Source organism: Sitophilus oryzae, unplaced genomic scaffold (assembly GCF_002938485.1).
Source record: "Sitophilus oryzae breed Bouriz unplaced genomic scaffold, Soryzae_2.0 scaffold_732_pilon_pilon, whole genome shotgun sequence".
NCBI lineage: Eukaryota > Metazoa > Arthropoda > Insecta > Coleoptera > Curculionidae > Sitophilus > Sitophilus oryzae.
In genome coordinates, this window is record NW_022147343.1 from 629,332 (window position 1) to 773,510 (window position 144,179).

Below are 144,179 nucleotides of genomic sequence, written 5' to 3' on the forward strand. Positions count from 1 at the left end.
TACAAAAATTTTAGAACTTCAAGTCGTCGTATTAAAAAATTCAAAATGTGACCAAAGCTTATAATTTTAATAATTTATTTGCTTTACTTTGATTAATCGTGATGTAACATTTTTTTGTAATTTGTAGAGGGATGAACCACCCCAAAAAATACAAAGGAGTGAAGAAGCAGAAATAACTACTATCGAGGAAAATAATATCACTTTACTTACTACAGACCAGGAAAACCTAAATTTATCAGAAAATAATATACCTCGTAATATGCCTGTATATGATGTATAGACTTCTCTTAGATCAAAATAAGTTTTAGTTGAGTCAATAGTATTCGCTATTGGTTTAAGAAAAGTGTCTCTTTAATCAAGAAATGTCCCTTTTCAATCAAGAATTTTTGCATGAATCAAAGAGACTATTGTTCTTGTATTAAGAACTTCTTTGCATATTCATTTTGGGTCAAGAGTGAAATACTTTGGACAGATAGATTCTTCTATTATCTAAAGTAATTTTTTAAAACTTATGAAAAGATAGTTAAAGAAACGTCGTTCTTGGCCCTATTGAAAAGCGCCAATTTTTTGGGTCAAAATCATATTCATTTCGACTGAGAGATCCTTTTTTTCAGTGTAAGTTTGCAGCTTTCATGATTTTCAATTCACAATTCAGCTTTCGTAATTTTTGTTACTTGAAAATAATTGGTCCCCTATAACAAATAGCTGAAAAAGTTTCTCCCCAGTGGTCACTTTCTTGCTAAAAATTCCTAGAAAAGCGATTCCTCGAGCGGTGTGGTCCACTACCTTATTCTCACCCCCCGCCAGGGGGCTCGAGTTAGTGTTTTGACAATGCGGCAATTATGGACGGCGGCCCAGTCGCCCCGGGATCCGCCACCGAAGCGACACATGATTAATATCACCCCTTTTTTATTAAATTATCATCCCCCACATGCTTTTCTCTAACCGGATGAAAATAATCTACCTTCCTCAGAAAAATAAGTTAATATAGAGTCTACCAAAGACATCTAAATGGGTATACATATATAGACAGAACACTCCATTCATAAAATTCAATTTTCTAGAATCATACATGGTTTGACACAATTATGAGAGTTAAAAAGAGATGGGTACATAAATATGACAACACGGTTGAGTTTCGTCTATCTTTCTGTCATTTGGCTCTATATCAGTGGCGTGACGATGGCGTGATATTTTTTTATCAAAAATTGATGAATTTTATCAAAAATTGATTGGGATTGCCTCAGACCAATTTTCCATTATAACTAGTTTTGCCTGAGGTCTAACTGAGGGTAACTCTAATTTCACAATCGCTAAGCAGAAAATATACGTATTTTTGTAATAATCTACTTATAACTAAAAGTATTGTGCAATTGTACCGCCCTCTATATTCTAAATAAACGACGGAGTGGATAAAGTATCGGTAATATGTCGATGTATATTTAAATTTAGGTTTATATGTGCCTTTCTTAGGTCCCATTTTAATTATTTTTTTTTTATAAAAACAAAAACAGCACTGAACTATCTGACTGAACAGAACAATGAAGTGAAAATCTAAGATTTAAGATTATGGTTCAATACAGTTGCAAAAAGGTAGTGGCTCGACGTCCTACCAACGCAAGAATAAGAAAATTTAAACAACGTTGGAATTGGTAAAATAGACGACGTTTGCATAACGTTGGAATAGGTCCTGAAAGTGATGTCGGAAAACTCTTTATTGTCTAACATTGTAACTACGTTGTCCGAATCACCTAAAGATCACTTAAGCAAAAAAGGTTACAAGACAACGTTTATTCGACGTCGCAGAAGCTTTTACTTTGTTGTAGTACTAGTTCAACGTCGGCACAACGTTACAACAACGTTTACATTTATTTTAATACCCAAGGTACGCAGCTAACTATTTTTTGTAACTAATCCAACGTTGTGTTTAGTAAACATGTGGTCGCAAGTCGTGAAAATGCTACTTGGGGAATAGTAGAAGAATACATATATTTGGGACAACTAGTACACAGCTCGAGACCTCTACTACCAGCAATCAACAGAAGAATTCAGTTAGCATGGAGTACTTATAGAAGAAACTCAATCATATTCAAATCTAGAATGGCACTTTATCTAAAGAAGAAAATATTCGACTAATTCGACTATCAGTCATGACCTATGCATGCGAAACCTGATGGACACTTAAAACGGACATTATAAGGAGACTGCAGGTCGCACAACGCTCAATGGAATGAAATATGCTGGGAATAACCAAGAAAGACCGTAAAAGAACAGAGTGGATACGATAAAAGACCCATTTAATAATAGATGTCATCCCCAGAATCAAATCCCTCAAATGGCAATGGGCAGGACACTTGGACGTGAAACAGATGGATCACAAAAATTACAGCATGGCATATACCCACAAGGAATTCAGAAACCTAGAAGAAGACCAAACCTCAGATGGGACCATGATATTAGAAAATTAGCAGGGATAACTTGGGTCTGCATAGCCAACAATAGACAAAAATGGACCCAACTTCAAAGAGATTATTCAAATATGTGAAAGAGGCTACACCATAATAGGAAATGGTTGAATAAGCTGAAAATGATGACGATGATGATGATACTGTCTTTCATCTAACAGGCTTTAACATTATTAGTTATTTTTGACCTAGAACATTCATAAAAAAATTAACATAGAAAAGAAATTATATTCTTGTGGCGTTAAAAAACCATTTTTGTTAATATTTTTCTATGCCTATTATGAATCATTGCCCAACTTATATTCCTGTAAAATGTAGCTCTCTAGGTTTAGTTATTTCTCTGGGATACCTACCGTCGCGTGGATACTTATATTTTTTTGTTATTTTGGAAGAAGGTCCAATGACGTTATTATGTGAGATTAAGACTTAACATTTTTTATAAATTGATTTCAAGCTGTGCACAGTTATTCTTCGTGGCTGAAAGATGTGGAATAATAAATAAAGAGACTCTTGTCACTTTCCGTGTGAGATTAACTTAAGTAGAGAGAAAATTTTATAAAATTCCAAATATGTTTTACAGAAAATTCTACTGGGTCAAGAATTGACAGGCATAGACGAAGTAATTTAACTTAAAGAAATTGAATTCTGTTTTGATTTATTCGTTCATAGATATAGACTGTATTATAGCTAGCGATGGGAACTATCGAATGAATTAGACTATCGAATGGTTAATGAATGAATGATTTCAACTATCGAATGGTTTTATTCGAATAAAATCATTCATTCATTTGTATACTAAAGAATATGTGACAACCTCGCCGTGCGACTAAATGGTTATCGTTGAGCCACGACTATCGAATGCTTTTGATAAATGAAATTTAGTATTCGTTTGATTTTTGTATGCGTCAGTGCATTATTAGTTCTTCCAAATTTTTATAACTTCGTCGTATAAATACTGTGCTATTTTTGCGTTTATTAAAATAGTTAAAATACTAAAATAGTAGTTATTTTTTAATTTTATTTATTGACGATTGTGTGCAAATTTTTCCGAAAATTTGTGTGGTTTTCCGTAGTCCGATCTTTCAATTATTTAATTTTATATGGTATATGGTCTATTTTTTAATGGGAAATTTTGAGAAGTAGCAATTTTTAAGAGAGATGAGATGAACTTACAATTAATTTTAAAAATACATATTTGTATTTTAGATGTTTTAATAATATGAATTAGTTGAACTTAATAATCATATTTAAGTAATGTGGTTGTATAATCATATTTAAGTAAATGGTTATCGAACTCAAACTATGGGGTGAGAAAATTAAAATGAAAGTTTTACACGTGCCAATTTAAAAAAAAAAGTTAACGATGTTTATATTTTGTTTATGCTAATTCTCTTACATGTAGTTTTTTGCGAAGAAAAAATATTTCATTTATTTTTTAAAGTAAATGCCAGTAAAAGTAAATATAATTTTTAAATAGTAATATAAAGCACCTAATATAAATAATTTTGATTTCTAATTTTTTATTTATATTTTCCTTCCATTACACTGCATGCTTAGAAAATTAATAAATGTTTATATTTCATGATTTTAAAATTTGTTGTTAATATAACAAATTAGTTCTGTAATTATTATTATTTAATAAACCACCGTTGCCAAAAAATTTAGAGACTATATTATTTTTAAATAGGATCTAATATAAATAATTTTGACATCTAATTTGTTGTTTATATTTTGCTACTACTTAAAAGAAAATATTTATATTAAATGATTTTAAATTTTGTTGTTAATAGGTATAACAAATTATTATTGTTATTATTATTTATTAAACCAGTCTTTGCTAAAAAACATTAAAAATAATTTTCCTACATCCAAAATAACAAGTATTATTGCAGTGTAACAACAGAATATTAATAAAAAAAATGCAGAATAGATAGTATGTCTTTATATTCCCTAATTAACTAAAGCCAAACAATAATATTCTTTGCTAATATCAACTAATACCAAAATATGGCAACAGCGCCTTTCATAATGTATTTTCTGTGTAAATACTAGCACCTCAATAAAAAAAATAACGTGTCCTTATCTATATCTGACTCCGCAAAAAATCAAAGATGCCGGCTTCTTTCATAGCATTGCCACCGACCGCTGTCGGGTTTTTCGGAAAGAAACCTACGTCGCCGGGCGACAACTAAAATTCAGTTAATATTTTATTATAATCGATCCTGACGAATGAATGAATTTCATAAATGAATGAATTCTATAAATGAATGGTTTTTGCTGCCGAATTACTAGAATACAATATTTCAAGGCAGATTACGGATCTATTCGATAATTTTTATTCGAATAGTTTTCAACGAATGTTTTCTTACTAACTATCGAATTATTCGAATGAATTGCAACTATCGAATGTTTCGATAGTATTCATTCGATAGTTCCCACTACTAATTATAGCCATCGTTTACCATTACGTCATCATTATTTAGGTCCTCTATTCCAGAGGACAGTCCTCTTTTTGATCTCACTGTCCTTGTTTCCCTTACGTATTGAAAAAGTCCTCTTTCTTACATACCAAACTCAAAATCTAAAAAATATTCGTCTATTGTCACAATGCTTTAAAAAATGTTAATCTGTCTTCCACTACTCCCACTCGTTGTATGTACAGAAAAGAAAATAAAGAAATATTTATGTACAAGAAATATTTGTGGAAGCGATAAACATGTTTAACTATTTTATGTTTACATACTGCTGGCTTATGTTCTGAAAAAATATTTTGTTGGAAATGGTTTGTTTTATTTTGTATACAGGGAGGCCATCATATGGGTCCATTGGTCCCAATTCATTAATTTGAGAAATAATAATTTAACAAAATTCTAATATTTTCGTTGTAAGTTAAGTTGTGAGGGGAAGCCCCATGTTGCTGAAAGTATAGTTCAAGTAAAGGAATATTTAAAAATTCCGATACGATAGCTTCCAAGATTTACAAATAGCGGTAGAGAGTTAAGTTTCCCTAACATATAAAGAATTTATTAGGGGCCCTCAAAATAAAACAGGAGACAGATAGCAGGGTATATTTTTAATAACTCTTTAGTTTCTTTTATTATCAATCATGAATCATCATACTAATAAATATGATCTTTTAATATTTTTTTTAAATATTGCAGTAAATAGTGAAAATAAATATAGAGTGATATATATTTCTGAGAAGCTTATGACAAGCCAGATCATATAATTTATAAATATACAGGGTGTTCCGTTTAAAAAAAAAACTTAACTATAGTTCATATCTTCAAAAATATTCTTTTGGTGGAAAAACAGTCTACGCCACTGTATTCTGCGTAAAAAGTTCTACAATAAACAGTTTTCATCTCCTGGATACCTTTAACAATAACAGAGATACAGGAGATGTCCCAAATTGCGAAATTTTCAAAAAGACCCTGTAGCTCAGAAACAGAAAGAGGGCTATGAAAATTTTGTTTACCGCATCTTCTGTTTGACAAAAAAGCGGTACAGGTTTGTGCAAACCGCATCGTCCTATGTTTACTAATAACGGAGATAGCGTATGATTTCAACTAAAATGGGACACCCTGTACATAGAAATAAATCAATTTCGTAACAGATAGGGGGGGACGGTCAAGTTTTGAGTATAAATGTTTTTAAGAAAGTAAGAAAGATCATCAATCGCATACCGTTGCCGCATAACTTTCTGGTAAATTCTAGACATTTTGGCGATGTTTCAAAAAATGTTTCACCTGCCTCTTTTTTACCCTCTCGTCCTATTTTTATTTTGAAAGTTGGCAACTCTGTCATTATTTATCAATTATGAGTTTTAGGGTGTGTCTAAAATTAGTTCATATTGTTTAGAAAATGTTAAGTACGCTATGGTACGTTCCTATATTATCGATCGAGCGAGTTCCGTTTTTTTTCGTCATTTTTTATTTTTTTTTAAACTTTTCTTCAGTAACGATCCCTTTAATTTGAATTCTTTGGACTGTTCCTGAAATTCCTATTTCTAAACATCAGCAACTCGCTATATTATTTATAAACGCTATCAATTTGTATTTTACATAGGAACATTACAACTTTGCATTCTACTTACTTCATATCCGGCGTCCACGGGCTTAGTAATGAGCTCCTGTTCGTTTTGGTTAAATGTTTGAGGCATTTTTGTAATAAAAAAAATAATTTTGTTTTACAGCAACAATCAAATTTTAATTTTGACATTGATCGATGTCCGTCAATAAAATTATGACCCCAAATCAAATGATAATGACAATTACTAAAAAGAAAAATTGCTACCCCACTTTCAATATTTACACTTTTGTCAAAGCCAAGTGAAAAATTAATAGAAACCATTATAATATTTTTAAATATTAATAGGATTAAATTATAATGCTCAACATTCAATTTTTTATTTTCTTTTTGTTTCAGTTTCCGAATGCAGTTTGTTTGTGTTACCTCTACCCTATATGCCTTTGTTTGTGATATAATCTTCCTTTTAGCACTTCATTTATACATATATCTAATAAATAATAATAATATCATTTTACAGTCACAGGTTACCTTCATAGAAGTTAGTTATATGTGGTTATATTAAAATTTACCCACTATACCTTTAATCAGATAAGAATCAGTGGCCTTTATATAGTTTAGAACCAGTCAACATCTTGGTCGCTCTCAAATTGAGCTGGCGATTGCATTGTAGCAGAGGCAGAGCCATCATAAAACGAGAAGAAGAATATGCAGTAATTTACGAAATGTCGTAATGACACTAGTCTCTTCCATCGGGTTGGCAAATAATTGAGAGAGTTAGACTTTGCTCCTTTCATTGGAAATCAGTTTATACTGATGCATGATAATGCTAGGCCCCAAGTTGCGTGGGGTAACGAGTTAGGAGTACGAGTAGTTAACGAGTACCTGGATGAGGTTGGACTACGTAGATTGGATTGACCTCCTTGTAGTCCCGTCCTCAATCCAATCGAACATTTGTGTGATGAACTTAAAAAAGCTGTTCGTCGTCGTCCTATTCCACCACATACTTCACAAGAGCTGTGGCTAGCATTAAATGCTAGCCTTAGTTGTTGTGAAGGGTTTTCTTGATCTTTAGCTTGATATTCATCATGCTATAGATGAAGAAAGAACAAAAATACCCTTATTCATTCGATATGACGAAGACCTCGAGCTGTTATTGCTGCGAGAGGTGGACATACACGCTATTAAAATTATTATAAAATTATTGTTTTTGTAAATAAAAACAGTCTCTCAAATCAATACTAAAAATATGTAGCTCATAAAAGAATAGAGATAATGGGATAATTCAAAAAATGAAATTTTAGGAATACATCTAAGATTACAGGAAAGTATTTTTTATCCAAAATGCCCGTCTCACTTTTTCCACAGAGTGTTTTGAATTTAATGCAAAAAACAACGTTTTGATTTACCCCGGTATAAACCCACCTAACTGAAGAATATAAGTCATTAAAATAATAAAAAATAATGGCAATAGATTTATCTTCACACTGATACCATAATCTTAAAAATCGGATTACAGTATAGTACTATGGTAAGAATGGTAGATACGCTCATATTCAAACAATTTCAAGAAATCAAATCTTTAATACAGAACAGCAAAAAAGAATTAAAAGAAGACATTAAAACGGTGAGAGAGGATTTGTCAATTCAAACGGAAGTTCTAAAGGAGAGTATTACTGTAATACAAAGTAAATTAAACGATATAGAATACAGGGTACAAGCACTAGAAAAATTAGCTAGGAAGAACAATTTGATATTTGGGCTACGGGACCACAGAAACCTAAAGGACTTTGAATTAGCTACTTGGGTAACCGAGCAACTAAGAAATCTGTTAGAAGTAGATATAAATATAAGCGATATAAACAATTTATACTACTTAGGAAACGACTCAACGAAACCGCTACGTATAGAACTCAATTCATATTTAAAAAAGGCATTGATTCTTCGAAGCGCCTATAAGCTGAAGGGAAAGAACATTTTTATTAACCACGATCTTTCCAAGAAAGAGAGAGTGGTGAACAAGGTACTCAAACAAAATTTAAAAGAGGCAAAGGAAAAGGGTTTAAGGGCGTACATTAAAAGGGATACTCTTGTAATTGGCAGCGAAACTTATAATTACGAACAATTGGTGGAGAGAGGAAATAAAGGTAACGAATCTGATTGCGAAGTCTTTACCGATATTCCATCTAGACCATCCCTAAGTGCTCCGGGGACACCCGTCAACGAACAACCTGTACAACCTATAGAGCGTCACAAGCAAGAAACTCACTATCCGGATCCAAAAGCTAAGCCGACCAGTACTATTGAATTTACCATTAATCCGGGAGCATCGACTACGCAAACTCGCAGGGGTTCGGCTGGCCTTATAACCGCATCCCTACCTTCAACTAATAAGGGAAGACCAGCAACAAGAAGTTACTCGAAGCCGGTATAGAAATGAAGATGTCGTCAAGTGTAAAGAGACATTTTTTTTAAACAAAACGTGAGTGAATTATTTATATACATTGATGGCGCTCGTTTGTGCGCGGCTACAATTTCCTTGTAATTTTAGTCTAATTGGAGATATATCGCGACTTGCTTACTCTGCACTTTTGGGACTTTTAAATAATTAAAATATAGTATATTTTTAAATTTAATTTGGTGTTGGGCTAAAAATAAATAGACTATTAATATTTAAATATATAGTAAATACTATATATTTAAATATACGTTTATAAACCAATATCGATTATTTGTTTCTTTATTAAAGGTATTTGGAGTATATTGTAAAACAAAAAAAATATATATTTTATCTTTTAATCTCTTTTGAAAAATTAGGTGTTTCCGATATGGGTCAGATTGCAAGTTAAATATTTAAAAGCTTAACATATAAGATAACAATGAATTCATATATTAGGGACTTTGAAACAAGGTTGATTGAGGCAGATGTGGTGGATGACATTAATATATGTAAATTTGACATTGAATTATCATCATTTAAACTTTTTCATAATAATATTCGTAGCATAGATCACAATTTTGATGAGCTTCTTGTTCTTTTCACGTGGAATAGATTTTGAATTTGATTGTATAGTACTTACTGAAAGTTTTAAAATTTGGAATATTGATTTATATAGGATACCGGGATACAACATTATATATAATGAAGGAAGTCTAAATAAAAATGATGGAGTAGTAGTACTTATAAAATGTTCGTTAAATTATTCCTATAAAATACTAGATATAGGAGACAAGACCGCTGTGTAATAACTTGTTTTTAGCGTGCTTAAGTGTTGGACAATGAAATATATTAATTTGATACATTTAGATATAGTTAAGAATTTAGTATAAAATATTGTAGTTATTGTTGTAGAAATAAAACTCCTCAGACAAGGTTCTACCTTAAGAGGATATTATGTTTATTCACTATTTTGTATTCGTAAGTTATGTATAAGTCTTGTATATACTTTGTAATTGGATCAGTTTGAATAACAACATTATTTATTATTATTATTATTATAGTATAAAAAGTTATGAAATATGAAACTTAGTCAAATTTTTAGGGTGGCGGAATTTTGTGCCGGGGAGTATATGACGTCACATTGAACGATGTCTGAACATTCTATAGATATGTACCTAATTTAAATAAAAAAAAGTATTACCTATTACAAAATTTTAATAACCGTGCAACAATTTATATTCATATATATTTTTCCTGGCGTTAAATACACACCAATTAGGAAAAGAGCACAAAAAAATAAATAGATTCGCAACAAAACTGAAAATCCGCTATTAAAAGTTTGTTGAATATTCAGCGTCGGTACGATTTGTCCCTATCTACGGCAGAATGCAAATTTAAATGGCGATTTGATTAACATATCTATCTAAATAACGCATCTGTGTAAACGCGTATGTTCTAGTAGAGTTTACTGGAAAATTATTTTGCTCACGAAGTATTTAATGTCTACATTGTTTATTATTTTCCTGAACAAATTTGCAACGCAAGAAATTACGACCAATAGGTTCTATAATAATGCTTTGTGCGTTTATTTTACTATTTTTGATCGATGTTTAGATTTATTTGTATTTTGCGCGTTCAAAATATTAAGATCAATTGAATTAAAACTGTTATTTCCTACTTCCATTGTTTTTTTTTATTTACGCAATTATCATGATTCAGATTAGCTACATATTCAGACCTTAAACCTTACAGATCTACTGGGTCCCCTTTTCTTGAGTTATAACTCATCATACAGTCTAAGCAGTGCTTTGACAAAAGCCAATATCTGAGAAGGTTTTACAGAGGTTAAAGCTCTCCATCTCTGACATCGTACCAAAGTTTCTAGCACGAAAGGTTGTTGTCTCGGTGAGGTGAGGTGAGGTGAGGTTTTCTGGTGTTTCTTCATTTTCCCCACGGAATTTGCATTCGCCTTTGTTTCTTAGCTTTAATCTACTGAGGGGTTCATTGAGGAGACAATGTCCTTTTAAAAACCCGTGACAATCCGTGAAGATTCGTCTTACTTAAATCAAGGAAAATCTTTGATTTTCATCGGTCGTAAGTGCTGATAACTTCTACGAGTGTCTTAGACCGTTGGAGAATTTAAGAAGTCTTCCAGGTTCTTGAGTTCTAATAAGTTGGAAAACCAGTGGCCTAGAAAAATTAATTATAGAGAGAATAGTACACGGGAAACATTCTAGAGGGAGCTCTCTAAACCGTTGGGTGAACCAAATGAAGAAAACTGTAGGTCATAGTCTGCACGAGGTCACTACTGCTGCGCAAAGACTGAACAAGATGGACAGACACAGTAAATACGATTGCTTCATGATGTTCCCATACTCTCATAGAGTAATAGGAAAAATAATAAAAAATAAAAATGAGATTGTTCAAATTTTCTTTTTTTCGAAAAATTTTCCTCCATCTAGCCGACCTCTTATCTCTTCTAGTTACCGAAATCCCAATAATGAGGCTCGAATTTCGGATACCCTGTACATGGCATTGGTTTGTCTATCTTTTATATTTAAATGCGATATTTTCTATATTATTATGCTATTGCATTATGTATTAAGTATTAACTAAATTACATGGGAGTAAAAAGAAAAAAAATCCTGAAACTTGCCATCCCCGTATAGTATTACAAGGAAAATTAAAGCTCTCAACATCAAGCAAAACGAGCAAAAACAACAAAAATGTAGCCATGTAAATCGTTCCCTCTCTTCTTTTCTTTCTTTACGGCGCACGCCAAAGAACCAGGACCGTACTGACCACGCGGCTTAAAAAAGTCCAACACTCATCTATATGCATTTCTATAAGAATGTTTTAAAAACAAACTATAACATAAGTAAACATAAAACTGATGCTTACTACCTTACTACCATTATTTTTTTAACATTCTATCGAAGCGTAGCAATAAGTAGCAACTGTATCTCCTGATTGTTATTAGATACATAGTTTTTTGAATTAGACTCTATTACTAGAAAGAGTTCGGCCTTCGCATCGATTACAGGAAGACTAAGGTGATGATCGTAGATCGCGAAAACAATAACTGCCCAGACATTACAAACATAGATCGCTGCGAAGTTGTGCAACAATTTATTTATTTAGGTGCACTTATATCTAATACCGGTAGTTGCGAAATAGAAATACGCCGCAGAATTCAACTGGGCCGTAACGCTATGACGCAGCTCACGAAAGTTTGGTCGAACCGTCACATAACACAATCGACAAAAATCAATCTTGTAAATAGTCTTGTCTTTCCGGTTATGCTTTATGCTTCTGGGACATGGACATTGTTGGCAGCCGACAGACGACGCATTGACGCCTTCGAGATGTGGTGCTGCAGGAGGATGTTGCGAATACCATGGACAGCACATCGCACCATTGTGTCGGTCCTTAATGCAATCCAATTACCACAAAGACTTTCCAGCACTGTCTATAAACGCATCCTTTCCTTCTTTGGTCACGTCAACAGGAGTGGGCATATGGAGAGACTCGTAGTGCAGGGAACACCTGCAGGATCCCGTCGCCGAGGAAGATCGCCAACCAGGTGGGTGGTCATGGTTGAAAAACTTATGAATACCAACCTGGAGGGTGCCGTTCGAAGAACAGAAAACAGAGAAAATTGGAGACGGACGGTGCGTGCGGCCGTCAGGTCCTTAGAGCCAGAACCAAGGCCACTACACGTCGTACGCGACGTACGGACTTAGACGAATTGGTACCTTAGACCATGTCTCAAACGTATCGGTCCTTGAAAAAGCTAGCTACGAAAGCGCTGAAGTTATGATTACTAAATATCGCTTAAGATGGGCTGGTCACGTATGCAGGATGCAAGAAAACCGCCTACCGAAATCTCTCCTTTACGGTGAGCTTGTAAACGGTAAGAGGAAACCAGGTGGACAACTCAAAAGGTACAAGGATATTTTCCATGAAAATTTAAAGTGGATGAGCATGCAGAATTAATGGGAGGAAGCAGCGCCCTTAGAACGCAATGGAGAAGAATTGTAAATTCAGTTAACAGCGATAACCAAAAAGTAAAGAGGCAACAAAGTAATGAAATTTTTGAATATCCGGAGTGTAGAAGAGAGATAACATCACGTATCAGGCTTTTACTCGTGTCAAATACTCGTCAGCAAGAAACCAATTACCAAGCAAGGTAATTGGTAACAGCTTCAGAATTTTGACTGATACTAGTTAGTTTTATTTAGCTCAACAAGGTTTAATATAATGTTTGGTCCTGGTTTGGAGAAATAAAAAAATCTTATTTATGGAATTTGAATATTTTTTAGTTGAGATATAATGGGTTGGGGATAACGGTAAAAATGAGATTTGTTTGAAAGTGATACAACAACAATGATGAATTGTGATATAAAACATATTTTTGGACTGATATTATTTTTAGCTTTACATTTTCCACAACATTTCGGTCATATAATCTAAACTAAGCTTATAGACAAGGCAATAATTGAAGATAATTAATTAATTAAGATAATTGATGGAGCTGGGGCTAGGTTTTATAAGTAATTAACATATTGTAGAAAATTTTATATTTGGGTGGATAAAGATATTATTACTTTTTGATATAAAAAAAGACTTCTTTAAATTTATGCTTTTCCAAATGAGGTCCACTGTGGACAACTAGATCTTCTGATCAATTTATGTTGTGATGCTTGGAGCAAACATTCGACTAACTGAACCAGAACTGTTCTGCCTCCCAACTGGAAACCAACTGAAGAAGATTCCATCAGTAACTTCGAATGGGAATCCTGCAACGGTCTAAGACATTAGAAAATGTTTCTCAGGATTTATAACCGAGAAAAATCAGAAATTTTCCTTGATTTAAGTAGGAACAATCTTCGGATTGTTACGGCGTTTTAACAGGACACCGTATCCTCAATAAACACCTCAGTAGATTGAAGTTAAGACACAACAAAATGAAAAAAAAAAGAAACACACCAGAACATCTCATCACTGAGTGCGCCGAGACGACAACCTTTTTTGCCATAAACTTTGGTACGACTGATATCGGAGATGGAGAATTACTTTTTGTCAAACCGTCTCAGATACTGGCTTTTGTCAAAGTCGTGATACTGTATAAGTTATAACTCAAGAAAGAGAGACTACATCTCTACATCTATATAATCTTTTTCACCTGCCTCTGCCCTGATGCGAATATCTTCACCGTTCTAGCGATTTGTTAAGAGTCCATTACACTAGTCCGAAAAAGTAGCAAAATAAGCGTTCGGCATTTAACGGTTTATGTCAAACTGGCTAGGTATTTTTACACAAGAAGGAAATTAAAAATAAAGGATTATATTACATATATCCGTATTGCTGCAGCACATTTTTAGACAACTTGTTTATTTTTAAGATTTTGATGGTCAAACGTCAACAAAATATTTCTTATGTTTGGACTAAATTTTCTCGAAAATAAAGACATAATTTAAAATTCCCTTACAATACGGAAATAGATTGAAGTTTTGTGATTACAGCCCAACTAGCATTTATAGTGGCAGATACGTAACTGGTACTATCAAAGCCACTACAAAGTGGGCGGTGATCATCGGCGGCTACGTCGTATATCCGTAGCTGCTAAGTAACTGCGACCAAAATGGGGAAAGATTTTGAGTAGCCGGGTAGTGTCTTGGATAGTTTTTGCCACTAAAAGAGTTACTATGATGTGTTACTATAAAGTAGCCTACTGGTGAATGCGACTTATCCGTTACCAAGCTGCCTAGTAGCGGGTTCGTGGCAGCCAAGTGTTAGCCACCGACATGTGGAACTTTCGTTAAACTGTTGAACTTTATTCGCAGCGACCTCTTCATGCAATTTCACATTTCATAAAAATAAATGTCATGATGGAAAATAATTATGGAAGCCATTATTATTTTTTCGTTATTTACCGTTCGATTTTAACGCCTTTTTTTAGGAAAATTCCATAACGCAATCAACTTTACTGAATAAAATAGTGGGTTTATATAACAAAATTTTCGAGCGCCTCTCAAAATATTTCAAATTATTATATTATTTGCAATAGAAACTCATGTCTGTAATTAAAAAATAATAATAATTTGCTTGAAACCGGGATCAAACTTTAAAATAATAGTCCACCGTCAGAAATAACAAAATAACTAAGGAAAAAAGCTTTAATCTAGGTATATTTAGCTTAAAAACGCATAATGTTTGAGCCATTTGGCTGTTCGTCTAAAAATTCATGAAAAAAATATGGCCGTTTAATCCGAAAAATACTTTATAGTTCCATATGCTTCCACAAAGTACCGGGAACAATAACATATTAGTCCAACCCTACCCGTTTGGACCTTTAAAATCTTCGGATTGATAAAGTGACAATTGTAGCTATCCAAAGGCGGCTTTATAGAAACAATAACTTTTTTGGAACTACATGGTCAACGCTTCTTTGGAACCATAAAGTGATTTTTCCAAGAAAGTTCCCTGCGCCACCAAATTGCCACTTAATTGGAGCGTTGCTACACCGATCGCCGAATATAATATATATTTCCTTCGGCCACACATGCATCCGCTTTACCTGAGAGCGACCCGAACAGTACAGCGTAATAGACTCTTAACCACCAGCAAGATGTTACAGAATCAAAGATTTCATTTCAACCTAAATTCATTTTTTAAAGAATCCCCCAATTCATCTGAAGCAGTTCCAGAATTTTGATCCAACTCAATATCTTCCATTTGAACTACCCACTCCGGTCCTGCAAAAAACAAACGAGCACCGAGCGCATCCTCTCCGTCCGCGAGAATACCGGGAATTACCCGCGCCAGCCAGAGCCCGCTCGATATATTTTACAGACAAACGATAGCGAACAAAAGAATAACAAGGCAGCGAGGAGCGAGATCCGCTGCTCTCGGCTGGCGCGACTCCCGCCGCCGCTCTCTAAAAGGAGAGAAAGAATCGAAAAGAGAGCCAATACCAGTCATCTGCATGAAAAAGGGGCAGACAATCGTCGGGGAGGCGGGGCCGCGTGATTTGTGGTCGCCATTTTGTCAAATAGTGGTGTTTTGTTAGAGGGCCTTATCTCATTGGGCGATCTCTCTTCTGCGTGGCTCTCTTCTCTTGGGATGTCGCCGGACAGTGTCTGTAGGGATGAAGCGGTGCTAATAAATACCCCGGTAGTTACTGGACACTTTTGTTTTTGGTACGATTTGTAATGAGTAGGTATCGATGAATTTTTTTTGTATTTTTGTTTTGGTTCCTTATGTTCAAACACTCAGTAGATTAGATTAGACTTCATAAGGGTTGGCTTAATTCCACTGCGATCTTCTCGATTGTAGATAGATTGTAGATATATATATATATATATATATATATATATATATATATATATATATATATATATATATATATATATATATATATATATATATATATATATATATATATATATATATATATTCTTTCTCCAGTGACAAGACTTTCTCCTTTCCAAGAGACTTTGGCACTCTGTCCTTCCAACAGTCCCATTCTATCTGCATGTAGAGTCTCATGGAGGTCAATTCTGGAGTGTGAGATTGTGTATGTGCTCTAAATACATTGAGTGTCTACTCTATAAATAAAAAGCAGATTTAACGGCCAAACAAGGCTCATCCATGACATTCATAAGTCCAGAACCCTTTTGCGTGGATGCAAAAGCAGTCATAAAAATTGCCACAGATCAATGAATAAGTAGCTAGCAAATCTATAGAATGATTTAGATTTTTACCAGGGCGGAGACAGGCGGAAAAGTTCATAGGAGAACATTCTGAAAGATTGTCAAGTCTGTAATGGATCTACTAACATGGTAAGTAAGTAAGCTTAACACTCTTAACAGACATGATGGGACGCAGTCATGTGCAGATTTTATTGTCAATCTGAAGATGGAAGAGATTTGGTGTTAGTACGACAGCCTGGCGAATGTGCCGTTTTTTGTATCACTGAAAAAAAGGATCTCTCAGTCAAAATGAATATGACTTTGACCCAAAAGATTGGCGCTTTTCAATAGGGCCAAGAACGACGTTTCTTTGCCCAAAGCATTAACTATCTTTTCATAAGGTTTAAAAAATTACTTTAGAGAATAAGAGAATCTATCAGTCCAAAGTATTTCACTCTTGACCCAAAATGAATATGCAAAGAAGTTCTTGCTACAAGAACAATAATCTCTTTGATTCATGCAAAAATGCTTGATTGAAAAGGGACATTTCTTGATTAAAGAAACACTTTTCTTAAACCAATAACGAATACTATTGACTCAACTAAAATTTATTTTGATCTAAGAGAAGTCTATACATCATATACAGGCATATTACGAGGTATATTATTTTCTGATAACTTTAGGTTTTCCTGGTCTGTAGTAAGTAAACTGATATTATTTTCCTCGATATGTATTATTTCTTCTTCTTCACTCCTTGGTATTTTTTGGGGTGGTTCATCACTCTAAAAATTACAAAAAAATGTTACATCATGATTAATCAAAGTAAAGCAAATAAATTATTAAAATTATAAGCTTTGGTCACATTTTGAATTTTTTAATACGACGACTTGAAATTCCAAAATTTTTGTAATTATTTGCATAAAAAGATCGATACCTATATTCTTATTCTATCTATAGTCATGCATGCATTATCTAAACAGGTGCATAGGTAAATGTCTCTTACCTTCAAATATAGCAAATAAATGCTCTAATTTCCATTTTATCGAAAACTCCTTTCCATAAGAAAGAATCCATATATCCTAAAAATTGTCCATAAAAATGACAAATGCATATTAATAACGATCACTAATTTGTTATACGATATGCGTTTAAAAAACAAATTGTCCAAAATTCCAAGTAGAAAATTCCAAGCAACAAAACCCGTGCGTACTATGATGTGCGACCTATGATATGCGACGTACGACTGCGACTGATCGAACTGCCGACTGATTGTATATACCGTCCTTCATCATCGTCTTTGCGTCTCGTTATTATTTTTCATCAAAAGAATATTTAGCTATTGGAAAAATGGCCATGTTTCTTGAATGAATTACTTCCTAGCGTATTTTTCTTATTATCTTAAAACAAAGTAACTTGCACTTGGTTGAATGAAAATAGATTCAAGAGAAATTTTCGAATTTTTCAAGAGTTTTTTTGTTTCACCAGTTTTTTTGACTTAAGAGAGTTTTTCTTCAGCCAAAATATTTTCTTTTACGCTAAAATAAATTCTCTTGCCACTAAATTTTTTTTTTCAAGACCGATGACGACTTTAGTTCAAGTCTATCTTTTTTATCAGTGATAGCAATCTAAAGTTCTTATGGCAACGTTAGGCCATTGTCAAAGCGCTATTTGGAAGGTTCAGTCTCTAAGTTGATAGACTTTTTGAAAATAATATAGGACTGGAGAATGTAAGCTAGAGATGAGAAGAAGACCACATCAATTTATAGATCTGCAAGTCACAGTAGAATAGACCAGTTAGCCACATCAAAAAATCTACGAATGAAAAATATGAAATAGTTGCAGTGAAGAGGCCAATAAGTTCCTCGAAAATCTAGTCTGGTCTGCATAGAAGTATAATCTGAGTTTACAAACTTATGTGAATATACTAGTACCACGAAGCTCTATTTGTGAGGTCCTACCAGCAAGCTTGTGATGTATCTTATTCCGAAACTGTAGTTTCACGCCTGGTACTATTTTTTGCTTTCAATTAGCAAGCTCAAAAATACTTTTTCATAAAGTTTTGTTTAATTTTTTTGCTATGCCATTATTAACTAAAAACACACAATTTAGTAATATTCACCAAGGAAATTTAATCATAATTGATGTCTGGATATATTTTAGATTAATATAAACCATATCTAAAGAATACGTCTTTATTAGATACTTGGTTTAAAAATACTGGTACTAAAAAAACTTGATACAAAAAACAACAAATACTAAATATCATTAGATCATTCTTGTATTTTTTTTTTCATCCTTATTACAAAGTTTGATTGTTACTATTCTGAAGCAAATTTGTTTTGCTATTAGGAGTTTAAAATTAGTAGTTCTTGATGGCATAATGTTTTGACTACTCTTATTTTGGTTGCTTGGAAATTGTTTGACTGATATCTTCTGTTTTCTGTCTACTGTTTCCTGACAGTTACCCTATTCGAAGACAGAATCAGTTACCACTTCAGATGTGATGGGATGATGCTATTGTTGTAGAACCAAATGTTTCAACGTCAATAGATTGTTTAAAGAATCTCTCAGCTCATCTGAAACTGACTCCCCATTTCTAGAATGCTTTTTTCTTTTTATTTATCATGGTCAAACATTATTCTATTTTAAACTTTCTGTTTAATTCTTCTGTCGTGCCAGTATTTACAAGACACATATTTTAACGGTCTTTACCAAGAACGTTTAAACATGATAAAATAGATAATTCTGGATAATTCATTATTAGATACTTGGTTCAAAAGTACTGATATCTAAAGCTCTTATACAAAAAAAAAATAATAATGAGTGAATATTCTTACATATTTACATTTACTGTCTTTTTAATCCCTACTCCAAAGTTCGATTGTTCCAAAAGTGCTTGTGGACGATCCAGACATTCAGGAGATGGTAGTTTTTTTGCGTTCCCACGGGATAGAATAATTGGGATCTCGCTTCGGTATAAAGTCATCCCATGTTGGACTTTATAAAGTTAGAGTCTTTGGAAATGTTTGCCCGGTCCTCCGGGTGGCCCCAGATATCTAAATTTCCATAGTTCTGCCAGTGGCGGGTCCTGCGGTAGGTGATTTTAGTTCGTCAGTGCGTGAGAGTTAGTTTAACAGCAAACCCCAAAAACAATATTAATAGAGTTTTATTTTAAAATCATTTAGAAATAAATAAGAAAATATATTTTCAAAATACATATACCTAGATAATCAAATAACTTATTTTCTGGCCAAGATTTTAGCACACAAGATGTACCGTATGATCGAAAAAAAAACGGCGTCCAGTTGGCTTGGAAATGACGATCGATGACATTTCCCATATAATTTTACATATAAAATGACAGCGATCTTCATTTCATGACCATCGCTGACGCCATTTTTATTCGATCATACGGTATAATAAATCATAAATATTTTATAATAAATATAAAAATAGATAAATGGCAATTAATAGATTTAATATTTGATTAGTATTATAGATGGGTGTCAATATCTAATATATCAATATCTAATATACAGGGTGTTCCAGAAATAAGTGCAGATATTTTACAACTTATTTATTTATAACTATACCCGCCAAAAAATGTTTTTTTTTTCAAACGTCAAAAAATATTAGTTTTTGCGACGTGATTGACAATATAAAAAAGTCATTTTAATGCCTAGGCATAAAAGTACGAAAATATATCATTAAACTGACATAAAGTGTCAAATTCAACGAGCGTAACCATAGTTTCTCGATATATAATTACATACCAGGTATGACTTTTAAATCTTTTTATATTATTTGGAACGTTTGAAATTGTTTAAAAAATTATTTGTGGCGTTTAAAAAAAATAGCATGTTCTATTCAGAGTAAAAATGACTATTTGACGGTAGACCACCCACCAAATTATTAAATAAAAATTACTTTTTATTTAATAATTTATAGGGGGTAAGTAAGATTACAGTTGAGGGTTGGAACCTTTGGTGTTACACAGCAAAATAAAACACTAAATCACCACAATACACCAAAACACTTTTACTTTTACAGTGGACGCGCGTTTCGCTAACCATGTTAGCATCATCAGCAGATGATTATAAACTGAGAGTTTAGATTAGTTTATTATTATTTATTTAGATTAATTTTTTAGATTATAAACAGTTTATAATCATCTGCTGATGATGCTAACATGGTTAGCGAAACGCGCGTCCAGTGTAAAAGTAAAAGTGTTTTGGTGTATTGTGGTGATTTAGTGTTTTATTTTGGGGGTAAGTAAATAAAAATGTCTTTATTGTGTTGTTAAATTATCTATAAAAACAAGATGTAAATAAAAAACTTGCAAGACCGAAAGAGTCTGCTCAGTCTTGTTCTTGCAGATCTAACGCTAGTCTTGGTCTTGTTTTTTCTACAAGACCAAGAGCGAGTATGGATCACCACGACACTTATGCCTATTCGAAGAAATGGTTAAAAAACATACAGGTATAAGTCACAAATTCACAGAAATTCAACTATGGAAAAGAATTTTGTATTAGGTATATCATTTTGAAGGGCAAATTTAAATTTCATCGAGACTAAAATATCTACAAGGTAGAAATCACTGGGTAATTTATACCTAAATCAAAATCTACTTGAACTGATAGATGATTCAAAAACATAGTCTAAAAATATAACGAAGTTTAGAGAGAGAGCCAAATATGCACATATGATTACCAACAACCATTCAAAGATAAACAACAAAAGATACAGCAGCTTTAAGTGATTTAACAATAGATCGACGACAACAACCCGAAACCTTCACTTTTTACAACGCCGCATTCTTTTTATCCTCCTGCGCCACTCTCTACCCGCCACTGACTTTCCCGAAATTGAAACGTACTCGTCTCGCCTTAATCCCGCCCATTCCGATTCCTGCAATCCCGCCCCCAGCAGGACTGGCAACCAATCACAGAGAAAGCGTTACCGAACGAGGCCGAGCTCACGCGAAAGCTCGTTGCCACGGGTTACGGCCGAAAGCGGCTCTAGCGATACTTAGTGCTTTCGCGCTGTCCGTTGATGTTGTATCGCAGAGAGGCTTTGCTCTGTTTCTGTTTTTTTTTTTGTTTTTTCACAATGGTGACAGCGGTCACTGGCTTGCTGCGATTCGAAGGACCTTCGGCGTTCTTGTGATTCGGTTGTAGTTAAGAAAACTGTGATTTTTGGTGGGTTTTGTTAGTGAATGTGTCAATATACTGATTTGTAACTTGATTAAGGATGCTTAAAATAAACATGTAAGTACCAGTTTCTGTATAATAATGTTTCCTAGAGAGTTTTCTGTGATCAAGATAGAGTCTGTTTAGTACTGTTTACCAATTTCTATGGTTTCATTGGTTTAGATTTTGATTAGGTGTACTTAGGGCCGGTTGTTCAAAGTTCAAAATTTTAGTGGGTTGTTCAACGACTGCTTATCGGTTGGACTTAGTTCAGTCATCGTTTTCGAGGCTTAAACTAGACTTTTAATCATCTTATACTACAAGAAAAATATACCTAAATAGAATTGCCAAGTTCAGTGTTTTTCATTACTTCATTTCAGTGAATTTGAATGTTTAAGCTATGTTTATACAACCCGGAGTTAACCGTTAAACTAGAGTTAGATATTATGATAGGTCTTTCTATAATTTTTAATATATCAATATAATATTAAACAAAATCTAAAAGGTTGTAGACGTTTCATGAACAAAGATTAAAGTTAGGTAAAAATAAATTACTCTGGAGTTTTACAAGACAAAAATATATAGTTAATTCCAATTGTGTCATTAGTTCTTTGAGAATAATGCGTTGGGATTAAAATTTTGGAGTTTGAGCATAATTTTTTAATGTATGATATGATTTTTATTGTAAAAAATCAACTTTTTTTGTTCTGTGAAAATACGAGATTTTTTAGTTTCTTAAAATATAGTCAGTTTGGTTTTTGTATGAAGAAGTATGGCATTTGGAAAAATAATATTATACAGTATGTCTCCGGATTGTCTTTACAAGAGGAAAAACTTTTTTATTATTGACATTTTGAGAAAAAATATATTTTTCATAAAAAAAATTGCTTGTTACAAATTACACTTTTCCAAATTTCTATATCGTTTTAGAAAAAATTAAGAAAAAAAAAGTCGTAAAAATCAAAACGCGTTTCTATGGTAATATAACTTCGTTTTCATTCTTTGATAGATTGTTATTCATAGAATTTTAATTAACGTAATATTTTTTGTTGTTTTCAAATGTTAAAAAAGCACAAAATTTATTTAGTTCAATGCTACGGAAAGGATGATGATAGTTATAGTAAAATATGATACTTTAACAACAGCAAAGAATATGACGTTAATCAAAATTAATAATAACCATCTATCAAAGCATGAAATCGAATTAATATTACCATAAAAACGCCTTTTGATTTTTAGGTTTGAAAAAAATCAACTACATTTTCATGTTTTGCTTAATTTTCTCTAAAACGGGATTAACCATTTTTGCTCAAGCTAAAATTTTTTATTAAGAATGCATTTTTCTCAAACGGTCAATAATAAAAAAGTTTTTCCTCCTCTACAGAGAATTAGGGGACATACTGTAGAGCTGCAAAATTTTTATTCCAAAAAAATATTCCAATTATTTCTAATATTTGTATTATTTGTAATGCTAAACTCAACATATAACCAATATAAATTGATACCAAATGATAAAATGACATGTTGAAAATGTCACTATCATGATTATGGCGTTATTTATGATATGTTTAAAAACAAAATTTAAACTAGAACATTTAAAAAAAACTCTAAATAATTTAGCAGAAGCTTATTTAGTTTGCCAGTAATAAAATAGATAAGATATATAAGTTAACAGACTGCCATTAAAAAATAACTTAGATAAAGTTTCATTTTTGATTGATATTTTTTAACGGTTTCTCTGAGGAATATGTAAAAAATAGATAGTAAAAATTCATAAAATTCACAATAAATCTTGATAGATTGATAGATAACAAATTTTCATAAACATTGTTCAAAAATTTATTAAACCAATATTAATTATTCTTAAATTATCAATTCTTCAACCTCAGATCACAAATTCTCAAATAAAAGTTTGTTACATTAAAAAAATTACTACATTTTCTCAGTAATCTTATTTGTTACAATTTATATAAAATAAATTACATTATTATACAGATTTGCTTAATAATTTTTAAAAAATAAAATATTTTCAGTTAGGGTTTCTTTCTTGTGCGGCTGTTGATGTCTTTCTACAAATTGTATTATTCATTTTTCAGAAGGTATTTAAATCTTCGGGAACTCTGTATTGATATATAATATGTTTAATAAAACAAAAAATTAATAAAATTACAATGTTAAAATAATAAATAACATGATTAAAAAAGCACGCATTAAGTATACACCTACAATGATTAAACTTGTTAAATGAAAATGATAGTGGTCTGTATTTTTAAATTTAAATTAATTATAGGTATTTTTACCCGTTTCATGTAAAAATACCGAATAGACACATATAAAATGGGTGTTTACACGTCCGAGAATTACATACATTTACATATATTTCGAATCCAATTGATTTATGCGTATAGACTTGTTCTATATGGTTCCAAGAAGTGGTTTTGGTGGTTTCTCACAGTCTGTGCTTCGGTGATATATATTGGTATTTTTATGTAGTTTTTAATTTGAATTTATTTGCTTATTTTTTGTATAAATAATATAAAATAATTTGGGGTTCTTGGAATAATATACGTTGACTTGATTACTTCAAAAATTTGATGGTTTTGATGATTACAAAATGCCTTTTTGAAGAAATAAAGGTGTTAAATATTTTCTGATGGTAAATATTTCTATTTATAATTTATATTTTTTGGAAATTTTGAAGACACTATTATTAATTTCTTATTGAGTTAGATATTTTATTTAAGCATAATACCATATGATTGAAAAAAAAACGGCGTAATAGTTGGTTCGAAAATGAAGATCGCTGTCATTTTATGCGTAAAATGACATGGAGAATGTTATCATGTCGAAGCTAACGTTAAACCATATTTTTTTAACGATATGCTACATTTAAAAAGCCAAATATATTTTTTAATATTTATATATTTGATTCAAAATTTAAATGAAATATTTTGATTTTTTAATGTACACAATTTTATATTTTTAACATTGTACAACTGTCGATTTAACATTGTAATTGTCGAAACTATAAAATTATAATTACAGGCTATCTAATTTTTAACAAAAAAAAACTTAAGTATTCTTTATCATAGTACCATGTAGTTTATTATTATAATACAAATAATATAAGAGAAGTTTATAAGAATAAATGTTAATAATTTTGTAATTACTAAACATTCAAATGCAAGTCATGCTTATAAGTCAACTACTTTATAATTTTATTTGTTTAAATACAGTAAAACAAACAGAATATACATAAGTGTGTTTCAAGGAAAACTACAATAAGACCGAAAAAATATGTAAAATTATATGAACATATCAAAGATCGTTGATTTCCAAGACAACTTGACGCCGTTTTTTTTATGACGGCGGGTACTTCTTAATTTAAAATTTACAGTAAAATTTATTTTTTTGGGAATTTTTACATACTCAAACATAAGAAAATTGCACAAAAACTATATATGTTTTTTAAAAAAAAAATATAGGATTAACATTTTGAAAGATATCATAATAAAAAAATACAATAACTAATTGGATCGTTTTTAGTTGGATCTTATTCAGTTTTGTATAACCCTAAAATTATATCATAACAAAGTTGTTCTTTTTAAAAAAAATTATATTATAATTAAAAATAATATCTTTAAAAAAAGTGTTTTAAACGTCTTTAAAAATTACTTGTTTTAAACATTTGTTTAAAACTGTTTAAATCCCTGATTTAAACATGTTGGGCTTGTAGGTTTTTTTTCCAATAGAAAAGTAATCATCTCGATCTAATAGTAACTCATTACCAATAGACAGAAAATTTACCTACCAAATATCCAGAATTAAATTTACCAAACAGTTATGTCAACGGTATGGGATCGATGGTCTTTCTTACTTTTTTAAAAATATTTATACTCAAAACTTAAAATAAAACAAACCATTTTCAACAAAACTTTTTTTTCTAAACATAAGCCAACAGAAGTAAACATAAATTAGCTAAACATGTTTATCGCTTCCACAAATAGTTCTTGCATAAATATTTCTTCATTTTCTTTTCCGTACAAACTAGTGGAAGTAGTGAAAGACACAGATTAATACTTTTTTAAAGCATTATGGCTACTGACGAATATTTTTTTTAGATTTTGAGTTAGGGGTATGTAAAAAAGAGGACTTTCGTAATACGTGAGAGAAAAGAGGACAGTGAGATTAAAGAGAGGACTGTCCTTTATAGGGGACGGATGGCAACCTTATTTTAAAGGAGTACCTTCTTTAAACATAATCGCAACTTGGAAGTTAAAATGATGTTTAAAACAATACAAACTGTTTTAGACAAAAAAAACACATGTTTTGATAAAAATAAAAATTAGTCAATTGCGAGTCGGACTCGAGCACGAAGGGTTCCGTACCATTCATTATCTATACAACATTAGTCACTATATATTATTATAAACTTTTTTTCGATTTAGCTGAAATTTTGAATGCGATTTGAGTAATTTAAAAAAAAATGAAGAAACACATTACTAAAAATTGTATTAATCAATAATAAATATGTAAAAATTAAAAAAAAAAACGATTAAAAAAAGTCGCCTTGACTAGGATTCGAACCTGCCTTACTACGGCTCCAACGCATAGCAGCGTAAAGTCGTAACGCTTTAACCACGCGGCCACCGAGGACTTGAAAGATTCTATGTAAAATTCTTACTTAAAAGATAATGTTTAGTGAAAGTACTTTTTTATTTATAAACATTTATTTAATTCTGTTTTTAGTATTTATTCTTATAGCGGCAACATAGATACATTATCTGTAAAAATTTCAACTGTCTAGCTATAACGGTTCCTAAGATAGACCTTTGTGACAGACAGACGGACAGCGAAGTCTTAGTAATAGGGTTCCTGTTTTTACCCTTTGGATACGGAACCCTAAAAAAAGAATATATGTTTTTCAACCCTGATAATCAAACTATCGAGTAAAGAACAGTGGATATAGTGTCCTTTAAATCACTGATAACTTTTCAGTGACAACTATGAAGCCTTTTTTTCGATCATACAGTACATGTCGCCACGTGTACCTTGATACGATTTATTACTTTATTTGCACAAATCAAAATTGATTAGAAATAATAAACCCAAACCTCATACAACACAATTTTAGATTTTCAAGTACTTCGATAAGATTAAAATATCACTCGTCATGGATCTGAATAATTGTGTAATTAAAAACAATTTTTCATTTTTGTTTCAGATATCGTCGTCGATAACCCAAAAACCAGTCCAGACAAAATATATTCCATCGTTTGTGCATTTTAGTGACTAAAATAACTTATTCAGACATTGTACGAAGCAAAGCCTTTAAAGAACTGATCGCGTCGAGACTTGGAACGTTTTTTCTTTATCGCGAGTGTATCCAGAACTCTAAAAACATGACTAAAATAGCTTAGATTGGCTTTTAACCTTTTCAAAAATTGAAAAAAACTTTTTACCGCGAGTGTAGTGCGTAGTATCTTAACTTTGACCCCATGATTATGGAGATGACCAACGAGTCCGCCGTTGGCAGGTGGTACGAGAGCCCTAGGACGGGCGCGTCGGCCAGTCCGGCCCAGGGGGGCATCGACGGTAGTTCTGATCTGAACTCAAGCGTGGCGGAGCACATGGGGGCATTCTTTCTGGACCCCTCTGGATCGCAGAGGGCCCGGTACTACCATCAGAGCATGCACGGTCCGTACGGCAGTGTCGCCAGTCACGGTAAGTCGTGTATGGTTGACTTTATTAGTATTAGTGATGGGCGGAAAATGACTACCTGTGATTTTGTCACAGTGAAATGAAAGTAGCATTTTACGGCTGTTAATTATTTCGAAATAAGCCGTGAATGGATAAAAAGAACTTAAGAGTTCTAAATAAAATAATAGTTATTTTTTATACAAGACGATAAAATGGTTTTTTTATTTTTTTCCATAGCGAGTTACGTTTTAAAAAATATTCAGAAATTATTATTTCAAGGAATTTATTACGAGTAGAAAAAATATTGTGCTGGGTTGGCGTTGGTTTCTATGTAATTTGACAAATAAATAAACCTGTCTTGAGTTGCCAGTTTTGAGTCAATATTTTTTAATTTCCTTTCGTGTCGATTGGAATTACAAACAGATATTCAGGCTGAGGCGACAAACGCCATATCCAAACTACTTCCATTTAAATCCCGAATAACTTATGAAAAGGAATACAAAAATTTTCAAAAATGGAAGAAATTAAAAAACGTGCGAGAAGAAATAAAGTTTTTAACCTATCCTCGTTGTTAAAGTATCATTTAATCTACCCTTGCGGTTGAATTACTATTTTATCTACTATTTTTGATAGATACAATGCAATTTTAACAGTTGTTATGGAACAGATATTCTTATGTCCGTTGTTTTGAGAATTTAAAAAATAAAAAAGTCAAAAGAACAAATATTTTATCGAATGTTTCATAGAAAACCTCTAGGAAATTTTAAGACACAAATAAAATATATTTTTGAGTATACAGGGTGCCTCAGTTATTAATGATTTTCAGATAAAAAATAATAAATTTAAATTAATAAACTCATAGCAATCTCCAAGTTAAGTATCCATAATCTGTTGCAGAATTCTAGATAAAATTATGCCGGTGTATTTTAAAAGTGCAAAAAATATGACGCATTAAATAATGACATTTATTTCAAGTTTGACGCATTTAATATTTCTGATTAAGTAGCTCTAGTGACTTAATTACAACCTAGACCTGTTTCTCAAAGTTGATCTAAGCGAGTTTTATTGATCATAAGAAAGTTATTAAATAAAGAAACCATCAGTTGCAAACAAGTATATTTAATTTTCAGAGAATTCTACTTAACAACTATATATTTAGCTATAATAAATTGCTTTATTTAATTATTTACATATAATTTATTTGTAAAAATGATATATTGCTGGTTTCGACTTTAAATGTATAACAAAAACTTGGAAAGTTTATAAAATGCATTATTAATGAAGTAGGTACATGGGTTTACTATGGAATTTCTTTGTATGAAATTTTATGTACATACATACAATGGATTTTTATCATTGTAAAATACATATCCGTAAAGGAACTAATTATTTTCTAGAAAGAAAGTAATTCTATTTAGTTAGAGTTAATAAATTTTACAAGAATGTATCTTTGTAGTAAACGGCCTGACTAAAATTGAATTTATTTAAATCTTAGTTTGATTTATTAGATTTATTTATGAAGTTGATATAGTAAAGAATATGTAATGTAATAGACGTTTTGATTTTTTTGACACTTTAGTTTTGTACTACGAGTTTTTGTTTTATCATAAATAAATAGTGTTGTGATAATTTTAAGCTCAAAAATGTTTACTAGCAGATCTTGCAGTCGAACATTGTTCTTTTTTGAACCTCTCTTAGTGAGAAGTGTACAAGATAGCCTAATAGCCGTAAAAAACTCATAGCAACTTTATTTGAATATTTTGAACGGGAAAGCGGTAGTAATGGTCCTCTATGTCCCTCAGTGCTGTTAAGAAAGTGAGTTTTGTTGATGTGAGTAACAACTATTTATAAATTTATAATTAATTTATTTTTGTTTCCTAAAATATTTTGATTAAAAGAAAATTTGTAAAAGTGGGCAACGCTGTGCCGGTCAAGCTTAATCACGTGACTTAAAGTTTATTTTGGTATGAACCATAGAGAAATATAAAATAAAAGAGTTGCCATTTCCATAGTCAAAAGTAGGCAACACGTTTAACGAGGATCGATTGTAGCGCACCCTTGAGCCCTAACTGAACTAATACAAATATGACAGACGTAATCGGTAAAATAGGTATCTGCATTACCTACCACAAAAAAGGCGGGCAGTTTAAATGTGAATTTAAAAATTTATGTGATTTTAAAAATATTACGAAATCAAACTGCAAAAAAATATAATGAAAATTTATTTTTAAAAACGGAATATTTGAAAAATATAAACTATTGTACACTTTTCAAATGCTTACAGTTAAATGCTAAATTAAATTTGATAATATAAAACATATACATATGCTGAATTAACCTCGAGGGGTAAACCGCTGATGAACTTCTGTACACTAATGCCAAATAATTTAGTACTAATACCAATAATACTACGAAAACGCCAAAAATGCCAACATCTTGTACACCAAAATACACCAGCGGTTTACCCCTCGATTAACCTATAGTATTATAAAACTTATTTAACAACGCCACTAACAAACCATATAAGATCGCAGGGTTTGCAATCTATGCTATTATAACAGATTAAGATTTAAATAAGACATCATCAAAAATTAATTCACCTGTAAGTTGGATTTATAAACTCAGCAGTTGAAGTTTAGTTGAGGTAGCAAATGTTCAACACTGTGAAATCAAGGCGCGAATATATAGTCAGTTCGTTTTACGTTCATCGAGTTCAGAGATGGGCAATGTCTTTACATATCGAACTTGCTTTGCATGATACCCTTTCCTGGATCGTGTTCAAATCACATCATCGACTGAACAAAATATTACATGATGACCGTAAAACACATCGCACAAAACAAAGTTCAAATCATAGAGAAATATAAGTTCCTCGGGAAATAAAACTTCCTCCATCATTTCTGTACGCACAAACACAAAACAAACAAACAAAGTATATGCTACACAAAATAATAACAAAATTCCAAAATTCAAAACATAATTGTAAACAACTGCAAAATACAAATAATTTGCTGTCATGTCACTTGTCAATCTTGTCATGACACGTGACAGCGTGACAGGTAGCAGGTGGCGACGCTTTGGAGCCCTAACTGAACTATGCAACATTATGGCCAAGTTAGACAACCTTTCAAACACTCTTTTATTTTAGTTACTTTATGGTATGAACTGTATATCGAGGAATTTTTCAATTATTTGACCTAAGTTCATAACTAAAAAAAATATACTTAAATCCGATCTTTAAAATATCAATAATTTCGCAGGAATTTATTTATATTATTCATTACTTTAATGAGAAGTTGTATTAACAGATCAAGATCTTGTTTGACTCAAATAATCCTAATCTAGTTTTATATACCTAAGTTTATTTTTAGCCTGCTCATTGTAGTTTTAGAGGAAAAAAATATTATTATTATTTAATTTACCAATACATTTTTTGTCTATCCAACAAAAATAAATAAGGCCATAATCAACATGTATAAAGACAGTGTTTCAATAGATAAAACAGTAAATCAAAGACATCAAAAACCATACAAACTGTTTTGTGGCGTCCGACGGATGAATTTTACCAAGAAGTGAATTCGTAAACCTTTTTATATCAGTTTTAAAATAGCAGAAAAATTGTAAAAATCACTATCATTACTATGAGGCTAACTTTGTTACACAATTTTCAATAAATCTGCATACTTATTCATATATTTTCATATTTATTACAAGACGAATAATTGAAAAATAAAGGTAGAGAATAAAATTGCTTAGTTTTTCTGAGAGGCATGGATCATTTTTGGTTTTGAAATAAAATATTTACCCACGATCAGATAATCTCCTGAAAAATAATATCTATATCTTTGCAGCGGGTTCCTTTACTGGATAGAGCAGTGTATTTCATCATTGAAATAGAAAACTAAAAAGTAAATATAGTTTTGTATGTAAAATATGTTATTGGGTTTAGAATCTAAAGAAAACCAGGTTCTAAACGGTTCTTAAATAATAAAAATAATAAATTTGTCTAACTCACAGAAAAACATTCTCCATTGGTCACAAGCAAAAAACAAAATGAATGTAAGAAATAATAATAATAAACGGCTAAACCTTAGATCCTTTGCACAGATCTTGCACCTCCTTTTTAAATATTGATACTCTGATAGATTCAAGTGTCCAATGCGTAAATAATAAATTATAAATAAGAAACTCTGAATGTGTATTTTGGGGTTATGCCTACAACAGTCTCAACATATATTTTTTATTATCAAGGTTAACATTGATGTTTAGAAAGGAAATAAAGAAATGATTGTAATATACTCGAGAAAATAGAAATTCCTGCTAAAATAAAACACGTGGTACGAGGTCGGCTTACCTAGGAGGGTTGTAGTCTTCTCCTGGGTGGCCACCCTGTATCTGGATCAGGAACAACTTCTCGCACGAGTAAACGGTACCGAATTGGTAGGACCTTTTGAAGATTTAAAATAAAGTTTTTTTTTGCGGCGGCGGCGGTTAGCACGTTGAATCGATCTCTCGATAGATGCGGTTATTGCGGGATCTTTCGATCAAGTGTATTGTGGTCCAAAGGTTAATTGACGCAGGCGTGTTCCAGCCCTTTGGAATAACCTCCCTAGTACCACATATGCGTATACAATAAATAATAGAATAAATTAATATTGAATTTAAAATTAAAAGAGATAAAATTAAATATATTTTGAGAGTTTCCTAAACAATTGATGATGTCAAATATCTAAACGATTTAAGCTTCATTCAAAATTAGTGGAATAAATTAATTGTTTCAATTACATTTTATACTTAAGAATACCCATAGATTGTTCACAATGTCTAAAAAAATACAATTAAAATTAATAGAATATCCTAGCAACAACTTGCGGTAGTTTGTTGTACCCATGGATAAAGCCTAATAATTAGTTTATAAAACAATAAATAATCTTTTCATTTCTATCCAAAATTTCTCTCGATGGATAATAATTAAAATCTAAATTGACATTACTCGCTAAGTTTGAAGTATAATTAGTTGCAAAAGTTAAATATTTGTTAATAAGAGCATTATTAACAGCAAGGCAAAACCTATGCAAAATTGATAGACTGGCATGCGTTTGCATTACAGGAGCCACAAAACCTGCCCAACAGCAGCAATGGAGGTCATTCTAGACCATAACACTGCACATTGTCATCTGTCATCTGTAGATATGCCAATGCGATGATTAGAATGGTCATTGACGTGAACCAGAATTGTCAACTCAGGAGCTTGCAACGCCCTAAAAAGGAAAATGTCACACCTTCCTTCCCTAGTAGATGACATAAGAAGAATGTGCAACTTTGAGGAACACCTCACCGTAATATTGAGCAAAAAGAATTGGAAGAGATAAATGTTTGCTCAGCAAGTAAAAGACCATACCGTAACGTGGTATACCGAAGCAGGAACAGGAATAGGAGTATTTGGACTGAAAACTAAATACTCCAAACCAAGGGGCACCTAAACCAGCATTCTTCAGGCAGAAATCTATGTATCGAAAGATGCCTACAACTTATCTTAGATAGGAACTATCGGAAACAAGTAATAGCTGTCTTATCCGATAGTCAAACAGCATTAAAAACGATCAACTCAGTAACCATTAATTCCAACAAGTCCAACAGCAGCAATGGAGGTCATTCTAAATCTAACACCACTGCACATTGTCATTGGTAGATATGCCAATGCGACAATGATTAGAATGGTCACTAACGGAATTAGTACTGGGAGAATTGTCAGATCAGGGGCTTGGAACACCCTCAAAAAGGAAATACCACTCCTGCAACTACAACTTTGACAAACATGTCAATGTAGTATTGAGCAATAAGAAGGATTGGAAGAGCGAAACGCTTGCCCAGCAGTTAAAAGACCATACCATAACTTGGTATACTGATGCTTCCAAAACCAATACGGGAACAGGGATCGGAGTGTTTGGGCCGAGAGCTAATTACTCCGAACCAATGGGCACTTACCCTAGTATCCTACAGGCAGAAATCTACGCTATCGAGAGATGCGTACAACTTATCTTAGATAGGAACTATCGGAAACAAGAAATAGCCATCTTATCTGATAGTCAAGCAGCGTTAAAGGCGATCAACTCAGTCTCAATCAATTCGAAATTGGTCAAAGAATACATAGAGAAGCTGAATAAATTAGGCAAAGAAAACAAAGTCCTCCTACACTGGGTGCCTGCTCACCAAGGGATAAAAGGCAATGAAAAAGCAAATAATCTAGGTAGAAAAGGAGCGAACACTCCACTAACTGGACCAGAACCGTTCTGCTTTCCAAGTGGTAACCAACTCAAGGAGGAACTCAAGAACTTGGAAGATTCCATCCGCAACCTGGAATGGAAATCTTGCAATGGTCTAGGACACTCGAAGAAGTTTCTGAGGGCTTATGATCAATAAAAATCACAGATCTTCCTAGGTCTGAGTAAGAACAATCTTCGGATTGTCACGGGGTTTTTAACAGGACACTGTCTCCTCAATGAACACCTCAGTAGATTGAAACTAAGAAGAAACGGCGAATGCAGATTCTGTGGGGAAGATGGTGAAACACCAGTACACCTCATCACTGAGTGCGCCGAGACGACAACCATTCGTGCCATGAATTTTGGTACGACTGATATTGGAGATGGAGAACTACCCTCTATAAAACCGTCCCAGATACTGGCTTTTGTCAAAGCCCTGGGACTGTATGATGAGTTATGATTCAAGAAAGGGGGACACAATGGATCTGTAAGGTCGAAGTGATTAACCCCCCTCCCACTCATTCTAAAAAAAAATTTAATTCAAAATTGGTCAAAGAATGCCTAGGGAAGCTGAACAAATTAGGGAAAGAAAATAAAGTCCCCGTATTCTGGGTGTACTATAGAAGTGTAACCGACAAAAATATTATAGAATGGCATTTGAAATGCCTCTGTGACGCTGTTCTATTTTTTGATCGTATAGTATATAAAGCGTTACCCATCTAAGCCGATATTATGTAAGTTACCAACCAAGAAACAAGCTATATCATTAAACTATATTACGTTTAAAACAAGGTATATTGTTCATTACTTCGTCGATGTTCGTCGATTATTTAATAATAGAAAACAAAGACTTGTACAGTCACGGAGATTTTATTTATTTATAGGTTATGGTAATAATTATGTCACCGGATACGGTGTTTTTGCGGTCAAATCGTATATAAATTATAGTAAAGTGCTTTCTTTTCCTTATTTGTTCTAGTTGCAATCGAGCCAGATCAGTTTAGAATTTATTTTGTTTAATAAAATTACATTATAATAAACTATTTGTTAAATTGGATAGTTTGAAATAATGAGCACAATTTAAGAACAAGTAGTTGTTTAGAATTGCTTGATATACAATAACTCTTAACATGGGTACACCAAAAAATACTTTGTACCTATTTCACATGTTATATATTTTTTCCGATATTAATTAGCATCCCAAGTAGCATTTTTAGACACAGAATCGAAACAAAATCTCTGCTGAGAAACATTGAGAAACAGTTTCGTCGTATTTTTGACACATATGTTTCGTAACATAAATCTCTTTTCGTTTCGAAACATTTTACCAAAATATGGTTTCGCTACATAAGCTATAACAATAAAGATCTTAGTGTCACAAATTTTTCGAAACTTTTAAGAAAAACATGTGGCTCACATTTATTATTATTCATTTATTATTTTTTTCTTGTGCCTGAAAAGTCTCCATAATTTATTTGATATTCTGTCAAATATGAGAACGTAACCTTACTTTATTGTTTGGATTTTGTTCTGCAGTTTTTCCATTTAAGCATTCTTCAAGTTTTTATAGTACTATAATTAAAAAAGCAGAAGGAAGGACATATGGTGAGTAAAAATAATACAGATATTTTTCTTATGCGATTTTATAATTATTTATGATAAGCATTACAGAGATTATTACTTTAAGGAATAAATGTAATAAAAGCCATTACCCATACGTGCCCATACCCAACAGGAGACTGAAGAAAAATATTACCAGCAAATGTTTTTTTTCTCTTCTTTCTTGGATGGAGTACATGTTTTTATGTTTTAATTGAGTTATAATAAGTTAATAAAAATGTTTTAATTATTTTGACCAAAAGTTTTGATTGGCGTTGTTGACAGGTGACTAGTTCGAAATTTCTACACAGATAGCGCTAAAACGAAAGATTTTGGAAACAAGGTTTCGATTTATTGTCGATTCATTTTCGAAACAGGAGTTTCTCTCTTTTTTGACACAGATATGATATAATTTAGATGATTTGTGTCCGACTCCATGTCAATTTTATAAAATAACGAATTAAAATTCCGCCATGTTGGCTAGTGATAGCGTTTTTAACTAAAAATATATGTTTTTATCGTCTGTTGAGCTTTTAAACTCATAAGAACGCCCGTTCTATACTTGATTTATATATTTTTATTTTCAGAACCATGATATAGAAACGAAAATAAAAATCTATATTTCAAACAGAAATATTTTGCAGCAACAATTAATGATATATAGAAGGAGCATTAAATAAATGGATGTACATTATTAAATTAAATGATGCATTTGCTTTTGCCAGACTTTTTTTGTGCGAGAAAACCTAAAAACAAAGATCTTAAGACAAAAAAATTATGGCGGAGGTTGACATTGTTGATGATTGTTTTCATTTTGAAATCCACACACAGACATATCCTATTTTAGTTTGGTATTTTGTTTCTTCACATTTAGAAACAGTGGCTGCTGAAAACGGGAACATCTTGGACACGAATTGCAGAAAATGTTTTGGAACATTTCCTCTAAAAGTTTTGATTCCGCATCGAAACATTTCAGGTAACGGCTAGTACCGCCACATTGTAAACACCTGTAGTAAAGCCATATAAAATATATAGGTTTCGAAAATGTTTCCTATTTTTTGTGGCATACCGTTTCCATTCTGTGTCAAGAAACAGACACAATTATTAGAAATATTACCTAAAATGTGTCTAAAAATTCCACTTGGGCAAGTATATGGAGCACAAGTAATTGTTACTTGCAGTGCGACTGCTATTTGCACTGCAAGGTCACTTGCAAGGGGATAATGTTAGATAGGGCTGCCCCCTAAGAAAACAACCAAGATCAAGACAGTGTTAAACAGCACAACAACGAACATGTATGGAAGGATTGATCAAGTGAATAAGGTTGTAGAAGATGATGGTAGTGGTAAAATAAGGGGAATCCCTTATTTGCTCCGATTAGTGTCGAATCGACGCGACGCCTGTTAACACCCGACCCGATCAGCTTCCAAAGATTCCTCGACGTGTCTCGTATCTTTCTCACATCGAAACAAGATACGAACAAGACGCGCACCGTATCGATCGGCAGGGAGATGACTGGGCGGGCAGAGTATCGTATCGAACAACGAGCGCACAGGACGATAAGCCCGAAAATTATAGTGATCCCCGCCGATCGAGCTATACTTATTATAGCCCACTTACCGATATCGGTCCGGCTCGTCGTCGTTCTTTTTTTCCTCTCTTTGCCTTTCTTTTTTCATTAATTCGATAATATCGGTTATTAGGTTTTTTAATGGGAGGTTTCGGGGACCCGCAGAGGTCCAGGGATTAATTTCGGGAAAGGTCGCGTCCTCGCTGACGAACCCGGACGGAGAGCGGAGTTTCATCTCTTTATGCGAAAGAAAGTGTTCGATCTGTCAAAATATAGCTTTAATTTGTCGTTTTTAAAATGGAATTTAGGTGCAGTCATCATCATCAATCGACTATACAGGGTTGTTCACCACATACGACACGGAGTATTGTAGCTAAACGATGAGATTTTTACAAATTGTAAGTCTTGGGTTCGATGAAGGACTATTAGAAGTACAATTTAAAAATAATTTTACAAGATACAGAGTGTCCCAAATAAGTAAAAAATATCAAAGTTTTATTTTTTTAAATGGAACACCCTGTATATTATTCCATTTTTAGTTTCTACGATTAAAATAAAGGTAAATTTGATTAAGGTTTATTATACTTAAATCTTACCGTTTTTGAAATATTTTCAATTTTATGAAATTGCAGTAAAAATTTTAAGGCTTCATTTCTCCAAGGGTACCAAAGTTTTTAATACTAAATATTTACTGAAGTTTATTTATTGATCAGTTATTGTGTCGCAATAATAAAAATAATCCTACCTTATACAGAGTGTCTAAAAATTTATTTTAAATAATTATTACCTTCAAACGGCAATAACTTGTTTAATTTAAATGGAACACCCTGTATATTTTACGAGAATCAGATGCACAATTTAATTGTCTATCAAATTATATTATACCATTTTTTACCTATCTCTTTAAGTTTCCGTAGAAAATGCATTTTCTTGTAATTTAGAATTTATTTATCAATATACCCATGGAATATTGACATTTTAGATTATTTTTAAAGATGTACCAAATTTTTAAAGAATACAGATACTAATATTGTGGATATAATTCGTTTATTTCATTAAAAAATAAAAAAAAACTGTTTAAATATTTGTTAAAGAGGACCAATTAATATGATTCCAATATTCAAACTACATTAACTGACTGCATTGATTAATAATAATTGTTCCAAATACTAAAAAAACTGATTAGACAGTATGATAAAAAGTAACACCTTAAAAATGATATTTCATTTTTTAATAAATGCTTATTTATAACAATAGAGACTTTAATTTTGAAAACTTATTATTATATTGATTTCTGACTCAAATCCACATTTATTTAGAATAATTTATTAACGAATACAATTAAGTATGTAATTAATTAGTATATGGGCGGAAATAATGCTATATTTAATTAATGGTATACTATTTTATAAAGATTTAAATAGTTTTCTTTTGCATACAACATTATTGTTCTTAGCAAAACGATAATATTACTAGAATGTCAATATATGATGTCAATATTCCATGGGTGTCAATAATAAAATGTCAATATTCCATGGGTATATTGATGAATGAGGTCTAAATTATAAGAAAATGCATTTTCTACGAAAACTTGAAGGGATATGTAAAAATGGTATAATATAATTTGATAGACAATTAAATTGTGCATCTGTTTAAATTAAACAAGTTATTGGCGTTTAAAGCTATTAATTATTTAAAATAAATTTTTAGACACTCTGTATAAGGTAGTATTATTTTTATTATTGCAACACAATAACTGATCAATAAATAAACTTCAGTAAATATTTAGTATTAAAAACTTTGATACCCTTGGAGAAATGAAGCCTTAAAATTTTTACTGCAATTTCACAAAATTGAAAATATTTCAAAAACGGTAAGGTTTAAGTGTAATAAACCTGAATCAAATTTACCTTTATTTTAATCGTAGAAACTAAAAATGTAATAATATACAGGGTGTTCAATTTAAAAAAATACAACTTTGATATTTTTTACTTATTTGGGACACTCTGTATCTTGTAAATTATTTTTAAATTGTACCTCTAATAGTCCTTCATCGAACCCAAAACTTGAAATTTGTAAAAATATAATCGTTTAGCTACAATACTCCGTGTCGTATGTGGTGAACAACCCTGTATATCGACAATATTTTAATGAGATAGAAGCTTATGCCTACTCCTAAATATACACTGACTATTACTACTACTGCCATTACTCGCTGACGAGTATTTGACACACATTAGAAGATGGTCATGCAAGTCGTTTTCTTTCATGAGCTTTTCTGTGACTGAAAAGCCCGGTACGTGATGTTATCTGCCTACCGCACTCCGGACATTCAAAAATTTCATTGCTTTGTTCTCTATTACTTTTTGGTTGTCGCTGTTAACTGAGTTTATAATTCTTCTCCATTGAGTTCCATTGTGTGCTGCTTCTTCCCACTCATTCTGCAAGTTAATTTCCTTTAAGTTTTCGTGGAGAATGTCCTTGTACCTTTTGAGTTGTCCGTTTCTCTTACCGTCTACAAGCTCACCGTAAAGCAGAGATTTTGGTATGCAGTTTTCTTGCGTTCTGCATTTTTGAAGTTCAATATATTTTGTTCTAGTGAGTCGATTTTGATCATTTTTTAGCAATGCACTGCTAAACAATTCGATTTTTTTGCCGTTTTTTAAATTAAAAATTTAACACTCTGTTGAATGGTTTAACAAAGTAAAGCATTTTAAAACGACTTTATCATCAAGGTGATCTTTTCTGGATAACTAGTGTTTCGATTTATCTCAATAGCTTTTTTTGTTGGAGATATCCACTTTTAAATAACACAGGAACGATTTACAGAAATTTTAGCATTAAAAGCACGCTATTGCTTTTGGTCTCCATCAACACGCTTATGAAATAATTGAAATAGTAGTTTTTGTAATGTTACTCTCATTGAAAAGGCAAAGCATTTTTGGGTGGCAGTTACTCTAGCAGTGATGGTTTTAAGTCCAGAAGTCGTATCCGCTATTGCTGCTTTATTTGAAAATGGTACAACCTGTGTAATACAAAATTACGGTTAGTTTTTATGTGTTATTATTACTACAATTATATATTAATATCAGACTAAGGCCATCATATTCAAATATATAACGCCACTTTATCAGTGGCGTAACAACAGACTCACGGGCAAACATTTTATCGGGCCCCCTATTACACCTACATATTTCAACACTTCTATACTGAATAATATACTGTGATAATATACACTCATATTTTAGGTTAGAAATAACATTATCAAATTAATTTTTATATAGTATTATTTATTACTGCAACACATAATATGTAACCCAAAATATATAAAATATCAAATAATTAAAAAATAAATGAAAACAAAACAAAAAACAACAACAAAACTAACTAAATTAAAATAACAATGTAAATAGGAACATGGACATGTTAAGAAAGAAGTATTGGGAATTGCCGTCATAACCAGCACAGGTAATCGCGATATTATTTGAAGCAAGAAGCAAGAATAAATTGAATTTAAGTGCTATATTAATTTTTTTATGCCCTTCGTATACAGGATGCCATAATAAGATATTTTTTTATGAATGGAATACCTTATACCTACAGGGTATCCCATTTTCATAGGTTTTCACAATAGTCGGCTACTTTTTGACAAAATGAGAGATGCTCTAATAGGATTTGTCATGACCCTCTTAGTTACTGAGCTACAGGGTGATTTTAAAAAAGTGGCAGTTTCGGGCACCTCTCGTAACTCAGCTGCCTTATCGTCCCCTTAATATAACCATTAGGTAACTAGAGTTTTTGTGATGTTGAGTTAACTAGTTTGGCCAGTATAATTTCCCATGCTCTTTTTGATGCTACAACTAGCTTAGTTCTATTTCTATTCGATGGTACAGAAATCCAGTGACAATACAGCAAATTTCCTTTTTTTGTCAAATTTAATGCTCTAATGAAAAATCACATATTTCCAGTTATTTTTATTTTGCAAAATAAAAAGGAAAACACAGCCACAAAATTGCACAAGAACAAGTGTAAAGTAATAAGTCATTTTCGCGATAGCGTGTGCTAGTTAAGTAGTTAAGAAAACATGTGATAGATAAGAACTTAGTTCGGGATCGCCGGATTCTGCTTGATTCGCGATAGCATGTGATAGATATGGAAATGCGGCCCGGGCCCCCCGAGGGCCCGGGCCCGTGTCCTTCGCATACACAGCGCATCGATAGTTACGCCACTACACTTTATTTAACGAAGAAAACATTCGACCAATATGTACGACCAGACATGACCTATGCATGCGAAACCTGAACAATTAAACATGACATTAAATGCTAGGAATAACCAAAAAAGACCGTAAAAGAATAGAGTGGATACGACAATAGATCCAGGTAATAGATGTCATCCACAGAATCAAATCCCTGAAGTGGCAATGAGCAGGACACCTAGCACGAAGGACGAACAACAGATGGGCTACAAAAATTACAGCATGGTACCTACGAGGAATTAAGAGACCTAGAAGAAGACCGAAGCTGAGATGGGACCATGGTATTAAGAAATTAGCAGGGATAACTTGCAAAGAGAGTATCTAAATATGTGAGGGAGGCTACAACATAACTGGAAATGATTGAATAAGCTGAAAATGATGATGATTAAATTTACTTGCATGCGTTTCAATTGACTCCAATCACTGTTTCAACCGGCCCTGGCATGGGAACGGTTGAAACAATATTGTATACCTCTCAAAATAGTAACCCAGGAACTAAAATGTTATAGCTCTGACGAAGACAGAAATGAGCTCTGAAATAAACAACAACACTAAGAAAAATAAACTAATTCTAAATAATATTTATTCTAAGTACACCTACAACAGAACAGACTGTCCCATTTTAATTTATGATAATTTCGCTGGGACCACCACAAACCCGCGATTTTTTTCGGACATTTTCAATTAAATTTGCATTTCCAACTCTAAATCGTTTCTGTCTGTCCGTTTAGTTGGCGCATATGTCCTTTTTAAGGACGATTTACCGGCCGATCCGTATTTTGGGACGGATCCTACGAAATTCTCCACATTCCCGTCCCGTTTTCGAGTTCCGAGAAAACCGAACAGAACCACTATCGTTTCTTCTTCTTTTTCCTCTTCTTCTTCTTTTTCTACTTCATCGTCCAGTATATCGTCGTTTTTTTTTCGTTTATTTTATTTTTAAGACCGGTAAAAGTTATAAATAATAAAACGGGCGAGTATAAATTCAGTCTTGTTAAAAGTCCCGAGCGCGTCTTCGGTCATAGGCGTGGACAACGCGCGGGCGAATGGGCACAAATCAATTCTAAATTTATTAAAAAAATCGTCCTATTTTTTAAACTTCTACATGGTGTCAATTGTACACAATGTACCTACACAAAAGACGCACTCCCATAACCCTATTAGTAGTAAGTAATTCTCTCTATTAAAGAATGCCTAGAGAAGTCGAACAAGTTAGGCAAAGATGGTAAACTCCTCCTGGAAGACATGCATTGCTTAATGACAAAGTTCTGTCAGGTTCAAACGTCGCCGTATTTCCTACAAAGTTTTGTGAAAAAATGAGTGATAATGACGAGTCTTTGGATATTCAACAAGCTGCTGAAACTGCGCTATCCACGTTAGTGCCCGAGAAGTCGAAAAACTTATTCGAGACCACCTACAACAACTTTGAAACCTGGGTCATAGAGAAACATGTTGAGAATTTCACAGAAAAGGTTTTGCTAGCCTATTTCCTGAAGTTATCCACTACCTTAAAGCCGTCAACTCTGTGGAGTAAATATTCGATGCTCCGCACCATGATTTACCTGAACAGAAACGTAGATATTAGCAAATTCACAAACCTTATTGCATTTTTAAAAAGAAAAGCTTCCGGATATCAGGCAAAGAAATCAAAATTATTTACAAAACTGGAAACAGAACGCTTTAAAGCCGATGACAAAGAATTCCTGTTAGCTAAAGTTGTCTTAATCGTTGGAGTATTTGGAGCATGTAGGAGGGAAGAAATCACGTTTTTAACCGTAGATGCAATTAAAGATTGTCAGTCATTTATTAGTGTGAAGATTCCGAATACAAAAACTCATTCTCCAAGAGTGTTTATACGATTACTGAGGGACGAATAGATGGTATCAATTTTCATTGTTTCTAACGTTAAATTTTTTACTGTTACTCAAAGAATGTCATTTCGAACTCAAATAAATATATCAAAAGCTGTCAATTTCGAAACGCTTTCACAAAAAACATTATTGGACATTGCAAGACTTCTTTTTGAGGGCAGATATTTTTTCATTACATTCCTTGAGTGAAATTTACAAACCTCGGCGCCCCTGATTCAATAAATTTTTCCAAAAAGCTTTCGAAAACCATAATATTCGTCAGCGAGAGCGACAGAAAAAGATGGCAGTGTGTTTTAAACTTTATTTTGACTTTTTTTTTATTATAGGGAACATCGTCGATTTTGAGGAGGTTCTCACCGGCATCGTATTACCCGACAAAATGGTCGGATACCTGTCTTTTTTTAACCTTTGAATATTTATCTCTTCGACAATATCCGTTTTTAAAACCGAGATGTACAGATAACGCGAGTGTGAATGTTAAGTTTTGTTTTCGTTTTGTAGAAAACAAAATAAATATAATATTTTTTTTAATGAAAAAAATACTAGGTATATGTATTTTTCTAATTAAAAAAAGTAATGTAAAACATACTAGTGGACAGAAAAGATATACTAATATTTAGTTAAAATACTCTACTGCTCTAAAATTTTAATGCAAGCTGTGAGAAGACGTGACATGCTCTCACTTAAGTTGTCCAGAAGATGTTGAGGAATAGCTTCCCATATTTCGCGCGCAGCAATTTTCAATGGATGCTTTTGGATCATTTTTCCGAAGTGTATACGAACAGAAGCAGGACAATTGGGATGGCTGTCCTGTACAGCTACCACTAAATTGTGTTTCCCTGATTGGACTTGATGAATCAACGCGCTGAACGCTTCTCAACGCGCTGCGAAAACTGAAAGCTAAAGTCACTGCAGAACCTGCTGTGTTCCCTCTTTCATTGTTAGAGACTGTGCAGCGGTCTTCTCTAAACCACTTACTAAGATTTGTAACTTGGCTCTACGTACTAATACTTTCCCCGATGCGTGGAAGAATGTGAAGATTTGTCCAGTATTCAAGTCCGGTAATGTCAACGTGGTGTGTCAACGGTAATTACAGACCGATTGCCATTTTATCAAACTTTGCCAAGGCTTTTGAAATGTGCATATTTACGAAATTATTTCCCCAGATCCAAAACGAACTTTCCCCCAATCAGCATGGTTTCTTCCCAAAAAGATCTACTGTAACAAATCTTACCTACATTTATGGAATATACCTATAAAGCTATTGAAGAACACCAGCAGGTAGATGCAATTTTTATGGACTTCTCGAAAGCATTCGACAAGTTGAGTCACTCGCGACTGTTTCATAAATTGGAAAATTTTGGTTTTACAGAAGAACTCGTAGCATTCTTTTCGTCATATCTTTCTTGCCGATCGCAATACGTTGAATATAATGGCCACCGTTCTTTCAGATTTACACCAACAAGTGGCGCTCCTCAGGGTAGTAACCTCGCACCTCTATTATTCTCCATTTACATCAATGATATATTCAACGTAATTGACTGTCCATCCTTATTATTCGCCGACGATCTAAAATTGTTCTCTGTTGTGACCGACTCAGAAGATTGTATACGAGTTCAGAATTCATTAAACTCCATCTTTGCCTGGACTGTTCGCAACCATCTACCACTCCACATACAGAGATGTAAGAAAATGTCCATAACACTAAAGCACGGAGAAATCATATACGACTACAAAATAGACAGCATTACAATGGGAAACTGCGATATGGTAAAAGACCTTGGCGTCTATATCGACAAGGGTCTCAGTTTTAACTATCACGTAGAGGAAATCTGTAAAGCGTCACTGAAGGCACTGGGTTTTATATCACGCACAACTAAGAACTTTCACAATATTCCGTGTCTTATTGCTCTCTACAACGCATTTGTGATGTCAAAGCTGGATTATGGTGCATTGGTGTGGTCTCCATTTTATAGTAGCCACGAGCAACGTCTGGAAAACGTCCAACGTCGTTTTTTAAAATTATTGTTTTTTAAAGAGGATGGAATATATCCTCCTCAAGGTTATGATCACGGCCGATTGTTGAAGAGATGGAATTTCCTTTCGTTAAAGGATAATAGACTTCGTTCGTCTATCATATTCCTATATAAGTTGTCTAATTGTCTATTGGATTCTCCTTCTCTTCTCGGTGAACTTTGCTGGCATGTACCGTCCGTAAATACTAGAATGAAAACGACGTTTTATACAAAAACACCAAGTACCGTCCTTGCAAGCAGAGCTCCACTACATCGTGCCTGTTGCAGTTTCAACGACATCAGTAGACAGACAGATTTGGATCTCTTCCACAACTCCCTCCAAAGGTGTAAAGGGCATCTGGACACTCATTTCTTCAAACGTTAATTGTTATCTATTTTTTCATCTATCTTTTGTTTCACATATATACACTTTTTTCTGTATTTTTTTTATATTTTATTAATTATTACTGTATTTCATATTAATATGTCTAAATTGTCTTTTGTATGGGTAAATACCTGTTAGGCAATAAAGTTATTATTATTAATTCATTTAAGGTACGAGAGGATCATTCCATCCATCATTTGGCAATATGGCGTTTTAGCATGTCCCAAGCATGCCCGATCACATTCATATCTGGAGATATCGGTGGCCACCACAGTTCTCCTTTCTAGGAAGAGGGTATCTTCCTCACAAAATTCGCAAACCGCTAAAGTGCGATTGGGAGGAGCATTACCGTCGTAAACAAATTCATCCCCCATTGCCCCTCGAAATAGACGCACAAAAGGCTCTAAAAGTTTCTAAGATATGAGGCACCTGTCATTGTGCCATCAAAAAAAACAAGAGGAGTTCGAGCTCCGTGCATTATACCTGCCCATACCATAATGCTTTCCCCTTGAAACGGGACACGGGGTTGAGCTGCATTCAAGCGTGCTCGTCTTCCAGATGCTCTCCAGACCAAAGTTCGTCGCAAGTCTGACTCTAGGCCTATTCTTGTTTCATCACTAAACATGACGAAATTCCAATTAGGTCCATCTCCTCGGCCCATTGTAGTCGCGTAGTTTTGTGCTGTAAATTAAGCTTCGGAACACGTAGAGGCCTCCTTAAATGTAATCCTTCTTGCTATGATCTTTCTTGAAACATTTACTCCTTCAAGGCGAGCTAACTCATTTTTAATAGTAGTACTAGAAAGCATGGGATTGCGTCGTGAAATTAGGGATATTTGACGGTCTTGCACAGCAGTAGTAACTCTCTTTCTACCTCGTCCAGGCCAGGCTGGTCCCTAAATTTTTTTAATATTCTCTTAACATCGCTTTAGTTAACTCCTACAATTTCAGCTATTGCAATTTGCCGGTAGCCCTGTTGAGACAGTGTTACTATTCTGACTCTATTAAACTGTGAAATAATGTTTCTAGGCATTATAAGGCAAAAACAATGGTCAAATTTCTTCTAAAACCCAAGAGACCACAAATCGAAATGTGCAAAAATTTGTAATAATATTGGGTCTGAACGATAAAATTTGTTTGCCATATCCATTTTAACAAAAAATGTTTATTACAGATTCTCAAAGCTATGTATAAAAAAAGATTGTTTAAATTCCTTTCCGTGTATTTTTAAACGATATATGCAATAATTTTGGCATGCGAAACCTGGACTCTTTAAACGGACATTATAAGAAAACTGCAGGTCGCACAACGCTCAATGGAACGAAAAATGCTGGGAATAACCTAGAAAGACCATAAAAGTATAGAGTGGACAAAAGACCCAGGTAATAGATGTCATCTACAGAATCAAATATCTCAAATGGCATTGGGCAGGACACCTGGCGGGAAGGACGGACAACAGATGGACCACAAAAATTACAGCACGGTACCCACGAGGATTAAGAGACCTAGAGGAAGACCAAACCTGAGATGGGACCATAATATTAGGAAATTAGCAGTGATAACTTGGGCCAGCATAGCCAAGAATAGACAACAATGGGCCCAACTACAGAGTATCTAAACAAAAAATTGGAAATGGTTGAATAAGCTGAGAATGATGATGATGAATGATGAAGTAACAATATAATAGACGTTACTTACTTACATCATCGGATTTATCTCACCAAAAAAAATATGAATCGATCATTAAGTTAATTTTGTCTAAAAGTTCAAGTTTTGCTTGATCCCTCCTCAATTCATTTTTTCTACACTAATGATAGAAGAGAAATATAAAGTAATATGAACCTCAGGAATGGAGTTTGACGTAACAAACTGTCACACATTTAACCGACCGTAAAAACGGCCTGACAAGAGAATCGATGATGGTATCGACGGAACTTAGTCTCGGGCTCCGGCCCCGGTACTTTCTTTCGGAGACCCATCGAAAAGACGTAAAAAAATAACGACCACTAAAATGGTCACGGTAAGAATTCAAATCGGCCCGTTTGTGTTTTAACGCGCTGCCCTCGCATCGATGATTTAGGATCGAGATTAAGCAGATTAATCGGTGACAATAATAAAAACTGCTTATTTTGACGGCGCGGCGGATAAGTAACGTGCGATAAAAATGAAGAAATTCAGGTGGATTTGTCGTCAGGTTGACGATTTACGAACCATATTTGTAAAACTTATATTAAGGGCTGGCAAAGGTTAGTCTTGGGTCGAGATTTCCGTATGTAAGAAGAGTACAATGCGTTTATAATGTACTGAACAAAGAGAGAACAGTAAAAGCGTTGCCAAACGTATGAAATAAACCGAGATACTGTATACTACATACATACTGCCATTACTCGCTGACGAGTATTTGACACGCATCAGAAGATGGTCACGCAATGCGTTTGCTTTAATGAGCTTTTCTGTGACTGAAAAGCCCGATACGTGATGTTATCTATCTACCGCACTCCAGACATTCAAAAATCTCATTGCTTTGTTGCCTCTTTACTTTTTGGTTGTCGCTGATAACTGACTTTACAATTTTTCTCCATTCCATTCTATTGTGAGCTGCCCCTTCCCACTCATTCTGCTTGTTAATACCCTTTAAGTTTTCGTGGAAAATGTCCTTGAACCTTTTCAGTTGTCCACCTGGCCTCCTTTTACCGTCTACAAGCTCACCATAAAGCAGAGATTTTGGTATGCGGTTTTCTTGCATTCTGCATACGTGACCAGCCCATCTTAAGCGGGATTTTGTAACCGTATGACTTCAATACTTTCGCAGTTAGCTTTTTCAAGGACCGATACGATTGAGACATGATGGAACCATTTTATTCTTAAGAGTTGTTTAAGATGTCTCTGTTGCAACTTGTTTAATGCGTTCGGCGGTACGGCACCCAGGTTTCGCTTCCATATAACATGGTGGGAATTATTACTGCTCGGTACACTGCAAGTTTCGTTTTTGTGCTCAAGTCATGATTATAGAAAACCCTGTCTTTTAATTTCCAGAATGCTCTTGAGGCGCTGCTAATCCTGTGTTGAATTTCAGAGTCGATATTGGCCTTTTCCGAAATCAAGCTGCCGAGGTAATTGAATTTCGCCACATATTCCAATAGTTCTTCCCCGATTTGTATAGCATTGTTGTAATGTTCCGGGGGAGTGCACATGATTTTAGTTTTATCGATGTTCAGATTAAGTCCCAAAGCCTCGTGTGCCCATGTATATGTGTTCAACATTTCTTGCAATTGCTGTAACGTATTTGCAACTAGAGCACAGTCATCAGCGTATTTTTATATTGAACAGACCGCCGTCGTATCTGTATCTAATGCCCAATCCTCTCTCCTGTAATTTGCTGTCCACTATAATGGAGAGCGCTGCCACCGAGAGACTGTGCACATTGCTAAGAGACGTGATACTTTATTTGTTAACGAGTCGTTGTAATTTTCCCTATAGCTTGTAAATTTTTAAGTGCAAGTTAGAAACACTTGCACCTTTGGTAAAAATAAGTGGAAATGAGATGGTGTTCGACAGTGGTTGCGCTATTAGAACTCTGAATCTGATTGTAGTTTTTTTCAAAAGCTTTCTTAATATTTCTGCTATATTTTTTTCGCAGACAGTATGTGCAAATCTTTATAAATAAAAAAATAAAACGATTGCTGAAAATTGCAATGCACTAAAATTAAATGGATGGGGTTTTTAAATTTTTTGAATGGAAAAAAACAAGTCTATCAAATTTTTCTTATTTAAATATCTTGTAAAAGATCCGAACTTCAAAATAAAAAAAAGTTTCAATATCTAAAGTAGTTCTTGAGTTATCGCGTGTTATGTGTTATAAAGTTGAGTTTCTAAATTATCGCGATTACCCTGACGTTTTCTCGTAGCGTAGATTTCTGCTTGTAGGCAATTTCTGCTAGGGTAGGTGCCTATTGGTTCGAAGTATGTAGTTCTTGGCCCAAACACTCCGATCCCTGTTCCTGCATTGCTTTTGGAAGCATCAATATAATAAGTTTTTGGTATGGTATTTCCTTTTTGAGGGTGTTCAATGGTAGGTACAGAAAGTATTAGTACTTTGTAGTAAAAGGTGATAATGTAAAAATCATGATGAAGTCAATATAATTTCAGTACAATACTTAATATATATTTTTCTCGTGAACGTTTTTAAGACGTACACAGAACTGGAGGTAGAGAGACACAAGGTTTTGTTTATGTTGAGCTGCCGCTCGTAAAGACTAGTGGTACGAACGCTATGCCGTACCATATTTTATGGTACTGTACGGCGTGTGTTAAGGTATCGTACGGTGTGCCGGATCAGACACGTCGTGTATCTTTGGCAGACTCGAACGAATTCGAGGGGTAGTAAGTCTGGAGAAATCGGAGGCCGCTACAACGCGAAAATGAAATTTGTGAGGTTATTTATTGCATATTTGATGGTTTGTTTCTTGTTTATATATTTCTATATGTTTATACGTATAATATCAAAAGGGTGATTGGTTAATATCACCCAAATAATCAGGTCAGTTATCTTATATTAAGAGTCAATTTCACTAGTCCAAAAAAGTAGCAAAATAAGCGTTCGGCATTTAACGTTTTATGTAAAACTGGCTAGGTATTTTTACACAAATAAAGAAGGAAATTAGAGATAAAAGATTATACTATATTCGTATTGTATCACATTTTTAGACAACTTCTTTATTTTTAATATTTTTGATGGTCAAACATCAACAAAATATTCCGTATGTTTGGACTAAATTTTCTCGAAAATAAAGACATAATTTAAAATTCCGTTACAATACGGAAATAGACTGAAGTTTTGTGATTACAGTGATATATAATTTATATGGTTTTGTAACAAATTGCTCACTACTTTATGGCAAATCCTGAAGCTCGGGAAACCTTAATCAAGCCTTAATCAAAGTGCGTGTGTTTGGAATTTTGGGTGTGGCTTAACACGACAGGATCTGGCTAAGCCTTAGGCAGATTTCTGAAATATAATATTTATTTCCTTCGGCCAACTACTCGTTTTAACCGACCCCTGAGAGCAACCCGAACAATACAGCGTAATAGACTCTTAACGCCATAACTTAATTTGTATTTTTATACAATAGCTCGGGAAACCGTATAAATTAAAGACAATATGTATAAATTAAAGACAATTCGGTAATTATAAAAATGTTAACAATTAAATGATTAAAATAAGCCAATTTGAGATGCACCATGTTGTTGAAGCTTGTACTCGTCCTTATCTCGAACAAAAATCATCGCCACAAAAATCACCAAGGTCCCCAGATGGCAATCTCCGTTCCGTTTACAATTTACCAATATACCGAGCGTTTCTACGTTCTCTCATCTTCCTCTTTCTCTGTTCATGGTGCGTCACTGTGTGTGCGATCGTTGTAACTTAAGGAAAAGCGTTCTGCCATCTGAAAACTTGTAAACGGCCGAAACAAGGATATTAAAACGGAGAACAAGGAATTAAAATTACTCGGTGTGATAGTGAGCGTTTCATTCCGAGCTACCACGTCGTTCGAAACGAACGTTACTGCCTTTTCGATACGTTGTACGCTTGGACACATAATATGGGCTTGTTTACTGCGCAAAAAACATAGATTTTTAGCATTTTATTCTTTGAATCGATTATTTTTTTAGAAATTTGGCTTATTCCAAAACAACACGATAAAATATCTATAGATTTTTAGTGGTTCAATTCTTAAACCAATTTTTGTATTAGATTAAAATGGATTTGCTTCAGAATGGTTACCCTGGCATAACGAAAAGCATAAGCAAAGAGGTGAAATAATGAACACATGTATTACATTGTCGGAAACTCAGGTTTTTCCCGATGCTTCCAAAACCAAAACAGGAACAGGGATAGAAGTATTTGGTTCTAAAACTAAATACTCCAACCAATAGGCACCTATCTCAGCATTCTTCAGACAGAATTCTACGCTATTGAAAGACTCGTACAGCTTATCTTAGATAGGAACTATCGGAAACAAGAAATAACTATCTTATCCGACAGTCAAGCAGCATTAAAAGCGATCAAATCAGTATACAATCTCTCCTCTAAGTCCTCTTACTTTCAGTGCCAGCTCACCAAAGGATAGAATGCAATGAACAAGCAAACGATCTAGCTAGAGAAGGAGCGAATACTCCACTAACTGAACCAGAACCGTTCTGCTTCACAAGTGAAAACCAACTTAAAACAGATCTCAAGAACTTGGATACTCCATCTGTAACCTGCAATGGAATCTTCTAACGGTCTAAGACACCCGAAGAAATTCTTCAGAACCTACTACCGAGAAAAATCGAAGATTTTTCTTGATTTAAAAAGAACAATCTTCGGATTGTCACGGTTTTTTTATCAAGACAATTTCTCATTAACAAACACCTCAGGAGATTGAAGCTAAGAAAGGAATATATTGTATTTCAAACAGTATCTAACATTTTTTTTAATATAATACAACAGAAAAATGATATGTGAGAAAATGCAATATCTGTGAATTTTTTCACTGTGATTTTTTTCACTGTGACACTCTTTCTCTTCTTCTTCTTCTTAGTCGTATTCTCATGTCTGAAAAATTGTGATATCATGGAATCAGATACATCCATTTACTCTAGTTTTCCATGTTTGACGGTCCATTGTTTCAGATAATAGAGTTTGTAATGGTGTAATTGTAAATTTCTTGACTTGGTCTATCCATTTAACAGGTAACTCTTTCCCTGTACTATTAATTTTTCTAGGTTGTCTCCTAAAACTCTCTTTATAGAACAATATAGTAAATATATAAAAACTTCGCTAATTCTATTCTACACAGGGGGTAAAATAAAAAGCAAAAAATCTTTATTCATACTGGGCACATCCTGTTATAAATTACCCACATCCAAACAGAGGCTCTTGTTCAATCCGAATCAATTCTCCCTTTTTTCCTTCCTCTTTTCAATTCGTGACTCCCCTCTCTCTTCCCTTTTGGTATACCAGGAGCAAACAAGCACCAATTAAAACTCCGTACGGAACAAGAACCACTCCCGAACAAACACCGGGACACTTTCCTATACATATTGAACATCTGTTTTCTTTTTCCATCCTTTTTTCTTTTTAGCCCTTTTAGGGCGACGTGTTACGATCAAAAGAACACAAGCGGAGAGGCAGAGTCGACTCGTGAAAATGATGTTATTCAGAAAAAAAAAATATATGGTTTAATAATTTGAGAATGATTTGGGCACAGACTCTGTGCCACAGAGTAGATTTTAATAAGGCAAGAATTATGATGAAAGAACCGATAGCCCCTAAACGAAAAATAAAAGAGGCTTTATAATACAGTCTAATATACAGGGTGGTCCGAACTGTATTCCGAAAACTTCGACATGATATTCTGCAGATAAAAATAATTAAAAAAGTTCGTATAAATGTATGTCCTAAAATGCTTAGTTTCGGAGATACAGGGTGTAGAAATTTCATTTTTATTTCGAATTATTTCGAAATAACGTCAATATTTGGATGAAAATTGGTGTTTGGGAGTTTTTTGACATGAGAAATTTGATTTTGATATCAATATGACTCCTACTTGTAGAGGGAGCCACCTACATGTGTTTTAACTGTTTTGAAGAGTAATAACTTTTCGACTGTACCTGTATAAAACTACTCAATGAAAAAATTGACATTTCCGTGATTTTCTACGTAATAAATATCTCTTGGTAAAAATTACTACAAGCAACCGTTCTCAAGATATTTAGAATAAAATTGTTTTTTAAAAGTACATGCCATTATTAAGAAAAAATAAAATTGTTGAGTAGATAGTTATTTGACTGAAATGATAAATTTGGGAACTTTTTGTTTTTTTTAAATTAATCATAATTTTTTCTTTGAAAAAATGATAATAAACAGTTTCTGGTGATCTTTTGGCAAAAACATATTTCAAATTTATGATTGTAGCCTAATAACTATTTAATAAACATGTTTAATTTATGTCAATGATGAGATGTATTGATAATTTCGATTCCAAATATCTCGAGAACCATTACTCTCAGCGATTTTTACCAAGAGACCTTTTTTACGTAAAAAAACATCGTGAATGTATATTTTTTACTCAGTAGTTTTATAGAGGTACGGACAAAAAGTTATTACTCTTGAAACCAGTTAAAACATACATATGTAGGTGGCGCTCAATCAAAATCAAAATTCTCTTATCAAAAAACTCCCAGACACCAATTTTCATCCAAATATTGACGTTACTTCAGAAATTATTTGGAAAAAATCGAAATAAAAATGAAACTTCTACACCCTGTATCTTAGAAGCAATTCTGGACTTGCAATCAATCGACTGGCTCGTGAAGGATCTGGCCGCTAAGGGTGCCCTAAGATTAAGGGAATCCAATCTGTGGAACCAGACCAACTACGGTCACTCGAGGATATTGCCAGTGATAGGAAAAATCATGGTGAACACGAGTCCACATCTGCTAGACCAGAAAACGGACTATATGCTCACCAAACATGATTTTGGAGAAAAGATAAGGATTCGCATCCCGACAAGAGAAGAATGGGAAAGCAACCGAGTAATGAACACTCAAGAGATAGCAGTCTACACAGATGCTTCCGCAAATTCAGGGGCACAGGTGTAGGCATCTTCTCAGAGGAACTAGACATCCGACGATCTTTGAGGCTATCGGATGGCTGTAATGTTCTACAAGCAGAGGTTTACGCCATAAAGGAAGCGGCTAGATGTATACGAGAGAAAATTGCTGATAGACCAATAGGGGATATAGTGATATACTCTGACAGCTTGGCCGCTTTAAGAAGCTATCACCATGCAATCAGTGAGATCTAAAACTATGATGGAATGCCGAGAAGCACTGTCCTGGCTGCGTCGGGGCGGAGCTACTCTGTGCTGGGTGCCAGATCACAGCAATGTGGTGGGCAATCAGGAAGCAGACAGACTCGCCAAAGACGGGGCCAGGGAGAGGCCGTGGCAGATGACCCACCACTTGTGACGAAGCGGCAAGAGATGTGGCAACACCGTGAGGACTGCGCTACAGCTCGAAGACTATGGCCAGTGGTAGATAGCAAAAAGACAAAACAACTACTAGAGCACAAAAAGGACCTACTACGCATAATTGTAGGTGTCGTCACTGGAAACTGTCCCACGGGGGTAAACCTCGTAAGATGGAAAGTTTCCGACGACGACTACAGCAGAGAATGCTGAGAGGAAGAATAAACCATAGAGCACCCGCTGTGCCACTGTCCAGCACTGGAATACCGACGCTTTAAAACTTTAGGGCAAGGTTTTTTGGAGGGACTAGAGGAAGCAGCAGAAGCCAACATCAGCGACATCGGGAACTTTGCAAAGAGCTGGAAGTGCTTTAACGCAAAGAAAGAATGAGAGGAAGGTTTGGTAAAACAATACAGGGGTATCGCAATGGGCCCAAGGCCTCCGAGTGAGGGATCCAATATGATCCCAAACCCCAGCAACCTAACCTAATCTAACCTAACACCCTGTATCTCCGAAACCAAGCATTCTAGGACATACATTTATAAGAACTTTTTTACTTATTCTTATCTGCAGAATATGCTGCCGAAGTTTCCGGAATACAGTTCGGACCACTCTGTATATAAATGCATTGCTCAGGCATCTGTATGTGTTTGTGTAGATACCAAACTGGGACCTGGAACCGACATTTGGAAAATGTCACAAGGAGGGCGGTGACTACACTAGCGGTAGTCAGACGCCTTCATGGAAAAATCTGGGGCCTTAGACCACAGATGGTGCACTGGCCGTACACTGGAGTGGTGAGGCCTTCAGTAACATATGCATCCTTGGTATAGTGGCCTAAGGTAATGCAACAAACAACAATGCTCAGCCTCAGCAAGGTGCAAAGACTTGCTTGTCTGAGCATAACAGGGGCGATGAAATCAACGCCCACTGCATCAATGGAGGCGTTTCTGGACCTTCCGCCTCTTCACATAGTGATCCAGGCGGAGGCAAGAATGGGACTCTATCGACAACAAAGTGTCTTGTCTCTGGGAAAAAGGACAGAAACAGGACACTCAAAGATGGGAAATCCTATCGGAGGACCTCTACTCCAAATGAGATCGGACCAAATGACCCCTCTTTATCACTACCACAAACCATTCGAGATGAACAAAATGGATGGAGGAATGTGGACAGATATAACATTCCTTCAGGATGGACTAACCTGGTATACAGACGGGTCAAAGACCGCTGAAGGAACAGGAGCTGGAATATTTGGGGAAAGACCAAGGGTAAGTTTATCCTTTTCCTTGGGTAAACACTTAACCGTATTCCAGACAGAAATTTTCGCCATTCTACAATGTGCGAGAGAAAACAATAGAGAGCTTATTCAGATAAGCTCATCAATATATGCTCAAACAGACAGGCGGCACTTGGGGCGCTTATGAGCCCAAAGGTATCGTCGAGACTCGTCTGGGAATGCCTAGGTGAACTGGAAGCTATGGCTCGACGGAACAGAATTAAATTATTCTAGGTGCCGGGCCACAGCGGCATCCAAGGCAACGAAAAAGCCGATGAGCTAGCTAGGCAAGGATCATCGGCATCTTATCTTGGTCCAGAGCCAGTACTGGGAATACCCAAATATATGGCCCGTAGTGCACTAAAACTCTGGATCATGGAAAAGCAGAATGTCCACTGGAGAAACAGACAGGGGCACAGGCACAGCAAGGCTTTTATCCAAGAACCTAGCTCCAAAACCGCAAAAGAACTGTTAATGCTTAGCAGGAATAAATTGCGGATTACAACAAGCCTCTTGACAGGACATATGGCTGTCAAGTGTTACCTGAACAAGCTCAATCTGTATCAAGGTCTTTGCTGCAGACTCTGCGATAAAGATCCTGAAACAGCGGAGCACATAATATGTCACTGCGAGGCTCTGGATCGCAAGCGACACTTTTTATTTGGGAAAGCTAGGCTAGAACCGGAGGAACTATGCTCCCATCCTATCAAGGACCTACATAAGTTAGTGCAGGGCACAGGGATTGGAGAATGGGTGCAGATATAGAAAGGGGACAAACACAATAGGCCTCACAGGTCGCAGTGTTTCCGGCAGAGGACGGCCCCTTACTGTGAAGAAAAAAAAATGTGTTTGTGTATTTTCCCAAATGCATTTTTTTTAAATTTAGAAGTTTTTATTGGAGTACTGACGCCACTGCGAGAAGCGCACACTGAATAAAGCAGAACAAAAACACACCCCTCTCAACCCCGACCGAATTAACCCCGCGCCTCTGCGTCGTTCACCTGGCGTCGTCGTCACCGGCGGCGGCGGCGTCGGCCATATTTAAGGGCGTGTATACAATGGCCGACGGCGTCGCGGGACCCTTATCAAGCGATGGGATCGCGCGATAGGCCGATGGGACGCCGGATTAGAGGGAAAGACGGGCCCTTGGCCCTGCGCTGCGTGCGAGAGTGTGTGTTTCGGGTGCCCGATTCTAACGGATTTCCGCAGATGGTTCGTCCCTGGTAAAAGGAGGGTGGTGTTTGAAAAAGGGGAAGAGGAAGGAATAAAGGGAAAATAAAGGTTTGAGAGGAGAAAAAATAGATGAAGGGCGTGATAAGGCGATTGGAGTTTGTGTAGGTAATGATATTTCAATTAAACATCTGATTATTCCGTGGAAAACCAAAATTTTGATAACATTTTAAATATATTAATTTTCTGTTATGTGTTCCAATTGTATGTACCAACTTATTTCTTTGTAAAATAAAATAAACTACTTTGATATTAAAATGACAGACACATCTATCACTGTCAAGGATTTTGTCGTTGGACAGACTAGACTATATTTGAATTTTTAGCTTTTTTCAAATTAAAAATTGAAGTCCTCATCTGTCTATTATACGAGAGAAAACAAAATGTTATTTTTGTGGCGAAAGTTTGAAACACCCTGTGGAATGTTTTAACAAAGTAAGGGATTTAAAAACCACTTTATGAAAAAATGTCTTTATGAAAAAATGTATAGCTCTGTGGCAGATTCATCTCTTCAAAAAAGTCCTTCAAAAAAATAAACAGTTACTGTTTGATCGAGCTGGAAATAACAATGTAGCAAATTATTTTTGAGTAATTTTGTAAAAAAAGAGCGTCTCTAGATATATACAGGGTGGTCCGAAATGTATTCCGGAAACTTCGGTGACATATTCTGCAGATAAAAATGAGTAAATGAATCGTATAAATATATGTCCTAAAATGCTTAGTTTCGGAGATACAGGGTGTAGAAGTTTCAATTTTATTTCTATTTTTTCCAAATTATTTCTGAAGCAACATCAATATTTGGATGAAAATTGGTGTCTGGAGGTTTTTTGACATGAGAAATTTGATTTTTATGTCAAACTTTATGTCAAAATTTGATTTTTATGTCAAACTTTATGTCAAAACTAGTTAAAAAATATGTAGGCGCTGCCTACATATTTTTTAACTAGTTTGAAGAGTAATAACTTTTCATCCGTACCTATATAAAACTATTAAGTAAAAAAATATACATTTACGGCGTTTTTTACGTAAAAAAGGTCTCTTGGTAAAAATCGCTGAGAGTAATGGTTCTCGAGATATTTGGAATCGAAATTATCAATACATCTCATCATTGACATAAATTAAACATGTTTATTAAATAGTTATTAGACCACAATTAAAGTTATTACTCTCCAAAACAGTTAAAACACACTACAAATAGGAGTCATATTGACATCAAAATCGAATTTCTCGTGTCAAAAAAACCCCAGACACCAATTTACATCCAAATATTGACATTACTTCAGAGATTATTTGGAAAAAATCGAAATAAAAACGAAACTTCTACACCCTGTATCTCCGAAACTAAGCATTTTCGGACATACATTTATACGAACTTTTTTACTTATTTTTATCTGCAGAATATACTGCCGAACTTCCCGGAATACAGTTCGGACCACCCTGTATGTATTTTGAATATTTTTATAAAGTAAATTCTTTGTGATTTCAATGTCCAATGATGTTAGTTTGTAAGGCCTTAATGTGCAAAGGATGTTGTTTTGTTAATTATTGACTCATTCAAACTGTCCTGATGATGGGAATAAATTTCTCGAAAGCTTGACAAATTGAAAAGTAGGTTTATTAACCTATGTGGTGATTATTATTGACTGCATCCTCACTAAAATTTGAGTTTTTTTTTCCTAACTTCACCTAAGTCACGACTAAACTTGCTGTTTTTTTTTTTGTAAAACTAAACGTGTTTTTTGTGTCGGTCAGTGTAATTCAGCATAATTGGATAATCTTTACTGCATCATTGGTATAGAGATCTTTCTACAGATTAATTTATCGACTAGGTATATCAAATCCTCTCGAGTCAGACTTTTGACGTACGCCAATCGTAAGTGACTCGTCACCGGTCGCTTAAGTTATTGTGACCGGGCAGATTCCCGTTTATCCGCTAAATTATCTCTTCGCGACACGCCATATTATATTTCACGTTGCCGATTCCACGAACACGGCGAGAACTAGACGCTTTTCGCGTAAATCACGCGTTTGAGTTATTTAGAACTGCTTCGCTTTGGTTTTAATGCGGTGTGGTTTATTGGCGCTGGTGTATTTGTAAATCGCGACGGTTTACTAAATATTTAGTACCTTATTATCCTTTCGTATTGAATCGCAAAAGAAATGAAATAGGGTTTATTGTTAGCAGGTCGCTTTCAGCTAATATAGTCAGCAGATAGAGGTGTAAGTAAGACTGTATTATTTTTCAATAACAGTTGAAACTGTTGTCTAATTTAAAAATAACAGTTTTCTGATATTTAATAATTTTATTACTAAGTGTGTGCGAAAGTGTTATTTATAAATAACAATTGGAATTGTTATTGGCATTTAAGAGTCTATTACGCTGTACTGTTCGGGTCGCTCTCAGGGGTCGGGTAAAGTAGGTGTGTGGCCGAAAGAAATATATATTATTATATTTCAGAAATATAATTACTGTAATCACAAAACTTCAATCTATTTATTATCGAATTGTAACGGAATTTTAAATTATGTCTTTATTTTCGAGAAAATTTAGTCCAAACATAAGGAATATTCTGTTGATGTTTGACCATCAAAATCTTAAAAATAAAGAAGTTGTCTAAAAATGTGCTACAATACGGATATTGTATAATACTTTATCTTTAATTTCCTTCTTCATTTGTGTGAAAATACCTAGCTTGTTTGACATAAAACGTTAAATACCGAAGGCTTATTTTGCTACTTTTTCGGACTAGTTAAATGGACTCTTAAAGATAACAGCTTAAAACAAGAGTACTCTGTGCTAGTTATGTTCTAGTTATTTATTGTTTTATTAATATATAGTCAAAATACAAGAGGTGTGCGAAACTGTTATTTGTAAATAACAGCTGGAACTGTTACTTTTAGCTAAAAATAACAGCTTAAAATTGGAGGTTTCTTTAATTTATTTTTATATCAGTCAAAACACTAGAGGTGTTCGAAACTGTTATTTATAAATAACAGTTGGAACTGTAACTGTTGTTTAAAAATAACGGCTTAAAATTGCAGATTTCTCTAATTTACTTTGTTTCGATATTTCCTGTCTTGTTTTTGTTAAGACGCTTCTTAGAACAGTTCCAGATTTAAAAACAGTTTTAATATTATTTTGTTTGGTTATTCGCCTGACCTTTTCTGATGTTCTTTTTACAATTCGATATAATTTTGCCGACAGACTTCTCAAAGCGACCATTCTGAAGCAAATCCGTTTTAATATTATTCAGCTTTATTCAGCTCAGCATTAAGAGGTTCTTGGTCACTGTTTATGGTGATTTCTCTGTGATATATACATTTTTAACTATTCCTTTCTTGGTTGCTCGAGTTTATTTCCTCTGAGAAACATTTTTTTCAATAATATTAAAAGATACAAAATGTTAACAATAAAAAACGGTTATAAAGAATGCACATTAGCCATAACAAATAATAACAATAAAAATAATTGCCTAAAGAGAGTTATTACAAACCGGCATGCCGGCGTAATCAGTTTCGCTCAATCTAACCGCACGAATACATCACATAAAACCGTCGTTTTGTACTTGTTTGGTACCGCAAAAATCCCTAATGGTACTGCCATTAGCCATATTAATATTCTTTTATTACGAATAATAATAATAGGCGGTGTAGCGGGCGCGAGTTTTGTTATTTAAATGACCAGGAAGGAAGTGCCGGCGATAAAATCAAGACCTGACGGCCATAGGCACATAACATTGCGAAAGCCAATCGCGGTTGGTTCTACGTAGCTTGGTTAGTTAAATAATCCTTTTTTTTCTGTTTCGACAAAGATTTTTTACAAAGCACATTTTGAACCGACAGATAATTTTTCAAACGAATAAATACTACTACAGACATGTAGATATGTCGCAGGCTTATAGAATAATACGGTTTTTTCAAATGGACTAGGTATATTTTAAAACGCCGGCTTTTGACACAAAAGAAGGAATTTTTACAAAATCCAATCTATTTTCGATCACTTTGCAAAAAGCCTAATCAGAATTGGGCATATTAAACAATGATGATATTTTCTGTACACTTCTGCAAAAAGACTGCCTGTTTTCAGTCATTTTACAAAAGGTCAAATCGAGAATCGAGGCCAGGCAGATTAAAAAATGATCAAAGTTTAGTCAGCTATGAGCTACAAAAACAATAATTATTTATGTCAAAATTTTATTATGTTTAGACGAAAACAACTTGAATAAAATGAATTTAGATCTTTATAATAATCATCCTCAACCATACTCTATTTAACAGAATTATCACTTTTTGTGCCATTTTTACCGTCAATCAGTCACAAATTTTGAAAGAGAAGTTCAAGAAATGTCGTTGGATAAATTTGGGTTAGGTGTGTGATATTAATTTTGTCTCACCCTGTATAATTTTTTGAATCAAGTTTTAATTTGACTTAAAGTACAATAATTAATTTAACTACATATTAGGCCATACCGTGTGAATTCCACTTTAGGCAGCTTTTATTGTAATTTAACAATTATTGTTCTTAATTTTTAGAAAATGTTAAATATGTCAAAAACCTTACATTTTAGTCATATACTTCTCTTATAAAACTCACCTTTATTTTTCTTCCAGAATCCGAAAATCAATTAAATTATAGGGTGTTCCATTACAAAAAACACAACTTTGATGTGTAACTTTTTTTGGGGACACCCTGTAGAACTCTCTATATTTTTAGAAAGTGCTCTGAATTAACCTACATATGCTCACAAAATTTCATTTCAATAAAAATGTTGTTCTCCTTGGAGCCTCCGCGTCGTACGAGGGGATCCACCCTGTATATACTAAAAGCTTCATTAATAAACTTTTTGTAACAAATAACTGGAATTTCTGTTAATATCTGTTCGAACCAAAGAAAATGGGTAGACAGAACACTCCATTTTTAGAATCGTACATGGTTTGACACTTTTATGGGAGTTAAAATGAGATGGGTACATAAATATGACAACACGGTTGAGTTTCGTCACGTTTCGTCTGTCTTTCTGTCATTTAGTTCTATCTGTGGCGTGACGGTGGCGTGATGTTTTTTTATCAAAAATTGATGAATTTTATCATAAATTGATTGGGATTGCCTCAGACCAATTTTCCATTAAAACTAGTTTTGCCTGAGGTCCGAGGGGTGTCTCACTTGGGTAAAAAATGTACATGTACTGCCAAAATATCATCTTTCTACCAAGCGACTGCCAATCACAGCCAAGAAGACTGGCTATGACTGCCATGTAATTATTATAGGTGACTGCCGTAAGACTGCCAATGACTGCCAGAGACTACCAAGAAAATGTACATGTAATTCCAGTAGTGAGACACCCCTCGCTGAGGTTTAACTGATGATTTCACAAAAATACGCTACTGTAAGCATGGCTAAAGATAAAAAAACGTAAGACTCACGGTCGAAATATAAATTCCGGATTAAAATAGTCCACCTCTTTACAAACTATGCACTGGCGAACCATCGTAGATAGTTAAAAACTACTTTAAATAGTTTTCTTTGCAATAAACACTAATAATTATTAGAAAGTTGTTCAAAAACTACAAAAACTGCGCGCTGTCAAATATAAGTTGAATGAAAACAAATGAAAACGTCAAATGTCAGCGTAATTCCTACAGATTTCCACAATTTCGTAGTAAAGATAAATCCACAGCGATGCTGCTGGTTGTCATTGTAATTTCCCTAATATAATTTAATTAGAAAACTAAAAATAATTTCAAATGTACAATCCTGGCACAATCTATGTATATTAATTAAAGTTATATACCTATTCAAGACCTATACAAATATTTAGTTTAACGTTTCTATAGGGACCCAAAAAAAATTAATGACAATAATAACATTTGGAACTCGAGCCGTATTCTATCACATATACCGCGTAAATCTGTCATCATCGATTTTTGCGGAACACGGTTCGTGATCGCGATAAGATGTAAATTGTTTTGTCTCCCTTTATTTAGATGTCTTTGGTTCGAACAACTTTAATATTATTATTTAAGTTTCTGGATATTCTAATCAGTATTGTTTACTTTCCGGGGTATTATAACCACCGCCTGGTATCATAACAAACCGTCAACAAATTCGGGTACTCGTGTCGGTACTTAACAGAGCGTAAACTTCTACCGACTGTCCACATCCGCGCAACGAGATCATAAATTTCTTTCGAACCCATCACACTCGTTCCTTGTCCGCCTGTTCCCTTTTTTTTCGTCTAATCTTCTCCGATGACTGCGCAGATTTATTATGTAAATTTTGACAGACTTTCAAAACAAACGAAGAGTTTAATTGGCCCGCGTAGAAGGCGGTACTTTCTATGGTGGTTCCGCGGTGCATATGCCGTGTAATGGATGTTGTTTGGTACCATCAGATATAAGGGCCTTGTTAAAATTGGCTGCGATACGAACGAAACCTTACCATAAAAGCTAGTTAGGTATATACGATTATTTCTATTTTTTGTATTGTATCTGATAATATTAGCATTAAATTATACAAAAAATTAGTTTACCAATATACCAATAACGATATAGTTTACAAAATTTCCATACCGTTTTAGATAAAATTAATAAAAACATGAAAATATAGTTAAATGTTTTCCTAAAAACCAAAAGGACGTTTCTATGATAATATAATTTCGATTTCATTCTTTGATAGATGTTTATTAATAATTTTGATTAACTTCATATTTTTTGCTGTAGCTAACTAATGTATCACATTTTCCGATAACTATTTTCACCTTTGCCGTAGCGTTAAACTAAATAAATTTTGTGCTTCTTTAACATCTTAAAACACCAAAAAATATGACGTTAATAATTGAAATTCTATAAATAATAATCTATCAAAGAATGAATGCGAAATTATATTAGATGCCATAGAAAGGCCTATTGATTTTTAGAACTTTAATTTTCTCTAAAACAGTATAGAAATTTGGAAAAGTATAAATGGTATTAACCATTTTAGAACCAGCAAAAATTTTTTATGAAGAATGCCACTTTTCTCAAAATGTCAATATAAAAAAAGTTGTTTCTCTTGTGAAGACAATCCGGGGACATACTGTATATATATATATATATATATATACTATATATATATATATATATATATATATATATATATATATATATATATATATATATAATATATATATAATATATATATATATATATATATATATATATATATAAGATCAAAGGATTTCTGTGTTTTGTCTCTATTTTTGTAAACAGAGTTTGTTTGGTGGAAACGACACTCTACTATCATGTAGGAGGTCCATCTGATCATCTGGAACATTTAATAAGTTTTCAAATTTGTTACTGAATATTCTTATAAAATTATAAAAGAATCATCTTAGTAACATTAATCTGTAAGTCACAATTTATCAAGTCGGTCATGATTTTACCAGTTCCAAAATCTAATCGTCATTTTAAAAATAAACTCTTCGAATACTTTAGTCTCTTCAGTGTTTGCTCCTTTACACTCAATACTTTGGACTATAAAAAAGTAATATACAGGGCCTTTAAGTCCAGGATAAAATAATGTTGATATAAAAATATATCTTATTTTTAGAGGTTAAATTGTCTGTGAATAAACACATCTAACCAACACAAAATTCATTTATGTTCCGAGCGGTTATAGCCCCGTATCATAAGAAGCTGATGATGAGTAGTACTTCTGCTATTACTTTTCATAAATTGTGCTTATTCATATAACAAAGCCAATAATATGTGGTCACGATCTATTTTGAACATTGTAATCCGAACGTTTTGGCTGTCTACAGGATGTCTTAACGGCATCTTCTGAAAGACAAGTACTAACAGAAAAAAATGCAGTTTTCTATATCATTTGCTTTTGTTGAAGTATTTTAATATATAAAATTAATGTCCATTAATGAAGACGAACATTAATGAAGAATAATTTTGTGCTTGAATAACCTTACAGTTGTGGTTAGCGTAAATAAATAAAGAACCGCTAAATATATGTTATGCCAAAACTCTCCATTAGTTTCTTCCGGACCACCAGATGGCTCTAAATGACGAATTTATTTGTTCTTTTTAGTGTCGTATCTGTCTCTAGTAAGTGACATTAGCCTATGTTATGGATACACCTGATTACCGGAAGCTGTTGCTAGACTATTCGATTAATTTTAATTGTATTTTTAGGCATTGTGAGTGATCGTAAATTTTTAAGTATAATTGAAACCACCCCCCACCGCCCTGATTTATTGAGGTTCATAAGTTAGTTATAACATTTTTTATTGTCTAACTACACCATACCACCAAACAGTGCCGTGGCACATATTTTTTTTAACTTAGCTGCTTAAAGAGATATTTATATTTTTAATAAATATTTTGACTGGTGTATGCCGTGGGAAGGCGTGGTATCATACTAATTAATTAAGAAAAAAATATTAAAATGTTAACAAAAGGTACAAAATTAGTGACGTGTAGCACATATCAAATACATGTAATATCAGAAAAATAAATATCAAATTCAACAATAAGAAAACTAGGAAAACGCTAAAAAATGGAGTGGATTGTTTATTTACCACAACTTTCGTTGCACGTCATCAATGACACCATGCGTCGTCTTATGGAGTTTGCTGGTGGTCGTATTATGATGTGCAACGAAAAAAAGTTATTTTAATATTCCTATAACTTCTGGCACTTCCATATCGCTTTTTCACTTTTTTTGTTTAAGTCGTATCGGTTTAAGTCGTATCTGAGCAACAGAAGTCAACTTGTAAGGGTGAATACCACGTTGTCTTCTAGCAAGCCAATAGAATGTGGAGTACCACAAGGCTCAGTACTAAGCCCTATTTTGTTTCTTCTTTTTATTAACGACATTGCTAACATAAACATCAGTGGCAAAATATGTCTTTTTGCGGACGACACTAGCTTCACTTGGAGCAACAAGGACATCACGGCACTTCATAGGATTATATCAAATGACTTAATCACCATTAAATCTTGGTGCGATTCGAACCTCCTGAGTCTCAACATTTCTAAAACTAAGGCTTTGTCGTATAAAAACTCGTTGCAGCCTTTTGTACTTGACAACACCACCATTGACGTCGTAAAATCCGTAAAATTCTTAGGGCTTGTTGTGGACAATTCTCTGAAATGGGACATACATATCGAAGCTTTGTCGAAAAAATTGAGCTCTGCCTGTTTTGCATTAAGGTCTGTTTCTAAGGAGCTTAACTTGTCAGTGGCTAGAACTGTTTATTATGCACTTTTTGAGTCGCACCTCAGGTATGCCCTTCCATTCTGGGGTACGTGTTGTGCGGCTCAATTTGACCGCATTTTCAAGCTCCAGAAGAGAGCTGTTCGATATTCACTGGGACTAAACAGCAGAACTCATTGCCGGGGCTTTTTTAGAGAATTAAAAATATTGACTCTTCCTTCCTTATTTATATTTGAATCCGTTTGCCTAATACGTAAACATGTATCAGCTTCTCAAGAAAGGCCATCTCACACTTATCCACTCAGGAACGCGGAGCAAGATCTTTATCTACCTACCCCACGCTCAGAGTTAGTTAAAAGTTCAATATTATACAACTCGAAAAAAATGCACAATCACCTGCCATTTGAAATCAAATCCATAACATCATTTTTTTCATTTCGCAAAGCATTGAACTCTTATTTACTAGACAAGGCTTTCTACGCCGTAATGAATTATATTTTGAAAATCAAATTTGATCTTGTAAACACTGGTCTAATGTTTGCTATTGCTATATTTACTAATGATATCGAAATGAATTTATTTAGAGGTCATTGATATTTTACTATAAACTAGCTAAATATTTTTGAATATTATTTTTATTTTTTTGTTCTTTGACATTATAAACATTTATAAATGTTTATTTTAACAATAAGACTGACAATATTATTTGTATAATGTTTTGTATTATCTTTTGTTTATTTGTTTGTGTACCTTGTTTTTTTACTTTGTTTGTTAATTTACCTTTGTCTACAAATTGAAAAATTTTTTGACAATAAAGGCATTTATTCACTTTAAAGCTAAACAACTAATCACCATTGTAATAAAGTTTATACAAAGTTCACTACACACAAACTAATAAAAATCGCTAAAATTGTCGCTGATGACCAGCTGATGACTCCAACCAAAAAAATGGCGTCTAATATCACAAATTCTGCTAGAGCCCGTATATGGGAGTTTTGATGTCCTTGTATTCTTTAGCCATTGAATGATTGTAATATAATTAGCATATAACCTACATTACAGTTGAGGGTTGGAACCTTTGGTGTTACACAGCAAAATAAAAACACTAAATCACCACAATACACCAAAACACTTTTACTTTTACACTGCATAGTGTAAACTACATCAGTGTAAAAGTAAAAGTGTTTTGGTGTATTGTGGTGATTTAGTGTTTTTATTTTGATATAACCTACATCCAGAGAAGTTACATAAATGTCTTGCTGTATAATCTAAAAACACGAGGATATTGACTGATCCCTTTATTTCTATGATAAAAAAATAGATTTATCCTTGTGACCAATAGGAAATCGAGTCCTAAAAATCGATTGGGTCGCCCGGTAAATTCGTTTAAATAACGAGCAGCGACCAGCGCACCCTAGCGAGCGGCGTGTGAAAATAATTTATGAAAACTGCAGGAGGGAGCTATGGGAGAGCGCCAACCTTGATTAATGTTGGTAGTCGTGTGCGTTAATGGGATATTTATTATTTAATAGGGGGTTTGCGGGGAGTTAGAAGCCTGAGGGTGGATTGGTTGAGATGGAGAATAAGGGGAGATTAAATCATTTGCAGAACTAAATAGAGCTAAGAAACTAAAGTTTTCCTACTCTGGGTGCCATGCATCAGCAATGCAAAAGCAGAACTCCTCGAAGAAGGAAGAAACAACCTGGAAGACTCCATTTGGAACCTGGATTGATGAGTTATAACTCAAGAAATGGTGACAACTACTATATGGAATGTTCAAACTCGAAGTTATTAAATTTTTTGAAAAATATATGACTGGAGAATGTATAATCTAAATATGAGAGGACTACAAATATCTGAAAAGGTCGCAGTGAAATAGTATAAAAAATCGTGAAACAAGATCCGTTTTGTTTTCGAGCCCGGTAAACTGATAGCGTTATATCTTCGGACGGTCTATGGTACGACCATAAAAAATGCGGTGCCACGGGTACCGCCTCGCGATTATCAGCCGTAAAGGCACGTGGTGACGAAGAACCAGCGCGAGGAATCGCACCCACAATAAAGTATGGTGAACCGAGTATCGAATTCGTAAAAATATTAAACGATTTTTCCTTTAAAACTTCCACTCTAAAAAATGAACTTTTGAAAACATAAAAAGAGATGAAATATATCATGTATTCATAGAATTTCAATAAATTATTTTAAATATGCAGTTTATTAGTAACAAACAACAACAACAAGATAGAGACACATATCTAGAAGTTAAAAGAACAACAAGACAAAAAATAAGAACTGCAAAACGAGAAATATGGGATAAGAAATGTCAAGAAATAAATACCTATTTGGGAGGAAGAAAGTGTGCCGAGTCATGGAAGTTCATAAACAAAGTCAAAACCTCAGAAAAACAAACGGCCAAGCTACAATTAATACCAATGAACAAATGAAAGAAATACTATGAAGATCTCCTAACAGAAAATAGGTAGGAATACGCCACAATATCACCCACAGAAATAAATATTTCCGGAGAAGTTATTAACATCGACATACCGCAAATGAAAAAGGCAGTGGCAGCACTGAAAAATAACAGAGCCCCGGGACCGGAGAATATTCCAGGTGAATTGTTGAAATGTGGAACAGAAAAACTATTTAACCTGGTGTATAAATAGATTCTTAAACGGCGCCCCAATACCAAAAGAGTGGAAAATCGCCTATATATCCTCAATCCACAAAAAGGGAAATAAACAAGTGTGCTCCAACTATAGAGGTATATCAGTAACAAGTACCCTAAGTCGATTATACGGACGAATCCTTAGAGATTTAATAGAACAGGAATACCAACAACAAGAAGAGGAGGAACAATCTGGGTTTCGGACTGGGAGAACCTGTACCGATAATATTTTCTGTCTGAAACAACTAATAGAGAAAAAAAGTAGTATTGATCAGGAGACACACCTCATGTTTATTGACCTTCACAAAGCATATGATACCGTTCCAGTTAACAGACTATTCAAAGTACTACAGGACACCAACATTAACTACACCTTAATTAGAGCTCTGAAAAACTTGTACGAAGATTCAACATCACAAATCAAAATAGGCAACACATTATCTGAAAAATTCTTTGTCAATAAAGGTCTACGACAAGGATGCTGTGTTTCTCCCACATTATTTAAAATATATGTAGCAAAGGCCTTGAGACAATGGAAGAGAAAATGTAATGGAATGGGCATTAATCTGGGAGATACCTGTCTATATACCCTGCAGTTACCTTTGTGCAGTTTGCAGATGATCAAGTTATTATGGCCAACGATAAAGATGATTTAGAGTACATGACAAGAAAACTACAAGAGGAATATCAACTATGGGGTTTGGAAATAAACACACGGAAAACTAAATATCTACCTATTGGTGCAGAATTATCTAGCGTACATCTAGAAAATGAAGAGATAGAGCATGCAATGACTACACCTACCTAGGAGTGATATTCGATACAACAGCTAAAGATGACAAAGAAATTAAAAAACGAATATCACAAGCTAGAAGAACAATTGGCTGTCTGAATGGAGTATTTTGGAGTAATGAAATAGGGAAAAAACGGAAGATCAATATATACGAGACCCTGGTAAAGAGCAGTCTACTATATGGCGCAGAGACTTGGCGAATAACGGAAGCCAACCGAAGAAAACTGAAAGCGGTAGAAATGGATGCCTATAGAAGAACCTTAGGAATTTCCCGAAGAGATAGAGTCCGAAACGAAGAAATCCGACAGAGAATAGGAATAGAGGGATCTTTGGCAACCGACATCGAACGTCAACAACTTATGTGGTACGGACATGTCCAGAGGATGGATAACACCCGACTTCCAAAACAAATTATGCAATGGATACCCCAACATCGAAGAAAACGTGGAAGACCTAAGAAGACTTGGAAGGAGGGTGTCACAAGAGCAATGAGTGCCAGAAACCTAAACGAGGGACAATGGAACGATCAGAAGACGTGGAAGTAGTTAGGCATCGGACAACGTCGCAGTTCTAGACCGATATATATATATATATATATATATATATATATATATATATATATATATATATATATATATATATATATATATATATATATATATATATATATATATATATATATATATATATATATATATATATATATATATATATATATAATAGTTTATTAGTTAATACCAGTTCTTCCCTATGCAAAGAAACATCGAATACAAAATTAATACTCAGAACAACAGGAATAAAAGTATTAAGTACAATAGGCGGAGTAATAGAGGTCTCATTTCCTAGCGAATATGTGATTAAAATTTAATAACAGCAAAAAATATGACGTTAATAAAAATGAATATCTGAGTATGAATAACTGAGTATCTATAAGGGAATGAAAACGAAATGATATTAACATAGAAACGCGTTTCATACTTTGTTATTAAATGTTATGTTGATTTGCTATATTTTCTAAATGCCCAGTTGTAATTCTTTCTTTTCTTTCTATTCCAGCATCGAGGATGTCTTCGAGCCAAGTCTGTAGGCCCCACTTCCATCCCCCGTTGCACCCGTGGCTCTCCGAGGCTTCGGCGAAGCCCTTGGCTCATTCGGGACCTTGGGTGCCATTTGGAGGTGGCGCGGGTGACCCGGATAAAAGCCAGAGTCCCAACACGGCTCCCGGACAACCTCATAACATTTTTTCCTTCCCACCCACACCACCGAAGGACTCTACGCCGGACTCAGTAAGTTTCAAGATATTGCTGCCTTTTAGAATATACTCAGTGATGAAAAGGGTATTATTAAGGGTATAATTATGCCCTTTAAGACAGTGGTTATTAATTATTATTTTGACCTGATTATATTTTGCTAAATGTTGTGATCTATGTTAATACCTTAGTTTTTTAAACCAAATTTTTTAAAGCCTATTGTTTTTAGGGCGTTAAATTTAGACTATATGACGTACTGTTATGTATTTTTGAAAATCTTGTAAGAAAGTTGTAACGCTTTGAAAATAATAATATCTTTATTTGCAACAAAAAATTATTTTGGTATATATGGTTGCATTAGTTCTCTATCTGATACCAAGCTCTTCTTATACCCTTTTAGTAAATTAGAATGAAATGCTCGACTGCCATTTTTCACATTTGTCGTACTTTTTTTTCACTTGGGTGTTTTTGTCCTCACGTTGGGCGCCAAAAATATTTAGGTAACAAAAAAAAAATAAAAATAAAATAAATTTTCATAAAAAATTGTATAAATTCACTCTAATTTCTATATGTTCACTGAGTATATTTAAAAATTCTAACTAAATAATTCAAACGTTCAAATTCGTTTACAGGGTGAGTCAAGAAGCTTAAAAATAGTCAAGGTAACTTTGCCAATCGAGTTGTTTGTAATAAATATACTCTTTATAAAAAGCGAATGGTGTTTAAGCTATAGTGTAATAATAGCATAGAATAACGATGAGGGATACCATGTTCCTTAAATCACATAGCTACCTGACCGCCATTTTCTATATCAGTGACTTAAAAATGTGATGTGATGAACACGAATTTCAATCTGTTCCATGCCTACATTTGAAACTAAAATTGAGGCCGTTAATTTTAAAATATTTCTATGTACCTGTAATACTTTTAATTTATACATATGCCAAGTTGCAATATTTTGATTTAACGGCTCAAAAAACGTTCACAATTTTCTTGACATTTCCTTTTTTTTCATTTTAAAAATAGGGGAACATTTTGGAGAATTTAAATTAATAAGACTTTTAAGTAAATAATTTCACCGTCTACAAGGTGACTCACTGGCATGGCAACGTTTATGGAGAACCGGTGATAAGATTTTTTTTTGAAAATTTGGATTTTTGCACAAAGGCACCTGCCTCATCTGTCCAAATTATTTTTAGCATTGCAGTGTTGCCGCTTCATACTACAACTGGTAACATCTTTGTTATTTTAAATGGAACAAACCGGTATATAATTATATTTTTCGAAACTAATTCTATATCCTTACATTTTTCTATTATACTAAGCTATACCAATATCGGATAGTAAATGTCAATATTCTATGGATATAATGATAAATGAGGTCTAAATAATAAGAAAAGGCATTTTCTACGAAAACTTCAAGAAATAGATAAAAAATGGTATAATACAATTTTATAAACAATTAAATTGTGCGTCTCCAGGGTGTTCCATTTAAATTAAACAAGTTATTGGCATTGAAAGCTAGTAATTATTTAATATAATTTTTTGAACGCTCTGTATAAGGTAGTATAATTTTTATTATAGCAACATATTACCTGAGCAATTAATAATCGTCAGTAAACACTGAGTATTAAAACCTTTAATACCCTTGGAGAAATAAAGCCTTACATTTTTTACTGCAATTTCCCAAATTTGTTTCCCAAAATTTGAAATATTTCCAATTTTTTTCGCAAAAAAAATTGGAAATATTTCAAAAACGGTAAGGTTTAAGTGCGATAAACCTTAATCAAATGTACCTTTATTTCAGTCGTAGAATAGAAAAATAGAATAATATACAGGGAGTTCCATTTAAAAAAATACAACTATAATATTGTTTACTTATTTGGAACACTCTGTATCTTGTAAAATTATTTTTAAATTGTAGCTCTAATAGTCCTTCAACGAACCCAAAACTTACAATTTGTAAAAATCTAATCGTTTAGCTACAATACTCCTTGTCGTATGTGGTGAAGAACCCTGTATATTTAAACAAAATATCTGTCTATATCTCGCTGTTTTCCTTTACGGTTCGATAATGTTCAGGTTCAGATAATTTGTCGTAAAGATTTGCAGTGAGCAGTAAGTCAGCGTTCACTATTTATGATAACAGCTAGTTACGTGACTGATTCTTTGATATCAGTGATTAAATTACAGTTTCTGGTGTATCGTTCATCACTAATGTAGAGAATGAAAACTTGGTATGTTCTTGACTCACCCTGTCTGTCCATCCATTCCGAACCCTACCCATTATAAGTAACGCAGTATTTCTGCCGCTTCCAGGTGGCCCCCGGCGGCGCCGGCTCCGAGTACCAGAGCGCGGTGGCGGCCGCGATGGGCGCCTTCATGCACGACAACCCCCAGAGCTGCGCCCTCGACGTCAAGCCCAACGGCGCCCTCATCGGCGGCGGCGGTACCAACAACAGTGGCAGCGCCAAACAACGCGAAGGTAGTGAATACGACGGGACGAGCGGTGGTGGCATGTTTAATGGTAACTTTGAAAGCTCGTACGGCTCGGGGGGTGGCGGCAACAGCGCCGCCCCCACACCGTATGGCCACGGTATTCACGCAGCGGCCGCGGGCGGCTACTCGCCACAGGGTAAAATGGGTGGCCAGGGTCACCAGTCGCCCAACAAGCCCAGGAACAAGTCGAGGACGAGTGCGGGTAAGCCACGGTGGGGGAGGCTTGGGGAAGATTATTTTGGTGGAGGGGGTTTTGATTTTTTTAATGGGAAGAGGATCAACAAATTGAAGAGCTTAGAATATTCAATATACAGGGTGTTTCAAAAAACATGTGCCATCTTTCGTGGGGAGATACCTCACGTAAAAATAAGATTTGTTTTTCATATCAACATAGGTCCGATTCAGCTTTGTTTTGTAGCAACAGGGTGTTAGTCTTAATATTTTTTCGATTTATTATAATTTTCTTCCAAGGACTTTTAGTGATTAGATTGAAATTTTGAGGGAAAAAGTTACGTATTTCAATACTAAAAAAGTGTCGATAAATTCATCAGGGACGTGCATATGGGTTATCACTGGAATATTTAAAAAAAATATGTGCGCCACTGATTTTTTTCTTATTATATCAAAATTGTATAGGCCGTCTAATGCCAATTAAAAGTTATCTCTTGATATTTTGTCGAATTCGACCTCCTTGATCAGATAAACAAAATTTTATTAATCACAATTAATAAAACTAAAATTAAAAAACAAACTGATAAATTATATATTTTACTTTTTTATTTATTATTATTATTAGTCCAACCTACAGCAATTTCAAATAGAAAAAATAGTGATATTTAAGATAATTACAAAAAATCTAATTTTAAAAAGCTTTAACGTCCTGTAACTCTAAAACTATGCATTTCCATACCCATATTTATAGGAACTTTTTTTCATATTTTTTGATGAAGAATCAATGAGTGCCTATTTAAAACTTTTAAAAGTTAATGATATTATTTTTTTTAAAGTTGCTATTAGATTTGGATCAAGGCAAATTAATAAAATTACTTTTATCTCATAAAGGAGGCATAAAGAAGGTTTACACTATTTCGCTAACAAAAGAAAAAAAGTCAGTGGCGTACATTCTTTTTTTAAAAAAAAATTCCAGTGATAACCCATATGCACGTCACTGGAGAATATGTCGACACTTTTTTGGATTTAAAATATGTCGCATTTATAGTAACTTTTACCCTCAAAGTTTCATTCGAAACGCTAAAAGTGCTTGGAAGAAAATTATTAAGACTGTAACACCCTGTAGCTACGAAACAAAGCAGAATCGGACCTATGTTGATATGAAAATAAATCTTATTTTTACGTGAGGAATTTCCCCATGAGAGATGGCACATGGTTTTTGAAGCACCATGTATATGATAGAGATAACCATATGGCACTGAACAAAAAACTATTCTAGAGATTCTAAGTTAAAACTATTGAGAAATATAAAACAACGTAACCACGAATTCATTATACAGGATGATTCAAACATGAGACTTTGGAATACTTGTGTCTAGTACGTTATTTGATTGCGTTTTTATCTCTGCCTCTCTTTATCAAAGTACCTAAGCACAGTGTCCCAAATCCGTAAGCAACCACTGGCTTTTAGGAAACCATAAATTACACAACTTTGCCAACTTGTCAAATTTGAGAATTGTAAAATAACTATTATGTACCCCTGTACATAATAGTTATTTTAAAGAGAACAATATTTCAACAACTTGAGTACCAACAACAATTATTTTTAAAATATATACTAATTTTGAGTGTTTAAATCATTATCACTTATTAGATACAAATCTAACAACAATCTATATAATTACACAAGAAGTGCTTGAAAACTAAAATTTTTAGTTTTATTAAAAATATCTATAATTAATAATAAAATTGTGTCTGTGGAAAATTTTTAAAATTACCAGTAATATTTTATGAGTTTAGGAAAAAGTTTAAAATAAAAACCAAATTATACAAGAGTATACACAAAAGTAATTGCATTAAAGAACACAAAATACAGAGAGTATACAGTATGTCCTCGGATTGTCTTTACAAGAGTAAAAAAAAACATTCTTTTATTATTGACATTTTGAAAAAATGCATTCTTTATAACAAATTTTGCTTGTTCTAAAAGGGTTAATCCCGTTTATACTTTTCTAAATTTCCATACCGTTATGGAAATCTATTATTGACGCTATATCCATTATTGACAAAAATTAAACATGTTGAGTAGATAGTTATTTGACTGAAATGATAAATTTGGGAACTTTTTGTTTTTTTAAATTAATCATAAATTTTTCTTTGAAAAAATGATAATAAACAGTTTCTGTTGATCTTTTGGCACAAAAATATTTCAAATTTATGATTGTAGTCTAATAACTATTTAGTCAACATGTTTAATTTATGTCAATGATGACAGGTATTGATAATTTCGATTCCAAATATCTCGAAAACCATTACTCGTAGCGATTTTTACCAAGAGACCTTTATCACGTAAAAAACGTCGTAAATGTTTATTTTTTTACTCAGTAGTTTTATACAGGTACGGACGAAAAGTTATTACTCTTCAAATCAGTTAAAAAATATGTAGGTGGCGCCCTCTACCAGTAGGAGTCATAGTAGGAGTCACATTAACATGAAAATCAAATTTCTCATGTCAAAAAACCAAACCAATTTTCATCCAAATATTGACGTTACTGCAGAAGTTATTTGGAAAAAATCGAAATAACAATAAAAATTCTACACCCTGTATCTCCGAAACTAAGTATTTTAGAACATAAATTTATACGAACTTTTTTACTTATTTTTATCTGCAGAATATGCTGCCGAAGTTTCCGGAATACAGTTCGGACCACCCTGTATATGTTGAATTTTCTGTTCAAGATCTAATCAAAACGCGTTTCTATAGTTATATAGGTAATTTCGTTTTCATTCTTTGATAGATTTTTATTGATCGAATTTTAATTAAAGTCATATTTTTTGCAGTTTAAAAATGTTAAAGAAGCGTAAAATATATTTAGTTCAAAGGATTAACTATTTTAGAACAAGCAAAAATTTTTCTGAAGAATGCATTTTTTCCAAAATATCAATAATAAAAAAGTCTTTCCTCTTTTAAAAACAATCCGGGGACATACTGTACATACTGTATTATACACTAAATTGTAAATAATAATTACAATAAGGGTATTTTTCGAAAATAATTATAGGTAGTTTTTGTTGTATTTATTAAAGCTACTAATCGAATGACGTAAAAAAATACAAAATAACAAAAACACATGTCAAATTTGAAGACATTATACGTTTATTATACTACTTATAAACCTGAAACCTGTCTGACGGTATATTCTATTGTCCTGATATCTCGAAGATAACCTCATAGATAAGCTAATTGATTTTTTACTTTACATCTAAACGTGGTCCTAGTGAAAGTAGCTCCTACATTTTTTCTTTATTGTTACAAACCAAACGTAATATCGCTATATTAATATTGTCGCAGTATTTCTTAATCTCTATTTATTTTATTTATTTTTTCTTCTAAGAAATATCGAAACAGGTAGTTGTCAAAAAGATAAAAGAATCTGAGACAGAGATAGAGAAAAATATAATGTTGAAATATTAGGTTTGTTCCAACATAGCCAGAGAACCGTTCTTGATACTCTTACGTTTATGCGCAGTAGAGAAAATGCGTTCCAACAACAAGAGAATGGTTTAGCAAACGATAACTTTTTTGTTCTAGCAAGAATTATTGTAATCGTTCGTGAACCATATTCAGAACTAGTGTTGCACAAGAGTCTTGAAAAAATCTTAAATTCAAGACAAGACTTTCAAAATTTCTTGTCTTGAATTTCAAGACAAGACAAGACTTTAATATGCAAGAAATTTCAAGAGTCTTGCAAGATTTCTTGAATTCAAGATTTCTTGAAAGTTAGAAATGATACATTTTTTTAAGTGATAATTAGGTCTTTGCGTAAGTTATGCCGGGTTTATAAACATTTACATAGTCGTAATCACAATCACAGCCATAATCATAAAAGTTAAACTATGCACTTCTTATAAACCTGTTGACATCTACCATGAACTTAGCCTTTAATTATTATGTTACCCAACTTCACTGATATAAAAATTATGATTATGAAAATGTTCTATAAACGCACATTGAAATTGCGTTGTGATTATGACGATGATTAAGACTGTGATAAGGATTACGACTTATGCAATTGTTGAATAAACCCGACATTAATATTGATCAGTGTTCATTTTTTTCTATCATAGCCAGTGTTTTAATTGGTATTATACCTAAAATGGTATTATAAAAAAAACTAACGGTAGTTGAAACTAATAGTGGGTTCGTGGAGTACGCTATTTGCGCTATTTGGTACTACTTTTCATACAGGAAATTGCTCCGCGAACAAAAAGTAGTATCAAATAGCGCAAATAGTACACTCGAGAATGATCTTTCCGTACACCCTATGTCCAAACTTTTCCAACCAATCTTCCATAATAAAAAATAAAATAAATACCATAAAAAATAAAAGTAACAAATCCTGTTTCGTCGAGTTGACGTAGTTCGTTTACGCATGCGTTCCGTTAAGATTTTTTTTTGCCAAATTAGCATCGTTGTTGTTACCTTTTTGTTAGAATGTAAAATTTTTCAAGACAAGATATTGGAAGACAAGACTTTGCAATTCAAGAAATCTGCAAGACAAGACTTTGAAAATTTCCTGTCTTGAATTTCAAGACAAGACAAGAAATTGATTTTCAAGACAAGAATTCTTGTCTTGTGCAACACTATTCAGAACGGTGATTACGATACCAGCCTGAAAGCAAGAATTAAAAGAACTTGCGTATTAAGACTATGCCAGCTGATTATTGTTTTCTTTTATTTCTTTAGCTATTTTCTTTTTGACTTTGCTGATTCCTCAAGTTTTATTTGGTATTTATCGTTTTTACACAAATTTTAAATAAACATTTTTATATTTTTGTAATGAATATGCTGAGTGGCGAAGAGGACAATGATATTGAGTATGTGGATACCAGTAAAAATGATTTGAAAATTTTGCTAAACAACGCAGAGGTGATTGCGTATTATCTTAAAAATAAATAAATTATAATCCGTAAATGAATCCAATAAAATACAAAATTCAAAATTTATATCAAAACTATTAATTGAATTTAACTATATTAATAATTAAAATTTAGATTTTTTAGCTTGATTTTAAAATCAGTTCAAAAGCCGTTCCAGCCCGCATTTAATTTTGATATAGTCAAAGAACTGTCGACAAAATGTTGTTGGAACAAACCAATTGTTTTAAAAGAGATATTTTTAAGGCGGGTCCTGTTGTTACAAACAAAAACTTCAATTAATTATCTATACAAGATAAAAATTAATGTATTTGTAATTTGTAGGTCACTAAGAATGATTAAGAAGAAAATACAAGCCTACTTTTTTGATCCTCTTTCTGTTCACAATGTGTGGTGCTGAAGCAATAATTTTAACACACGTGTTTAATTTTTTTAACCTTATTGTTTTAGTATTTTTAGTTTAATTCTTTAGTTTCTTTTAGTTTTGCTTTTATTTAATATTACTAATCATCCGGATTTCGTATGTAGGAGATAGTGTGTTATTGAAAAAAAAAGACGTCGTGGTAGGTATAGAAATACCTTTTTCATTTCTTGATATAGTAATTCTACGCCTACTATGACATTTTTTTTTATTCGATCACACGGTACAAGAATGGGAAGTATTTAAACAATGTTTCTTACAATTTAATAATGATTTATGATATAAATCAGTTTAACACAGAAATGGTAGGTGATCAATTATATACCATTGACAATTAAAAGAATATTAAAAACAATACTTGTAATAAGAGTTAACCTTTTATGTTAAACGTATTTTGCTGTCATATTAAATCTTATTGATTAAAACCATTAATATATTAGAATTATAATTATTCTGTTTCGAAAATTCATAATAAATACTATACGATTGAAAAAAAAAACGGTGTCATATTGGTCTTTGAAATGAACAATTCTTACATGTACTTACGTCGTTTATTAAAAATTGATATAATGATTTTATTTTTGACTATTCTGTAAAACAATATTTTTTTTGAAAATATATAATTCTAACCTTTTAAATATTAATTTTTGACAATATATTATATCAGTTTTTTAAATAAACTACATATAAAGATTCGCCCAAAATAAATTTTAGATTCATAATAATCGATTATCATTTATACACCTACTTCACTTATCTACAATAAAACAAATTTAAATTTTATAGAGATAAATATTTCTAATTAGTTTTTCGAAAAGGTGCTTGTTAAAAATCTGAAGTGTTTAATTTATTTTTACATTAAATGTGTCTAAAACAAATAAAACCGACTGCGTCGACTTTTTTTATTTGTATACATACTTCAGATGTTATAAACAGGAAATCAATTTTTCTGTTTCTTTAAAATTGAAAATGTAATTGATTAATTTATTTATTTTTTTCGTTTATTTTCTTATTAGTTATTTTTGTTTGAATTTCTGTTGATCTTTCTTGATTTTCACTATGCATACAACAGCTTTCGATCACGTCTTGTTTTTGGTGTGCCAGCACACACGTTTTACACATTTTTATTACACTTTCTTATATTATTATTATTTTTTGAAAAGTCCAATATAATACATAAAAATTGTGAAGCATTTATTTGATGGCAAATAACAAGCAGGAAAATTCCCCAAATTTACAGCTTTTGGTAATAGATTTTAGTAAAAAATGTATTGCCAATAACGTCAAAACTCAAAATGCATTATATAATAGGTTATTAAAAGTATTTTAACTCTCATTTTATTTTTAACAATTAATATATTTTTATTAAAACGAATTGAAAATAAAATTCGAAATCAACAAAATTTCTATATTTTTCATAATAAGAAAAGATATAATAGATTATTATACCGTGTGTTGCACCGCCGAAATAAACCTAGAAAATTCTACCTAAATTTTATTTCATGATGCCTAAAAGTTTTAAGAGAAAAATTGTACGAAATTTTTAAAGGACTTAAATAAAGGAAATTCTCCATTTTGATAAGTTTCTAGAAGTACCTTTTTATTTGTAAAAACATAAAATTTCCTAATTAAATCATATAATTGTTTCCTTTTTCTGTAAGTATATAAGAATCATTCTCTAAATAATTTATTGTGTATAAAAAATTAAAAAAGGATACCCTAATGATACAATCATTAAAAAATGTACATTCGAGTACATCAGTAATTAGATATCAGTGCTATAACCCTGTATGTATATTGGACTTTCAAGGAATGCTAACAATGCTTTTACTTTAAAACAAAAAGAGCATTGTAAGTATTCGTCTCTTTTCACTGGCCTACCCACCTGGATGATCCGATTTAAGTCAGCTTGACTTCAAGATTACTCTTCGTAAGTGCCTTATTAATGCGTTTATAAAAGCAAACATTCTTTTAATCTGACTCTACATGGTCTAAAATGGGCTAATTTCCAACGCATAACGATTGAAAAAGTATCCTCCGCAATGTGTGTTATTTATTTTAGTATTATAGAAACTTAACCAAAGATTAGCATGTATCTTTAGGAAGTATCAAGTTTGACAAATCACAGTAAGTATCAGCTGGTTACTGAAAAAATATGTATAAATACGAATTTTTATTTTAATACTATACCAACAGATGACCAATATCCGTTTTTCTTATTACATTATAATTGTTGGTTAAATTGTACGACCTTCGTTTTTAATGTGGGTAATTTGTCGTTGCCGCAACAAATACGCTACCTGTGTGTAGATTTGGCAACGTCCGACATCCGCCGCCATTTTGTTCACCGCCGGCAAACTAATTAAAAATTACCAACAAAAGAAAACCAAAGACGACTACGAAATCAGCTCTTTTGTTTTCTCTGGTACGGTGATCTCGCCAGAGGCGTAGGAGTGAAATCGGACTAGAACTAAATCTAAAATTATATTTGATTTAAATCTCTGCAATATTTTTTTTGTAATATACAAGGTGTCAAAAAATGGTGGGTGATTATACAGGTAGAAATAAAACACAAAGTTCCTATGAGCATATACCCTAAAATGCTTCCCTAAGAAGTTACAGTCCTCGAAAAGGTAAATAAAAATAATATACAGGGTTTAAACTATATTCCGGAAACTTTGGCAGCATATTCTACAGATAAAAATAAGTAAAAAAGTTTGTATAAATGTATGTCCTAAAATGCTTAGTTTCGGAGATACAGGGTTAAGAAGTTTTATTTTTATTTCGCTTTTTTCCAAATAATTTCTGAAGTAACGTCAATATTTAGATTATAATTGGTGTCTGGCAGTTTTTTGTCATGAGAAATTTTATTTTGATATCAATATGACTCCTATTTGTAGGGGGCGCCACCTACATGTGTTTTAACTGTTATGAAGAGTCATAACTTTTCGTCCGTACCTGTATAAAACTACTGAGTGAAAAAATATACATTTTCGTGTACTTCGCTACGACTAACTGTTCTCAAGATATTTAGAATGGAGTTATTTGACTGAAATAATAAATTTGGGATTTTTTTTTATATTAATCATAAATTTTTTTCCGAAAAAATGATGATTAAACAGTTTCTGTTGTATTTTTGGCACAAAAACATTTAAAATTTATGATTTCAGTCTAGTAACTATTTAGTCAACATGTTTAATAATTTATGTCAATGATGACAGGTATTGATAATTTCGATTCCAAATAACTCTACAACCATTACTTGTCGCGATTTTTACCAAGAGACTTTTTTTACGTAGAAAACGTCGTAAATATATATTTTTATACTCAGTAGTTTTATACAGGTACGGACGAAAAGTTATTACTTTTCAAACCAGTTAAAAAATATGTAGGTGGCGCTTTCTACAAGTAGGAGTCATATTGGCATTAAAATCAAATTTCTCATGTCAAAAAACTGCCAGACATTGTCATCCAAATGTTGACGTTATTTCATAAATTATTTGGAAACAATCGAAATAAAAATGAAACTTCTACACCCTGTATCTCCGAAATTAAGCATTTTAGAACATACATTTATACGAACTTTTTTACCTATTTTTATCTGCAGAATATGCTGCCAAAGTTGCCGGAATACAGTTCGGACCACTCTGTATTAATAATAATAATATCGAAAGCGATAATCGCATTAACTGTAAGATACTTGAAAATTTAAAACTAAATTAAGCTGTTGTAATATGCTACGCCACTGTCATTAGACTTCTCTATTACTCGATGAGAATATTAGATTGATTCGCTTTTGATCTGCCTTACAGTCCAGCGAATGGCATTCATTTTGATCAAAGAAGTGTGAGAGATCTTCTGAATCCTTAATGAAGTTGATATGTGTCGTGACGCAATTTCCATTCTGTAATGAGTTCATTAGTAATTCATAATTAGACTATAGAGATTTGTTAATAGCAAATATCTATATACTAGATCCCCAGATTTATTAGCAAAATAGAACACTAATTCACCACAATACACCAAAACACTTTTACTTTTGCACTGGACGCGCGTTTTGCTAACCATTTTACTACTACTGCTGCCATTACTCGCTGACGAGTATTTGACACGCATCAGAAGATGGTTACGCAAGGCGTTTCCTTTCATGAGTTTTTCTGTGACTGAAAAGCCCGATACGTGATGTTATCTCTCTTCCGCATTCAAAAATTCCATGCTTTATTGCCTCTTTACTTTTTGGTTGTCGTTGTTAACTGACTTTACAATTCTTCTCCATTCCGTTCTATTGTGAGTTGCTTCTTCCCACTCATTCTGCTTGTTAATTCCCTTTAAGTTTTCGTGGAAAACATCCTTGTACCTTTTGAGATGTCCACCCGATTTCCTCTTACCGTCCACAAGCTCACCATCAAGAAGAAATTTTGGTAGGCGGTTTTCTTGCATCCTGCATACGTGGCCAGTCCATCTTAAACGAGATTTAGCAATCATGACTTCATCCTAGCTTTTTCAAGGACCGATACGTTTGAGACAAGGTGGAACCACTTGATTCTTAAGAGTTGTCTAAGGTGTCTCTGTTGCAACTTGTTTAATGCGTTCATGTGCCTGCGGTACGGCACACGGCACCCAGGTTTCGCTTCCATATAACATGATGGGGGGAATATTATTGCTCGGTACATTGCAAGTTTCGTTCAACTATTTTAGCATCATCAGCAGATGATTAAAACCGATTGAACAGTATACAGGGTGGTCCGAACTGTATTCCGGAAACTACGGTAGCATATTCTGCAGATAAGAATTAGTAAAAAAAGTTTCTATAAATTTATGTCCTATAATGCTTAGTTTTGGAGATACAGGCACAGTTTAAAGAATATAAATATATCAGTTGACCCACTCTAAGGAATTCTATTGTTATTTTGACTTCAAAGGCGGCCCGTGACCCTTCGAGGTGACAAAAAATTTGTACGTTTACCGGGTGCAGCGGAAGTGCTATTTTATCAGGCAGAACGCTGGCCGTATTCGAGGGATCAACTAAAAATACTAAGGAATTTTAATACAGCAAGTAGAAAAATAAAAATACTTTACTTTAATTACCTACCCGGAAAGCCCAAATTTTGATCGTAAGGTAATAAAAGTGCCTTTGCATACAACTTGTGTTACCATTGTCATTTTTTTTGCAATTTTTTTTAAATTTTATGATTATCATGAACAGTAATTATGACTGTTAGTAGTTAATTGTGTAATAAATTTTACTGTTCGATAAAATTTTGTAAAAACTGAAAAAAAAATTGACAATGGCAAGACAAATTGTATCCAAGTACTTTTTATTACCTTTTGATAAAAAGGTAGATAATTCAAGTTAAATGCAAACAGCTATAAAGCAAAACATGCTATAACTTAAAAAATATGCAAATATAATTTATTACAGTATTTACTACTAATTGAAGAGCACACGGGAAAAATAATGAAAGTACCAAAGGGGGGGGCTACACTTTTTGGTACCTAAATAAACGGGAATATCGATAACGACCACACAGAAACAGGCATTTAAAAATAGGAAAAACGATATAAACTCGGATATAAAAGCCCATGCGTAATTTGAATTAAAAAAAAAACGTTTTCCTGAACATTTATCCCATTTCTGGATACTCATCGTTTTTCCCATGTGCTCGTCAATTGTTATATTTACTGTTACATAAAATTTAGTAAAAACTCTAAAAAACTTGTCAATAGCAGAACAAGTTGTATGCACGTATTTTTATTACCTGGCGATAAAATTTGGACTTTACAGGTAGGTAGTTAAAATTAAATACAAACATCTAAAAAGTAAAACATGCTAAAATAATAAATAATAAACTAATTGTTAAAAATAAATATTTTGTGCGTATTTCGAGTAAAATCTTTTCTTAATTTATATGTATATTTTTAAAACAATTTATTCATAGTTAGGTTTCCATAATTATATTATACTTAATATGTCTAATACTTTAATTATTATATACTTAATATCCTATACTATATAAACACATACCTTCTTTCATCTTTTGGGCACCGATATATTGTCTGTCATTCTACTTTCACAACCATCCACTGCACAAATATTTCTAGTAGACATTTTATTCACAATTCGAACAAAACAACTAAAACACTATTTTTGGTTCACCCTATGCGTCGGACCGAAAACAAAATTAAAATAAACTTGGAACATTGTGTATACGTCGAGCAACGGATGTAGACTGACCCAAGTCTACAAGACAGGCGGGGAGCGACGGGAGGAATTTTGATACGGGCGAAGAGTGGGTCAACTGATATATTTATATTCTTTAAACTTTGATACAGGGTTTAGAAATTTTATATTTATTTCGATTTTTTACTAATAATTTCTGAAGTAACGTCAATATTTGGATGAAAATTTGTGTCTGGGAGTTTTTTGACATGAGAAATTTGTAACGGTTTGACTCCTTAATTGCATGTAGAGGGCGCCATTTCCACTTACTTTTTTAACTTACATATTTTACTCATCAGACTAATAACTTTTCGTCCGTATTTGTATAAAACTACTGAGTAAAAAAATAACATTTACGACGTTTTATACGTAAAATATTGGTAAAAATCGCTACAAGTAATGGTTCTCGAGATATTTGGGATCGAAATTATATACTATTATTATAATACCTGTCATCATTGACATCAATTAAACATGTTGACTAAATAGTTAGTAGACGGAAATGATAAATTTCAAATGTTTTTGTGTCGAAAGTTCAACAGAAACTGTATATAATTTTTTCTGTGTACCAAAAAATAAAAATTTCCCAAATTTATTATTTCAGTCAAATAACTATTTTGTCAATAATGACATGTATTGACTAATTCCATTCAAAATATCTTGAGAACTGTTGCTCGTAGCGATTTTTACCAAGAGAGATTTTTTACGTAAAAAGTCGCGAGATGTATATTTTTTCACTCGGTAGTTTTATACAGGTACGGACGAAAAGTTATTACTCTTCAAAACAGTTAAAACAGGTGTAGGTGGCTCCCCCTACAAACAGGAGACATTTTAACATCAATATTAAATTTCTCATGTGAAAAAACTCCCAGAAACCAATTTTCATTCAAATATTGACGTTACTTTAGAAATTATTTGGTAAAAATCGAAATAAAAATAAAACTTCTACACCTTTCTACATTTTTATCTGCAGAATATGCTGCCGAGGTTTCCTGAATATAATTCGGACCACACTGTAAATAAATGTCTAATAAATTGAACAAAAAAAACGTTTAACAAATTCAAAATATAATTCCATTGCAGGAAGGAAAGCATTTTTTAAATCGCTAGTGTTTTCCTTAAACGGTCAAAAATCAAACCCAATCAAATAAAAAGATCAAACCAAACACAGTCCCTATTTTTCTACACGCACGCCGTTCCAATTTCCCAGATTAGGGCCCTCCACTAACCGGGATAAAGGTAGCAAATCGAAAACCACTTAAAAATAGAATGGATCGCGGTCCGTCGTGCCGGATACGATTTAGAAAAAAGAAAAAGAGACGAAAAAAAGCGGGGTATTGAGAGGCAATATCGAGTGCCGAAAGAGGATTAAACGGTGACAATGTTGCGTTTTGGGTTGCAGCACCTGGCCCAATTTTAAGCGAATTAGTGGTGGCCGTTGGACCGAGAAAATGTTTTTCGAGATCCGTTGTTTGCCTAGGGATGACGTACAGTTTGTTTTTCGACTTCTTTCGAAGTCTTTGGCAGGGAAAATGTAAACAACGTAATCGCTAGTTTTTGGTGTATGGCCAATTGGTTATTTTTGTTCTGCGAAAGTTTGATTTTACTTAAAATCAAACGAAAGTATAGAAATATGCCAAGAAAAATCGCTGATGTGTCACATTGAGTGGTCGAAGTTTTGCATGCTTAAAACATTAAGTGGTCGAAGCTTTGCGTACTTAAAAAAAATGTAAGAATCTTCACACTAATAAATGACTGACAATCTTTAATGGCATCTACGGTTAAAAACGTGATTTCTTCTTTCCTACATGCTCCAAATGCTCCAACGACTAACACAACTTTAGCTAACAGGAATTCTTTGTCATCGGCTTCTTTCATAAAGCGTTCTATTTCCAGTTTTGTAAATACTTTTGATTTCTTTGCCTGATATTCGGAAGCTTTTCTTTTTAAAAATGCAATAAGGTTTGTGAATTTGCTAATATCTACGTTTCTGTTCACGTAAATCATGGTGCGGGGCATCGAATATTTACTCCATAGAGTTAACGGCTTTAAGGTAGTGGATAACTTCAGGAAATAGGCTAGCAATACCTTTTCTGTGAAATTCTCAACATGTTTTTCTTTGACCCAGGTTTCAAAGTTGTTGTAGGTGGTCTCGTATAAGTTTTTCGACTTCTCGGGTACTAACGTGGAAAGCGCAGTTTCAGCAGCTTGTTAATATCCAAAGACTCGTCATTATCACTCATTTTTTCACAAAACTTTGTAGGAAATACGGCGACGTTTGAACCTGACAGAACTTTATTAAACAATGCATAAACAATGCCTTAGAAACCGATTACCAGAACATTTTAAAAAATGTTTAGAAATAAATAATAATAGCATGAACATCTCAAATTATCCGCTTTCACAAAAAATATTGTATTACTCGACGCATTGTCCAACTCGGTTTTCGCCTGGTTGGACAATTTTGCGTCCCATGCTTAAAACACATTCATTTTGCAACTTGTTACATAAATAGCTATTTTCATTTTGTCCTTTACTTCTACGTGAAGTATAAGGCTTCAATAAATGCTCTAAAGCGGTTTTTTTGCAATTGATTTGACATTTCGCCATGATCGGTTTACTGCTTCGATCTCCTTGCCTCCATGGCAAAGGACAATTAAATGTCCTTTGCCATGTATGTCTTGGACGACCAGTTCTTCTACTGCCTTGTGGATTCCACTCAGTAGCTCTGGCAGCGATGTTGTTACCGCTTCAACAGAATGTGTGGTCAATCCACCTCCATTTTTCCTAAGTTAGAACTCGTTATACACCTGCTTCTGATTGGTTAAGCGCCATAAATCCTTATTGCTGATAGTATATGGCCAGAATATTTCTACAATTTTTCGCAGACATCAGTTTATGAATACTTGGAGTTTGTTAATTAATGTCGATGTTGTTTTCCAGGTCTCTGCATCATACAGCAATGCTGACTTGCCATTCGAATTGAAAATTTTAAGTTTAGTAAGTTGAGAGTACTGTCTACATCTCCAAATATCGTTGAGCATTGTTCGTTGAGCATTGTTGTTGATCATAATTTTGATCATGATCATTCCAATAAAAAATAAAATACAAACGATTAATTTATTCTAATATCGATAATATACAACAATATTATAATACCAGATGTATTAATATTTAATAATTCAGATTCGGCGCCTCAGTGAAGTAATGGTAAGCTTTGAAAAAAAGTTGCTTTTGAAGTAAGGGTTTAAACGTCAAAATGTTATTAAATCAACTTTTTCAATTACGCTCTAACTTCTTCTTCAAGTACCGTCTCCTAACGGAGGTTGGCAATCATCATGGCTATTTTGATTTTATTTGCAGCTGCTCTAAATAATGCATTCGACAATTCGACGCCATTCCATAGAGAATTTTCATAAAGAAAATATGTTGGAAGATAAATGAAAGACCGATAAAAATTTCTATAATTAGAGGTACCTTCGATGTTTCTAAATAGGTAGCACCGTTACCAAGATAGGTATGTAGAAGGAGCACCAACATAACAATTTTTAGCGAATTTTCGTTTTTAACCTAAAATAAGTAAATATTTTGCTGTTTATAAAAAGGCTAGTGACAAAATCGATGGATGAAAAATTTTGGACAGTAGCTGTAAAAAATTTTGGTCAGTACTTTAGGCAGTACTGCAAGTATACTGTCGGGTGGCTTACACATTATTTCTGAGCAGTCGATTAGACAGTAGATAGCTGGGAAGTTTCTACTTCTACTAGGGCCGGAATTTGTGTACTAGGTAGTGCTTGGGTAATAGAAGGCAGTACTGCAAGTAGTGTCGCCGAGCGGTGTACTTTTGACTAGTTACTATATTGTTTCGTGCAAATATTTATTTATTAGCACGCCGCGCGCCGTGTTTCTAAGAAGCATGCAAAATATTCCATTTTCTGAGGTTCTTCAGCCTGGATGTTCGTCTTCAGCCCCGACTACGATATATATTCTGGAGCAATTTTCTTTTTCCTCTTAAGGGTTTTATGTATTTCTTCTTCTCTGCAACTTCGATATTTCTAACTTTATCGACCCAAGAAATCCGTAATATGCGACAATAACACCACCCTTCGAAAGTCTATTAATTTCGGCTGTTTTAAGGGTCCCCGCTTCGGCACCATACAATAAGGTCGAAAACACGTAGCATCAGAGCATTCTTATTTTTAAATCTAAGTTTATATCTCTACTGCAAATAAATTTCTTTAGGTTTAAAAAAAAATTTCTGGCTATGTCAATCCTGGACTTTATTTCTTGCAATTGTTCGGCAGTGTCATTTATTATTGTGCCCAAGTATTTGTAGTGTTTGACTTTTTCTATTGGCGTGCTGTCTATTGATATTGTAGTATTTACATTTTAGTAGGAGATATTAGCCGATTGGGCTCCTCCACATGCGCAGTTCGCTTGACCTTGACATATGTGGCTTTCAAACCTCCTTGAGTGATTCCAGAAAGAACCTTGTTGTGAGACCTTAAACGACCTTTAAGGTTGACTTTCAGATGTATTTGAAATGCGTTTGTGTACCCTTCACATTTGAAGTAGGTTCTGCAGATCTTCACCATTACTACTGCATCGTCAGCGTAATAGCATAGATATAGGTATCCTATAAGTATACAGATAAAAATCTTGTCCCTAATTCGTGGTACGAAAATTGTTTTTTATGACAACATTTTTTATGATGAGCAAACGAGTAAATTTTCTTGTGTGCAAAAATAAACTCCCGATTAAACAGCGTAATAACTGGGCCGGTCATAAGGCCGGTCAGGCGCTGTGCATAGTTTTAGAGGCCATAAGTGAGCGTGCTTGTGCGCAAACTAGTAACCTAACTACTGCGCGACTCCGAAAATTGGAACCACGAAAAACAATGCTTTTGATGATAAGTTTATAATCTGTATAATCGGTGGTAATAGTAACGCTCTATAGTAACTATAACAAGTATCATCGTCTTTATCTTAGTTTAATAAAAACGAAAAAAAAACATATATAAATATACCTACGAATCGTTCAAGTATTAAAGTAGCTAGAACGCTATAACGGAGGCTATAACTTTCTAATTTAATAAAATACAGCCAATATGCGGTTTAAATGGGCCTATAAACGGGGTTCAATGTAGTGTGAAATTGATCGGTTTTGCCTTTTAGGGGGAGGTTTTGAAAAATCGATCGTGCGACCACAAGTTGAGAATGCAGACGACGACGACGCCCAATAGACTAGAATAAACCACATATTGACCCGAACCGGTCGATCGAGAGTGAATTTGAATAAAGCTTGCGGTTTTAGGACTGAAACTTGCGTTTAGTTACCGATGAATAGTCAAATTTAAGGATTATTCACGCTGGGATAGCTCTAAAACTGTTTTTAAGACGCATATCTTGAGAAATAACAGTTAGGAATATTTTTAATTCTGGTTAAAATGGTTCATATTGTATAACAATTCAGATTCAAATTAGTTCATATGTAGTAGTATTTTGTGTTAAATAAACCTAAAGTTAGCAATTTTTACCGGTTGAAGATTTATTAGGAAATTTTATGCTCTACAAGAATCCGCCAGGTAAATTTTTTTATTGTAAACCGTTTCAAAGTTATGGTACTTTTAATGGAAAAATATTTTTTACGTGTTTTTTAAATGGAATACTTTGAGTGTTCACCGACGCCTTTTAAAATTGAGCTAAAAATCCTGCCTTCCGTGGATATTTTTTCTCGGTTATTAGGTTCATTTTAACCCATACATTCTATAGGTTAGTTTTTTTGCTCATCCTAATCCCTATAGTGTACAGGGTGGGTCAAATTCGACGCTTTTAAATGGAAACACCCTTTTCTATAGGAGATAGACGAAAACTAATATCGGTGTCTGGAGCTCAATTTTCATCAAAAACATGATGGTGAAAACCGCACATCAATATCTGTTACCGTTTCGGAGTTACGGGGTGTTTTTCAAAAATGTGCGTTTTGAACAAATTGCTGTAACTTTTTTGCTATGGAAAATTTTGTATTTCTATGAAAACATTCCCAAAGCACCTTTTTACGTAGAATTTAATCGTTTAAGTATAATTTTTTTAAAATTAATAATTTAAGAGTTATCAACAAAAAAATTGATTTTTTATTTGGGACACCCTCTATATTTTTAATTAACTGAAAGGAATTTAAAATTACCTTTCCAAAAATATAGCACACTTGATATTTTGTTATAATCCCCTTCGAAATATAAAATTTTTAAAAGTTCGCCAATTTTAACTAGTAGGCTTTGGACCCCTTATTGATGATATGCCCTTAATGCAACTCGAAAACATATTTTTCCAGCAAGACGACGCACCGCTTTTGAACGCTGAAGTTATCAGCAAATTTTTGCAGCCAATTTCAAGAATAATTGAATAGCTTACCAAAATCACAGCCGTTGGCCGTCGAGGCCGCCTGACTTAGTGCCCATGGATCTAATCCTATGGATATATTTGCGGAAGAATAAAGGTTCCTTATTCTTCCGTATAATCTAGACAAGAATTAGAAATACTTAGCAGTTATGGGAGGGTATCTTTCACCCCCACTGAGTAATGAATTCCGCGAGAAATGTTCAAAAACTGCCCCGTCTGTCCATAACAGAAGACGGTCGATATATCGAACACCTGTAGCAAAATCTCATGTCTTAGTTTGCTGTTTATTTTTATTTTTATTAGATATAGTTTAAATGTGTTGATGTTGGTTTAATATATTTTAAATTGTTATAAAACTCTGCATCTCTCATAGCAAATATTATTTTCGTTTTAATTGATGCTCACAGCTAGATTTTTCTTGCATTACAGCTAGATTTTTCTTGCTTCAAAGCCTACTTATTTAAAGCGGGAATTTTTATATACTCTATATCTCGAAGAGGAATCGGGCAAAATATCAAGTGTGTTATATTTTTGGAAAGGTAATTTTAAATTCTTTTCAATAAATTAAAAATATACAGGGTGTCCCATATAAAAAATCAAATTTTCTGTTGATAATTCTTAAATTATTATTTTTAAAAAAATTATACTTAAACCATTAAATTCTACGTAAAAAGGTGCTTTGGAAATGTTTTCATAAAAATACAAAATTTTCCATAGCAAAAAAGTTACAGCCATTTGTTAAAAATGCATATTTTTGAAAAACACCCCGTAACTCCGAAACGGTAACAGATATTGATGTGCGGTTTTCACCATAATGTTTTTGATGAAAATTGAGCTCCAGACACCGATATTAGTTTTTGTCTATCTCCTGTAGAAAAGGGTGTTTCCATTTAAAAGCGTCGAATTTGACCCACCCTGTACATTCTTATAAGGGTATGTAATGTTAACATTAATGACATTGTAAAGTTTTTTTTTATTTCTAAAAAGTTTCTGACAATGAGTTTTTATTAAACGAGCGATAATCAGGCACGCAAATATGTATCATCTGTTCCGAGGCCTTGCACTTCAATCAAGACATAAAAATGCTCGGCCACGTCCAAGTATGCGGGCCAGGAACAATAGAATACGACGACAACGATGTTCTTTTTTTTTGCGCCGCGTTTGCTAATTAATCTCACGTTGGCCTAGGACGGGGGATCACGCCGGTGGTTCCCACGAGGTCGACGGTGGCGCCACTGAACTCGGCGTGAGACAGAAACAAGAATTTCGACCTGGACCCTGATGGTGCCGAACAAGCAGGGATGGGTGTTTATGTCTATCTCTTTTTAAGATTTGGTGTAAAATACACTTTAATACACTTGTAGAATGTAGAGAATGTATAAAAATATTCGTAAATATTGAGTAAACATTAAGCGAGACCCAAACCAAACCAAACCAAAACTGTTAGAAATTCTTATGGAATATGTGCAAATATATATCCCTTTATACACACACAGGTATAGAACAAAAAAAAAAGGTTTCTAGCATTCTTCTAACGACATCTCGAAATTTTTAACTACCCGAAACCTCCCTTCTATTTATTTCTTTTTACGGCACACTTGTCTCGTATAAACAAGCCATTAATTCGGCCACACCTACAATATATCTTCGACTTTCTTTATAGATTCATAAATCCCATCCGAAAACAAGCTCAAAAATGTCAACCGTCTACCATTACCGTCTCCGTTACCCGAAAAAGGACGAAGCAGTCCAAAGGAGAGGAAAAAACGGTGGTACCTAATCGCCACCTTCTAGGAATACCCCAGGTAGAACCGTACCCAGGAAGAAGATATTCTCATGCCTTTAAAATAATAAAAAACTATAATTGATAGTACCCGTTCCGTATTGTTCTTAATAGATTGTTGTTTGTCTTTTGAATATCAACACAGTCTTAAATTCATTGTTGTTAACCATGGACATATTCGGCGCCGAGCTGACTAACTGGAATTTAAATTTCCCGCTGGGGATTCAGGTGGTAGATCTGCTGTAAAAAATTCTACTTTTATTTATTTATTTCCTGACATTGTCATTCATTTTGACACTTTAGTTTTGTATCACGAGTTTTTGGTTTAAATGAATCGTATTGTGATATTTTTAGCTTAAAGATGTTTACCAGCAGACCTTGCAGTCGAACATTGTTCTTTTTAGAATCTCTTTTAGTGAGCAACGGGTACAAGATAGCTTAATAACCGTTGCAAAAAACTCATTGCAACCTTATTAGAATATTTTGAACGGAAAAGCGGTAGTAATGACACTTTATGTCTCTGGAGATGAGTTTTGTTGAAGTAAATAATGACTGTTTATATATTTATAATTCATTTATTTTTGTTTCCTAATATATTTTGATTAAAAGAAAATATGTAAAAGTGGGCACCGCTGTGCCGGTCAACCTTAATCACGTGATTAATAGTATATTATTCAACGAGCATATAATGGTGAATAACAGCCATTATATGCGAGTAGAATACTATATTTTATCCAGGACTATAAAAAAATTTAGATAATATTAATATAAGTTTTTATTTAAAAAAAACAACTTTTGAAATCCCCCATAGATGAATCCAAAAAATAACGTTTAAAACTTCAAATTTTTAAATCGAATTTTAGAGTAGAAAATGAGGGAATTTTAACATTGTTCCTTCGTAATGGTGTTTATTAAAAAGGAAAAAATATTTTAAAAATCTTATGACAAGAAAAACAACTTTTGGAACACCCCATAGATGAATGCAAAAAATGACATTAAAAAACTCAAATAGCTCTTGTTTGGAGTTTGGATCGAGATATCCGTGGAAGCGGTGAATAATGAAACCATTATTCACCGCTTAAATAATAATAGTATATTATTCAACGAGCATATAATGGTGGCTGTTATACACGCGGATGAAGTTTATGACACGAGCCGCAGAGTGTTATAAATCATCCAAGTGAATACCAGCTATTATATGCGAGTAGAATACTATACTCTATTCAGGACTATCAAAAAAATTTAGATAATATTAATATAAGTTTTTATCCACGACACAATAAATGGCAAATGTCAAGACCCCATGACAAATATAAATGACACATGTCAAGCCGGTTTGGATCGAGCACAGTTCTTGTTTGGAGTTTGGATCGAGATATCCGTGGAAGTGGTGAATAATGAAATCATTATTCACCGCTTAAATAATAATAGTATATTATTCAACGAGCATATAATGGTGGCTGTTATTCACGTGGATGAAGTTTATGACACGAGCCGCAGGCGAGTGTTATAAATCATCCAAGTGAATAACAGCTATTATGTGCGAGTAGAATACTATACTCCAGGACTATCAAAAAAATTTAGATAATATTAATACAAGTTTCTATCCACCACACAATAAATGGCAAATGTCAAGACATGACAAATATAAATGACACAATACATGTCAAGCCGGTTTGGATCGAGCACAGTTCTTGTTTGGAGTTTGGATCGAGATATGCGTGGAAGCGGTGAATAATGAAACCATTATTCACTACGATCCAAACTTCAAACAAGAACTGTCAAACATTACCATTAATGTAAATAAATAATTTTTGTTTTAATTAGTTAAAGCTAACTTAGTTAGCTATCTAGTTAAAGAAAATTTCAATGTTTTGTTTCCATGTTACTTACTCGTTATACTCGTTCAATATTTTTTTGACATTAAAAATAAAAACTTATATTAATATTATCTAAATTTTTTTGATAGTCCTGGATAAAGTATAGTATTCTACTCGCATATAATAACTGTTATTCACTTGGATGATTTATGACACTCGCCTGTGGCTCGTGTCATAAACTTCATCCGCGTGAATAACAGCCACCATTATATGCTCGTTGAATAATATACTAGTTTCATATGATGTATACTCTATTATGCACTAGTTTTGGTTAAAATAATAATAGTATAATTCGTCACTTTATACTTATTTGGGAGCTTTAAATACACAGAAAATTTAATATCAAAATTGGGATATTTTAAAAATTACCGATTAGAGTTAGAATTAGAATTATTTTCAATGAAAATACATGTTTTGCACTAAAAAATCGCTTTTTATTAATATATCGATAAATAATAATTATAATAAACAATGTAACTTATATGTTTATTAAACATGAATGGGAAATCGATAACAATTTAATTGATTTAATCGTCTAAACATTAGAATTTTTCAAATTAAAAGAAAGTGGCTAGATTAATTTGCAAGTTAATCAGCTACATTAGCATACTATTAGTAGATTTGTAATTGCTTTTCGCTAATAGATAATGACTCAAACGTCAGTTTTTTCAACTTATTCAATAAACCAAACGACCTGTCAACTACAATATTGTTTTTTTCATATTAACGTAATAAATTTGAATTATAAAATAGACAGAACAACGATCAGGATAAGTTTAATATTATTTATTTATGTTTTTTTAATAATGCAGAGGATACTTTTTCAAAAATACTTCGATTTTTAGCTGAATACCGCGGGCAAACGGATTTTTGTTAAAATGAGAGAAAAAAAGTTTTAGTTTTGTGTTGCATGGTTGTTTATTGCTTGGTATTATTAGAAGAACAGATAATAATATTAAAAATAAGACGCTGAAATTGTAGTCTTCGAGAAACTTGCTTCTTATTTAATCGTTACCAATTCAGTGTCACTATTATTATTATTATCATGCTCTTTAACAGATAAACATGTTTTGTACTCTAGAATATTTAAATTAGTACTATAGTTGTGTTTAATGTGTAGACAATTTTGACATAGTTTTGATGAAAGATGGTTAATACAAAACTGAATTTATTCTTCATTAATTGTTAACAGCGCAGGAAACTATTAATATAAATTTGGCAAATACACAAATTGATTATACAACAATGTATAGACTTTCCAACGAATCAGGGAAGATTTTGACAGATGACATCCAAAATATGACACAAAAAATAATTTGTCTATGAATTAAAATGATAGACACAATTGGCACTGCCAGGGATCCTCCCTTGGACAGACTATACATCAATGACCAGGCTAATTATATATGCTAATACAGCCAAATGTTTAGATATCAATTAACATGTTTTACATATACAGGGCGAGTCTTAGATAAGTGCAAATATTTTCAGGGCTGGTAGACCGCGATAAATTATACATTCCTTTACCGTTTTTAAAACAAGTCAATAACTGAGATATTTTACTTTGAAAATTTCCAAAAAAATGATTTTTCGCTTAAATTTTGAAAACCACTGGATATTTTCTGGGTTTTCGTTCTTGTGAATTTAATTTACTATCTATGTTGTCATGTTATGAAGATATTATGTTTTTTAAATAAAAATTAAAAAAAAATCTCGAAAAAAATCGAAATAGACATCATTCAATCGAATCAAAATCATAGACGTGTTTCTGGCATCGAAATATACTACCCCTAAAATTATTTGCACTTATTTAAGATTCATCCTGTATAATTGTTGAAGCTTTTGATATTTATGTAAGAATCTCATTCTTTTTTGAAGTAGTGTTTTGAGATTAATCTCAGTCACTGACAAATAATGCTTAATTAGCAACAACATACTGTTTTCCCTTGTCAATTTCTGACTAATTGCAATACGTCGAACGTTAGACGCGGCATTCCGGCTTCGAACCAGTGTACGCACGTTTATTTTGCCTAGTCACTGTTTATTTATTAGCGTAAATAACGTAAGCATAGAGGTCCCAAAGAAAGAACTAACAGTAGATGGGTTCTTCAATAGTTGTCTATGTAACCAACATCTTTCTCTATAAATCTTTAAATATTATCATGAGTCAACATTTAAATGTTGTCTCATATTGTAAAGTACGAATCAACTAAGAACATGTCACGACCTTCATAGAAAACGATCGCGTTCTCTCTTGCGTTCTAATTATGGACGCGCCAGTGCAAGAGAGACAAACGATGTCTAAGTGATGACGCTCGTAGCATGTTCTTAGTTGGTTCGTACTCTAACTATATGTATACAGGGTGTTTCAAAACAAATGCGAAAAACTTCAGAGGGTGATTCCTTGTTCAAAATAAAGGGTAGTTTGCTTTATAAACGTTGGGTCAAAAGTCAACCATTAGGAAGATATCGCGGTACAAAGATGGCGGAAAAATAATGTTTTTATTTCTTATCTTGAAAACGAAAAGAGATAGACTAATGAAATTTTATGGAAGCATTACTGTTATGAAAACACACTTTCTGGTAATTTTTTCACTTTTTTAAAATGAGTAGAAGGGGTTGAAATAAACTACCCCTATAATTCTTGTTAACAAAATTTAAAGAAAAATCTTATCAAACAAATGCAGAAAAATTAATTTGGATAGCTCAGTTTGTTTAGAAACTTTTTTATCTCTTGTATTTTTTTGATAAAACTCACCGATTTGAAATTAAAAACTAAAATGTAAAGCATTACATGTCAGGACAAAAAACATTTTTAGATTAAGAATCTAGTGATAATAACGATAATAATAATCATCTAGATAATAACGTATTGCAGTAGAGTAATATCAAATAAAATAATATTAGGAACATCCTAAAAAGTAACAGCGGCCGACTAGATTTTTTCCTAAAAAAATTACAGCAGCCCACTAGATTCTTTATCAGAAAATGTTTTTTGTCCTGACATGTAATGCTTTACATTTTATTTTTTAATTTCAAATCGGTGAGTTTTGTGAAAAAAATACAAGAGTTAAAAAAGTTTCTAAACAAACAAAACTATCCAAATTAATTCTTTTGCATGTGTTTGATAAGATTTTTCTTTAAATTTCGTTAACAAGCATGATAGGGGTAGTTTATTTCAACCCCTTCCACTCATTTTAAAAAAGTAAAAAAATTACCAGAAAGTGTGTTTTCATAACAGTAATGCTTCCATAAAATTTCCATCAAATCTCTTTTCGTTTTCAAGATAAAAAATAAAAACATTATTTTTCCGCCATCTGTACCATTGTACCGCCATTTGTACCGCGATATCTCCCTAATGGTTGACTTTTGACCCAACGTTTATGAAGCAAACTACCCTTTATTTTAAACAAGGAATCACCCCAAGAAGTTTTTCGCATTTGTTTTGAAACACCCTGTATATAGTAGATAGCTCATTAGATTGGAACACTCTCAGAAGGAAAAGTCCACTCTTCCAACTCCCAGTAGATGGCATACCAAGAATGTACAACGTGAAGAAACACAACGTGGCAGATTTGCGTGCTTATGTTACAGATGAAATGGCGCTTGCAGGTTTAGGACCATGAATTAAACAACATTTTTTTTAAATTGCCTACGTTTCGACGTGTTATTTCGTCTTTATTAAGGCTATGTTCAGCTAAAAACTTCTAACAAAGAAACTTTTTAGCTGAAAATAGCCTTGATAAAGACGAGAATACACGTCGAAACGTCGGCAATTTAAAAAAAAATGTTTTTTAGTCGTGGTCCTAGACCTGCAAACGCCATTTCATTTGAGAAATACATCACTGTAGTGTTGAGCAATAAAAAGAATTGAAAGAGAGAAACGTTTGTTCACAGCAGGTAAAATACCATACGATAACGTGGTATACTAATGCTTCCATAACAAAAGCAGGAACAGGGATAGGAGTATTTGGGCCGAAAACTAAATACTCCATACCAATAGGCACCCACAAGAGCATCCTTCAGGCAAAAATCTACGCTATCGAAAGATTCGTACAAATTAAAAAACAAAAGATAAAAATTTGGCAGACACAGACATAATTGGCGAAACAATCTTCAGTCTTGAAGATAACTCTACAGATGTATTAATTTATCTCTGGCTGTAAATGGCTTTTCCCATCTCAAAAATGTGTTTTAACAGGACCCTATCTCCTCAATGAACACCTCAGTAGACTGAAGCTTAAGAAACAACGGCAAATGCAGATTCTGTGGAGAAACACCAAGAACTTCATCACTGAGTGCGCCGAGACGACAACCATTCATGCCATAAATTTTGGTACGGCTGATACCGGAGATGAAGAGCTAACCTCTGTAAAACCGTCTCAGATACTGGCCTTTATCAAAGCCCTTAGACTGTATAATGAGATATATCTCAAGAAAAGGAGGCACAATAGATCTGTAAGGTCGCGGTGAATAACTTTCTCCCTCCCATACATTCAACATACACTCTATGTTTACTTATTTCTCTGAAGCTGAGAGAAAACGCCGGACTGGAGAGGCAAGATGAAGAAGAGCGTGGCAGAGAGGGAATAAGGTGAAATTGATATACAGACTACGAACTAACAAGTGGAATCATATATGTGGAACGCCATGAATATAACATTAAAGAAACTGAAATTCGAGCTGATCGATTCGAGTATGTTTCAGATAAATTTCAAGAATTTATTCTCCGCGTCGCCAGTGTGTGTGTGTGTTCGTTTAAGTTTATTTTAAGATTTCATTTGCTAATAATTATTTAGTTACAAAAATCTAGCGGTTACGGAAGATAGTTTTGACGGGACGTTAAATATATTTTTGTAAAATTCCGTCACCGGAACAAGAGACACCGTCGTGATTTTACCCCGATTTGTTACGGTCCCGTCGCCGGACATTTATACACTCCCGCATTTAATTAATTTTAATGGGGGTCTTTTATTTCTAAAATAAAATTATCGAACGTTTCTTCGGATTGAATAAGGGACAGAGAATAAAATAAAACACAGACGCGGACGCTAGCGGACAAAACATCTGGCCAAAAATAAATACGAAATTGTACATAAACCGACATTCGTGGGCAATTTATTACCGACCATCGGAGTGAATATGGAAGCTGCATAGATAAGATCAGCTCATTATTTGAGCCCCGAGCCGGCCAACTACATAAAACGTTTATTATGTATATTTTTCTTTTGACCTCATCGAGCGGAATTGAACTGAACGGAGGCTCGCGATTCGGTGAGAGATTTAAAAAATATTTATTTTTGTAAATCATCTTTATTATACAGGGTTGGGCAAAAGTGCGTCGGGTATCTATAGCTCCTATAATATAAGCATCTTAGAATTTTTAGCAGTTCCATTTAAAAAAAAACGAAGAAAAACAATTTTATATATTCGAAAGTTTGGCTTAGATTTTTGAACACCCTGTATGATTTAAGATTGCGATATTTATAACAAAGGAAGTAATACCAACTATAGTAAATACCTAGTATATTTTCGATTTCAGGAAATTTCTTGTATTTTTAATATTGATTTTATTTATTTATTAATATTTCAGAAAGTATCAAAACATATTTATTAATATATTAGGATTACCTAAAGTAATCAGAAAGAAAAACAAAAACATAATAATATACACGATATTCCATTTAAAAAAAATCATCCCGACCTTCTCACACGTTTTTGAGCCACCCTGTAGAAGTTAAAATATTTTCCTCAAATATATCCTAATACATACTTTAGATTTGCACTTATACAATATTCCTAAGTCTTTTATTATAGGAGCTACAGATCCCCGCCACACTTTTGTCTGACCCTGTATATTTTTCTTTTAACCTCATCGGGCGGAATTGAACGAGGCTGAATCGCGACAGTGACAAATTTAAAAAATATTTATTTTTGTAAATCATCATTATTATATGTGGTATATTTGGAACATCAAACGTTGTTGTTATCAACATTTATTTATTTGAACTTGTCTAGATTGTGACAGTAACGAATAGAATGCAATTAATCATTTTATCTGAAAAAAAAAGAAAATGTCCAACTCGGTATTTTTAACAAGTAATAAAATTCAGATACAGAAATAAGGAAAACAATGGCAGACTTGTTACTTTTACTAATATTTCAATAACGTTTTTACTGATATTCTGAAATGAAATTATGTACTACCTTGTATAGTACCTAAGTACCTACTATTCATTGGAAACATTAAGTTTAGAATACTTTAGAGATGTATAAAAGAACAGCTATCATATTATATACTTTCTGTTAGTATATTTGCTCAGGAATACCTATAACTTCATATATCATCGTATTTTTGAAGCACTGACAGTGTATGAGATACCCAAATACGAATTCTAACTTCACTTGAAAAACATATTTGAGTCACGCATTACAATTTCAATGGGACTAATGTAAAATTACCATGAGGGATATTACCATACCACAGATTAACTTACAGATATGGCACTTATTACATCTTGCGGATAAACTTCGCCATGACCTCGGATCTGACGTTGTCAGACTTTATTTTTTTTCTCGAATGCATTGTTGTGTTTTGTAAAAAATGTATTCCTCATTATTTTTTAATTATAATGCTTTCATTATAATCATTATCATGTAAATAAAAATATAGGTTTGAATTTGGCCCTCTCATAGGTCCACATCAATAATTAATACATATTTAATAGTTTTTTTCCATTATACTTCAAAAGAAAAGTACGTACGAGTGTGATTGATTTGAGTAGTTAAATAATAATCAGCGCATGAATTAAAATTAGTTTGTGTTAAGTAGTTTTATTCGAGCAATAAACCAATTAGAATAAAAGCTAACATGTACACGCATGCCTAACATTTAAAAATAACAGAGACTGTTTAAAAAAACAAAATCACAGTAGCAATATTTACATTTTAGTTTGTATTTCACTATGTCTAACTCTTAAGTTCTTGAAAGTGACAGTGACAGCTATACGTGACTTATTTTGAAATACTTGCAAATTTAAAACTAGAACCTGATTTTGCCTAGACACTATTTTTATTATTTTTTCCATCAAGTACTTCATACAACTTAGGTTCAAGTATCAGTGTAAACAAATTCAGCTGATACATAAATATATAGTAAATTTCAAACTAAAATGTTATCTCTACTGTTTCAAGCATGTGGTAGTTTTTTTTTATGGTTAAAACTTTTAAATGTGTAGATTCTTGCTTGATAGATGTAAAAGTCACCATCTTGTATTACAAAATTTCAATTCTAACGAATTTTTTTTGGTTTATTTTCAACAGAAGGACGGGAATGTGTGAATTGCGGGGCAACCAGTACGCCACTGTGGAGAAGGGACGGCACTGGACATTACCTTTGTAACGCCTGTGGATTGTACTACAAAATGAATGGACAAAATCGACCACTCATCAAACCTAAAAGAAGACTGGTGAGTCACGATTTTTCATATTATGAAATTTTTATCATATTTTACAATTTTATTTTAGTTAATTACAGAATACTGAAATTAATAAACTGTTGAAATATTAGATTAACAGTGATTTATTTATGATTTTTAATGAATGAAAGTACTTAAATTGATAAACAATTATCTAATCTCCTTTTATTGAATAATATACGTTATGGCTAGCAGGAAACAACATTTATACTTTAGGGAGATAGGCTAAAAATATTTTTTAGAATTTTGTAAATCAGATAAAAGTAAACGTTTATAGAAAATGCTTTATATCAGTCTAGTATATTGATCGAAGCTATACAGACAACAAAAAAGCAAAAAAAGAAAGAGTAGACCTACATTTTTATGAAAATCGATGAATGTGGGAGGTATTTATTGATCTACTCGTAGATCTAACAGGGATATTACCAAAAATAAAATATAATATTAGGGTTGTTCTATCTGACTAAACACAGAACATTCATTTTCTGTATTGTAGGTTAAAAAAAACGGCTAAATTTTGTTTGACTAAAATCACAGTTCGTGTCTTTTTCGTGTTATTTGTACTAAATTTAAGTTTAGATGTAAACGTAAAAAAAGACTCATTACTATACCGGGTGTTTCTGAAAAGTGACACACCCCCCATAACTTTTTTATTTTTTCAAATAAAAAAATGAGATTGAAAACGACGTTGACATAAATCAGGATTGATTGACGTATTCAATTGTTTTCGGTCATTTCCTGTTTCACCGGAAATGACTATAACTTTTGATTTTTAAATGGCACCCTCGATATTTTTTACTTTATTCGATAGAAAATGACACTCTGAATAAAATGACACTTCTTTCAACTTTTGACATTTTTGCATATGGTTTATTTGAGATTGTAACATGCTGTTCATTATTACAGTTGAGGGTTGGAACCTTTGGTGTTACACAGCAAAATAAAAACACTAAATCACCACAATACACCAAAACACTTTTACTTTTACACTGGACGCGCGTTTCGCTAACCATGTTAGCATCATCAGCAGATGATTATAAACTGAGTTTATAATCATCTGCTGGTGATTATAAACGCATCATCAGCATCATCAGCATCATCAGCGTCATCAGCATCATCAGCATCATCAGCAGATGATTATAAACTGAGTTTAGAACATGGTTAGCGAAACGCGCGTCCAGTGTAAATGTAAAAGTGTTTTGGTGTATTGTGGTGATTTAGTGTTTTTATTTTGCTGTTCATAACGACAATTTGACTCGAAATACCAAGTGTGTGCTACCAAATTATTCGTAAAAAAATGCTTTTTTCAAATATGCTAATGAGCTACTTTTGTACCATTTGAAAAAAATCAGATATGATTAAGCAATCTAGATTGAAATATAAAATATGTATAAAATATCGAATAAAGTAAAAAAATATACCCAGTGTTCCATTCAAAAATCAAAAGTTGTAGTCATATCCGGTGAAGCAGGAAGTGGCCGAAAAGAATAGAATACGTCAATCAATCCTAATTTATATTTCTCGTTTTTTTATCTGAAAAATAAAAAGTTATAGGGGTTTGCCACTTTTAAGACGTACCCAGTATAACAAAGAATTAACATCACTCAAGTAAAAAAAATGCAACATAACTCATTTTATAAAATTATCCCCTTTTAAAGAATTTTCATTTTTGGGGGTAGTTTAATTGGAAAGCTCTTCATGTTCATAAAACGTCAGATAATAGAAAATTTATCGGTTTTGGAAGGATATATATCTCGCACCACCGTAAATATAGGTTATTTACTGCCTAACAAAATTTGTGGCTGAAAAGTCCCCTCTAAAGACCCATTAATATTGATCTCATATTTTATTTTTTTCGAAAAATATTTGTCAAAGACCCACAATTAAAATACCATTGCAAAAGCTAAATACCTTTTTTAGTTATTTTTTATACAAGACGATAAAATCGTCGTGTATAAAATAATATTTTTTTCCATAGCGAGTTACGTTTTAAAAAATATTCAGAAATTATTATTTCAAGGAATTTATTACGAGTAGTAGTGGGAACTATCGAATGAATACTATCGAAACATTCGATAGTTGCAATTAATTCGAATAATTCGATAGCTAGTAAGAAAACATTCGTTGAAAACTATTCGAATAAAAATTATCGAATAGATGCGTCATCTGCCTTGAAATATTTTATTCTAGTAATTCGGCAGCAAAAACCATTCATTTGTAAAATTCATTCATTTATAAAATTCATTCATTTATGAAATTCATTTATTGGTCAGGATCGATTATAATAAAATATTAACTGGATTTTAGTTGTCGCCCGGCTCCGAGAAACCCGACAGCGGTCGGTGGCAATGCTATGAAAGAAGGCGGCATCTTTGATTTTTTGTGGAGTCAGATAAAGATAAGGACACATTATTTTTTTTATTGAGGTGCTAGTATTTACACAGAAAATACATTATGAAGGGCGCTGTTGCCATATATTGGTTTAGCTTTAGTTAGTTAGGGATAGTATGTCTATATATTTTGCATTCTTTTTATTAATATTCTGTTGTTACACTGCAATAATACTTGTTATTTTGGATGTAGGAAAATGATTTTTAATGTTTTTAAGCAAAGACTGGTTTAATAAATAATAATAACAGTAATAATTTGTTATACCTATTAACAACAAAAATTAAAATCATTTAATATAAACATTTTTTATGTAGTAGCAAAATATAAACAACAAATTAGATGTCAAAATTATTTATATTCGATCCTATTTAAAAATAATATAGTCTCTAAATTTTTTGTGTGGCAACGTTGGTTTATAAATAATAATAATTACAGAACTAATTTGTTATATTAACAACAAATTTTAAAATCATGAAATATCAACATTTATTAATTTTCTAAGCAAATTAGAAATCAAAATTATTTATATTAGGTGCTTTATATTACTATTTAAAAATAATATATTTACTTTTACTGGCATTTACTTTAAAAAATAAATGAAATATTTCTTCGCAAAAAACTACATGTAAGAGAATTAGCATAAACAAAATACAAACATCGTTAACTTTTTTTTTTAATTGGCACGTGTAAAACTTTCAATTTAATTTTCTCACCCCATAGTTTGAGTTCGATAATCATTTACTTAACTACATTACTTAAATATGATTACTAAGTTCAACTAATTCATATTATTAAAAATTAAAACATCTAAAATACAAATATGTATTTTTAAAATTAATTGTAAGTTCATCTCATCTCTCTTAAAAAATGCTACTTCTCAAAATTACCCAATAAAAAATAGACCATATACCATATAAAATTAAATAATTGAAAGATCGGGCTACGGAAAATCACACAAATTTTCGGAAAAATTTTGACCACCTCCACACGCACACCATCGTCAATTAAAAAAACTACTATTTTAGTATTTTAAATATTTTAATAAACGCAAAAATAGCACACTATTTATACGTCGTAGTTATAAAAATTTGGAACAACTAATAATGCACTGACGCACACAAAAATCAAACGAATACTAAATTCTAAATTTCATTTATCAAAAGCATTCGATAGTCGTGGCTCAACGATAACATATGCTTTAGTATACAAATGAATGAATGATTTTATTCGAATAAAACCATTCGATAGTTGAAATCATTCATTCAGTAACCATTCGATAGTCTAATTCATTCGATAGTTCCCATCGCTAATTACGAGTAGAAAAAATATTATGTTGGGTTGGCGTTGGTTTCTATGTAATTTAATAACAAATAAATAAAGCTGTCTCTTTAGTTGTCAGTTTTGAGTCAATATTTTTTAATTCTCTTTCGTGTCGATTGCTGATTGAATTGGAGCCAGAAATGGCTCAAAACGAAATAAGTAAATTACCAACAGATGTTCAGGCTGAGGCGACAAACGCCATATCCAATTAAATTAATTTCATTTAAATCCCGAATAACTTATGAAAAGGAATACAAAAATTTTCAAAAATGGAAGTAATTAAAAAACGTGCGAGAAGAAATAAGTTATTTAACCTATCCTCGCTGTTAAATTATCACTTAATCTACCCTTGCGGTTGAAGTATTATTTTATCTACCATTTTTGATAGATATAAGGCAATTTTAACAGTTGCTATGGAAAAAACGTATTTTAATATTTATCCATTATTAATTTATTAAAACCAATATATTAACACTAATTACACATGTCCCAATATGTCGTAATATTACTTGTTGGGTTTATTACGTAAACCATCATTCTTCGAGCCTTATACAGGTGCAACCAGATGGTCCAACCCAACCCTATCATTATTAACTTAAATATTTAACAGTAAACTGGCACCTTTCATTCGGTTGAGGTTATTGATGGTTTTTTCCGAGGTTTACGACTTCATGAGGGGTTCAATTAGCTATTGAGTGTTGGTATAGTTGATGTAGTGTCCCCCTAAATGCATGGATATACAGTGTGATCAGCCACAGAGTAAATTTGATTAAATAAATAAATTCACAACGGCCCCGTCAATTGTTCTCAATTCAAAAAATTTTTATCAAAATTTTTTTATACAGGGTGTGTCATGTTACTTGTGAATATATCTTCCAATATGTTTAAAAAGAAAGAACTTTAACCAGTGTCTTGCCTGTCCTTACGTCTGGAGCTGAAAAACTTACTTTAAAAAAAAGAACATACATAGAATACATAATGAACAGTGCTTTCCATAAAATGAAAAATATGCGAAATAATATACATGTACTGATTTCTTTTGAAAATCGACAACTATGAAACTATGAACCTTTCCCGGACATAAACGGTACATTGTGAGACAGGAAATTGTAGAGAGAAACAAGCCCTATAACATAGGATACAACATTTTAATGAACAGTGCTTCCCATAAAATCAATAAAATGAAAAAATACGAAAATATACATGTACTGATTTCTTTCGAAAATTGACGAATATGAAACTATGATCCCTTCCCCGACACAAAGCTACATTGTGAGACAGGAAATTGTAGAGAGAAACAAGCCCTGTAACATAGGATACAACATTTTAATGAACAGTGCTTTTCATAAAATCAATAAACTGAAAAATATACGAAATAATATACATGTACTGATTTCTTTCGAAAATCGACGAATATGAAACTATGATCCCTTCCCCGACACAAAGGTACATTGTGAGACAGGAAATTGTAGAGAGAAACAAGCCGTATAACATAGGATACAACATTTTAATGAACAGTGCTTTCCATAAAATCAATAAAATGAAAAAATACGAAAATATACATGTACTGATTTCTTTCGAAAATCGACAATTATGAAACTATGAACCCTTCCCGGACACAAACGGTACATTGTGAGACAGGAAATTATAGAGAGAAACAAGCCCTATAACATAGGATACAACATTTTAATGAAATATGCTTTCCATAAAATGGTCATTCAAGAGATAAAATACTCAATCATACCATACGAAATGTTTCGAAACATTTTCTGCAATTTGTGTCCAAGATGTTCTTGTTTTCAGAAGCCACTGTTTCTAAATGTGAAGAATCAAAATACCAAACTAAAATAGTGTATGTCTGTGTATGGAGTTCAAAATGAGAACAACCATCAACAATGTCGACCTCCGGTTTTGTCTTAAAATCTTTGTTTTTAGGTTTTCTCGCACAAAAAATGTCTGGCAAAAGCAAATTCATCGTTTAATTTAATAATGTACTTTCATATTTGTAATGCCCCTTCTTTATATCATTATTTGTTGCTACAAAATATGTTTGTTTGAAATATATATAGTTTTTTATTTTTATTTCTTCTCTGCAAGTAGAACGCGTTCTCATGAGTTTAAAAGCTCAACGGCCAATAAAAACATATATTTTTAGTTAAAAATGCTATCACTAGCCAACATGGCGGAATTTTAATTCATTATTTTATAAAATTGGCATGGAGTCGGACACAAATCATCTACATTATATCATATTTATATCTGAAAAGAGAGAAACTCGTGTTTCGAAAATGAATCGACAATAAATGGAAACCTTGTTTCCAAAATGTTTCGATTTAGCGCTATTTGTGTGATACAAAAATGTGACGAAACTGTATCGCAAGGTTTCTTACCAGAGATTTTGTTTCGATTTTGTGTCTAAAAATGCTACATGGGTATAAATATAATTTTTGCCAAAAATTCAATTTACAAGATTTTCAAAGTAAGGTTGTTCAAAGTAAGACAGGCGACCCTCTGCAAAACTGCCAACAGTTTTCCAGACAGTTTCCACTTGGGAAGCAGAACGGTTCTGGTCCAGTTAGTGGAGTGTTCGCTCCTTTTCTGGCCCTTTCTAGTCTTTTATAGTCCAAGAAAAACACCCAAAAGCGAACATTCAACACCACCAAGTAAGAACAAGCTGCAATTCAATGCCAATGTGCTTAGAAGCCATTTCTTATGTTACCAATAAAAGTAATATAATTATATGCGTCTCAAAACATATCCGGTTCTAGCTCTACCGAGATTGTTTTCATGTTAATTTTAATAACGAACTTTTCAAAACGGTACTTGGCCAATAAATTAAAAGAGAGAACCGAGACCACATCACTTTTACTTTCACGCTGAGTATGTAGATGAAATATAGGCTCGTTACACAACTTCCAATTATACAACGCAGCAGTTCGATGATGATTAAACACTTTTTTTAATTCGAGTTATCGATAGCTAGGGCCCCACCCAACCACCGGGTAGCCGTGTAGAGATCAACCGAAAATTAACAACACTGAGCTCGCATCCTTTCTTATTGTTCTAGTTTGTTTATACTGGTAGTACTGTAAATAGGAAGAAAATATGTATAAGCTTCCTCCTTAGTCAGCTTATAGTAATTTGATATTTTTCTTTTTGTATTAGCTTCGGAATTTCTTGCTGATGTAACGTGATGTCCGTAGCGATTTTTCGAAATTCTTATAGTATCAAAACTGAATCATCGTCCACGACATTCGAAGAAAGGTTGAATCAATATACAGGGTGGCCCATCGAAAACGTTCCGCAAGGCATAACGGCCAGGGTATTCTTTTTTTCAAAAAATCCAAAAACACATCAATTTTGTTTGTGATGCGGACAACTTTTGTCCCAAAAATGATTGCGAAATCTTCAACCCTCTAAGCGGGGGTGTCATCCCCCAACTTTTTTCAAATGGGAAGGGGGGTCAAGTGGCACCGCAATGAAAAGACCTTTCTATTCTTTATATTTCCCCGCCTCGTTTTTGAAAATCCGTCGAGTCATTGAGGAAATATGAAGGATTGAAATTTGAAAAGTTTATTGAAACATTTATCAGAGTAAGGGATAAGGATAAATTCTTTCGACCAATTTGAGGCTTTTTCTTATTATTTCTAGATGTTTACGCATTTTTCATTTGCCACAAGGTTGAACGATCAGGTGCGGTATAGTTGCTAAATAGCTGTTATGTGACTTGTGCGTTGAAGTTCTTCTCAAGATCGCTAAACTGACTCACTCACAATATTTTCCATAGAATTTCCAAAAATACCAGCCCAACCGTTCAATTTATGAGGGTTTTGTGTGTGCACCTCGTGAAAAACCCTGGGGTTGTCTTCAGCCCAGTACCGACCAGTTGTGCCGATTAACTACACCGTTCAAAAAGAAAGTACACTCATCCAAAAAACACACATTAAATAGAAAATTATTATCATTCGCCACTCGTTCACTCATAGTTTCACAAAATTGCAAGCGACGATCAAAATCGTCTTCGTTGAGTTCTTGTACCAACTGAATTTTGTACGGGCGGGACTTCTGTTTTTTTTTAATATCCTTTGTACACTTTGCTACTAACTCGCGAACAATTTTGCCATAAAGGTGGTTATCAGGATGGCGTTCATTGAATATCTGCGCAATCCGATTGCCACATTCATTATTTTTAAAATAAAGTTCGATTATTTCCACTTTTTCTGCAAGTGAGTACACCATAATAATTGTTAAAAAATTTAACGATATTGAGAAGAACTTCAACGTATAAGTCACAGAACAGCTATCTAGCAATTACCGCACCTGATCGTTCAACCTTGTGGCAAGTGAAAAAATGCGTAAACATCTAGAAATAATAGGAAAAAACAGCAAATTGGTCGAAGAAATTTATCCTTACCATTTACTCTGATAAATGTTTAAATAAACTTTTCAAATTTCAATCCTTCATATTTTCTCAATAACTCGACCGATTTTCAAAAACAAAGCCGGAAAGTTTAGAGAATAGAAAGCCCTTTTCATTGCGGTACCACTTGACTCCCCTTCCCATTTGAAAAAAATTGGGGGATGACGCCCCCGCTTAGAGGGTTGAAGATTTTGCAATCATTTTTGGGGCAAAAGTTGTCCCCATCACAAACAAAATTGACGTGTTTTTGAATTTTTTGAAAAAGAAATTACCCTGGTCGTTATGCCTTGCGGAACGTTTTTGATGGGCCACCCTGTATGTACTTAGGAAAATGTCCCATGGCACTTAAAAAAATGCCACATTAAAATAAACTATTTTGTAAAAGTTGTCGGGTTTGAAAAAAAAACAAATACAGTGACTGAGAGATTCTTCTTCTTTCCATGCCGTCTTCTCATAGAAGGTTGGCGACCACTTTTCTAAATTCTTCTCTGTCTTTTGCAACATGGAACAATTCTCCAACGCCAAGATTTGTCCACTCTCTAATGTTTCGGAGCCAGGATTTTTTCTTTCTGCCGATACCCTTCCTCCCCTCAATTCTGCCCTGCATAATATTTTGTAACAGTAGATATTTGTCACTGCGTAATATGTGTCCCACGTAAGATGTTTTTCTTATCTTAATGATTGTGAGAAGTTTTCGTTTTCGGCCTATGCGTCTCAACACTTCGTCGTTGCTTATTCTATCAGTCCAAGGTATCTTCAGAATGCGCCTATAGAGCCACATCTCAAATGCTTCGAGCTTTTTAATCATTTGAGTCTTCAGCGTCCAAGTTTCTACTCCGTACATTAACACCGACCACACATAACACTCCACGAATCTCAACCTGATGACAAGGTTTAAATTTCTGTTTGTGAGCAATGTGGAATATTTCATAAATGCATTTCGAGCCATTTCAATTCTGATCTTAATTTCCTGATCAGGGTCCATTTCAGAATTTATGGTAGAGCCGAGATATTTGTATTTTTGGACCTGCTCTATTCGGTTCCCATTTACTGTCAGAATAGGGTTAATATTTGGGTTTTTGCTTATGACCATCATTTTAGTTTTCTGCGTGTTTATAGCAAGTCCCACTTCTTCACACTCTCGACTGACTCCTTCCAACAGGGTTTGAAGATCTTCTGCACTCTCCGCCATTATGGCAGTATCATCGGCGAATCTTAGGTTGTTAATCAATGTCCCTCCAATGTTTACTCCCTCAGGTCTCTCGTAAAGTGCTTTTTGAAATACAAACTGAGAGTATAGATTGAACAGTTGTGGTGATAGAACGCAGCCCTGGCGAACTCCTTTTTGAATCTCGACTTCATCAGTCTCGATGTCCCCAACTCGAACCACTGCCGTTTGATTGTAGTAGATATTTTTTATTAATTGTATATCACTTGGGTCCAATTTGATGCTCTTTAAGTTCTCTATAAGTTTGTCGTGTTGGACTTTATCAAAGGCCTTTTGAAAATCAATGAAACAGACATACACATCTTTATTGTATTCTCTACATTTCTGTAGCATTACTGTGATGGCAAATAAAGCCTCTCTAGTTCCCAGACCTTCTCTAAAGCCAAACTGCGTCTCATCCAGTTGTTCCTCGCATTTTCGATATATTCTCTGTTGGATTATCCTCAAGAGTACCTTCAGAGTATGACTCATCAAACTGATTAGCCGATACTCATCACAGGACTTGGGGTTGTTCTTTTTAGGCAGAGGGATGAAGACCGATTTAAGCCAGTCTTTTGGGATTTCTCCTGTTTCGTAAATTTTATTGAGCATTATTGTGAGTTGAGTTAAGTTTCTATCGTCTAAGGCCTTCAAGAATTCTATTGGTATATTATCAGGTCCGGTCGCTTTTCTGCTCTTTGATGTTTTTATAGCATACTCCACTTCTGATTTTAAAATACATAGCTGTTCCGCCTGGTTGCTCTCATCTCTGACGTCATCTCGTCTTGCTGCAAATAGATGTTCAATGTATTCCTTCCAAGTTTGTCTTTTGCCTTCTTCTGTTAACTGTATATCTCCCTGTGCGTTTCTTGTGATCATCGGTATTCTTTTTTTTTATTTCCAGTTAATTCCTTTAACTTTTTATGTAGATTAAAATAATCATGTTTATTGTTCAGTTGTTCCATTTCACGGCAATTCTCCTCCATCCATGTCTCTTTGGCTTTTCTTATGCGGTGTTCTATTTGTCTTTTTGATTGTTTATATTTTTGCGGGTCAGTGTTTTTGTATTTACGCTTTTCCTCTATAAGGTTTATGATTTCCTGTGTCATCCAGGGGTTTTTCGTATTATGTTCTCTTCTGCCTACAACTTGGTCCGCGGCAGTCAACATTGTAGATTTGATTTGGTCCCAGGCCATGTCGATATTTGTCGCTGATGCTTCCAAAAACTCACTTGCTATTGAGTCGTTAAACTCCTTCTGATACTGCTGTTGTTTGAGCTTTTCTGTGTTTATTATCTTCGGTTTTATTATCCTTTGCAGCTTCCTTAGTCTCACTTTTACGTTGGCTACAAGCAATTCGTGGTCAGTGTCCGCATCTGCACCTGGGTAGGTTTTAGCACTCTCAATGCTATTCCTAAACCGTCTGTTGACACAAATGAAATCAATTTGATTCCTTATGATCTTCTCTTTGCTACTTCTTGGTGATGTCCAAGTATAGAGTCGTCGAGGTGGTAGCTCATAAAAAGTATTCGCAATAACTAAATCTTTCTCCTGACAAAACTCTATGAGTCGTTCCCCTCTCTCATTCCTATCTCCCAGTCCGAAGCCACCAACAGTATTCTCGATCCTTCCCTTGCCAACCTTAGCGTTGAAATCCCCCATTATCACGTTAATTTCATGTTTCTTCAACTTTTTAGTTAGCTCGTTTAGGTCTGAGTAGAACTTCTCTATAGTTTCTTCATCGCTGTCGGCTGTGGGAGCATATACCTGTATCAGGTTGGTGTTTATAGGCTTTGTACGCAACTGGATCAGCATCATTCTTTCATTATAGGGCACGAAATCAGCAACATATTGTTTGAGTTCTTTTTTTTATCATAATACCCACTCCATGTTGGTGTTCGCCGTTCTGACATCCAGAATAGTACAGTACCACATTATCGCTATTACATTCTCCAGCATTTGGCCATCTAACTTCGCTGAGACCAAGGACTTCTATGACTGAGAGATTAATCTCTATGACTGAGAGATTAATTGTAAGAAATTTGAGGCGTTTTTATTCGAAAATACCACGAGCTGCGAAAAAAACATTCCACCGGGTCGCTAAATCGGTCCTGCCAACTGAGAAAGGTCGCCGGAGGTGAAAACTTATCCTTTCTTGGCCTTTTCATTCGCCAAAAACCTCTTTTTCGTGTTGGCGATTTATCAAAGTGCGAGTCGCCGTTCGATGGTACCCAGTGTCGTACCGAGCGCGGCTGCAAAATAATCACATCAAACATTAATAACTTTATATACCGTGGGTAAGCGCTTCTGCTGCCCCTTTGTACCATTATTATAACTTGTCACGTGAGGTGGTCTAAGAACGTGGCGATGTAACCAGTTGTTCTTTCGATTTCGTGGTGTCTATATTAATGGAGGTGTGTGAATTAGTCAAAAAAAAATGAGTAAAATCAATGACAAATAGTTATGCGCGAAGTGCTACTTTGGTGATCGATAGTTGAATTGTTTAACAAAGCGTAGCCGAGTTTAAAAATTATTCGAGATCACTAAAGTAGTTCGCGCACGAGTTGCAAACAACATTTTTTCTACAAACATTAAAATAGGGATATCCCTAAAAATTATTATTATGATATTATTGCTTCGAAAAAAAAGTGTGACCTTGGAATGTATGTTTCTTTTTATTACTGAACATCGTCATCGATTTCCTTTTAGGTCGTTTTAATACTTGGTATTTCTGGTGCTTGCCGCCGTGAGGAACTTACTAAAATGACGGTCGATAACATAGAAGATAAAGATTCAATTTTGATCGTTAAAGTACCCGATACAAAAACAAACATAGACCGAGTCTTTACAGTGTCAAATTTGAACTATATTGAGATTTACCGAAAATACGCAGCTCTTCGTCCAAGAAATAAAAGATGTGTTAACCAAGTGGTCGGCATAAATTCTATTGGTAAGATGCCTAGCATAATAGCAAAACACTTGAAGCTGCCAGATTATGAGGCCTACACTGGGAATTGTTTCCAGAGAACTTAGCCACACTCCTTGCTAATGCAGGGCGTGATATATTTAGTTTGAAGCGCCACGGAGGATGGAAATCTTCGACAGTGGCCGAGGGATACGTCGAGGATTCTATCAACAATAAAATTCAAATATCAAATAAAATTTTAGAGTGTCAAATACCGGGATCAAGTACCTCTACATCAAAATCGGATAGTGTCTCAAGTCCCAAAACCCCCATATCTCAAGCAAAATCATAACTATCTAGTTTGGGATTAAATATTGGTTCGTGTACTGGTTGTACTATTAATGTTAATGTTGTAAATAATAACTAGAATATGCATTAGTGTTAAGTTTGATATTTGTTATTTGTTTATTCTTGAATATTTCGATATAAAAAATTAGTTATGATTTAGTTCTTCATTTTCCAAAAATCAAAATTCCAAAATCCCATATAATTTATATGCAGTGTGCGAAATAGGCATTTCGCGCATTACTTCGCGCACCGTGTCATGGTAACGTAGGAAAATGAAAAGAAGTGTCACTTGGCACATTGCTATCAATTCGCGAACCTTGTCATTATTTGACGTTTGTAGGAAAAAATTATTTTAAATAACTTTTCCAACCTTGGACATATGGATCAGTTGAAAGAATTAAAATGGTCCAATTTCCTACTGTTTTAAGATAATCGTCTTTATACATATTTATAAAATATTGTTTTTTCCAGTTTAGAAATGAATCAAGTCATACTTAACACGCATTAAGCAAGTTTTCTTCTCCAGCTTGTTTTATTTTAATTAAGTAACATTAAAAAACGTTAACTCTCATTTTCTCCATAATAATTATCTTCTAGGACTTGATTCAGTTCACTTCTGAACCTCACATATACAACTTAGTAACCATCAATTCGAAGTTTGTAAAAGAATGTCTACTATAGAGAAGGTCCTTTTTTAGCTTATATAAGGGGGCTTTTAAACTATTTAAAAAAAAACGAAGAAGATTACTTTAGAATATCTTCTGGTACTTTAAGTTATACTCTGTTTTTTTCTCAGGTAAGATTTCGACAGACGATGACAGAAAAAAAGCAGATGACCTCCATACCAATCCATTTATTTAACTAAAAAAAATTCTAATATTTTTTAAGTTAACTATGGATGGGTATATATAAAAATCCGTCATCTCTTGTTGTTTTTAACCAGTTTTATTGGTTTCTTTCAAAAATGACAGATCATATTTCAATATTATTGGTTCAACGGAACGATGACCGACAAACGGACGCCGATGCGTATGAATTCGACTTGAGATTTTTGAGAGAGCTTTTTCTCTTGCCAAATTATAGGTTATAATTTTGTGTCAAATTATGTCAAATAGAAATGATAAATATTTTGCATTTTGGACTGTATTATTACGCGTGTTTCGTGTTTTTTAAAATAAAGTGGAGGAAAACTCGAGGAAAAATTAAGTGTTGACCCAAACCATAGTTTAAAGTTAATATTCGGTACTCAGAGAGACAGTTTGCCAGAGAGTTGTATTAGCCACAAATAAAGTGTGTATACCATCTCGTATATGGTACCAAAAACTGGAGTATCTGTAAAATAGCAGCACACGATAGGTAAATAATAAATTTTAGTACTGCAGAGAGATAATGTCAATAGGTACCTACTGGTTTAGAAAGATTAAAATTAAAGTTAATTATCCAACTTTTAAGGTATAAAATTCAGTAAGTGTTATTATTAATAATATATTTTGTTTTATTTATTCCTTTACAATACTTTCTTTTTATTTTTTCATAAGTTATATTGATACAGTAACAATAAATGCAGGAACTTGCTTGAGGTTGAAACACGGTTTGAAAACAGGAAATCTTTTTATATCTTTTTTTGTATGTGGTGTTTTTTTTTAAATACACCCTTCTTGTTTTGTATTAACACATACTGTAATTGTTTTTAATAAAATAACTCGATTAGATTTTTTCAATTTTTTTCACAATATTTTGAACTCAAATTTTAAATATATTAATTTTCTGCTATGTGTTCCAATAATAATACCAACTTATTTCTTTGTAAAATAAAATAAACTTCTTTGAAAATAAAATGACAGAAGCACCTATAACTGTTAAAGATCTTGTCGTTGGACAGGCTATGTATAAATCCTCATAGGTCGACTGGATGGTACTGAATAGGCCGTGGTTATGTGGTACCGCCCCATGCACCCAGCAGAGTTTCGTATTCTTGTTGTGAACGCCATCCAGGTCATTGAAGTCGAAATTTATGACGTACTATAAATTACCATAAGAAAAAAGCGTTGACGATTTTATTGAAATTTATCGTCGCTGGTTTATTATCATAATAACGATATTGTTTGTTATTATTGTGGACATTAATAAACGATTATGTCGGCGGCTACTTATAACTACCGACGAAGATATTTAGAGGAACATCTTCGCATGTTTTTTTTTTTTATTTTTGCATTTTACTTTTTGTAGAAATAAGATAGACGAAGGGTATAGTTTTATTGTACAGGGGGAGTGTTAAATAAGTACGCATTTTTTTAAGGGTGTTATATTTCGATCCCAGAAACCAAGAATTTTTCGAATTTTATTATGATTTTTTTTAATTTTCAGTTAAAAAATATAATATCTTGAATATATGGCAACATAAATATGTACCTACTCATTAAATTTAGAAGAACGAGAAAAAGAGAAAAAATCCAGTGGTTCTCAAAATTTAAGTAAAAAATCATTTTTTTTTAATTTTCAATGTAAAATAACTAGGCTGTTTTGGAGTTATTTAATACCGGTAAAAATATGTTTTTTTTTAATCGAGATCTACAAGTCTTGAAAAGATATGCACTTACTTTTTACTCATCCTGTAGAATATATTCTCTGAAATTATAGTTATACTAGCGTGTACCCGCGACTTCGTTCGCGTCGAATTAATCATTTGTAATGGTGATGATAAAGCAAAGCAAGAATTTCCATTAACATACAAACTGGATCAGGATTTTATATATTAGTATAGATTTGAGGGGCGTTTTCACCACCTAGGAATTTGAGATTCGAGAAACCCCTCCTTATCGAACCTTTACACCCCACAGTCAATCCGTTTGCCAAAAATCAGCTTTAAACGTCAAGCAGTTTAAGCAGAATCGTGATTACTCAATGGTCATATTTTATGAAACACCCTGTATAAATTTATAAAAAATCTTAAAATATGTAAAACAACAAAATAAAATATACGTGTTTAAGAGTTTTTCCGAAAAACTCACCGGTTTTTAAATAAAAAATATTTTAATATTTGAGGGATAGTTTCACCCCCTTAGAATTCGAGTTTCGAAAAATCCCTTCTTATCGAACCTCTACACCCTAAAGTCAATATGTTTTCCAAAAATCAGCTTTTTACGTCAAGCGCTTTAAGCAGGATCGTGATTAATCAATGACCAGATTTTTCGAAACACCCTGTATATATTTTTAAAAAATCTTAGAATATATAAAAAAACAAAATAAAATATACGTGTTTAATCGTTTTTTCGGAAACTTGACCGTTTTTTAAATAAAATATATTGTAATATTTGAGGGGTGGTTTCACCCCTTTAGAATTGGAATTTCGAAAAATCCCTTCTTATCGAACCTCTACACCCTAGAATCAATCTGTATGCCAAAATTGAGCTTCTTACGTTGAGTGGTTTGAGCAGGATCGTGATTAATCAGTGAGTCAGTCACTTAAGGATTTTATATATTAGTATAGATGATAATCTTGATAACATAAATATATACTCATTAAATTTAGAGGAAAGGAAAAAGAGGAAAAATCCAGTGGTTCTCAAAATTTAAGTAAAAAATCATTTTTTTTTTAATTTTCAATGTAAAATAACTTAGCTGTTTTGGAGTTATTAACAGTAAAAAATATTTTTTTTATCGAGATCTACAAGTCTTGAAAAGACGTGCACTTATTTTTTACTCATCCTGTAGAGTATATTCTCTGAAATTATAGCTATATAATGGTTTACTTGTTGGCACTAATGATAACAATTTATTTTATCAAATAGAGTAAAAAACACCGAATTTTTCTGAATGAGCTCATTCTTTAACAAGTGTATCTACAAAATATTTAGAATTCTTAACAGACAATTAGATAGATGTTTTTCCTATTCTTGGCTGGACAGTTTGAAGAATATATCTATTTAAGAAGAATTTACTTAAATCTACTCTTGAACAAGTGATAGGTCTGAGTGGCACACCATATTTATGAATTTTTGGTAATCCATAAAGAAGTGGTAGTTTGCTATCCATAGCATATATACAATAACTTCTTTAAATTTAAATAGTGGGAGATTGATTTAAAAACGGTCACAGATTCTTTCTGGACCCCCATCATATATGACAAAACATTCGAAACCTATCAAACGATAACGATTACTTTGCCCACATAACGTAACTCTATACCTACCACGACTACCATCTAATGGTCAACACGCCCACCTATAGTCCGGTAATACTCCAGCCTACCTATTTATCAGCGTGGTAAGAACTCGAACAAAAAACCGTTTAGGTTTTCGACTAATCGCGATATTTGATAAATGAACTCGAGTTTTCGTGATACAGAAATGCGAGACGCTTCTGAGATACACCAGGCGTGATTGAAATGGACCACACCAGGTTGGAAGCGCTAATCGTGGCTTTCTATAAAATCTAATCGTTTTTATTGTTGTTTTGAGGACTGTTTTAAGAACTGGAGTAGAATTAATGGGTTCGTTCTTTTCTTCTGTATTAGATAAGCTGAGAGTTATGCTTTTAAATTGATTTGTTAATCAAGAATTTCTCTTTTTTGTATTAGGTCAGAAAGAGTTAAAAAATGATTTTTATATTGTGAAAACAGCCTTTATACGCAAATAAACAGTATTGTTTATTTGTTTCTGTTTGATATTAACATAACTCATTAAAATTAATGTAATAACTATTTGAAAACTCCTATAGGTCAGTTATCAGCTTCCGAAGTTCAATTTTATCACACCAAAGTGATTTATTTACAAGTTATGGCCTTCAGTCAACAAATCAATGTATATTGGATATTCTATATTCTATCATTATCATCATCATCATTTAGCTTATTCCGTCTACTACTGAAAAAAGTCTCCCTCAACTCTAGCTATTTCTTTCTATTTTGTGTCACTTGAATTCAGTTTTCAGTCACTCTCTTAATATCATCTATCCAACGGGAGGTCTTCCTCTGCTTCTATAGGTCCCGTGTTTTGGTCTCCATTCCACAAGTCTCTTTGTCCACCGTCCATCTGTTATCCTCGCCACATTAAGATTTAAGACAGATATCACCACCTCCCTTACTTCTATTCGATTTCGTATGCTATGATTGGGTATTTTATCCCTAAGTGTAACTCCCAACATGGACCTTTCCATTTTCCGTTGCATAACTTGTATTCTATGTATGTTTCTTTTTTTTTCAAAGTAAATGTTTCAGCTCCATACGTGAGGACAGGCAAGACACACTGGTTAAAGACCTTTCTTTTTAAACGTATTAGAAGATCAGATCTCAATATATGCTTTAGTTTACCGAATGCCGTCCACGACAAACCTATTCTTCCTAGAATTTCGTGTGTCTGATTATCCCTTCTAATACCGATCTCATGTCCTAAGTATGTTTGGCTATAATTGCATATTATATTTGCGCAGATTATGTGGTATTATTAAGTATTATAAATAACATAGAGGACTGAACTTAGCCTTCTTACTTCTTAATTGACGTAGGTCCACTAATTCCTACGTGACAGTGACAGCTGACAATCATTCGGTAAAAGCCCATGTTCGTACCAAGAGCAAAAACGGATTAATTATTTTAATTAATTCAGCTTTTAAAATACTAACTTGTTTACTCTTACTACTTTGTAATTTTCAAATTTGACATAAGCTTCAACCGTTGTCCAAATCTTTTCATGTGTTCTTACCTTTTTAAACAACTTAGAACTACCTAGCTATTTATGTTTCAGAGCCTTAATCTATAACACCCTATGGAATGGTTTACCAAAGCACGGAATTTTAAAACCATTTAATCCTAAGTTAAAGTGCAACTTGAGGATAACTTTTTAAATTAAAAATGCTTGAAAAATCAAAAAATATTTTACGTTTTATGTCGTTCTTATTTGAAGGATTCCAGTGACCTAGAAACAACAATATATCGCTATTTCTGATTCCGATACTATATTAAGATTTTCTGAGGTTAATGATTGAGCATCGCCGCCACTGCTTGAGCTAAAGCCCAGAGGCGTAGCAGACGTCGTAAATCTGGTGCCGCGTCGTCGATAATTCAGCTGGAAATAGGGCGGTCGACACCTCGGTAACGACCGTTATTAGCCGGGCCCCGCTACGCATCGCCCAAATTATCTATTTTCTCGCTGTCGATGGCCTAACTAATTGCGACAACCTGTACCGTAAATTTTCGGCTCTTTACCGACTCCCGGTTGGCTGTTTTTCGATCGTCTTCGGCTCCGTTTCATCCGGCAACTTTCGTACATACAGGATGTTTCAAAAAACATCGGTCCGATTCTAGCTAAAGGGTGTTAGTCTTAATATTTTTTCGATTTATTATACTTTTCTTCCAAGTACCTTTTAGCGTTTCGAATAAAATTTTGAGGGTAAAAGTTACTTTAAATGCGACATATTTTAAAGCTAAAAAAATGTCGATAATTTTATCAGGGACGTGCATATGGATTATCACTGGAATATTTTCCAAAAAAAAACATGAGCGCCACTGACTTTTTACTTTTCATATCAAAATTGTATAAGCCGTTTAATACCAATTAAAAGTTAGGTATCTCTTGATATTTTGTCGAAGCCTCCTTGATGAGATAAACGCAATTTTATTAATCACAATTAATAAAATTAAAATAAAAATAAAATTAATAAGTTATATATTTTATCTAATTTATTATTAAATATTATTACTATTAGTTATTATTACTATTAATCTAACCTACAGTAATTTCAAATAAAAAAATAATGCTATTTAAGATAATTTAAAAAACCTAATTTTAAAAAGTTTTAACATCCTGTAACTCTAAAATTATGCATTTTCACACCCAACTTTTTTTCATATTTTTTTATGAGGAATCAATGAGTACTTATTTAAAACTTTCTTAAGTTAATAATATTACTTTTTTTTAAAGGTTGCTATTAGACTTGGATCAAGGCAAATTAATAAAATTGCGTTTATCTCATCAAGGAGGCCGAAATGGACAAAATATCAAGAGACAACTTTTAATCGGCGTTAAACTGCTTACACTATTTCGCTAACAGGAAAAAAGTCAGTGGCGTAAATGCTTTCTTTAGAAAAATACTTCAGTGATAACCCACATGCACGTTCCTGGTGAATATGTCGACACATTTTCAGCTTTAAAATATTTCACATTTATAGTAACTTTTACCCTCAAAATTTCATTCGAATCGTTAAAAGTACTTGGAAGAGAATTGTAATAAATCGTAAAAAATACTAAAACTTTAACATCCTGTAGCTTCGAAACAAAGCAGAATCGGACCTATGTATGTTGCTATGAAAAATAAATCTTATTTTTACGTGAGAAATCTCTCCACAAATCTCTCCACGAGCACATGTTTTTTGAAACACCCAGTATAAATTCGTCAAAAAAAAATTTTACGTAAAAAAATTTTTCGTCAAATTTAAGGTATAAGTATTTGATACTTTTTTCCAAATACAGCCTATTGCTGCCTTCCCGTTACCCTACGCCACAGGTCTCGATTTAGTGCATCATCAGCTTCTAGGTTACGAGCTTCCATTGCTTCCTTAACCGTTCCGTTCCAGGATTTTCTAGGTCTGCCTCTCTTTCTTCTACCCTGGGGAGTCCATTGAAAAACTTTTCTTGGCCACCTGTTCTCCGGCATACGTAGAACATGTCCAAACCACTTTAAGCTGGATTTTGCAATTCGATCTAGCACTGTCTCCTCCGATGCATTCATGATACGCCTGACCTCGATGTTTGTCTTTTTTTCCATCCTAGCGCTCCTTCTAAGATAGTCCATTTCAACAACTTGGATTTTGCGCTTCGTATCTGCACTCAAAGACCATAGCTCTGAACCATAGCAAAGAACTGACTCCACCAATGTTCGTCCAAGTCTCTTTTTAGTTGTTGCAGACAAGTTTCGGTCCCACCAGAGGCTATTAAGACAACCAATAACTTGTTTGCTCTTCTGAATTCGGGTTTGTATTTCTTCTTTGCCCAAACCCTTGTTGTTGATAGTAGCATCCAGGTATTTAAATTTGTCTACTTGTTGAATCTGGACGTTATCATCTATGAAGACTTCAAAACAAGCGTTGGAATTGACAGCTAAGTATTCTGTCTTTCTTAGACTAACCTGAAGTCCCCATTTGTTATATTCTTGGTAAAGCCTCTTAGTCATGAACTCCAGATCGAAAGAGTCCTGCGCAATCACGACCTGATCGTCTGCAAAGCTCAGAGTAAACAGTATATCTTCCCCAATGGGTATTCCCATGCCTTGGCATCTCCTCTTCCATTGCCTAAGGGCTACTTCAACTTAAGCATTGAAGATTAGAGGTGATAAACTGCATCCTTGTCGCAACCCTTTTGTGGTATTTATTGGATTGGATAGCCTGTGTCCTATCTTAACGTACGCTTTATTTTCTTTATAGAGCTCTTTTATTATCTTAAGTAGAGGTCTATCTACTTCTAAAATATTCAAGGCTTCCCATATCTTGTTGCGAGGTATAGAGTCGTACGCTTTCTCCAAATCAATAAACGCTAGATGGACTTCTTGATCTACTGCTATCTTTTTTTCCATCACCTGCTGTAGGACAAAGAGGTTATCTGTGCAAGATTTCGCCGGTGTGAATCCGTTTTGATCTTCCGAGATTTTGTCACCAATATTATCCCTGAGCTTACCCTGCAGAACTTTTCCAAAAAGCCTGCTCACTGAACTGTTAATGCTCAGGCCTCTATAACAACCGGAGTTGTTGCGATTTCCCTTTTTAAAGATAGACACTATATGAGCCACTCTCCATTCTTGGGGTAGTTTATTTTGCAGACAGCACTGGTTGAACAGCTCTGCCAGGCGCCAGCGCAATTTCTCGGTCCCACACTTTAACAATTCTACTGCAATGTTACCAGGACCTGGTGACCGTCCATTTTTCATTATTTTGAGACTTAGATGTACTTCTCTTTCGCTGATCGTTAAAGTGCCCGCAAGGTTGTCTTCCTCTGTCTGCAGATTGGAATTCTGGTCGGTTTTCTGTTAGTAATTCTGCATAGTAGTTGCGCCATTTTCCTATATCAATTTTATTCAAGAGCTTGTCCGTTTGATTGGTTTTTTAAATTGTATATAAATATAAATTTAAAACACCCTCTACAATAATCTCGTGAGTAAATTTTCCTATCACATTATTTTACGATCAGTACCATGACTCCTGAGCATTGTGTTTTTTGATTCATGTCCACAAATGTCTTGGTTAATTTTTAAGAACGAAATGAACTTTACCATTTCGAAGAGTTAGATGCCCAAGTACTTTGTTAAGTACTACAATTTATGTAGGCCTTAAATTTAATATTCTTTAAATCACCCGCATGCCAGTAGAAGTCTTCTAAAACATCTTATTACAGATTTTAATAAGATTTGAACAGAAATATAAATTCTACAACTTAACTGCATTAGAACTACATAATTAAATTTACTTAAGGTGGGTCATACACGTTACTACCCCACGATGGTTTTAACAAACATTAAAAAGCAAAAAAAGATACTAATTAATTTTAATAATTTTCACAACTCGCTGCTCCCGACATATCAAATGACGTCAGTTCATTTAAAATGACATATAGACGTCCAGGCCATCCCCTTGTTTCTGTCGGGCTTTGTTCGTCATTAATCTTATTCGAACAGGTGTATTGTCGGTGAGGAACGAGCCCAAAACGTACGTTTTCGGGCGTGTGTACAGCTGCTTGAATACTTAAGTAGTCGTACTAAATGATATTCGAAATATAGGCAATTTGCGGCAGAGTTACAACCCACAGAATTTAATATTACTTGTTGGATATTACATATTAATGTAAATTACCACCAATGTGTTGTAGATTGTAGATGGGTACGGGGGAAGATATAATAATTCATCGTACAGTATCAGAACTTTGACATAATCAAGTATCTGATGAGACGGTTTTATAGAGGTTAGTTCTCCATCTCCGATATCAGTCGTACCAAAGTGAAATTTCTTCGAGTGTTTTAGACTGTTGGAGGATTCCCATTCCAGGTTACGGGTAAAGTGTTCCAGGTTCTTGAGTTCCGCTTTAAGTTGATTTTCACTTGGGAAGCAGAACGGTTATGGTCCAGTTAATGCAGTGTTTGTTCCAGTTCTAGCTAGATTATTTGCTTTTTCATTACCGTTTAAGGAAGGCTTTATTTTCTTTGCCTAATTTGTTCTGCATCTCTAGGCATTCTTTAACCAACTTCGAATTGATGGTTACGAGTCGATCGCTTTTAAGCTGTACGCACACTGGTGCGATCATGGCCGCGATCACGATCTCTACGCGGCCGCGGCCAAAAGTTGCTGAAGAATACATATGAGCCGTTTCACATTGGCGCGATCGAGTTTTGGAGACGAAGCGGTCTGGCGGCGTTGTATTCTGCGGTGGCGATCAGATGCAACTTGTCGAGTTTGATTGCGTGATCGCGACCCAATTGATAGGAATTTTCATTTTCAATTAGTTATTTTGTGTGTTTTTCTTGTTCCAATTTAGAAATGGAGTTAACAGAGCAGCTAATTAAGGCTGTAAAAACACTAGCATGTGTTTGCATCACAGGAGCCATGAGAACATGTCCAACAGCAGCAATGGAGGTCATTCTAGATCTAACACCACTGCACATTGTCATTGGTAGATATGCCAATGCGACAATGATTAGAATGGTCACTAACGGAATTAGTACTGGGAGAATTGTCAGATCAGGGGCTTGGAACACCCTCAAAAAGGAAATACCACTTCTGCAACTCCCAGTGGACGATATGCCAAGAACGTACAACTTTGACAAACATGTCAATGTAGTATTGAGCAATAAGAAGGATTGGAAGAGCGAAACGCTTGCCCAGCAGTTAAAAGACCATACCATAACTTGGTATACTGATGCTTCCAAAACCAATACGGGAACAGGGATCGGAGTGTTTGCGCCGAGAGCTAATTACTCCGAACCAATGGGCACTTACCCTAGTATCCTACAGGCAGAAATCTACGCTATCGAGAGATGCGTACAACTTATCTTAGATAGGAACTATCGGAAACAAGAAATAGCCATCTTATCTGATAGTCAAGCAGCGTTAAAGGCGATCAACTCAGTATCAATCGATTTGAAATTGGTCAAAGAATGCATAGAGAAGCTGAATAAATTAGGCAAAGAAAACAAAGTCCTCCTACACTGGGTGCCTGCTCACCAAGGGATAGAAGACAATGAAAAAGCAAATAATCTAGCTAGGAAAGCAGCGAACACTCCACTAACTGGACCAGAACCGTTCTGCTTTCCAAGTGGTAACCAACTCAAGGCGGAACTCAAGAACTTGGAAGATTCCATCCGCAACCTGGAATGGAAATCTTGCAATGGTCTAAGACACTCGAAGAAGTTTCTGAGAGCTTATGATCAAGAAAAATCACAGATCTTCCTGGGTCTGAGTAAGAACAATCTTCGGATTGTCACGGGGTTTTAACAGGACACTGTCTCCTCAATGAACACCTCAGTAGATTGAAACTAAGAAGAAACGGCGAATGCAGATTCTGTGGGGAAGATGGTGAAACACCAGTACACCTCATCACTGAGTGCGCCGAGACGACAACCATTCGTGCCATGAATTTTGGTACGACTGATATTAGAGATGGAGAACTACCCTCTATAAAACCGTCCTAGATACTGGCTTTTGTCAAAGCCCTGGGACTGTATGATGAGTTATGATTCAAGAAAGGGGGACACAATGGATCTGTAAGGTCGAAGTGATTAACCCCCCTCCCACTCATTCTAAATTCTAAAATTCTAAGGCTGTAAAGATACACCAAATTCTGTATGATTTATCCAAGGATATTATGTATACATTTTTATTGTTTAAGTTTAAATATTGTATGTAAATATTTATGAATTTTTTTTTCGGTATACATAATTCACATTTTTAATTTGTACCTGTGTATACCTACAGGCTGGCGCATTACATATAGGTACGGCGGTGAACGTGAACGCGTTAGTGTGTGCTAGAATGACCGCTCATGTTATCGCTGCCCTGATCGTGATCGTGGCCGTGATCGCACCACTGTGCGTGTAGCTTCTAAGGCGACTTTACCCCCGTGCGTGGGGCAGTTTCCAGTGATGACACCTACAATTATATGGTTCTTTTTTCTTTTTGTGCTCTAGTAGTTGTTTTGTCTTTTTCTATCTACCACTGGCTACAGCCTTCGAGCTGTAGCGCAGTCCTCACGGTGTTGTCACGTCTCTTGCTGTTTGGCCTTAATGGTAGTTCCTATAATTTCTTTCAGTGTATTGATCGTCACAAGTGGTGGATCATCTGCCACGGCCTCTTCCCTGGGCTCTTATTTGGAGTCTGTCTGCTTCTTACATACATGTTTTAACTTTACCCTATTTTAAAGCTGTAATTACTCACGACGCAAACGTCGTTTTCTTTTTTATCCCGTCCTAAGGCCCGATTCACACGAATTAACTTCGATCGCGTACGTCGTCGGCGTCGCTGCTCCTGCTGATTTATTCGCCAGTCGACGCGTCTCTGGACTCTCCTCTCCCGTCGCAAACGACCGGCGGACAAATGGACCGAGTGTACGGCAGAAATCGTCCGTACGACCCCGACTCATTAGCCTATGAAGGGAGCCCATTCAACGTCCCGCGCTCCGACTAATTTCGAAAAGAACGGGCCGAAAAAAAAAACGGCGACGAGATCGTATCTCGCGAGGGGTTTATGTAGGTGACGTGCTAGGCATCGACTAGCCATAAAGGTACGTTCTCGCAGTCGATTTTACTTGAACGATTTTATTGGTCAAGCAAAATCGAATAAAAATGTGTTTGTGAATCATGTCTTCGATTTGTTCTTCTGTATGATGGGTGGAGACACAAAATAGATCTGTAAGGTCGTGGTGATTAACCCCCCTCCCAAACATTTTATAATCTGTCCGACGACAAAACCCTTGACAGTGATAGATGTGTCTGTCATTTTAATTTCAAATAGTTTATTTTATTTTACAAAGAAATAAGTTGGTACAATTGGAACGCATAGCAGAAAATTAATATAAAATTTGAGTGCCAAAAAAACTGTATAAAACTGAAAAAATCTAATCGAGTTATTTTATTAAAAAAAAATTACCGTATGTGTAGATATAAAACAAAGAAGGGTGTATTTTAAACAAAACACCACATACCAAAAAATATATAAAAAAGAAATATTTCTTACTTTCATACTCAAGCAACTTCCTGCATTTATTACTTATTACATTTGTCATTATAACTTATGTACAAATAAAAAAAATAATATTACGAAGGAACAAATAAAACAAAATATTTTAATAATAATAATATTTACTGAATTGTATAGCTTAAAAGTTGGTTAGTTAAGTTTAATCTTAATTTTTTAATAGCAGTACCCTTTGACATTATCACTCTGTAGTAGTAAAATTTATTATTTACCTATCGTGTGATGTTATTTTACAGATAGTCCAGTTTTTGGACCATACACGAGATGGTTTACAAAATTTATTTGGGGTTAACACAATTCTCTGACAAACTGTGTTTTTGGGCACCAAATAATAACTGTAAACTATAGTATGGGTTAACACTTAATTTTTCCTCGAGTTTTCCTCCACTTAATTTTAAAAAACACGAAACACACAAGTCCAAAATAAAAAATGCATTATATTTATATTTGATATAATTTGACACAAAACTATAACCTATAATTTGGAAAGAGTTTGACAATCCTCAATAATCTTAAGTCGAGTTCATACGCATCGGCGCCGGCGTCCGTTTGTCGTTTATCGTTCCGTCAAACCAATAATATTGAAACATATGATCTGTCGTTTTTGAAATAAACCAATAAAACTGATTAAAAACAACAAGAGAAAGTGGCTTGCCCCTACAACTTTTTTATTTTTTCAGATAAAAAAACGAGATTTGGTATGTTTGTATATGACATAAATCAGGATTGATCCTGACGTATCCAGTTGTTTTCGGTCATTTCCTGTTTTACCGGAAATGACTACGACTTTTGATTTTTAAATGGCACCCTCTGTATTTCTTACATTATTCGATAGAAAATGACACTCTGAATGGAATGACATATCATATGTCAACTTTTGACATATTCGTTCAAAAACAAATTGTATTTTAAATTTCAATCTAGAGTGCCATGGGGCTGTGTTAAAAACATTAATTTTTAATCACGGAGCCTTGGAAAAATATATTTGATTGCGTGACCGTCTAATGTTTTTAGTGTCTTTTCTTGGCCGGTTAAGAGATGACCATATCGTATTTTTAATCATATCTCATTTTTTTCAAATGGAACGAGGGTGGCTCATTAGCATATTTGGAAAAAGCATTTTTTTACGAATAATTTGATGCCACACACTTGGTATTTCGAGTCAAATTATCGTTATGAACCGCATGTTATAATTTCAAATAAACCATATGCGAAAATGTCAAAAGTTGACATTTGATATGTCATTCTATTCAGAGCGTCATTTTCTATCGAATAAAGTAAAAAAACACCGAGCGTGCCATTTAAAAATCAAAAGTTGTAGTCATTTCCGGTGAAACCGGCAGTGACCGAAAACAATTAAGTATGTCAATCAATCCTAATTTATGTCATATACTAACATACCAAATCTCGTCGTCTTATCTGAAAAAATAAAAAAGTTATAGGGGTGAGCTACTTATTATTGAGGGGTGAGCAGCTTTATTAGGGGTGAGACGCACCCGGTATATACCCATCTATAGTTAACTTACCATCTACTCATCTATAGTTAACTTAAAAAATATTAGAAACATTTTTTAGTGAAATAAATGGATTGGTATGGACGTCATCTGCTTTTTTTCTGTTCTCGTCTGTCGAAATCTTACCTGAGAAATAAAAGAGTATACCATTTTCACAATGAAAGAAGCAGTTTCAGTCCAATTGATGGAATTTCAGATTCGATCTTTTTTTCGAAACTGAAAACACGTTTCTGTTTCTGGATACTAATGGTCACTGAGTCCGTTTGTTGGAAAACCTCCTTTAACATGACCATAATGACCAAGTCTGTCGAGGGAGATAGAAAACTCGATGCCGGCCACGACACCGCTATAACTACGAAACCCGGACGCTCCCAAAAAACCAAAACGACGTCTATTTTCGGTTATAGATGTCGCCCGGCGATAACTACACGCTACCGCACCGCGTGAACCACCTTTTTTTAACCATCATTGTGTGTGCTGCGTTTGTGCGTTTCGAAAATATGAGCAGATAGCGATCGACGAGATGCAGATGATAAACCGGGGGCAATGAGAGCCAAGCTGCTGACGACCCATTGGGTAGAGCCGGAACATAATAAGGCCTTTTGTCGAGTCTAAACAAATCAATTTAGATTTTAATGAAAAGTGTGTTTTTTTTGTCGAAACCGGACATGGGGTTTGAATCAGGCTATTTTTTAACGTCAATGTCATTTTGAGAGATTTATTCTTCTTGGCTCTGTGTCACAGGAATATTTATAATAGTTTGAGCACAGTAATTTAAAATTTGAACAGTAAGACATATTTCTCTAGAAGATTAACAAAAATTACGAGACAGTAATGAAAAATAATATGTACAGGGTGGCGCCTATACGACGCGGAGGCTACAAGGAAAAGTACAGCTTGTATTGAAATGAAATTTTGTAAGCAGAGAGAGGGCAGAGAGATGGAGTGAATTATACAGTGTGTGTACATCAAAGTTGTGTTTTTTGTAATGGAACACCCTATATATTAATTCATTTTCGGATTCTAGGAGGAAAATAAAGATGAGTTTCATTAGAGAAGTATATGGCTAAAATGTAAGGTTTATGATATATTTAACAATTTTTAAAAATGAAGAACAAATTTAAAATTCCAGTAAATGCTAACTAAATTATAATTTATCCGGTATAGTGTATTATGTAGTTAAAATAACTATAGTACTTTAAATCAAATTAAAATTTGATCCGAAAAGTTATACAGGATGAGAGAAAATTAATATTAAACACTGGTCACATTTAAAAGCAATTTACTCATTTATTTTAAATACAACACCCGGTATATTACTTCCAATACTCAATGGAAAATTCATATATCTTCAAAATACTATTAAGGTTGCCTACCTTTTAAACAACTATATTTTCCTAGATAGTTTCATTTTTATGATTTTGCGTCAGTAGATCTTTATTATTTGACAAATCTAGGTACTTGTGATATACCTTTTGTTAATTTAACAAAAAATATTGTATGTAAAGTAAAATCTTCAACGGTCAGAAAAAGATACAGGTTTAAAATATATTGAAACTAGATATAAAGTATAATTATGTAACAAAAATTAGCTAGATGAAATCAAATGCTCTAAATTCTTCCATTCCTGTTCGCTGCATAAAACAATAATACTCTGTTCAAAAGATCTTTTCATATTAAGAGGCATATGTGAAGTTCGACCTCGAAAAGCAGCCACAATCATTTCTTTCAATTGTTGTCAACAATAATAGTTCCAACCCTCAACTGTAATAATAGTTGGTCGAGTTTTGAAAAAACTGTCTTTAGCATATCCCGATGAAAAAGTCAAGACTAGATAAATCGAAAGCATTTAAGTAATCTATTAATTGGTGAATTGGTGACATTGCAGTCCCCAACTAGCAGAATTATATCAATTTTCTCTGATATAGGATAAGTTTCCATTTTCGGCAAATTTCTGAGAATTCTTTTTGTTTTAACTGACACAACTTGATAACTAGTTGTTAAAGTTAAACTAATTTGACATCTATGTTGAAGTAACGTCATCACAGCCACCTAGATTTTACCAAATAACAAGATCTATTGTCACTAAATCATAAAAATAAGAATATCTAGGAAAATCTTTGTTTGAAGGGTATAGGCAACCTTAATAGTAATTTGAAGAGACATGCATTCCCCATTGAATAACGGGATAATATACTGGGTGTTTCATTTAAAATAAAAGAGTAACATGCTTTTAAATATGACCAATGTTCAATATTAATTTTGTTTCACCCTGTATAACTTTTTGGGTCAAGTTTTAATTTCATTTAGAGTGCAATCGTTATTTTAACTACATATTAGGCTATACCGGGTAACTTCCAATTTAGGTAGCTTTTATAGAAATTTAAAATTTGTTCTTCATTTTTAGAAAATGTTAAATATGTCAAAAACCTTACATTTTAGCCATATACATCCCTAATGAAACTCGCCTTTATTTTCCTCCTAGAATCCGAAAAACAATTAATATATAAGGTATTCCATTACAAAAAACAAAACTTTAAAATGTAATTTTTTTGGGACGCCCTGTAGAACTCACTATAATTTTAAGAAATGCTCTAAACTAACCTACATATATGGTCACAAAATTTCATTTCAATACAAACTATCGTTCTCCTTGGAGCCTCCGCGTCGTATAAGAGGCGCCACCCTGTATAGTAAAGAAACTTCAAAACAGCCAGGAAATCATCGTGTCTAGAATAATTGATATTTGTGACAGCTGTTATACAATGAAACGTTTTTTAAAGCTATTTAAATACAGATTCATCCTGTTTACCACATATACAGGCCAAACCGAACAACGACAAATAAAACATTCACTATACAAAGCAGAGACGGGACGAGAAATAAAAAAAAATGTAAAATTCTCGAGCTTGATCCGTGATTCCTATACGTATCGTCCGGCATACCGTAGCGTCATATCTGTGATGGGCACATCGGATGGCCGGCTGACTGGTAAAGGTCAATCTTGCAATTAGTATTACATGTAGTAAATTTATGTATTCTAATAAAAACCTACTTAAATGTTAATTTTCTTCCTACAACAAAAAATAGTAGTTTAGATTTAGGTTTTATACAACCTTTAATTGGACATCCCTGGTTTTTCCCTGATTTTGGCGTACTTGCCAAGTAGACGAGTCGTGAGAGTGCGACTTTAGAATGAGAGCTCAAAAATTGTTAATATTTAATATTGATTAAAAATAGGAAAAATAATAATATTATGAATAGTATCCATATCAATAGAAAATTGTTTATTTTCATACGCATTTATTGCTATTTTTCAATGGTAATTAGTATATGATAATATTTTTATGATCTTCTCTTATCTGTTTCAATAAGGCATCTATATGTTTGTTGATAAATAATAAGATTCATTTTTATTTCATAGAAATACTTGAAGATAATATATAATACACTTTCTTTAATTTTTATTTGTATTCTTTAAGGTCTTAGAAAAAGAATAATGTTGTAGGCAAAATTGAAACCTTACAAAATTACTTAACTTTCTGTTGGCGGCGGAAACATCTTCACCTTGCAACCACAGTAGCAAAAACCTCTTTAAAATGTCCCTTCGCATAAAAGGGCCTTATTGTACCTCAAGAGGGTTTAACTATTTAAGTATTTTTCTTGTGTCATTGTCGGCATTAGAGGATTTCTTTACCTGATCATAATTACAGTTCAGAGAACTTTGGTAAAGGGTTTGCATTCAAACTAATCGTATTCCTTTGGCTAAGTAGTCTGAAAGCTTGATAAAGTGTGTTTTTGGTTAGTTTTAGTAAAAATTGTATAATATTCTATTAATATTATACATATAGGTTACGGTTGCAGCTAAACAAACCAGCTATTGTACAATCTAACTAAAAGTGCAGTTATTTTGAAGTATAATCCGCTCATTCTTGCAAAATAGCGAATAACAAACAGCCTGCAAAAATTAATGAATTTTTTCAAAATAATAGCGCATATAAATAACAATATCTTTGCTGATTTACTACATCTGAACAAAAACAATTGTAGAATAAATAATATATACAGGGTGTCCCAGAAATAAGTGCAAGTACTTTAAGGGGTGGTAGATCTCGATAAAAGAAATATATTTTCTGTTTATCGTTTTTTAAATAAGTCCATAATAACGGAGGTATTTTACTTTGAAAATTTCCAAAAAAAAAATGATTTTTTGCTAAAATTTTGAGAACCACTGGATCTTTTCTGGATTTTCTTTCTTGTAAATTTAATCTACTACCTATGTTGCCATATTATCAAGAAAGTATGTTTTTTAAATAAAAACTAAAAAAACTTCCAAAAATTTTTTCAAAAAATTCCGAATTTTCAATTTCTTTTTCGCGAAAAAAACCTCATAGGCGTGTTTCTGGGGTTGAACTATACTACCAGTTAAAATACTTGCACTTATTTCTGGGACACCCTGTATACTTAAGCTCTGAAAAACCTAACCAATCCGCAATCAAATCCAAGTGTGTCAATTTAAAGTTCAAACAAAACTGTCAAGAATGGGATGTCAATTCCGTCTCTAATGCTTGAATACATGGAAAGCAGTGTACTTCTTCCTTAATATTTTTATTCAAAAGTATAGATACAATATCCATATTCAGACATTCTATTTCTACAAGAACAGATAAAAAAATAGCAAACTACCTGTTGCTATATTGCATCAATTTTCAGAGATTTTCGACCGAAAAAAAACTAGACCAAGAAGAAAAGAAGCGGCAGAAAAAGAAGAATCGGAAAACAAAAACAATGGACCTGGCGCAATGTTCAGATGGTTCGGCTAATTAATTCCATATTGTTCGGAAGAGTTGCGCAACCAGCAAACACTGTTTAAGGTCTTTTGTTTCGACAATGTTGCTAAATTATCTTCCACTTTGCATTTTTCGTTTCACCAACTATGAATAGCCATTCTATTTGAACGCTAACTAATTACAGACCGAGTAATTAAATTCATTTTTAATCTGCGTCCTTAATTCCATGTAGCGAGACTCGGCTTTTTAGCGTTTTAGTAATTTTAACTGTTATTAATTAAACGCCGTTTCCACATAGCAGAGAGTTTAGCATAATTTTTATTACTCTTTTTATAATGGCCGCTTTTAACGTACCGATACGTTTATTTGTCGACTAGAGTGAGCAATCTATACTAATACGAGTATATAAAATCTTTAAGTGAGACTCACTGATTAACCACGATTCTGCTCAAACCACTCAACGTAAGAAGCTCAATTTTGGCATACAGGTTGATTCTAGGGTGTAGAGGTTCGATAAGAAGGGATTTTTCGAAACTCGAATTCTAAGCGGGTGAAACCACCCCTCAAATATTAGAATATTTTTTGGAAAAACTCTTAAACACGTATAATACTTTATTTTATTGTTTTATATATTTTAAGACTTTTTAAAAATTTATACAGGGTGTTTCAGAAAATATGACCATTGAGTAATCACGATTCTGCTTAAACTGCTTGATATTTAAAACTGATTTTTGGCAAACGGATTGACTGTGGGGTGTAGAGGTTCGATAAGGAGGGGTTTCTCGAATTTTAAATTCCAAGAACGTGAAAACGCCCCTCAAATATTACAATATTTGTTATTTAAAAAACGGTTAGTCTTTCGGGAAAACGCTTGGACACGCGTAATTTATTTTGTTTTTTACATATTTTGAAATTTTTTAAAAAATCATACAGGGTGTTACAGAAGTTGGGTAATTTCTTAACCACGATTCTGCTTAAACTGCTTGACGTAAAAAGCTTATTTTTGGCAAACGGATTTTTCGAAAGTCAAATTTTAACGAGAAGAAACTACCTCTCAAATATTACCAAGTTATATAATAATATCGCCATATTGTTTTTGCTCATGCTGACAAAAATGTGAGAAAAAATTATCCAGTTTGTATGTTAATGGAAATTCTTGCTTTGCTTTATCATCACCATTACAAATGATTAATTCGACGCGAACAAATTCGCGGGTACACGCTAGTAACAATATAATATTATATATAACTATGGCTTAAAAAAATCGTCCGATTTAAATGAAATCGACAATGTTGTATGCCGATAGATTGGACCAAAGCCAACTTGACCGTGTATGACACGCGTCACTGTGACAGTTAGTTTTGACATAAGAAACTTCAAAAGTTGATGTCGTCCCATGGTACAAAGAAAACAAGGTATGATCGATAGCGGCTCCAATTTCGGTAAGTTTGCGCATACCACCTGTGACGTCATACGCCATACAGAAAAATATCCATATTGTTCAATTGCCACTAATAAAAAAAAGACCTAAAATAGGGAAGAATCAGGACATAACCCCAAAAGTTATGTCAAATTATCGAGCTTGACATTTGAAAAATTATTTTCGCGTTTATTGTGTCATCTGTTTGACAATTTGAAATTGGCGCGCGGAGCTTGCCGACCAATGGTGTCGTTTATCACCTGTGACGTAGTAACCAACCTGCGCAATATCATACCTTGTATTCTTTGTATCATGATGTCGTCCGATCGCGATCAAATTTGGTGGGTAGGCTATGTGAGCGACGGCGCACACGGTTGCAAAGTCGGATACGACGCACAGTGGAGCAGGATTCACTAAATCTGTCGAAAAAGGTTGGGTGATAGTGCATATATATTTTATGAATAATTAACATGTTATAAAGTGACTTTTATCGAAAAATGGTTATTGCTTAGCGGTATGACTATTATACAGGGTGGGTCAACAAAAAAATTACTTTATTTTTCGAAAGTTTACATATTTTTATAACTTTAATTTCAGCAGGTTATAAAGTGACTTTTATCAAAAAATGGCTATTGCTTAGCGGTATGACTATTATACAGAGTGGCTCGACAAAAAAATCACTTTATTTTTCGAAAGTTTAGATATTTTATTACTTTAATTTCAGCAGGTTATAAAGTGACTTTTATAAAAAAATGGCTATTGCTTAGCAGTATAACTATTATACAGGACGGGTAAACAAAAAAATCACTTCATTTTTCGAAAGTTTACAACGGTTATTTTAACTATATATATTAGACTAGAAACTGCAATTTAGGTAGAATTTACTGAAGTTTAAAATGTAGTCTTCATTTTTAGAAAATGTTAAATATATCAAAAACCTTACATTTTAGTCTTATGCTTCTCTAATGAAACTCACATTTATTTCTTTCTAGAATCCGAAAATAAATTAATATACAGGGTGTCTCAGAAAAACTAAATTAATCTCAGGGTGTTCACCCCCAGAAACATACCTATGAGGTTTTTTCGCCAAAAAAAAATGAAAATTCAGAATTTTTGGATTTTTTATTAGTTTTTAGTCAAAAAACATAATTTCTTGATAATATGGCAACATAGGTAGTAGATTAAATTTACAAGAAAGAAAATCCAGAAAAGATCCAGTGGTTCTCAAAATTTTAGCAAAAATTTATTTTTGAAATTTTCAAAGTAAAATAACTTAGTTATTTTAAACTTATTTGAAAAATAATAAAGAGAAAATATGTTTCTTATATCGTGATCTACCACCCCTTAAAATACTTGCACCTATTTCTGGGACACCCTGTATAGGGTGTTCCGTTACAAAAAATACAACTTTGATGTGTAACTTTTTTGGGGACACCTTGTAGATCTAGAAATCTATATATTTTTAAAAAATGCTCTAAATTGACTTACATTTGCTTACAAAATTGCATTTTCATTCAGACATTCTCCTTGGAGCTTCCATGGAGTATGAGTAGTATGAGAGGTGCCACCCTGTATACCAAACATTTAAAAAGCTTTAATAATGAAAATGTTTTTGCAGTATTTGTGGTCGTAGGTAAAGTTTAGTACGTAAATCTTGTTGCAGAAATATAGTAATGCGTTTATTCAATACTACACCCATCACCACACCCCTTGTGTGCATCTTTTCTATTCGCCCGTAATATATTTTTTACAGTACTCATTACGTAGGTAATATAGTATTTCATCCATTTTTTATTTTTATACCATATATCCAGAAGAAAATAGCAGAGAAATGTCAATACTTGCCGAAGAAAACTTAGGGAGAATAAATTTAGCGATTATTTATGATCAATTTTTCGACTATTCATAGGTTCATTAAACTTAAAATAATTTACAATGGGGCTAGAACGGGCAAAAATTTTCGTTATAATATTAAATTGTTTGAATGGAGGAAAAATAATATATGTCAAAATCAGGCGGATGTACGAAGATTCATAACTAAACTACTTTGTGATTTTCAAATTTAATTAAGTGGATGCAAATTTTTGGCTTACATTATTTCAACTTTCTTGTGTCTTCGAATAATCACGTAATATAGATCAAAACCAGAGGAACATTAATTTACTTATCCGATGCGAGCGAATAGCAATGTCGCTATTAAAATAAATATAAACTTATTACTAGAAAATCAAATATAAAATAGGCGTAAATTGAAAGGCCGGCTCAAAAAAATCGAAAAAATTTTAGTTGATACGCAAAAACAAAGACTATTTCTAAGCAACCACTATCGATTCAGCGCCTATATTATTATATAATATTCAGCGGCATATAGCCTACAACAATACATTAATTTCACCTGAATTAGGAAGATTTAGATTTTAATACTTATTGTATATAAATTGCCAATTCTGCCCCAGTGTGCGACGTTTTATTTACATCTTTATCAGGGTGGAACTAAGCATTTGATATGGAAGAAAAATGTGGGCAGATTTCGGTGTAATTGGGGACAGGCTACAGGATGAGGCGCTCGACTGATGTTTCGAACCGATGCCTCTAAATGGACGAAATCATCAGGATTTTTCTTAATTATGGGTCGATTCAGGTTTCTCAGACAGACGGACATTTTGTGAAAGTGAATCAAAGAATTTATTAATTTTTAATTTATTACTTTTTCAACATGTCCTCCAAATCCTTCATTTTAATAGCTGTTAGTAAGAAGTTTCATTACAAATATGCGCACATAGTGCACACGCAATTTTTTTAGAAGTTTTTTTTTAAGTAAACTTACTTCTTTATATTCGTATATTTTGCGAGTTTCATTATTCTTCATATATCCTCGGCTTATATACAAAATATCTTGCGGAATAGGCTTCATTATTGACGATCTCTCGCCAATTTCACAATAAAACAGCGATTTTTTAATTGTTTCACTTCAACTTTCACATCCCGGCATATTGCGTCCGACCTTGCCGTTTCATGCAGAAAAAAAGCACAGAAATACGGAATAATACTGAAAAAATCACCGCCGTTGCATTATTAGTGTGCAATTTCATACCTTAAAGCGCCAGAGAGCTTTTAGATTTTTTGGTTTATGTACAGAAATAAGACCTATTCGTTTTATTCAGCCATGGCTATATTCGACGATTTTTAAATTAATAGTCCTGAGTCGGTCATCTGATTTTTCTGACCAGGAAGAACAGAAAATATCTTTATTTACAACCACATATTATGTAATACTGACATAAATGACTTTTAAAAAATTTGAAAGTGTCAAATTATCTACATTTCTTCCCTCTTCCATTTCCCTCACTCGGTTTTTCTTATTACTCGCCTCATTTAATTAATCAAAATATTCTTGTAATATCTTTATTAAATACTTATCTAACATCAACAGAAATAAACAAGAAGATTAATAATAATAATTGAAGATTTTAATACATTTATTTGTTGAAAGTAAAAAAATAGACTTCTTTGGCTTAAAACCTACATTCTGGTGTTTTAAAAAAGCGACGAGTTTGTGATATTTTGATATATCAGTCTTTTCCCTTAATTCCAGCATTGTCCGTATCATGCTGTATGTAGCCCAAAGAGTAGATGGCTTTTTCTGCTTTGCCATGTCGCTAAAATATGCCATCAAGGCTGTCTCCGAAGCAATATTCTTAGCATTTCTTTCGGCACACCATTTTTCGTATACTTTCAATGCTATTTCATATCGCCCCCTACTTTCCTCTGGAAGTAAACTGGCTTCTGCTCTTTTTGCAGCTTCTGTAAGTTCTGGTGGAGTACCAATATTAAACTAGTCTTCATTATCAGAACTTTCCAACAACATTCTGGCTTTCTACATTTTATCTTCTTCTCTTAGGGCCCATATCTCACTCCCATGGCATAAGACCGATTCTACCATTGTTTGGCCAATATGTTTTTTATTCTTTATATTAATATGTTTGTCCCACCAGATTGAGTTGAGTGCCCCTACCACTCTCCTCGCGTTCTGAATTCTCTGTCGTATCTCTGTCCCACCGATTCCATTTTTATCAACTATAGCTCCTACATATTTGAATGTGTCTACCTGATGTATTTCTGCCTTGTCGTCAATTAGAATATCAAATTTGGCGTCGGAATTTAATACCAAGTATTCTGTTTTTTCTAAACTGACTTCTAGACCCCATTCCTGATACTCAGTATATAGTTTCCTGAGCATAAACTCCATGTCAAAGGAATCTTGAGCAAATACTGCTTGATCGTCTGCAAAGTTAAGTGTCAGAAGATGTTCCTCATTAATTGGAATACCCATTCCTTGACATGATCTCTTCCACCTCCTAAGAGCTATCTCCAGGTAAATATTAAACAAAAGAGGGGATACGCAACAACCTTGTCTCAGACCTTTTGTTGTACATATGGGTATCTTTTTTTCTGCTATTTGTTGTATGACAAATAAATTGTCAGTACATGACCGACCTGGGGTAAAGCCATTCTGATCTTCGGATATAGAGTTTTCAACTTCAGCTCTTATTCTGTTTTGTATAATTCTTCCCCAGAGTCTCGAGAAAGTAGCAGTGACGCACAACCCCCTGTAATTATTTGGATAATTTCTGTTTCCTTTCTTATGCAGAGATGAAATATATCCAATTTTCCACTCACTCGGTGTCTTTCTCTGTTGTAAACAATTATTAAATAAGCCTTTAATTCTCTCATATAGTGTTATCCCCCCACACTTGATCACTTCAATTACAATATCTCCGGGTCCGGGTGCTCTTCCATTTTTCATTTCTTTAACCGCTGCTTCTATTTCTTCAGTTGTAATAGGTGTTGAGTTCTTATGTTCTGTGATATCTCTATATACATTATTTGCGTTGTTCATGAATAGTTCTCGATTTTCTGTTAATAATTGCGTGTAGTATTCTTTCCATTCCTCTATTCTTATAATGTCATTGACTGATTGATTGAGGATATAAATTCCTCTATATTTCTAAAACATTCTACAATTTTTTTCAAGAACGTCACTGAAAGAATAAAGACTTTTCCCGTCCATTAAAGTTGCCTCGAAGCCCGGAAAAACTCGTTTCAAATTCTCGTCAGGTCAGAAACAAGAAAGAAAAATACATAAAACGAAGAATTATTTTAGTTAAGTGAATTAAAATGAATTTTCTTTTAATGGCTCGCCTGGAAAAAAGTTACAATTTATGCATAACCGGTAATGTTGGCTTTAGCTACGGTATGGCGTTCTTGGTTCTTACTCGACATGCGTGTTTTTTGTTGTTTAATTGAGGTGTCAATGACATTTTCTTATTATTGCACTGATGTGAATTGTGATCAGTAAAAAAATGCTCAGTAATGAATTAAAGAAATAAACACTGTTTAATTTTATCCAGCTTTTTTTAACTGTTTAATTTTATAGAATAAAAACGACATCAAATTAAGCGTTGAATAATTGTGTAAATGAAAAAATAATGATTATTAAAAGTTGACATAACACTTTACAAGGAGTTAATAAATAATTTAACAGTTTTAATTGTGTTCTCAGATTTTTATTTCAAGCAGGAGAAAATAATTTTTATGCTTATCAGAGCTGTTGTGCTGTGGGTGCTAGCCCACCAAGGGATAGAAAGTAAAGAAAAAGCAAATGATCTAGCTGGAAAAGGAGCAAACACTCCACTAAACGAACTTAAAGCAGAACTCAAGAACCTGGAAGATTCTATGACTTTCTGGAAGACTCTAAAACAATTGTAGAAATTTCTCATAACTTACGACCAAGAAACATCAGATATTTTGCTAGATTTAAGTAAGAACAATCTTCGCATTGTCACGGGGTTTTTAACAGGTCACTGTCTCCTCAATGAACACCTCAGTAGACTAAGAAACAACAGCGAATGTTATCTTGGGGGAAAATGGAGAAACACCAGAACACTTAATTACTGAGTGCGCCGAGATGACAACCATTCATGCCATAAACTTTGGTACGACTGATATCGGGGATGGAAAACTCTGTAAAACCGTCTCAGATCCTGGCTTTTGTCAAAGCCCTGAGACTGTATGATGAGATATAACCAAAGAAAGGGGGACACAATAAATCTATAAGGTCGCGGCAAATACAATCTACAGAGTTATCACGGTCAAAAGCTTCTGAAAAATACCCAGAATGCACACAGGGTAGAAAAGATACTTGGGAAAGCCCGAATTTTTCCGACTTCGCTGTTATTTTTTCTTTCATGATGTCATTTTTATATTATGTATTGTATTTCTTGGATTGTTTTTTTATACTGGGTTGGACATGAGTAAATAAAAAAATGTTTGTTTTTTTTCAAACAAAAAAAAATCCTTAAAATGTGATCGTAACCCTACTTCTCAATAGCTCTTTGCAGAAAAATTTGTCTAGCCAACAGAAGCACTGATTTTTTGGGGGGTTATATCTCCACGTCTCCAGAGGCAAAAAAGACGAATAATGAAAACACTTTTTAAAATGGCTAAATCTAACTCATTCTCTTTTTGAAAGAAAGTTCGTTTAGTTATTGCATTGCGAATATACAGGGTGTCCCAGAAATAAGTAAGTTTTTTAAGGGGTGGTAAATCTGGTCAAAAGAAACATTTTTTCTCTTTACCGTTTTTCAAATTCAAAAGTCCAAAATAACCGAGTTATTTTACTTTGAAAATTTCCAAAAAAAAGTATTTTTTTGCTAAAATTTTGAGAACCACTGGGTCTTCTCTGGATTTTCTTTCATGTAAATTTAAGCTACTACTTATGTTGCCATATTATCAAGAAATTATGTTTTTTAACTTAAAACTAAAAAAATTTCCAATTTTCAAAAAAAAATTTTTCGCAAAAAATACCTCATAGGTGTGTTTCTGAGGCCGAAATATACTACCAGTTAAAATACTTGCACTTATTTCTGGGACACCCTGTATATAGTGAATTGCCTTCAAACTTAAAATCTCTAAATCCATACATTTAAGATGTATACCTACCCGTCAATGGCTTTATGAAAATCAGTAAATCGTGTTCTTTTCTTGTCACTAACTTTTTTTCTTTAAAATCATGTTTTTTTGTTGTTTTTTCATTGGTTTGTTTTCCTTTTTGATTATTTATTTATTTTTTTTTTTACTTACTTCGTGTAGATTCGGAGTTAAATGGAAGAACAGAAGCATCATGCTTCTGAATTTCGCTCCGCTCCAAAATTAGCCATTTAATTACTTATATTTATTTTTCTGGTGTTTACTTATTTAATTTATATGGTGATTTCCTACTATTTAATGTATAAATTAACAGTACGTATTTTTTTTTTGCTTTTTTTGAAATAAAGGATATTAAAAATAGATTAAATAATAATAATTATTATTATTAAATCGATAGCGCTACACTTATTTCACACAAACGTTCATTAAGTTTTTCAATTTGTTGTGGTTTGCATTTTGGTCTTTCAATTTGTTTTGGTACACGCATAATATATTTTTTTCTGTATTACTAAAAATTTGTTTTTTTTGGAATTTCATCTCTAAGTTAGTTTGTCTTCTACTTAAAATCCTTTCGAAGAAATTAAGTTAGACAAGCCATTAACACTGCTTTAATCCTGCACCTCTCAATATTAAACCACGTTAACAACGCAAACTACTTTTCAAAACACCCGCCATACCTTACTCCTCACCCTTCTCTAATCCTCTTAATGCCTTACTGTACCCAAACCCGTCTAGGAAGCTCTATTCTTTCTTCCTTTTCATTTTCTCGAAAATCATCCTCATCTCTCTAGGCGCCAGCCAAGTCCTCTCCTCTATTATTCTCAAGTAGTTATTAAAAGTGTACTTTGTAAAACGGTAGACGGTAGTGTGTTTAGACCACTCGAGCCACCACAGAACGGCCACAACAATGACTTGCTGGTAGCGCCTTTTTTGC

General features: G+C 33.3%; 1 protein-coding gene across 1 annotated transcript; it reads left to right on the forward strand.

The window, feature by feature from the left end:
* The first annotated feature begins 21,681 nt into the window (after positions 1–21,681).
* LOC115888342 (GATA-binding factor C-like) lies at positions 21,682–102,777 on the forward strand. The gene is made up of 6 exons (XM_030908047.1): positions 21,682–21,895; positions 27,042–27,541; positions 70,726–70,955; positions 73,239–73,620; positions 102,556–102,701; positions 102,760–102,777. Exons 2-6 carry the CDS (start codon positions 27,316–27,318, stop codon positions 102,775–102,777), a joined length of 1,002 nt encoding a protein of 333 aa, XP_030763907.1. The 5' UTR covers positions 21,682–21,895; positions 27,042–27,315.
* The last annotated feature ends 41,402 nt before the right edge of the window (positions 102,778–144,179 follow it).

Excerpts from the sequence above, each read along its gene's own strand:
- LOC115888342 (XM_030908047.1), top strand. The coding sequence starts at position 27,316 with ATGATTATGGAGATGACCAACGAGTCCGCCGTTGGCAGGTGGTACGAG. Across the intron at positions 70,956-73,238 it reads AGGACTCTACGCCGGACTCA|GTGGCCCCCGGCGGCGCCGG; the intron begins GTAAGTTTCAAG and ends TGCCGCTTCCAG. Across the intron at positions 73,621-102,555 it reads CAAGTCGAGGACGAGTGCGG|AAGGACGGGAATGTGTGAAT; the intron begins GTAAGCCACGGT and ends TATTTTCAACAG.